At 36.2% G+C, this 126,426-nt stretch overlaps 7 protein-coding genes and 2 non-coding genes across 12 annotated transcripts in view; 1 reads left to right on the forward strand and 8 right to left on the reverse strand.

Annotated features, from left to right (window-relative positions):
- Positions 1-1,420, reverse strand: part of LOC113092958 (AN1-type zinc finger protein 3-like) — a 17,865-nt gene extending 16,445 nt beyond the window's left edge. Inside the window, exons 1-2 of one of the 3 annotated variants that reach the window (XM_026258762.1) lie at positions 1,370-1,417; positions 1,072-1,267 (exon numbers count right to left, since the gene is read on the reverse strand). In XM_026258762.1, coding sequence (XP_026114547.1) covers positions 1,072-1,142 — 71 coding nt within the window. In that variant the 5' untranslated portion in view covers positions 1,143-1,267; positions 1,370-1,417. Of the gene's footprint in view, positions 1-1,050 lie in introns of all 3 variants that reach the window. The other 2 variants (XM_026258763.1, XM_026258761.1) reach the window with 2 other exon arrangements.
- A 9,447-nt stretch (positions 1,421-10,867) lies between these two features.
- On the reverse strand, positions 10,868-10,940 carry trnav-cac (transfer RNA valine (anticodon CAC)). The gene has a single exon. It is a non-coding gene; the product is annotated as a tRNA-Val (tRNA).
- A 331-nt stretch (positions 10,941-11,271) lies between these two features.
- trnav-aac (transfer RNA valine (anticodon AAC)) lies at positions 11,272-11,344 on the reverse strand. Its single transcript has one exon. It is a non-coding gene; the product is annotated as a tRNA-Val (tRNA).
- A 3,344-nt stretch (positions 11,345-14,688) lies between these two features.
- LOC113092957 (BTB/POZ domain-containing protein 9-like) lies at positions 14,689-22,075 on the reverse strand. The gene is made up of 11 exons (XM_026258760.1): positions 21,914-22,075; positions 20,890-21,079; positions 19,712-20,075; positions 18,923-19,190; positions 18,130-18,352; positions 17,742-17,861; positions 17,206-17,315; positions 16,940-17,129; positions 15,769-15,876; positions 15,575-15,653; positions 14,689-15,464 (listed from the first exon to the last, which is right to left on the reverse strand). Exons 2-11 carry the CDS (start codon positions 21,072-21,074, stop codon positions 15,306-15,308), a joined length of 1,806 nt encoding a protein of 601 aa, XP_026114545.1. The 5' UTR covers positions 21,075-21,079; positions 21,914-22,075; the 3' UTR covers positions 14,689-15,305.
- A 1,500-nt stretch (positions 22,076-23,575) lies between these two features.
- Positions 23,576-27,371, reverse strand: LOC113092951 (lactoylglutathione lyase-like). Its single transcript, XM_026258749.1, has 6 exons — positions 27,204-27,371; positions 26,330-26,412; positions 25,923-26,063; positions 25,640-25,707; positions 24,339-24,428; positions 23,576-23,933 (listed from the first exon to the last, which is right to left on the reverse strand). The coding sequence occupies exons 1-6, from the start codon at positions 27,270-27,272 to the stop codon at positions 23,842-23,844; spliced, it is 543 nt and encodes a 180-aa protein (XP_026114534.1). The 5' UTR covers positions 27,273-27,371; the 3' UTR covers positions 23,576-23,841.
- Positions 27,372-33,393: 6,022 nt separating this feature from the next.
- zbtb8os (zinc finger and BTB domain containing 8 opposite strand) lies at positions 33,394-40,472 on the forward strand. The gene is made up of 7 exons (XM_026258746.1): positions 33,394-33,686; positions 34,221-34,245; positions 34,549-34,670; positions 36,656-36,738; positions 36,813-36,865; positions 38,589-38,625; positions 39,842-40,472. The coding sequence occupies exons 1-7, from the start codon at positions 33,605-33,607 to the stop codon at positions 39,926-39,928; spliced, it is 489 nt and encodes a 162-aa protein (XP_026114531.1). The 5' UTR covers positions 33,394-33,604; the 3' UTR covers positions 39,929-40,472.
- A 146-nt stretch (positions 40,473-40,618) lies between these two features.
- On the reverse strand, positions 40,619-67,813 carry LOC113092947 (CD276 antigen homolog). The gene is made up of 4 exons (XM_026258745.1): positions 67,658-67,813; positions 58,640-58,987; positions 57,978-58,253; positions 40,619-41,121 (listed from the first exon to the last, which is right to left on the reverse strand). Exons 1-4 carry the CDS (start codon positions 67,701-67,703, stop codon positions 41,009-41,011), a joined length of 783 nt encoding a protein of 260 aa, XP_026114530.1. The 5' UTR covers positions 67,704-67,813; the 3' UTR covers positions 40,619-41,008.
- A 9,248-nt stretch (positions 67,814-77,061) lies between these two features.
- On the reverse strand, positions 77,062-85,032 carry LOC113092966 (KH domain-containing, RNA-binding, signal transduction-associated protein 1-like). Of its 2 annotated transcripts, XR_003287673.1 has the most exons (11): positions 84,791-85,032; positions 83,768-83,889; positions 83,566-83,682; positions 83,344-83,490; positions 83,018-83,148; positions 82,628-82,865; positions 81,539-81,612; positions 81,254-81,312; positions 80,213-80,381; positions 78,076-78,128; positions 77,062-77,222 (listed from the first exon to the last, which is right to left on the reverse strand). XR_003287673.1 is itself a non-coding variant. In XM_026258772.1 (9 exons), exons 1-9 carry the CDS (start codon positions 84,918-84,920, stop codon positions 80,278-80,280), a joined length of 1,122 nt encoding a protein of 373 aa, XP_026114557.1. In that variant the 5' UTR covers positions 84,921-85,032; the 3' UTR covers positions 79,487-80,277. The 2 variants fall into 2 exon arrangements, 1 of the variants encoding a protein (XP_026114557.1); XM_026258772.1 differs by lacking the exons at positions 77,062-77,222; positions 78,076-78,128 and having other exon boundaries at positions 79,487-80,381.
- Positions 85,033-92,497: 7,465 nt separating this feature from the next.
- Positions 92,498-104,190, reverse strand: LOC113092941 (calcineurin B homologous protein 1). Its single transcript, XM_026258738.1, has 7 exons — positions 103,922-104,190; positions 101,702-101,774; positions 98,892-98,972; positions 97,755-97,882; positions 96,935-96,996; positions 95,953-96,075; positions 92,498-95,200 (listed from the first exon to the last, which is right to left on the reverse strand). The coding sequence occupies exons 1-7, from the start codon at positions 103,986-103,988 to the stop codon at positions 95,147-95,149; spliced, it is 588 nt and encodes a 195-aa protein (XP_026114523.1). The 5' UTR covers positions 103,989-104,190; the 3' UTR covers positions 92,498-95,146.
- Positions 104,191-126,426: the final 22,236 nt, after the last annotated feature.

Below are 126,426 nucleotides of genomic sequence, written 5' to 3' on the forward strand. Positions count from 1 at the left end.
AATGTTCAAAATGTGGTCTAGGTAAGAAGGAAAAAAAAATCCCAAAATGTTGTCAAGGACAAGAGTTTTCAAATTGGGGCAAAGGGACCCAAAGGGGCCGCAAGGGAGTGCTAGGGTTCAGTGGAAAAGTTTACAGAAACGCAGTGTTAAAAAGGCATTCTAAAATAATAATAAGTGTAAAAAAAAAAAAAAAAAAAAAAATACAAATGCATAAATAATCCAGTAGGAAAATGGTGCAATAATGCAATAGAAAAATATATATATATTTATAAACATTAATGATTCACAGCATAAACTTGATCATTTACACACACACACACACAAAAAGAGAGCTGCTTTTTTTTTATTCTAGGATTGTAGCCTCTAAAAGATTGAAACCCCCTTGGTCTAGGAAGCCTACACACAATGTTTTGAAATGCATGTCTCATAATGTCACCTGTAATGCCCTAAAAAGCTATCTAGGTAGCCATCTTACTAGGTTCTGAAATACAATCCAAAAATGATTGTCAACTTAAATGTTGCCTAAGTAGGCAGGACGCTAGATTTCAAATACAGCCAAAAAAATGTAAATAAAAAATAAAATGATGAACCGAATCAAAATAACAAAGAAAGATGCCAAAAAAATTAATCTGCAAACGGTCTAAAATGCTACAAACAATCCATAAGTTTTCTGAATACAAAACGAACATTATGCAATCTATAATGCCCAAAAAAGCTGTGAAGATAAGGCTTTCAAACTCAGCCAATGATTGTGACAGAGGACAGTAGGAAATGAGTGATCTGTCAGTCCAGCTCACAAGGCTCGTTAAAAACCACCAAATCGCCCAAATCTGCTTTAGATGAGCCTGGATATTTAAATGCAATGTGTGTTTGATGGATGTATGAGTCTTATGCGTGTTCGAGGGGAAACAGCAGCTGTGGATGTGAAAAACAGGAGTGGTTGTTCCCCACCCCCATCCATCGGCCTACAACAATGAACAACAAACACTTCACATTTCATTCACATTTTTCGCCGTGTCCACATCTAATTCGGCGCACAGGTATACTCACGTGTAAAATTAATCATCTTACCCCCAAAATCCACAAGGGCAGCGGGGAGGAATACTAGGCGGCTTGCTGCGCTCGCTTCCTGTGTCCCCCATGGTGGCGATGTGAAGGCGGCAGGTTTCTGCGGGAAACACCGGGGATCCGCTCGCGGCCTAACGCTTTTGCGGGAATTCCTCGGCTCGACGTTTAATCAAAAACGCTTTACAACGAAATCCCCGAGCTGAAAACAAAGCATAAGAAGTGAAAGACGCGGACACGAGCGGCCGTTTCTATGAATTCGATGTAATTTTTGACAAAATTCAAGAAATTAACGGCCGCGTACAGTCCGACGGACCGCACCGGGAGTCGAGGCCGATCAGCTGGCGAGTGGAAGATACCAAGTCTTGAATAGGGTTTTGTTAATCATAAGTAAAAAATAATTTAAACGACAACATTCCGGTTTTGCTTATATTCTCACAAAAACTTGTTGTGTAAAAGTTAAATACATATTATTATGTTTACGTGTTCGACCATGTATATATTAACATCACATTAATAAGAGTTTTAGCGATCCAATATACCCCAAAAAAGAAATTGGAACTTCCCAAGCTGTATTCCTTGTATGTAAAGGGGATTTGTGCTTTAAAGCTGTTTAAGTACAAGTCCTGCTGCAGACCCGTACATACGGTAGCCTTGACTACAACGCATATTTAAGCAAAATACAATTGTATTAAAAGAATGAAATAACACTTCAAATACATGACATTGAATATCACACTGACAACACGCTGGCTCAAGGCCATACAGTTTTGCATCTTTCTCTCTCTCTCTCTCTCTCTCTCTCTCTCGGAAGGGTGGGTTTCCAGTGATTGAATTGTATAAAAATCTTAACTTCTATTATATATGTACCTTTTTAGAAGTTGTGTTGAAAATATTCAGGGTACATAACTATTTGTGTCTACACACTTCAAGAATGAAAACTAGAAATTGGGAAGGTGCATCTGCATCAGTCTGTTGTTGGTTCACTGAAAAGTCAGTCTCAAGTAAGCTTTGAGTTTGAATGTTACACATGCTTAATGGACTTTAAATAAGATTTATAAAGTTGTAAAGGATGGACGGATAGACAGACAGATAGATAGATACAGGGCCACTACTGACCAAATGTGTGCCCTAAGCAGAATTTCATTGTTGTGCCCCCACATCCAAATATTATGAAAAAAAAATCTACTACTATCAGAATCAGAAAGAGCTTTATTAACAAGTATGCTTGTGCATACAAAGAATTTGTTTTAGTGACATAAGCTTCCAGTACACAGAGGCAATACAAAATGTTTTTTTTTACAAATAATAATAATTTGCAAATAAATAAGTGTATAAACATTTGTGCTATAAATTATAACGGAACAGGATTGAGTAAGATGCAGGGATACTAGGATGGAGGGGTAACAAATAAATATAAGGATATTGCATGTTTTTATTGCATAAGTGGAGAACATTTAACTGTTCATGAGGTAGATTGCCTGGGGAAGAAACTGTTCTTGTACCTGACTCTCCTGGTATTTGAAGCTGAAAATTGTCAAAACTGAACTTTAATAAAACTAAAATTTTAATAAACAAATTGTATTATTTACCAGTTAAGATTTTAGCTCTACAGCAAAAAAACAGTATAAATAGCAATGGAATTATTATTAATTGTAAAAATAGTTTTTTTGACAACATGCCCAGTAAGAGCATTATTCATGAAACGGCTAAAATATATATATATATATATATAAAAAATTACATCAATATATCAAATCATTGTGGCTAACATAAATTGTAATTAATAATAACACAATTACAACCTACAGCATTTAACTGATTTAGACTGATGTGTTGAAAATATTCAGTATTACAATAATGTGCTGCAAATACTCAGGGTTTCTAAACTGTCTACAGAATGTGTAAATCAAATGCGGTCACTGTCACAGTCATGACCTACCAAACATTGGAGCAAGTGATCCTTTCTTTATCAGCGTGTGCTGAGCATCTATGTAATAGCTGAACAAGAGTGGATGGTGGAACGATTCCCTTTGAAAGCAACATCTACCTCATCAATGGCTAAGACCAGCCTGAGGCCTCCAGGTCTCCTGAGATGCTCCACACAACTTCAAAGACAATTTTCCCCTCATTTCTACACAAAGAACTTTAGGAATTAATGAGAATCTGTTTCAAAGATGACAGAGCTATAATGTAGCTTGAGTGCGTCAAGAGTGACACAGATTCACTTTCTTTCACAATGTTTCATTACACTCAAGTTGTACATAAACACCAAACAGTCACTCAGGAGAAAAAACATCAGATTGATACACATATTTATGATGGATTACAAGAGTTCACGTCAACCTTTCAACTTTTTGCAGAGATAGAAATCTCCCTTTACTCTCAGTGTTGTTTCCTGCCTGGAGAGAGACTATAAAGGCGATACTCTCAAAGGAGGTTTGATTATTTCATGGGGAAAATCAAGAGGTGCAGTGCAGCGGGACCTTGTAGATGCATTGATGTGCAATAAAAAAAAAAGAGAGACAGTTACTCAATGTGCCTGGAAGAGGGGGGAAATCAACTGCGATGGTTTTACAGTGAACTGATGAACATGGGTGAACTTTATGCTTTTTAAAAAACACTGCAACAAGGCCTTTGAGCAAAATATACTAATTAAACTTTTATATCAAGGCAGGTACAGTTAAAAGCTTCTTTTAAAGCGCTAGATTGAAAGATGATCCTTTCAGAGTGATAAACAGTGGATGCAGACAGATAGACAATCTTAAAAGGTTAGTTCATCCCAAAATGAAAATTGTGTCATTAATAATTACTCACTCTCATTTCGTTCCAAACCCATAAGACCTATTTTTGTTGAAGTCAGAGAGCTATCTGAACCTCCATAGACAGCAATTCAACTGAAATGTTCCTAGGTCCAGAAACGTAGTACAGGTGCATCTCAATAAATTAGAATGTTGTGGAAAAGTTCATTTACTTCATTAATTTAGCTCAAATTGTGAAACACTTGTATTAAATAAATTCAATGCACACATACTGAAGTAGTTTAAGTCTTTGTTTCTTTTAACTGTGATGATTTTGGCTCACATTTAACAAAAACCCACAAATTCTCAACAACTTAGAATATGGTGACATGCCAATCAGTTAAGCAACTCAAAACACCTGCAAAGGTTTCCTGAGCCTTCAAAATGGTCTCTCAGTTTGGTTCGCTAGGCTACACAATCATAGGGAAGACTGCTGATCTGACAGTTGTCCAGAAGATAATCATTGACACCCTTCACAAGGAGGTTAAGCCACAGACATTCATTGCTAAAGAAGCTGGCTGTTCACAGAGTGCTTTATCCAAGCATGTTAACAGAAAGCTGAGTGAAAGGAAAAAGTCTGGAACAAAAAAGATGCACAACCAACCAAGAGAACAACAGCTTTATGAGGATTGTTAAGCAAAATCCATTCAAGAATTTGAGTGAACTTCACAAGGAATGGACTGAGGCTGGGGTCAAGGCATCAAGAGACATCACACAGACGTGTCAAGGAATTTGCTGAACCACAGACAACGTCAGAGACATCTAACCTGGGCTAAGGAGAAGAAGAACTGGAATGTTACACAGTGGTCCAAAGTCTGTGATTTTTGCTGTTGTACTAGTTGGCATGCGATTTTTTTCAATCTTTTGGAAATCGCGTATGCTCGCATGGTCGCGGCTCGTATCATTTGCGATGAATTACGAGCCGAGCAGAGTGGCTTACGAGCACTTCCCTACCTCCCGATCATTTTTAAACATGTCTAAAAAGTTTGTGAGCTATCGGTTTGAATTCGCGCCATTTGTGAGGCTGAACTTCAGGAGGCCGCTTTGTTGATTTATCTGAAGTTGACCAATCACAAACTAGGAAAACCACAGAAGAAGAAAGACGAAGACGGCAGTACCACGGCGAATGTGGACTATTGACCAGGAGGATAAACTGTCTGTAGGATGTTTATAGCAACGTGTTCCAATGCCTTTTTAGTTCTCTCTCGCTCACACACGCATATGTAGTTTACAGGGACTCTCCATAAACGTAACGGTATTCTATACTGTATATCCCCATACACTACCTCTATTCATCATGGAAAATGCATGTTTAAAATTTCTATTAAACACTGTATAGTATTTTTTAAAGCCATTTGGTTTACGAGGGCACAGGAACTGTCCTCACAAACCATGTTTTCATTGTAATACCTATTTCAGATATTTATAAACCATATACAAGAACACACAGACAACCAAACGTCCCGGTTTTCTATTGCTGAAAAATAACCAGTATTTTTTCGTGCACTTGCTTCTGGAATTTGCAGGTTGTAAAATCGTGTCGTATATCATCTCGTCCATACAATTTTCATATAAACTCACTCGTGCCGTGTGCGTGGACATACGATCTTCTGACCATCCGAATTCACACCGTGTACGCCTGCCTTAAGGGTGAAGAAGCTCATAGCCCAAGTTGCTCGAAGTCCAGTGTTAAGTTTTCACAGTGAAGATTTGGGGTGCAATGTCGTCTGCTGGTGTTGGTCCATTGTGTTTTTTGAAAACCAAAGTGACTGCACCCATTTAAAAATAAATTTTGGAGCTCTTCATGCTTCCTTTTGCTGACCAGCTTTTTGAAGATGTGGATTTCATGTTCCAGCAGGATTTGGCACCTGCCCATAATGCCAAAAGCACCAAAAGTTGTTAAATGACTGTGCTTGATTGGCCAGCAAACTCAACAGACCTGAACCCCAGAGAGAATCTATGGGCTATTGTCAAGAGGAAGATGAGAAACAAGAGACCAAACAATGCAGATGAGCTGAAGGCCACTGTCAAAGAAACATTGGCTTCCAAACCACCTCAGCAGTGCCACAAACTGATCACCTCCATGCCACGACGAATTGAGGCAGTAATTAAAGCAAAAGGAGACCCTACCAAGTATTGAGAACATGTACAGTAAATGAATGTACTTTCCAGAAGGACAACAATTAATTAAAAATGTTTTATTTTTAAATGGTCTCATGACGTATTCTAATTTGTTGAGATTGGTGAATTGGTGGGTTTTTGTTAAATGTGAGCCAAAATCATCACAAAGAAAACAAAAATAACAATTTACTCAACCTTTCTTTTCCTCCTGAGTTACGTCTTCCGCCATGAGAGTACCCAAGAACGTATTGGACATAATTAGTATTGTTAACGTTCAAATGAAAAGCATGCATATGCATTGTAATACTGTCTAAAATGGCAGAATTCGTAAATCGGGAGAGAAGAATGGTTAAGTAAATTGTGTTATTTTTGTTTTCTTTGTGTAAAAATAAAAAGTATTGTAGTGGCATCGCAAAACTGAAGTTGAGCAACATGGACTGTTTTACAGATGTATTTACTACATTTCTTGACCTGGGAACATTTTAGTTCCATTGATGTCTATGGAGGGTCATAGCTCTCCGATTTAATCAAAAATATCTTAATTTGTTTTCCGAAGATAAACAAAGGTCTTACGGGTTTGGAACGACACGAGGGTGAGTAATTAATGACATAATTTTCATTTTGGGGTGAACTAAAAAATTTTAAAAAATAAAAATAAATGTATGCATTTAGAAGACACTTTTATCCAAAGCGACTTACAGTGCATTCAGGCTATCAATTTTTACCTATTATGTGTTCCCAGGGAATCGAACCCCGAATCTTGCGCTTGATGGTGCAGTGCTCTACCAACTGAGCTCAAAACACTATCCCTTAAATAAGTAATTAAATAAAAACTCTTAAGTGCTATTATAGCAAAAATGTGGCGCATGTACTACTCTTTATCTCAGTACAGTTATTTGAATAACGAGGGGCAATTTCAGAAGAGGGATGATACAAACAGCCATGGATTTCAAGGGAAATCTTTGTGTGTGCATGTCTCTCTATAAACGAGTGCTTCTCTTATCCTTTAATTCCTTCCCAAGAAAGAGCGAGGGCTTTAGTGACAGTGTTTCAGTGTTTATAGGGCCATGGATAGGATAACAGAAAGCATCCCTTTTATAAGAACCTTAATCTGGTTATAACAGGATTGGACTCTTGTTGTAGTAATGTAATGTCTGCAACAGTGTTTCCCAACCCCTGTGCTGTGGCACATAGTGACAGGTTGTCAGGCGTGCTGTGGAAAATTTTCAAAACCTTCTATCTCTCTTATATTTTGTTATTATTATTATTTTAAATCAATACTATTAGTCATCTTTATGTCTGTTTGTGGGTATTACAAATATTTAACCAATGAAACGCATTCAAAAGAGGTTGTGAATAAACCTTGTAAAGCCACTCGATCCTCAAACTGTCAAAAAAAAAAAAAAACCTCATAACTCCACCCCACCTCCATTCAGAAAGTGCCACGCACAGTCTGGAGACAGATCTCTACTTAATAATAATAATAATAATACATTTTATTTATAATGTGCTTTTCTAGAACCCAAAGTGCTACAAACAAATAAAATTCTAAACTACAATAAATGCAATACAAAGTAAAAAGTATAAATCATAAAATACTCATTACAGTACAACACAGTAGAATATTACTGACAGTCCATAAAAGCAATTTTAAAAAGATGAGTTTTTAACAGCTTCTTAAAACTGGCTATTGTGTGAGCCTCTCTAACAGCAATGGGAAGCGCGTTCCACAACCTAGGTGCAGCAACAGAGAAAGCTCTCTCCCCCATAGATTTTAATCTATAGGGAGGCTGTTGAAGAGTAAGAGAATCAGCAGACCAAAGGGAACGAGAAGGCATGTATCAGGTGACTAAGTCACAAATATAAGAAGGGGCAGTTCCATGTATAGCTTTGTATGTTATTGTTAGAGTTTTAAAAACAATACGTGACTGTACAGGAAGCCAATGCAAACTATAAAGCACGCCTGTGATATGCTGACGTGATGGAGTATATGTGAGAATACGAGCTGCTGAATTCTGGATATACTGCAGGCGTTTGATTAATTTAGCAGGTAAGCCAATGAATAGTGCATTACAGTAGTCAATCCTGGAAGTAACAAATGCATGAATAAGCCTTTCAGCATCAGGTGGAGTGAGGAAAGGCCTAATTCATGCAATGTTTCTGAGGTGATGGAAAGCAGATTTTGTTATACTCTTAATGTGAGAGTCTAGTGTCAGATGAGAGTGTCAAAAATCACTCCAAGGTTACGAGCCTGACAGGTGGGAGTGCTACATTGTCATCCTTAATCAAATTAAGATTACTACCTTTGTGAATAGCTGCTGGTGTGCCAACGAGTAGAACCTCTGTTTCAGAACAATTCAGTTTTCAAAAGTTACGGTGCATCCACATTTTTATTTCCAGGACACACTCAAAAGAACTGTTGAGGTGAGGATAGGATCAGACTTGGAGCTGATGTAAATTCCAAAACTTTATCAAGAAAGGGTAAGTTTGAGATAGGTCTGTAGTTAAATAGATCTGATTTATCACATCCAGGCTTTTTAAGGACTGGTGTAATAGCTGCAACTTTAAGGGCTTTTGGAACTGAACCAGTAGTGAGGGAGGTGTTCACAATGTTCAAGATGAGGGGACAAATTGACGAGAGACACCCCTTTAGAACAGATGTTGGGATTGGGTCAAGAGTACATGTACAAGTACAAGTACAAGAGTACTTGTTTGCAATGCAAGAGTAAATTAAGAACTTATGATTTCATATGTACAGCATGTTCTTTACTCAAGAAACAGCATGTCTATAAATGTTTATTAATGTTTAAAGAGCATACAAGAGTCTTAGCATTTGCCGTCTAGTTGTAACTAATATACTGTTTTATAAATCCAGTGCATAAAGCTTTTATATCATGAGATTTTGACCAAATGTATTCAACAACAAAAATCTGAGCGGACAAAACACATTGCTGTCATTCACTGGTCAATAACATTGTAACTCGATTTGAGCTCGATGTTAATATTAAAATGGCACATCTAAGTGTCTTTTAATATAAGCCACAAAACCAACTCTGATGATGCTGTGTTTAATAATATAATTTTAGTTTTTTTGCTTTTGTTATTACATTTCTTACATTTTGGGTGGTGGTGTTGGCGCAGTGGATAAGACACATGCCTTTGGTGTGAGAGATCTGGGTTTGAATCCACTGTGAGACACTAATATGTTCCTGTGCAAGACACTTTACCCCTAGTTTCTCCAGAGGCATGCGACCTCTGACATACATAGCAATTGTAAGTTGCTTTGGATAAAAGCGTCAGATAAATGTAGTATATATTCCTGAAAGTGGTAGTTGTTTTGGGCATACAAGGTTCCCTATCTAGAAAGACTATCTATAAGACGCTATGGGAAAAAACTCCGATGACTGAAGCCATTTTTTATAATAACGCAGTGCAACTGCACTTCCGTTGGTTCGTACAGTGAATTAAAAACAAAAAAATGGCTGAGCTGCATGAGCCTATGGAGAGGAAGCCCACCAGAATGGCCTTTGCCATCTGACTTCTTTCTGCATCCGCAGCAACACTGGTCTTTTGGATCACCTGCCGCCATCCGGCAAATTACTAAAAAAACTTTAAATTAGAAAATTTAGTGGCAGTGCCATCTCTGTCGCTCGTACAGATCTTCCCTGCACGCCACTGATAGTCACAGCGATTGCATCTTATGCTTGGGAAATCCCACACAGATGATTCACTCAAAGAGATGGAATGTTCTCATTGCGAGGATATGAGTCTCTCCTCTCTGCGCTTGCGATTAGCTTTCTTTTCATCTGCGGTGCCTAGCGTTTGACGCCGAACTATCCTGTGTCCTGTCAAAGGCTGTGGAGGAGCTGGGACAAGGGTGGTTGCCAACAGAAGAGCCCACTCACATCCGCCTGGTTTCAAATTTTTAGAGATTCTGACTTGTTATCCAAAGGTTGCAAGTTTGAGTGTCGGACCAGCAGGAGTTGTAGGTGGGGGGAGTTAATGTACAATGCTCTCTCCTCCACCAATACCAATGCCCTTGACCAAGGAACTGAACCCCAAACTGATCCACAAACACCACAGCATAAATGGCTGCCCACTGCTCTGGGTGTGTGTTCACAGTGTTTCTTCACTGCTATGTGTGTGCACTTTGGATGGGATAAATGCAGAGCACTAATTCTGAGTATGACACATCACTTTCGCATCTGTGTCATTACATACCAGTAGAGCGATCCAGCTAGCATCAGGGTGAGCCAATCGATCAATCCCCTGATCAAAGTTCCAGAAACTAAATAAGGCAAACAAAAGTGCTACAGCAGCCATGGAGGTGGTTTACCTCAGCGTGCCAACATAGAAAAGAAGAAAAAACTAAACAAATGGAGTTGGACAGAACACGTCCACGTCTGGTCATGTTAATTTGACTCTGGCTGGCGGGTCATGACGTGCCAAAGCAAGAGATTTATTAGAGCTTCAATGGGGCATGGGAAGAGGAAGAAGGAAGATCAAAGGGAATACATAGAAAAAAGCTCTGCCACATGTGGAAAGAAAGAGAGAGATGTTAAAACAGGAGGAGTAAAGGGATAATAATGAGATAGATAGCAGTGAGAGCACAAGATAGAGGTTAGGAGGGTCAAGACAACCATGTATTCAAAAATAACCATTATGTCTTGGAAAGATCAAAACTGTGAAAGAACCAGACTGCTGACTGCTGATTCTAGTGCGCCATCTTGTGGAGGATTAGTTGAGTTTTACAATCATTATGAACAAAAAGTTATTTATATTAGTGTGCAGGCCTGTGAAAATATAAATATTTTGTATAGTATAAATGAAACAGAATAATTTAGAGATGTTAAAAATAACATGTTTTTTGAGCAAAATCATGTTTCCGCCCGGTTTCGAACCGGGGACCTTTCGCGTGTGAGGCGAACGTGATAACCACTACACTACGGAAACCTACATGTGAAATGTTTGGATATGAAACTGAATAAAATAAAACAACAAGAGTATGGCTGTTTCATTAGGAAAACGATGTAATTTGTTTTCTTGGTAATAACTAGTTAATAACTAGTTAGTAACACAGTAATAACCGTATGCTGGTAAACGTGTGCTGTTATTTTGATCTTTACACCATGGTGAATGGCTTTGCTCCCATAACTCCTCAAAAGGCATTTTTCTATTGAAAACATTACAAATACTCTTAGTCTTATTCTATAGGCTTATATAACTAGTAACATTCAAAATATTGTGTTAAAGTTATTAAAAATAATAAATAATTACAATAATTTGTTTCCGCCCGGTTTCGAACCGGGGACCTTTCGCGTGTTAGGCGAACGTGATAACCACTACACTACGGAAACCTCCATGTCATAATCAAGCAACAACGAGATCGTCAATACACAACTGGAAACTAGTCAAATTCCTTTAAGGTATAAATACATTGTAGTATTTTAGTAGTAGTTGTAGTACATTGTAGTAGTTTTAACCTTATGAGAAAGCAACTATTATGTTGCTTTAATGATGTGAAGAAACACTAGTCAATGCCATGTGGCTTTTTCACTTATGTTCCATCGAAAACGATGTAATTTTGTCACATGATCCTTCAGAAATCAGAAAGTGATAGCAAAGATTTATATTGTTAGAAAAGATTTATATTTTATTTTTGTTCTTTTAAACTTTTTAATAATCAAGGAATCCTGAAAAAAGTATGCAGTTTGCAAAAAAAAAATGTTTGGTGGCAAACCAGTTTCCAACACTAATAATAAATCAGCATATTAGAATAATTCCTAACAGATCATGTGACACTTTATACTGGAGTAATGGCTGATGGAAATTCAGCTTTGCATCACAGAAATAAATTATATTTTAAACGATATTAAAATAGAAAGCATTATTTTATATTGTAATAAGATTTTGCAAGATTACTGTATTGTTTCTGTATTATTGATCAATTAAATGAAGCCAACATAGATGGGAAGATTCACAGATTTGCTCGGTGCATCTGCACAAAAAGTTAACGATGCGATGCATTGATTTAAAAAAGTGTGCATAGGATATAAGATGACATTTGTATTGCGATGCATCATTTCTAACATATTTGCATTGGTAAAAAAAAATATTTATTTAATTACTAGTGGATGCCCTAATACTTTTATTGTTTAGAAAGTTTTGATTTCTCCTCTCTAAACAGTTTAATATAGTGATTTAAATGCTTTAAATGCAATTTAAAATTGATATTTGATTTAACTATAAAAGGTACAGCTGTAATAAAACCAGAGAGAAAGGCTGCATGGCTATAATATTAAGTGAGGGAGTATCATTGTGTTCCTACTGGTCAGTGTTAGAGGAACTCAGCTAAACCTGACAGTTAGCCTGCCTTAGACCAGTTTCTGAGGTTGATTTATGTTAAATTTGCTTTATTGAACCACATCATTTGACAATGAGTCAGACTAACTGGAATAAGCTTGGTAGACTTGCTTCATGAAACAGGACTCGAGGCGTGGAGATAAAAAAAATAATAATAATAAATAAATAAATAAATAGCTCCCCGGTTGAAGCTAACGTTACCCCATCAACCGCCAACACATAGGCTGCCATTGCCAAATAAAATACACTGTCAAGGTCCAGAAAAGTATGAAAGACATCCAGAATAGTCCATCTGCCATCGTTGGTTCAACTGTAACATTATAAAGCTATAAAATGCATCTTTGAGCTGAAAATAATCTGCACTGACATGTTAAAATAATCATGTCTAACGTTAGTGCCATTGTTTGTCTAAAGATGCAACCGAGCAATTTTTTTTTCTAAGGCATTTTTATTAAAGCTGCTTAAATATCTTAATTGAACTAAGACCCAATCCTGGATTAAGCTAAGGCCTGTCTGTGAAACCAGGGCTTTAAGGCCTTAATTTAGTGGAAGAATAAGGGAGAATAACGACTTTTTAAAACGATAGCAAATAATGACCTGCGAAGCGCGCGCCTAAAGTCGAGTAGTTGTCAAAGTCGACTGCAGTTTAGTTCACTTCACACAGCACAAACTCGATCTCACATTTAAGTCAGTGGTTATTAAATATGGTATCGTAATTCAGTCGTTTATATGTCGAACTTAGTATGAACATGACCGTGTTTAGCATTCAAAACGGTTGTCGGTTTTCTGTTCATGAGTGAACAAACTAACAGTTAGCCTTTCATGTAATTCGCCACGCGATGTTGTAGTCGACAAAAAAACACGTTTATCCTTGCTAATAAACGTGAAAGTGTACGTGTATATTAAGTGTGTGGGTAATATTATCCGATCCGTTACCTTGTGTAATTTTGTTCGTGGTTTTTGAGGATGAGAGGATGTCACCCAGCCTGTTCATCTTGATATCGGCTAAGGTGTTTGTTCGCAAATGAATTGAACGAATCTTTCAAGTGAACGAATCAAATTTGAATGCAAATTACAAATTAAAATTGATTTGCAATTTCAAAAGGTAATATATATATATATATATATATATATATATATATATATATATATATATATATATATATATATATATATATATATATATATATTATTCATTTTTAGACAAAAAAAATATATATATCTGAAAAATAGCGTTTATGTTTTCCCTCACGTTTAATGTCGTATAACACCTCAAGATTATTCAGTGGCTCAAACTGAACAGAATTATGAACTCGTTTGTAAATTAATTATATTTTAATAACATTAAAATTAAATGCTTAGAAGTACATTAATGTCTTAGTAAGATTATATTTAGATGCTTAGTTTTATGAACAAAGCTCTGTAGTTTCTATATATATATATATATATATATATATATATAGCAATGAAATCCAATGAGGATACAACCTGCAGTATCATATTTTAACATGACTTTCTAAAAAGTGATGTATAATCCAGTAAACCTTTTATTTTAGTACAGTAAATAATCATCTTGAAATATTATTAGCAATATAAATGTCATTCTTACATTAACTTTAGAAAAATCATTGAAGATTTCACAGCAGACAAGTGTATGAAAATCTGAAGCTGGACATTTTATACTAAATGCACTTTTACTTGGTAAAGAGTTTGAAATATCAGATGACAGAATGCATAGACAATGTTAATAATTTAGAGGGCCAAGAAACTTGCATATCAAATATAATGCAGTAGGTTTTATAGGGTTATGCCTTTTTTTCAGCAGGTTACTGGCATCCCACTAAACTTCTCACTTTGTGTATGTCTGTCTGTCTCTATCTTCCTCCAGCCTTTGGGGAAGTCTCTTGATTGCGGCGAGGAAGTAGGGTGCGTCTGTTCCTGGTTGCTTAATGATGGTGGAATTATTCTGTCACTCACCCTTCCGTCTGATTAAAACTTAGTATTTACCAAATCTCCTCAGAGAGGGAAGCATGCTAATATGTGATTTGACTACAGAGTCTGTGTTGTGTGTCACCATCACTTGACAATAAATCAGCCCCAATTCAAACATGCATTATAAAAAAACTCACATCATTTGTGAACATCCTAAACAGAACCAATGATTCTTATTTGGTGGGTTCTAACCCAAGTCTGTACTAATGTTGTTCAGAAAGAGCAAGGGATAAATGCAAACAATAAAATGCAGCTACATAATATTGCATTTTATATTATAAGTTAAGATAGCAAAATATAAAAGGCTTGGCAACTTTGGAAAGGGAACAGAAAACGATCATATCTTTTGTTGCTGATGTTGAAACTTTAGTGCAAACTGGCATTTTGCAGAAGTTACGAATACAAACATGAATTAACATTTACATTACATTTATGAATTTAAGCTATACATTTTTTTTTTTTACCAGTATGAGTGTTCCCTGGGAAACGAACCCACAACCTTTAGCACTACTAACGCAATGCTAAACCTATATAAATCTATATACATCACACTTCTGCTGTTATATTACAGTAACATCAGTTTTACTATACAGCCTAAAATTCTACTGTTAATAATTTTGCATATATTTGTGCCTATGCAGTACATGGTGATTTAAAAAAATATATTTTTAATTTTCATGTACTTTTCTATTACAAACATTTGTAAGATGTCTAATAACTGAGAGTATTTAAAAAACACTAGGTCTGTAATACTTTTATTATAATGTTTTTTAAAGTTATCTGAACGTAATAAAATAAGTGCACGTGACAGTCATTCTTATATTCACCATCATCTTATAATCAGCTCAAGTATTTTCTCATTATAAATATAAAGAGTTCTTTTTTTAGCAGCACGTAACCTTGAGAACACAACTTTTCAAGATGAGTGTCTCAAGTGTGTCTTTTCATACTTCCATCCACAGTCTATATAGGCGGAGACATGGAGGGTTTTTGGGACATCAGGCTCTGTGAATTTGAGTTCTGGGAGCTGCATTCTGGTTTGAGCTGATCTGGTCCAGGTCTTCCTTCTTTAACAACCATGTCCACCTGTGCGGGGCACTCAAAGTGAACGCAGTGGAAGACCTAGCGGAGAAAGCATAGAGGAATATGTTCATCCGATTTTCCTTTTTGGGTGAAGTATTCCTTTGAAGTGAAGCTGGAAAGAGTCACAGAAGTGTCCAGAGAGCACTCACCTCGTTAGCTGTGTTTTGAGTTCCCACAATACGAATAAAGGATGCAGGCTGTCTGTCAAATGTTAGAGTCTGCCACGACCTGTAGGAATTACATGCGAAAACAACTTTACAATTATACATAAACACTGGGAAGATATAACATAAAAATGATAAAACAGGTGAATAATGAGATGATAAAAAAAGAATACACTGACCTACACGCCACCTTAGTGCAGTCTACAACTCTCACCCAATGCTGCTGGTCTGTGGACAGCTCCACGTAATAACTATAGCTCCTCTCATCACAGTCCCATAACAGCAACCTATAAACACACAGATTTCAAGACAGAGTCAAAACATCAGTTCTGAAAGGCATATCAAGGGTAAATATAACTTGAAGGAAGGAAAATTATTCCTTTGAACAAAAATGTGGATGTCTAGAAACTGTCCAAAGTAAAAATGTAATTACAAGCCAGACCACATTAAATACAGGTTAACCTGTAATGAGAAAAAAACTTGTTCATTCTCCCACCAATTATTCTTGTTTATAATCCCACCACAACATGTTAAGTCAATGAAAGTTCAAGAGAAGTTTAGAAACCACACCCAAAAGACCTAGCACACTTCTGCTGTTATGCATTTACAATGTCAGTTTTCCTATTACGGTAAGTCTTGATGTTAATAATTTAGCATTACTCTGGGCCTCTACAATTCATGGTGATATTAATCAGGTTTTATTTTTATTTAAAGTTGAATCTGGGGTGATTTTAAAGAAGATTCTAATTTACTTTTGCTTACTCTTCCAGATGTTCTCCAAATCATAATTTTGTCAGTAGGATTGTCATTTTAGTCTTGAGTCTGTTTAATGTTTTAGTCTTGCGGCTACGTTTTTGGCTACACTTACCTTTTTGATTTAGCATTTTAAAACTGAGAATTTTCTACTGTACTGTTTTTATAGTATTATTATGTATTGTCTTATTGAAATGTTTTTTTCATTGTCCCTGGTGTTTAATAGTGCTATGTAAATAAAATTGAAATTTTGAAACTGTGTGTATTGTATAATTTATTAAATTGCCTTGCTTTCTTTTTTTTCTATTTACTTCCACTGTAAGTGCTTTTGGTTCCACTGTAATTAGATTTGAGATCTGTGGCAGAGCAGGTTTTTTGACAACTAACGGATTCAATTTCTGTTTGTTCCATTCACTGTTCCAATACTTTTATGATACTTCTGTTTAATTTTATGAGCTGGACAGAGTCTGTGAATTTACTTTATTATCATCTAAGCATAATTTTTTATGTTCATGCCGCATTGACATGAGTGTGAATAAATCATGACAGAATTATAACCTTTAACTTCTACTGAACCCTGAACATAAGCTCTCGTACCGCATTGAGCTCAGCATGTAAGGCTGAGCGAGCTGGATAACGATGGCTCCAGAGCCCAGCTGGTGGCAGGTGTATCCCGAGTCCCAGTCATAGTGGCTTGTGTCCCCATTGAGCAGGGCGTTTCTGCTGCGACTCACACCCTCGATCACACTAGCACATCCCTGCACGGTCGCCACGTTCTCTCTGGGAACTGCAAGGAGACATGAGTTTCAGTAGCCAAGCTGATATGTAGGAGTAACTTCCTGAAAATAAAAAAACTACATTACCCAGAAGGCCTTTCTCCAAGGTAAAAGGTTGGTGTGTGTACATGCACTCCAGAGCCACTAAGTGAAACACTTTGTTGACAGTGTTATGTGTCCCTACAACACGAATAAACCTGAATAAAAAAGCAAACCAGAGATGTTAACGAACGCAGACAATAGTTAGCAATATAACATCTTAAAACACAGTAATTCTTTTATGTGTTATGCATGAGATTAATGCATTAAATTGAACAAAAGTAATAGTAAAGGTTTTTAAATTGTTATTTCAATGAAATGCTGCCGTTCTGAACTTGCTATTCATCAAAGAATCCATTACATTTATATTCTACATACAAATGTGCATACAAAAATCACACTTTGGGGATTTTTATATCACTGGGCAAGAAGTAAATCACCTGGAACAAAAATTTGATTTGTGAATGCAAAAGCTCTTTTTTGCCTTGCCTTCATTTCAATGTAATTGTCTTGATGTTTTCAAAAGAGGAAGTTGTACAACAATATAATGTTTTTCAAAGATGGTTTTGTGTAACATGTTGTACCTGCAGACTCGTGCTGGGAAATAAAGATGCTGCCAGGAGCGGCACAGGGACTTGGAGTGATCCACCACACGCACCCAGTCCAGCTCATCCATAGACACCTCGATATAGTACGAGTATGACCTGCAGATAAGAGAGAGAAATAATATGCCTGCATGGTACATATAACAAAAAGTATATTGCATATTTAAAATGAGCCAAGTTTAACAAGGATGATGATTAGTTATTGTGCCTTGTATCCAAAGCTATTATACAGGTGGAACTCATCAGCATCTATTCTCATTCCCTTTAAATTATATGAAAAAGAGAAGCATAAAAAATCTCTTTTGTGTTTAGAAAGACATAAAGGTAATTAATGTTGGAAGGATTTATTTCTTTAATATTGCATTACCTGCTGTCCTTGTCCCACAGCAGTAGACGTATGTGGTTGATGATGAAGGATTGACCCAAACGGACCTGGATGCCAGTGGCCCGTCCGTCTTCTTCTATGGGGTGTCTTGAGAAGCCATGGTCCAGATCATAGTTCTGCGTGTCTCCGTCCAGAAGAGTAGACTTCATCTCACCCTTCACCACCACAGCGCCGTGCTTCATAGTGGCAATGTTCTCCTCGGGGACTACAACACACAGCACAGCAGTGGAAACATTTGACATTTTTGATTAATGGCACAAATTTCCTTTTGGGGTGGAGTATCCCTTTAAAGAAAATAAAGTATTACCTCAAATTTAGCATAATAAATTCTTTATATTTTTCGGACTATAAGTCGCACCTGAGTATAAGTCGCATTTATTTAGAACCAAGCACCAAGAGAAAACATTACCATCTACAGCCGCGAGAGGGCGCTCTACGCTGCTCAGTGGTAGACTACAGGAGAAATGAGCAGCATAGAGCGCCCTCTGGCGGCTGGAGACAGTAATGAGACGGTTCAAGTCGCAGGACCAGCCAAACTATGAAAAAAAGTGTGATGTTATTACATTTTTACATAAATATGTCTATTATGGAACAACATTATTTCACCCATACTTTGACATTTTATTTTCATATATATAATTTGAAACATTAAAGCAGACACTCGATGTGTATAAAAATCATTTTTGTAATTGAATTTGATGCGGACGCCAAACTGTGACGTCTCCTTTTTGACCTATGTATCTACAGACTGATGAGCGGAGAGAAGTAAACGCACTGAGCATGCCGCGGTAGTTGAGGTCCATGTCTCTGCTCTCCGAGCGGGTCTGTATGGCATCTAGCAGGTCGTCCGGGCTGAGGAGGCCCGAGGGACGAACCACATTCAGCATTTCCGAGAGGGTCATCAGGGGCAGGCGCACTGCTGACATCACTTCCTTTGCCTCTGGGCCATCACCGTTGTGGTGACACCAGCGACAGAGGGCCTGAAATATCTCCTTCTCACTTGCAGCGAAGGAATCTCTCCTCACAACAGTCAACAGGGCAGACTGCAGAGAGGAAGAAGAGGAAGAACAGCCATGTTATCAGTGTTTGGGAACTCTTTACTCTGAAAAGTAATGTATCACAATATTGCATTACTTCCTAAATAAAGTAACTAATTACTTAATGACTTTTTATTGAAAGTAATGCATTACGTTACTTTTGCGTTACTTTTTAAATCTGGGCTGTGCTTGCTTCTTTGCTTTTAATATAAAAAGTTATATTTTTGGCAAATGTAAAAGCCCTTTCCCACCAAAAGCCTCAGGATGAAGGAAATGTAAATTCCCATCTGTACAGTAGAGCACAGAAGAAGAAAGCTCAACACTCTTCAGCAATTAAAAAAAGAAGAAATGTTAACTTAGATATTTTTTTGTAAATTAAAAAGTAATGTGTTACTTTACTAGTCACTTGAAAAAAGTAATCTGGTTACATAATTTGCGTTACTTGTAATGCGTTACCCCCAACACTGCATATTATGTATTGATCATAACCGTTATGTTTTAAAATTATCTTATTTTCTATCACTCACCTTTGAAAGTGTGAGAAAGCCGTCTGACTTCAACACTTCGATGGCGTTACGATCCATGTAGGCCATGCAGGCCTCGGCCAAGCCGTTCAGACAGTACAGACTAGCCACGTCAAACACCAGACAGATGTTTTGTGTGCTCAATAAAGTGCGGAGAAACTCACATATGGAGCCCTCTAGTGGTTGGAGGCCATAGCGGTGCGCCAACCCCAGGAAATCTAACAGAGTCTCTTCCCTGGCTGCACTCAGAGTGGCTCGGCCCGTGTACAGGTACCGCAACAAGAGAGAAAACGCCTCGGCACGTGTTTCCTCCAACCTAACCTCCGCCTGGTCCCGGGACTCTCTCAGCCCTCCATACAGCAGAGCTCTGAGGAGTCAGAACGAAAAAGGTTGAGATGAAGGAAGAATTTCACCAAGGTTAGGTTACAAAGCCTATTTTATTAACAAGAAATTAATATTCTACAAAAACTCTCTTTGCAACACTGACACTGTTATGTGGCTCAAAATGTGTCACTCATCAATATGTGTAACAAAATGATTCACAAAGAATAGCTGATGTTTTTATAATGTAAACAAAGCTCTTGTAATTTTTATTTTATTTTATGATTTTGTGTAGAAATATTTTTGAAAATATAAGCATCAAATTCTCATTCTAAATTGATAATTAAATCCTGATGCATTTACAAATTTAGGTAATACTTTACAATAATTTGTAAACTTGTGTTAACTACATTAACGATTGAAAAACACATTTCTAAGCCATTTATTAATCTTAGTTCATTTAAACACTTTCTCATACATTATTACTTTTAAAAGTTGTAGATGTTGTGACCTGAAATAAGATGAACTAGTTATATTCATATTACTTTACATTAACAAGATTAAGAAATACTGCAGACAAATTACTGTAATATTACTGTAAAGTGTTACCAAAATCTATTAATGTAGCTTCAGGTGACCCAATTCTATTTATTAACAAATAACTGCATCACATTTGTCTCATTATTTCTCTAAATGTTAAAAATCACACAGAAATTTGAATTTAAAAAATGGATAAAGCATGTGTTTTATAGAATGACCCAGCTTCACTTTGGTACCATGTGGATTCTGTTCTTATCATAAGCAATTTTTTATTTCTCTCAAGAAATGTCTCAATAGACATGCAGCATCTCTCAAATGACCTGAAATACTGGCAGCGGGCCGCTAGAATGACTCTGTGTGCAGGAAAGCGCTTCTCCTCCACCACGAAGGTGACATCGCTGTACTCTTCACCAGGAACTAAAGCGCCGAGCTGCTCTGAAAGGAGATGGAGGTGATCGATCTCAGACGCGGAGCTCAACGGACGAAGAGGATGACTGTCGCTCATGATCACTGTCGGAGAACAAATTTGACAATGAGAGATTCCTACTGGACAGGACATTTTTTTTGCTATTCATAGGTCTTAATTATCAGTTTTCCCCCTTCATCGGTCACTTTCTATACTGTTAGTGTATTTATTTTAAAAATGGTTTAAGCTGGTTTGTTTTATTTTAAAACACTTAATCATAGTTAATACAATTTCACAAAAAACATGTAATTTATAGATAATAAATAATTTATAGTTTGATAAATATTAGTTAACACTCTTAAAGCTTCAAATACGATATACATAAAAGAAGAAAAATGCATAAATGGTCTAATCACTTTGATTAAACACCTCAGCACTAAAGATATTTGTCACTAAATCAACATATATCAGAACATCAATGAGATCATTCAATGTCAGTCACAAGATGAATGATATATTGCTCTGTTAGTTAGTTAAAAACTATTAAATAAAGCATGATTGCATTAGAAAAATGTGATGTTATCATAGTGTTATCATTACACACTTCTTATTATATTTCCTTGCATTTCTACATAACACACATGTACACACAAATATCATCTATCGTGTATTATATATATATATATATATATATATATATATATATATATATATATATATATATATATATATATATATTTCCTATTTACTTATTTAAATTTGTATTTGTTTTTATTATATGTGTCTTGTCACTGTCATTCTGTTGCACTCTGGAAGCTTCTGTCACCCAAACAAATTCTTCGTATGAGTAAACATAGCTAGAAATAAAGTTATTTCTGATTTCTGATTCTGAAAACTCAATCATAACAAGAATATGTCTGTATGCCAACAACACTCACCCACACTAAGGCAGATTCAAACTGTCTCCGGCAGAATATACCTTGAAGAAACCTTTATTGATTCCAGTGAATATATGTCAAATATATACTTAAATTAAATATGTTAAATACACATTTGTTTAGAGCTACGGCTCCATCTGTTCCACGGCATAAACACCTACCGGATGTTTTTAAGGTAGCCGCCAGCCGGACGTTACGTGACGTGTTAATGACGCAGCGCCTCTAGTGGACGGAGGAGGAATAATGCTTTACATGCTCGTGAGAACCAGAAAAAAAATTATATATATATATATATATATATATATATATATATATATATATATATATATATATAAAGCTAATTTTAGCCAAACTTTGTATAAAGATGATTCTCCAGAATTCTTTTATGAAAGCTATAAAATAATGATTTGATAATACTATTTTTATGGAATATGTGCATAAAATGTCCATAAAAGGGTATTCCAATTCTATACAATGTATCTAATTTGAAAATTAATGCGTTCAAACCATAATGAAAAAAGAAATGTAATAATGGGAGTAATAACCTGGCAACATTTTCATAAGAATATCTCATATTTCATAGGAATATTTATCTATCATTTCTTTCCCAATTGAATTGTCTCCCAACATGCCATTTGTCCTGGTGTCCTCTACGGAAGACATGGATGAAAATGATGCCCAGTTAAAAAAAAATAATAATAACAATATTCTGATTAGAAACCATCACATTTTCCTCATTGGTTTGTGTACCACAAAGAATATGACAATTGGCCAAATTTCAATGAGAATTAAAACATATTTTCATAAGATTGCTACAGTTGATCATTCTGTCGATATTAGTCATATTTGAAGACAAGGGAAAGGGAGTGTTTCCAATCAAACTTCTAAACATCTGATATCTCTGAACAGGACATCCAGACTTAAAACTGAGATTCACTAAAATATAACGTCCTCTACAGAGAACAGAAGTCACGGCCTGTCCCAGGACGATATCTGTCATAATTACATGAATAAATATAATAGGACGAAGTTCTCTTACAATCACAAAGAAACTTGAATTTGCAGGAGTCTTCAAATAACTTAAAGTTAAAATATGCATTAAACAAAACTTTTATAATTAAGATGTTATAAGCCATGAATCTCAGCTCAATGTTTCATTGTTCTTGCTGCATAAAATGAAGAAGGCTCAAAAAAAGGGGGCTTTACGACTAAAACCTGATCTGCTCTGGCAGACAGACATTAAACTAATTTTAATAGTTTATTTGGAATAACTAAATTGATACCGCTTCTCAAGAGGAAGAATGCTTATGTTACCATCTGTCTTGTTTATCATGACACAAATTTAAGAACTGGTTGGATTGCTGTCCAGCAAGATTCCTAATTTTGCCAAACCCCATTTTGTAACCACACATGAGTGTTTCTCAGCTTTTCCTGACAGCCAACTCTGCTTGAATTTAACGTACATCAGCTGTTTGAGTACTGAACCTTCTTAAACCTGGTTAAGCGTAAACCACGTGTTCTGACATGTTTGCTGCTCCATTTCCTTTAAGTTGAATTTTAAATGGGGTATACATACCTAGATTGTATCCTCCTGAAACAAACATACTACAGACTTCTTCAAATAGTCAACAACAACAACAACAAAAAAAAAGAGACAGAAAATACTTGCTTTACTTTATTTTAACAAATAAAGACAGTTTTAAAGACTCTACGGAGGGGTCTGCATCACTTAAAAAAATATTGCATTTTAGTCATGTAAACATTTAGGGTTAGGGAATGTTTTTTTTTTTTTTTTTACAATGTAAATGTCAGATATCGTCAGTCTTGATTGTGCAATGCTTTCCATGCTGTCCACAGAAAAATCCCCCATCTGTCCTTGATTATCAAAACTAGTGTCTTCTGATCAGGTCACAGCCGGACAACAGTCTTTAAGAAGTGATGGACACCATGTTGTTGGGGCTGAGAATCTCAATCCAGTAACCATCAGGATCCTGAATAAAGGCCAGGCCCTTCATTTTACCTGGCAAGACAGACACAATTGAACAAACATGAAATAAATTAAACAGCAAGTACTTCAGTAAGTTCACTGACACTGAATATCTGGAAATCAAACACGGTTATTTTGCATTTTTAATCCAAGTTTATTTATTAAACAAAATACTATTACATGTAGAAAATGTGCATACTGTGCACATTATATACAGTATATATATATATATATATATATATATATATATATATATATATATATATATATATATATATATATATATTACATAATGCAGAAATAGTAAGAGTAGTATGTTAGTATGCTATTGAGAATACATGCAAATATAAAAATTCTAAATTAGCAATTTCTGTGACACTAAAATAGTTTGTTGCAGGTGTGATTCAAATAATCCCAGGATAATATAAAAGAAATTACCATCATCTGGCTTTTTTACAAAGGTCACTCCATTCTCTTCAAACAGCTTGCAGGCAGCATAGACATCCGGTACAGCAATTCCAATATGGCCTAAGACAAAAATTCATCTTTTTCATATTTTAGGTTTGATGATGTAATACAGAGATAATGCATTATTCATTTATCTAGGACTTTATTTTCACATATCTGCAATGATTTTGTTGGTGATATAAAATAATGCATGAAAAAATGTATAATGCAACATCATGAATGTCACAATGATTTCCAAATGACTTGGGTTTCACAATCCTTCCTTTGTTAGTATAGGGAGCATTAACACGGATGATTTATTTGCATCTCTAATTTAAATTTCAGAAGCCAAAACTGAAGAGGAACTAAATGTGAATTTGAATAGTGTGCATTACTGATATTGAAAAGTCCACTGAAGTCCCGTGTGAAATTTTAGTGCAATAAAATGTTGTTGAAATATATGTAAGTATTTAGCAGTTTAGCACTGTATACTGATATTGAACTGAACTGAAATTTGGAAAATATGCCCTGAATTTTATTTTAAGTAAACTTTTGAATTTACTTTGAAAAAACTGCTGTTTAGCCAAAATTATGGTTTCTATAAATTAATAATAAGCATCCTTTTAGGCTGGTTCAGTGCAAAAAAAAAACAACATAAAAATACATAAATATAAAAATATATCTTATTGGAATGTTAAATACACTAACAGTCAACATTTTGGGATCAGTACATTTTTTTTTTCAAAGAAATTAAAAATTGTATTCAGCAAGGATGTGTTTAATTTATAAGAAGTGATAGCAAAGATTTATATTGTATAATAAAAATTTATATTTTAAATAAATGCTGCTCTTTTTAACTTTTTATTCATCAAAAGTCCTGAAAAATATCACAGGTTTCAAAACTTTTTTAAGCAGCACAACAGTTTCCAACACTAATTAATAAATCAGCATATTCTAATAATTTCTTAAGGATCAATTCCTTAAAGACACTTTATATTTGAGTAATGGCTGATGGAAATTCAGCTTTACATCACAGAAATAAATTATATTTGAAAGGATATTAAAATAGAAACTTTTATTTTATATTGTAATATGCATTTTCCAAAATTACTTACTTTTTTCTGTATTTTTGATCAAATAAATGCAGCCTTGATGAGCATAAGAGACTTCTTACCAACTCTTACTAATCTCAAACTTTTGAACAGTAATGTATATATATATATAAATTACAGATGTATAGCCCAGCGTGACTATAAAAAAGAGAGAAATGTTGTCATGCATGTTATATTTACCAAAGCCTCTTGGGTCTGAGTTGCCGTTGTGGTAAGACTGGCTGTCATCTGTCTCCGCGCCCCAGTTACTGATGAAAGAAAACAGTCAAGTGAGAAATACAGAATGGCCCATAAATCAGCCTCACACTTTAGACTTCTGTTAGAAGTTCAGTTTCACAGGATCTGCACCGACATCATTCAGCTCAACTTGTTCGGATTTTTACATGGCTCATGCTGATATCTAAAAACCAGGAAGGTTTTAATCTGTACCTTACAGCACACACACACAGACACACACACTTACTGTGTGAGCTCTATAGTGGCTCGACGGGAGAACGTCCAGGCTGTCTTCTCCTTCACATCTGAAGGAATCTCTTTCTTATCCTCATAACCCAGAAAATACTGGGAGAATCGCATGGAGGGGAAGTCAAACTTCTGTAACAGCCTACAATCACACGTTCACATTACAAATACTTCAATGCAAGCTAGTGCATCCAATTTACACGCATTTTCAATGCTTTCTACTACAACATTTTACAATGTCTATTTTTTTTGTGTGCATGATGAAAATAAGACTGAAATGTTTTGTCGAAACATTTTTACATGCACAGTACATACGGATATTACAAGTAAAACCTAAATCTAATAAAACCTCAAGCGAATCATATCAAGTCTGAATTCTAATTTTTAATAGGGAAAAAGCTCTCTTACGTCATTCCTAGTATGCGTGTGTAGAAATCAAGGGATTTGACCGGATCCTTGACCCGCAGCATCGTCTGCTGCATCATGAAGTCCTACAGCAGTGGAATGAATGACGTTCAGGAAGAACATAACGTAAAAGATGGATAAAGTGAGGAAAAGAAATGATAAACAGAGGCATCCGAAAGTCTGAGAGTATAATGGGAGGAAAAGCATTTTGAAAATAATTTTAAATAATGGTTTAGACTTCTGAGAAACACTAAATTATTAATAGAATTCCATTTATTCAAACAATGTCATTTTCTATTCCCTATGGATGTGCTGTTACGAATTATGATTATAATTGATCTCTGATTTAGATGTACTTTCACAGCATCTCTTGGCTTAAAATTGCACAAATTTGATTAAGATTACGACAAATGGAATGGAGAAAAATTGTTAAATATTCCTGATATTACTAAGTTTTCCATAATGAAAAGTTTGTGGGTGTTCTTATTGGTAATATTTGTAAGTATGCACTGCTCTGTCTGTGACTGGACGAGCCACAGGTCAATATTTCATATGTGTGAAAAGTCAAAGGTCTTCCTTACTAACTAAATCAATCTGCAGTACAGACAGAATCAAGTCTATCTTGGTTGTCACTTCCATATGACTCAGCAATACAGCACTTACAACATACAATCTTCACAAAATCAGCTGAGAAACTCACAGAGACTGAGAGATGCGGGTAATCAATGTAAAATAACTGATATCAGAGAGATGCTCTGAATCGCAGAGTTTGCCAGGAGTGGTCAGAGTTATAAAGTAGAACAGGGAAATGAGCAACGAGCTTCGTGTTTGATTGACAGGTCTCGCCCAAATTCTGGACTCAAGTTCAGCGTCTTACTTTAGTGATGGGGTTTCCTTCTTTACACGCAGCGGCAGCCGCTTCATTCGTCAGTCCGTGGTCGGTCATTTTCGGGTGCGTTTCGGCTTGATGGTCACTTGGCGGCTCACTGACACTTCGGCGGGCACAGGGGGCGTGGTCATTGCGTAAGGCGTCAGCGGTCTGACGTAACTGTGGGAGGGGCGATAAAATAACTGAGCTGCTGTAATTTTACGTTCCTTCCTTTAGAGAGCGATAAAGTGTCTTATACAGTCAAACAAAAAAATTATAAAAAAAATATTCAGACACCAATTATCGATATTTTTTTATTAGAGGGTGAAGAACAGTAGTTCATATATTTAAGTGAGGATAGCAAAACAAAGTAAACTGTGACATATTATACCCAAAAATTATTCATACAGTGGACTACCAGTAAAAGTGATCCAAATAAAATGTGGGACAACAATTTATTCAGACACTTTAACCTGACATGTTTTTGCTTAAGTGTTATTTGACATTATCTATGTTAATTTCTTCTGACACAGTTTAACGTCTTAAACTGTTCTTGTCATATGTTATACCACATTTTATAGGTTCTTGTATTTTATTTCCATTTTCTAAACTATAGTGAATAAATTGTGATAATGTGTGAAATGTTGAAGGTGTAATAATAAATAAATAAATAAATATCTAAATACATTTTGGTTTGAATTTACATACTAAAAAAGAAGAGCCAAAATGGTTAATGAACTAGGCCAAAAATATCATCCTTTAAGACATCCTATACAGATCCTTAAAACTAACACATGTGACCACATTGAAAATACAATATTGTGTGTGTGTAAACTGCTCAGGGTATGTGGAGAGTTAAGAATGAAGATAATAAAAAAAAAGGAAAAAAGAGGAATTTGATTAAAAAAGATTATTTACAAATCTGATAAAAATGTATTTGTATTGACGCAAGTAGAAGAACATGCAGGTAAATGTAGATATTGTGAAATGTATGTGTGTGCATCTTTAAATATATTTTACAAATGTAATTTTGAAATAATAAAAATACAGACACATTAAAAAGTGCATTTAATTCTCCATCTTGACACAATAAACCTTAAATGGCAATAAATTAACTTAAATACTCAATAGGTGGCTTCTTTATTTTTTTTATTTTTGTTTTCCCTGACTCCCGTAGACTCCTTCAAGGCCTGTTAACCTTAAAAGCAGTTACTCTTGAAACATCACACATGGCTTGTATCATACGAGCACATTATTTCACTAATAAGTTCTCATGATGTCCTTGCTCTGACAGCAGCACGGAGGAGGATGAGAGTCAGAGGGTCAAAGTTCAAAGTAACTTAAATACAGCTAAGAGCTCTATTATCAAACTCTAAACAGCAATATTGGAGTTTGCTTAAATCCTCAGACTTTACTTGTTGGGGAACTCTAAAACTTTCTTAGCCATTAACTCTTCCATGTCTTGTAGGATCCAATCTTTCCTGTTGTAGGTCTGTATCTCATGCTTAGTAAGATGTCCTTCCTCTGTCACATACAAGGTTGCTGTTTTCTTCTAGCATTCTTCCTCTACACATCTCCACTTGAGGTTGCAATACATTTACATTTACGCATTTATCAGACGCTTTTATCTGAAGCGACTTGTAGTGCATTCGGGCTGTACATTCTTTTACCAGTATGTGTGTTCCCTGGGAAATGAACCCACAAGCTTTGGCGCCACTAACACAATGCTCTACCACTGAGCCGCAGGAACTATACAGTCTAGCCAGCCCACTTGTCAACCCTTTGTGGTTGATTACAAAGCATGACGCTCATCTAACTTCATAGACAGTAAAGCTTAAGAATACAAATGATTTAAAATGGAAATATACAATTATCAATTATAAAACCTTTGCAGCAGTATTTAAATGTAAACCGTACAAACAGAAAACAAGGTAATAAAACAATAAGGGTGAATTTAGTTTTCCATGTTCATTTGTACTGGGCTACTTTTTAGTTACAGCAGCTTTCACTGTGTTGCTATGAAGTCAGTTGTGCAGACAATTTTGGAGGCAGAGACAGACTGTTGGGAAGAACTTAAACTGCTGGAATAAGGATTTTTAAAGGGTTTGTGAAGGAAAACTTGCAGGTCAAAGGGAATTAGTGTTTAAGTGCATGTATCGCCACAAGGATGCATATAATACTACCTGCCTGAAATCGGCAGGTGTTCTTCAGGTGTCAGAGTTGGGATGCTGGACAAGTTAAACCTACAAAACAAGCAACATTAATCAAACATGGTGGTGTCAATACTCAAGAAGTAACAACGCAAATCAGAAATAAAAACAAACAATTCCTTCAATAATTCTGAAATGTCAAACTTTTTCCACAATTGCTGAAAACACCTCAATGTGTAATATAAGGTTAAAAAATTCCGTCATGTCCAAATTTAACATGAAGAGGGGTGGTCCACTGAAATATATATATACATTTATATTGAAAACTTTTTTTTTTTTTTTTTTTTTTTTTTTTGGCAGGTGCTGTTCCTGGCAGTAACAGAGTTGGACTTGAGGAATGCAGTTCGGAAGCATTTAAACAAATAAATAAAACCAATAATGAATTTCCTTAAGTTCACTGTTGGTTGTTTTATTTGTTGAAATAAATAAAACAATGTTATCATTTATCCATAATGTTTTAATGTTAAGTGTGATAACATGCTCTTGATTTCTATTCGATTTTTTTCTTTAAAATATCTTAATATCTTTACAAAAATATTTACATATATATTTACATTTTTGTATTTTTATTATCTGAAACTGTTATAAATTTCTGATTTTAATCATAATACTTATATATTTAAGTGTATTGTATTTACTTGATTTTATTTTGTCATTAATTATTTTGTATTTGTATCATTATGTATTGTCTTACATTAGCCAAGTTGTTAAAATTATTATTTTTCTATATAAAAGCTGTATATTTCATTTGTTTGGATGGATTTCCATTTTGTTGAGGTATATATTTAGGCATTCATTAGCTGTATTTGATGACTGGTCTATTCATGGGCTATGGTTGGAAGTCTATTCAATTTTCACTGACAGCCCATATTCAGCCTTGTTTTAGCAGACATCTGGGCTGTGTTTAGACGGCTTATAGACAAATCATTTTGGAACGCATTTTGTAATCAGACTTTTAACAAGAGTTCAGGAAGTTGAATAATGTGTCATCATTAAAGTGATCAAAGCTGACCATGAAAACAGTCAAGATGCCAAATGCACGACAAAAACTTCAAAAGGCTACAATTTCAGTGAATAACAGATAGCTTTGTGTAGGCTACTGCTGTAAACAGGAAGTCTATATTACTGCAGAGTACGAATTAGATTTTTCAATAAGCCCATCTGCTATTTTTGCTATATATTTTTAAATGTGTCGATTGACAAAATCAAATGCATAATACATATAAAAAAAAATTAAGACACTAGCCTACATGTTATTTGATATAAAAATTAATTGATAATAATTGTTTAAATTAATATAATAATTTATACTTTTGACTCATCCCTTTTATTAAAAATTGTTTAACACTAAAAATACCTAGACAGTCATAACAGTCATTCTGTCCGTTCATACTAGACTGAACTGAATGCATTATATATATGTATGTATGTATATATATATATATATATATATATATATATATATATATATATATATATATATATATATATATATGTATATAATAGTTAAATTAGAAGCTTCTTTTGAGGTTTTACCACTTTCAAAGGCTCAAATGTGAAGTGCAGATCTTATTATAGTTATTTTATGGTACATTTTGGAATAAGAACTTGCATAATTAATTAGCATAACTGCACAAGTTTCATAGTTAATAAAATCTTTAAAAACAAATTACATTAGCTATTCAATAGAAAGGAAATTCAGAAAAACGGTGTCAAAGGTGTATGGATTTGTATTCGTAATCTTGCCCCTTGGTATAAAGGATAAAATCTGCTGGCCCTCGTCACTATCAAAGTTGCTCTTCCTTATATTATACAAGCAGAATGATTGCTATGAAAGGATCGAGGCAATAAGCGCTTGCAATCATTGTGTTCTTTTTAGCAATAGTTACCTCCAAAGAAAGAAGTGAAGCCATCTTCATTATTCAGGAATGGCAGCAGGTTGGTGTGTGAGAGCATCTGCACACACACTGAGGAGAAGACTTTTGGACAAACACCTGTTGTCAAGAAGGGCAGCAAAGAAGCCACTTCTCTCCAAGAAAAAACGTCAAGGACAGACTGAAATTCAGCAGGAAGCACAAGGACTGTTAAAACATTTACTGAATGTTGAACGTCAGAGGTTGTGGTGCCTTGAAAGTCCTCACATTAATCCATGTGACTACCCAGAGGAAGTGTGATTTACGCAACAGATGCTAATAAGAGCGTGTCTGTGTCTCCTCTCCACCAGTTGCTTGTTATTTTGCCAGAGAGTTTGGGGAAATGAAATGTTTTTGTTTATCTTTGATGACAGAGATAACTTGATAAACAATGAAGCTGACAACTTTATTAATGGCTGTTTCTGAGAAATTCTTTGCAACGCATGTCAACAGGAAACATCAAAAAAATGTTCAGATCAAATCCACATTACATAACTCCTAATAACTGTATGTCCTCCAATGTATCAAGTAGCTATACTGGATATCAAAGTGGCGCTGAACATTATTTAATATTACACAAAATGTAAACCCTCTGTCTGTATTGCAAGTGTACTATACTCTCATTTAGCTTGGAAGCAACTTAAAACAGGAAAATGACAGCTCAAGCGAATCAAATTCATGAATTAGATAGTGAAAGAGAAAGAAAGCAGGTTAGTAGACCAAAAGAGGAGCAGAATGATTTATTTCTTTAAAATGGTAATGATTACATTAATTGCAGAATCGGCTCATGTGTTGAACCCAATTAAAATAACTAAAGCTCTTAAAAGAAGTGGTTGGCAAGACTGATAGTGCAAGTAAGATATGGCAGATTACTGTTGTTGTGTCATGGTAAGAAGCAACAAAAAGCTGCAGTAGGACTGAAATCTCTGCTGGGAATAAAAGTATCATGTACAATGATGGAGGAAAGGAAACGGGTGAAAGGAGTGATAACAGGGATAAGATCTGAGGTTTCAGTTGAGTCTATCAAATAAAATCTTCTATCAGGGGCAGCAGTAGTAGATAAATTAAGTAGAAAAATTACCTGAGAAAGTGTATCTAGGATATTTGAGTTACATGGTACGACTGTACATTCCAACATCTATAAGATGCTTTAAGTGTCAGGAGTTTGGTCACGTAACTACAGCACAGTATGCAATGGAAAACAACGCTGTGCTAGATGTGGAGGAGAGCACGAGTCAGAAAGTGCATGCAGTGAACCCAAAATGTGTGATTGTGGAGAAAACCATAGTGTGGGTTATGGAGGATGTAAAGTAAGAAAGGATGCTGTGAAAGCACTAATTATATGAGTATCTGAAGGAGCATCATATGTGGAAGCTTTAAACAGTGTCCAAAAAAATCTGAAGACGAGTGCAGGAAAAATAGAACAGGTGTAAAAATCCTCTACAGTGGATGAACAAGTAATTATAGCATAATTTTTTAATGGGTGCCTGCTCATGTTGGAGTGGAAGGAAATGAGGAGGTAGACAAGATAGTGAAACAGGCACACAAACACTATATGTACCCTTGAGTAAATCAGAAATGAAAGGTTTCATTAAAATAGCTGTCAGAAAGATATGGGAAGAGAGATGGGATAAAGCTAACAAATGGCGACATTTGTGTTAAATTATATACATATATATATATATATATATATATAAAATATAATTATTATATATACATAATATATAAGTGATTTCAATATATATATATAAACAAGTAGGCCATGTAAGAACTGCTAATAGTAATAGATATCTCGATTCGAAATTGGACATTCTGCATTTAATAAATCACTCCAGATGACAGAAAGACATGAATCTAGTTAATCTAATCATTGTGGGGACTTGTACTAGAAACTGTAGAGCATGTGCTGATAGGGCATATGAAAAGGCATTCATGATATTAAAAGACATTACAGAATGTGTTAAAACAGTTGTCATAAAGGTTATAAAGCTCTTATTAATTTTCTAAAAAGAACAAATGTACAGTATATAATAAAATTTTAGTAAAAGGATTACATGCTTGATATGATCGCCTCCAAAAGCTGGTTTGCTAACCGCCATAAAACATAAAAAGAAGGGAAATTAGTAGTTTAACAACAAGGGAATGGGACTTTTACGATGAAAATGAAACCAGAAGCAAGTGCACTCTTATGTCTACAGTTTCTGCCTTCGCACTGCATGACTAGCATGTTATCACGGAAAGACCAGTTACAGAACATTAAAATCACTTACAGAAGAACCGCGGAACAATGAATGACCGCGAACTTGATCTCACAGAAGCGCAAAAAGCTACAAAGTCAAAGTATCCTCCCATCACCAGGAAATACGAGTGTAAGTGGATTCGAGTTCACTTTCTATTCCGCATGTCATGTAAATCGAGTAGAACACAAACAAAACCTTCTGAAACTAAATGTAAAAGCGCTGGAAATACAAACTTGTAACACATACTTGTCATACATAAGAATCATATGTAGGTTAAGTCATGAACGATACAGAAACGCACTTTAGTAGCAAAATGATTTGAAGGCTCATGAATATTAATTAGATCACGTGATACGACGGCGTATTTGACGTCAGCACACAAAATAGTATCATTTCAATTTATTTTGTATTATTTTAAAATAGTTTCATTACAACCATCAGATTAATAATGCGAAATGTGTATGACGTAGGAATGGAGATAACGAGGCTTTTCGAAAATGTTTGAGTCACTGAAACACGCCCACACATCTATAGTGATGTCGAAACATACAATACAGTGTAGTAAAAAGTTTCATTCTGTGATTGTTCGGTGTTTTCACTTTCACGCTTATATTTATATGGGTTAGCAGCTTCATTAAATAAATATTCGGTTTTCTGTTCCAGATCTTGATCATACTGCAGATGTCCAGTAAGTATTTGCCTGTGACTAGTGCACTGTTACTTAAATCAAATGCAAAAATAACAGGAAATGTCAGAAGATGCACTAATGGTAAACACAAAAACAAAGAGAGAGTCATTTTTAAGGATATGAGAGTAATTCCTGAATCACTTTTCCAGTGCCACCAGAATCTTTTTCAATGCTTTCAACATTCCTTAACGCGTGACCAAAGTTTGGTCAATGTATTATGGTTGGTTACTCGGAATGAATGGAAGAATTAATGTGTGAGTGTTTGCAGCATACCTTTGAGGCATTCCCGGTTTTTCACTGTAGGATTCATTCATGGGGTGATTCTCTGGAAGAGGCGTTTGAACAGTGTGCAATGGGGATGTTTGGCTACATGACGGACACAGAAACTGTGGAACCCATTGACACTCTAGAAGTAGAATCAGAAGGTGAGTCAATTCTCAGTCATGTACACACAGAGTTCAGTCATTTATGGGAGTGATGACCATTTTTTACAACCAAATTAAATCCTGAAAAATTCAGGTTGTGACAGGCGGATTTACAAAAATTCTACACAGTGGTACAGAACTAGTTGTTAATGTTGTATTTTAACATGCACCAGAGATGTGTCTCTCTTCTCAGGAATATAAGCTTTCACTTACTTGTCAGAAAAAAAAGAAAGAAAAAAATCACTAAACAGGCCAATTATAAAACTAAATAAATCCAAATGCTATAAATTGTCCAAAATATTGAATAATGCCAAAATACCTGCCCACATTAATAAAAACATAAACCTGATTTCTTTATAAACCTTTACCAATCAACAAGCCATAAGAACCTTCTAAGGCAAAGACATGGCAACACAAGAGCATGCTCTGAATCAGTCTTTTAAACAACAAACACAATGAGTCTTTTAACAGTGGTTTAGGTACCATTTAAAAAAAACAAAAAAACCACAAGTCTTAAATAGCTGAAAAAAAAAACATGAGAGGCCAAGGTGTTAGTCATTGCAATTTTGGGAGTGAGTCATGTTTCATACACATGGAATTGTTTAGACCCGTATTTAAATTAATTTATCATTTCTACATCTTAAAAGCTTTGAGGTCTGACCTCATTTTAAAGGTTGCAAGTTGTCTACACAGTCTAGAAAAAATATAATTACATAAATGAAGTAGATTCTGTCATCAATTACGCATCTCCATGTTGTTGCAAAGTGGTATGACCTGCTTGGGAGTGGCAGACACTAAAATGAACATTTAAAGCTATAAACATGACTTCATATGACCAAAATATATTGCATGAATTATAAAAACCACATTTATAGAGCTTTATTACTCTGTTTGCCTTTTATTCAGCACGATATTGAAAAATGAAAGAACTGTTTTTGCTATTCAACAGTAAAATGACATTGTTCTTTTTTTTTATTTTATTAACTTTACTGGATATATTACTGACTCCAGCATTAAAGGGATACTCCACCCCATAATGAAAACTTTGTCATTAATCACTTACCCCGATGTTGTTCAAAACCTGTAAAAGCTTTGTTTGTCTTTGGGACACAATTTTAGACATTTTTGATGGAAACTAGGAGGCTTGATACTGTCCCATAGACTGCCAAGTAAAATACACTCTCAATGTCAGCGTACGCTCTTCTGGATCAGCAGAACCACAAGGATATTTTTTTTAATGTATATTTACACTTTGATTTGAAAGAAAACTGCTGAAACAGAACAGCGTAAGCTGCCTGCATTCAGGTCATAATCTCCAAAATGGTGCTATGCTGATATGGAGAGAAACCGAGGAGATGAATTGTTGAATAAAGTCATTCTTTTTGTTTTCTTTGTGTACAAAAAGTCTTCTCATCGCTTCATAATGTTACAGTTGAACCACTGATGGCAGATGGAGTATTCTGATGATATCTTTCATACTTTAATGGACATCTAGAGTGTATTTTACTTGGCAGTCTATGGGACAGTCTCAACTGGGACAAGTCTCCCAGTTTTCATTAAAAAAATATCTAAAATTGTGTTCTGAAGACAAACAAATATTTTACGGGTTTAGAACAATTAATGACAAAACATTCATTTTGGGGTGGAGTATCCCTTTAATTGCTTGTTTGGAAATTGTTACTGTTGCTTCTATATTTGTTATTGTTGCTTCTATAAGTTTTAAATCATTTAAAATAGTTTTATTAACATAATTTAAATTTAAAAAGCAAAAAAAAAAAAAAAAATAGAATAGAATAGAATAGAAAAACCATAAAAGCTGACATCATATTTTTGAGTTTGTTATGCAAAGGAAGGGCTTGAGAACCACTTCTTGTCACAAGAATTAATAAATGTAATTTTGTTTTCATTATTTGACAAACCATTGTGCCAGGGCTGATACATTAATGACAGTAAAGGCGTGATGACCCTTTATCTTGTTGTTTCAGGCGAAGACATGGAGTCACTCCTTTTTCATTTCTTAGATGACTGGCTCTTTAAATTCAGCGCTGATATCTTCTTCATTCCCAGGGTATTGTGCACACATTGGCATTAGATTTCCATAGTCTTTTCCTTTTCCCAACAACCTGTTGTTTTGTATTGCAGGAAGTGAAGGTGTTGCACATTGACCGACTGCAGTACAGAATCCGCTCGATAGGGTGAGTCTTTCGTTGTACGACCACGGAGCTCCCACAGATGCTCAGCCAAACCACTGAACACTAGCCTTTTGTGTCTGAACACGAATGAACTTCTTGGATGTTGAGCAGGTGTTTTTTTTTTCACAGCTTTCAGACAGGCTTGGTATTCATAGCCAGACAGGAAATCTGGTAAAAAAAAAAAGATTAGCAAAAATATTGAACTGTAGCCTAGTGGAAATGGGCTGGATCTTGTTTTTTTTTATTTTTTTTTTTTTTAATATATATAATGCCATTTATGTTTTTGTTAAAGGGATAGTTCACCCAAAAATACAATTTTGATATTTATCTGCTTACACCCAGGGCATCCAATATGTATGTGACATTGTTTCTTCAGTAGAACACAAATTATGATTTTTAGCTTCAGTCTTTGCTTTCTCTCAGCTGTACAATGGAAGGCAAATGTTAACAGAATCTATGAGAGTGAAAAAAAAACACACAGACAAATCCAAATGAAACCCTGCGGCTCGTGATGATACATTGATGTGTAAGGACACAAAACGATCGCTCTCTGCAAGAAACTGAACCGTATTTATAAATGGGGTTTTAATTTTTTATTTTTTTTTTTACCTCTGTTCGGTTCACGCAATGACCGAACTGTTAGAACTCTTGTGAATGCGCTTCACAGCAGCAAGTGCATGAGGCTTCTTCTTCTTGCATTATGGCAGATCGCAGACTTATAAGTGCATTGCTGTCACATCTCTCAAATGGATCTCTCATCAGTTTCAGTATATATAAAAAAAAAAAAACAATTTCTAGATTTGCCATATAGTGTGTGTATTTCTTTACTTGAGTATACTAAACATAGGTTTGTTATATGCTCTTTTGCTATAGATTGGAGACCCTATTGGTTCAGATACTATGCAACATGTTATTATCAAGCTTTACGTATTCATGCATCTGAGAATGCAGCAAAAATAGAGACGTTGACTGAGAAATGGCTAAAATGAAATGACTGTCTTCACATTCATTGTTTACATTTTAGCTCTGTGCATATTGGGGGGAAAGCAGTGGGTGAGGAAAGAGCTTCATAGGACTTTCATTTTGACTGAATTTCCCGTTCATTTGACTCACATGGAAAAAAATCAGTAAACTTTCACTGCATGCTTTCCTCTTCTCAGAAGGAGGCCCCACATTCTCCACAAGGGTCTGACTTTTCCAGCTACAACCTTTTAGTAGTGTGTAAACAGTCTGGAATTTCAGTTCAGAGTCTGCCTTGCCTTCTGAGAACTACAAATATTAAATTATCTTTGCCTAAAATAAATGTTAAGGGGATAGTTCATCCAAAAGTGAAAAAAGATTATTTACTCCGCCTCTTGCCATTCCAAACCTGTATGAATTTCTTCTGGTAAATACTGAAAAATATATTTTGAAGAATGTGGTTAATCAAACAGTTTCTGGTCAAATGTATGGTTCTTTAAAAAAAAAAAGTTATTTAAAAGGTTCTTTGGGGAACCAAAATGTTTTATTCTATAGCATCACTGTGAAAACCCCCCTTTTTTAAGAGTTACTTTGTAAGTCATTTTTGGGAACTGTACCTTTAAATAAATCTGCATTTAAATTCAACAGCAGCATTTTGAGAAATTCAGGATGGGGCCTTGATTCCCTCTTCAACTGATTCCGTATGTAGGATTCTTTCATGTTGTGTGACTGTTGCCAAGTTTAATTCATTTTTTTTTTTTTATAGGTGGGGTGAAGAATTTAACCTGAGTAAGCATCCACAGGTATGTTCCCCATTGGTTTATGGCTGTCACTCTGTTAAATAAACCCATCTGTGCTTTATTTGCTTTACATTCAATTTCTGCTGAATCACATCTACTGTAGTTAAACAGTAGCACATTTATTTGCCAGCCACTTGGTAGTTCTAATCATAGGACAGTTAAGATTAGGAAATTGCTAATAAAGCACTGCTTACAAACTGCAAATCTGTGAGCGTATCTGTCACAAGTCCAAGATGGACAAAAGGGAGCAATAAAAACCACATCCTGTAGTGTGATACAATTTAGTGGTGAATGACTTCAGCTGTTTTTATGCAAACTAGTCCTGAGCCAGATTCTCTATTAGAACTCTAGTATATCTGACCTGGGCAGGAAAGTTCACCCAAAAATTTAAATTTGATGAAAATGAACTCACCCTCAGACCATTCAAGATGTAATTGGAACAGATTTAGAGAAACCTTTTAAAGCTAATTTTATGATGCAGTTAATGCCAGATTTAATTCCATAAAGTCTTCACAGATTTCTGCCTTTCCCCATTCAAGTGGTTAAAAATAATCAGATTGGCTAGTGCATTATGTGACATAAATACTGTTATAAATTGTTTCCTTCAATTTATGATTCTGTGAATATTACCTTGAGCTATAGTAAAATACTTGTCTGGGGAACCCATTATCAGCAGATCCATTTAAATAGAGTAAGTAAACGAGTGATAGGATTCACAACCAATGTTTAGTCAAACGGTCATGCTCCAGATTCACATAACTGGAATGTGGTTATGTTTAGCCTGGGCTTATTAAACCCAAAAATGAACTTCTACAGAACATTTACTTATCCCAGAGGGCATCCAAGATGTAGACGAGTTTATATCTTCAGAACAGATCTGAAGAAATTTAACATTCCATCACTTTCTCACCAATGGATCTTCTGAAGTGAATGGGTGCCGTCACAATGAGTCCAAACGGCTGATTAAAAACATAATAATCCACAAAAAAATTGATCATTGTTATGGAGAAATGTAATCATATTTTAGCTGGAAACAACACTTTGATGTAAAAAAAAACAACAACAACATTGATAATGGATTTATTACAGACTCGTGTAGCTGCACAAGATGTTAATTGATTCCATTTGGTGCATAAATTAAACATGCTTTTGTTTAAACCGACAACAGACTGCAAATATGTTAATGCTTTTATTTAGAATTGATTTTCCTTTTTTACAGGGAACAGAAGTGAAAGCAATCACCTACTCTGCAATGCAAGTACATGACATAGAGAAACCAGAGATCTTTGTCATCATCGATATTTAAACATCAAAAATATATTAAATACACTTTAATACCTCGTGTTAATTTACATGATTTTTAAAGATTGTACCTTCTAGTTGGAATGGACATGTGAGGTGAAGGTGTCATTTCTGTAAACTATCGAATGTTATGTGGATTGTGGATGGCTGAAATACCATTTTGTTTTTTGGTCCGATTTTCATTCTTAATAATAATATTAATGATTGGAAATATGAAAAAACACGTAACCCAGAAACACTCATGATCTGAAAAATACTTGTTTAATTTGCTTTTGGTTTAAATTATTTTCTTTTTTTAAATCATATACAACACACTTGGTCAAGCTCATTGTTTATACTCAAGCTAAAAATGAAAAATATATATCTTGTTAATATTAATGCTACAATGAAAGTAAATTCGAGCAAGTCTGTGCATAGTGAAAATCTTCGTACAATGCGTACAATGAGTGTTTTGTCTTGAATATTCTTTGTGATATGCATATTTCATAAACATTTGTATAGTCAATGTTTTAAAATATATCACTCTTCATTGAGCTGTCATTTTTAAAGCTGAAGTGTATAATTTCTTGAGTAAGAAAGATCGAGTCTTTTCTTAAATTCAAGCTAGGGGTGATTAGCGGGGTCACACTATTGTTTGATGTTGTCACTTTAGGTTTAGAATAACATTGTTTTCCATAAACTGACTTTCAAAAGAAGCCATGAAAATATGATTTATGTAAATCATTCTAATTTCATTATAGTATAGCATCCTCCCTCTTATTTTTAGGAATGCTCTAAATGGCCTGAAATTGACCTTTTTGTGTGTGTGTGGGGGGGGGGGGTTCACTAAACAACTCAAGATACAGTCACTATAGTGAATTTGAGGAATTTAGGACAGCAAAGTGAAACAAACAACGTAATGGCTACAAAAAAAAAAAATCACTTCAACATTTTTTCTTGTGTTTCCATCCCAAATCTGTATTGCATAAAGTCTAGTAGAGCAGCAGTATTCATTTAAATACAAGGATAAAAACTTATGTTGGAGGCACTATAGGAAGAGCAGTAGTAGTTACTTTTCAACAATCCTTCCTGTATGGATATGAGGTCATCTGTGCACGTTATGACAGTATAACCATAAGAGCAGACCTGTCGTGCACAGGAGGAAAAAACACAATGTAGACAGAACCACAACTGGGGTTCTGGAGCTCCAGTTCCCATCTAAAATAAAGACAGACAAGAGGAACATGTTAATGACAGGTGACTCCATATGTCTTCTGTAAGAACATTTTAAACAGGATATTCAATTGTGTTCAGATTTACATTTCTTTTCATTTTCATATGTTGACTTTGAATAGCATTTTATGTCTAATTGTATCCTTTCATACACCACTGTTCAAATGTATAACAAAACAGTAATATTGTGAAATATCATTACAACTCGAAATAAGTTTTATATTTGAATATATTTTAAAATCGAATTTATTCCTGTGATGCAAAGCTGAATTTTCAGCATCATTACTCCAGTCTTCAGTGTCACTTGATTCTTCATAAATCATTCTGATATGCTGATTTGTTGGCTTAAGAAACATTTCTGATTATCAGTGTTGAAAACAGCTGCTTAATATTTTAGTGGAATCTATTTTTCCAGGATTCTTTGATGAATAATACGTTCAAAAGAACAAAGTTTTTAACAAACCTTTTTACAAAATGTTTTTACCGTCACTTTTGATAAAAATGTTATGCATCATTGCTGAACAAATATATACATCATATCCCAGCTTGATTTCTATTATGACCACAGATTATGCGTCTAAAAAAAAATACCGTTCAGAAAGTTTTGCATCATAAAACACTTTCAATGGAAGAACTGAAGGAAGGAAATGATCTAAAATCTTGTCAAAAAAATTTTTGCTGACAGATTCCTCAAACTTTATGCAATTTAGAATTCTTGCAAAACATCAGGAAAGAGAAATAATTAAAGCTGACATTGTCAAAGAGTCTGTACAACAGTGAATCCACTGCAATGCTCAAACTCCTGATCCTCCTTTGTTCAAGACAGAAAAACAGGCTTTTGTGTTGTAGTCTTGCAGTGTCACCTTCCAAAAATGTTTGGCTTTTATTCTTTAAATGAATTCCAGTTTGGAAACACACGGTAGGATGATGCTTATTCAAAACTCTCAGAGGAAAAGAATGTACTGTCAAATATCTACGAATCTGGTAGCTTTCAGACAATGAAGGACTGACCCTGCGCTCAAGAACTAACACAACAAACACAGAGATTCAATGCACTGGTCGTTTGAAGTTACAAATCAAATACACAACAAGTAAATTACAGACATTGTTCAAATGACAATATGACATTCTTATTTCAAGGAGCATCTCAGAACGTGGCAGAAAAATTACAGGAAGCATCAGGGCTGGTTGATCTCAGCTCAAGTCCTTCTCTCTAACGGAGATATTTTGAGACTCCTGGTAACTTTTCACCTCACTTTTTGTTGCAGTAAAAAGAAAACAAACTAAAAACCAAAAAATGTTCTGAAATAGAAAAGGGAAGACGGCATAGTGCAAGAACAGAGTAGAAAAACAAGCAGCAAATAAATCAGCACTGTTGAAGTGCCGCAGGACACCAGCAAAATCCCCCAGTTTCATCAAGCCTTGGCCCAAATCACTAAACTTTGTACACCATCACCATAACAACACAACTCAGGCCAACAAGACTCCCATCTGTGGGACTGATGCCGACAGAGCACTGAAGGATAATGGGATCTCCAGCCAGAGTCAATGTTTGCTAAGAATCATTACAATCCAGACGTTAGTGTTACGGAGGTCTAATGCTATTCTGATTGACTGAAACTTTTAAAGAGTTTGCAAAACATGGCCAGAGTTTCAAAACAGGGACCCTACAATAAGAACCCCCAGGGATCGTAACGTTATGGAAAAGTTTTGACCCTGTATGATATTTTAAAGAGTGGAATTCCTTATGTAGGCACATGTCCCAGAGGAGTTCATGCACATCAGAGCGAGAGATAGAGCAGCCCCTCGGCATGCTCCCTTCGGGTCAAAGATGCAATTGTGAAGGATTCATCATTTTGTTTTTAGACCACAAAATCAACAGTCACCAAGGGAGTGTGGTTTCGGCTGAAAGATGAAGCCAGCATTATAAGGGAACAATGGATACAATGGATACATTGTTTCTTCCGGGGCAACAAATGTTTTATAAACTAATTAAAATTTAAGTCTCAGTTTTTTTTTTTTTTTCGGTTTTATTCCTGTCGATGTCACACCACGGCACACATCCAGGAGCTCGGCTGTTTCCCTAGAGAAGCATAAAGCTGTAAAAAAACCATCAAGGGTTAAAAACTAAAGACTTTTAGGTGATATGAATGATGCAGTATCCCTCTAGGTACTCACGGTTAACATTAGATTGGTAGAAACGGTGTTATGCACCCTTTAAAGCACAATGGGACAAACAAAGCACTTCAGTTCAAAGTACTTTTGAATTTGAGTCATCTTCAAATTAGAAAACATGAATTTCATTTTTTATTTATATTATTATCTGTAATGAAATTGAGATTTAGGTGTTAAAATGCTTTCTTCTACAGTACAACCCCATATCATGAGCTGACATCTTAATTCACTCAAATAAATGACATGTTTACCACTGGTCGACCCATCGAACTGCTTCATGAGATTAATAAAAAATGTTTCTGCTTGCAAGATTGATAAGATATTTACGTTTTTTTTTTCTGGATAAGAATAAGATCTTTATGTTTTTCTCTGTAGTGCCTTATAAGTTTGAACAGAGCTTTGAGTTTTATTGACATTGTTTGATAAGCTCGATGAGATCTTTACATTTTTTGTTTACTGCTTGATAAGATCTTCCCTTTATTGCGTATTCTCACTAAGATTGATAATATCTTACATTTTTTTTGTGTGATGCCTATGGACATTTTTAAAGTCAATAGGCACATTGAGTTCTTTTATGTAACTTGTGCACGCAACTGCTTTAGGTTGAAAAAATCATTTAAGGGCAAACTGTGTACCAGAGATGCGCAGTTTTGAGAGTAACTAGACATCTTCCATGTAATGTGTATGAGATATGCATGTGTTATGGGGTGATATGCATGTGTTATGGGGTGATGTGCACTGAGCAACATCATTGGCTCAAAGGTCCTAATCTGTCCTTCAATGTATCTTTTTACATTCTATAAATAGTGGGGTGTGAGTCTGTGTGTTATCTTTTCGTGTGTAAACCAAATCATTCTCTGCAGAGAATTAAAGCAATACAAAGACAAAACTCTGTTTGGTTTTTCATTCTCAGTCTTCACAGTTATGTTGTTATTACTTTATTAAGTTAGATTTTCTGCAACAAACTTTGCGACGAGTGACGGGATACCATTGATCGTCCAGGACCTGAGGGCGTTAGTTGGCTGATCACCGTAAACCCACAAACGGTTAAGCCCTAAACCCCAAAAGGATTCAGGGAAGGGGGGACTGAGGTCTGAGGGCTTGTGGAGTAAATTATTCTATGTTTAGCAGGTAAGTGAAAATAGGTCTGCGAGTAAGCAGGACCGTCTTGCAAGGATGCAAGATGAGGGCTGATAAGGCAAGACTTCGTGCGAGTAAGTGAGTTAAAGAGTGACGACAACGTGTGAGGTAAAGAGGACGCAAGGGGTGTTGGAATGTCAAATCTAAGATCTTGATGATTTGGACAGTCCAATTTACAATGACATGAAAAAGAAATATGGGAAAATATGAAAGTCATAACCTGGATTTAGAATCGAAAATGAAAAGGTACCTTTTAACTTAACAGTCCTGAACCATGTAAAAGAGAGCTTGGGAAAATGTGTGAAAAAATTAAGAGAATAAATAATTAAAGAGGAGAAAACAAAAACATAGGAATTTTTCTAATTTACTTTAAAACCACAGGTGTGAATCAGCAGAAAGCTGGAAAAAAAAAACATTTAAATGCCATTCAAAGTCTCTGGAGTAAGGTTTTCAAAAGATTTGGACGCGTTTTGTCAAGATTTCAGCCCCAACATGCAAAGACTTAAACGTTTGGTTATGCTCAAATTGGGGGCAATAGACTGGCAGAAGATAAGACCACATTTCCCATTAAGGCAATCCTCAAAAGAAGAATGCAAACTGTAATCACGCTGACAATGAGGCATATCGTCCGGCAGTGAAAACACTGTGTCAACAGATCAAGAGTTTCCAGTCAGAGTGAACACGACCAAAAACACACGGAAGAGGGAGAGTATAAAGACGGTCTCAGAATGATCCACATGTTTGCTTTTACTGAAGGGAGAGGGGACATAGGAAAATGTCACTGTCCACATTTGATTAACCAAACGGTGGCTGGACCAGAGAAAGCTGAGGCAGACTGACAACGGAGCCTTTCACAGCAGAAGCTGGGGAAGGAGGGGGGAGTCGGGAGCAAAATCCACAAAGGCCACACAGCACAAACACACAAGTCTGAAACACACTCGCACATTTCCTCTAAAGCTCACTGCAATGAAGAAAGTATGCTTGCTCGTGTTTCTGCTCACTGCAACGAAGAAAAATGCTTGATTTAATACATGATCACATTGAAAGATTAGAAAAAGACAAATCTTCTCTCTACAAGAACATACTCATTTAGTCATCTGAATGATTTATCTTATAAAGAAAGTGTTACGACACGAGCTACCTATGATAAACAAACCAAAAATATATCGCTCCTACAGCCATCCAGGGGTTTTGTTTTGGTTTATCGGTCGTAACACCAATCAACTTTCCCTACATGATGCGAAATACCATGGGAGGCAGTCCTAACCCAAATGCAAGGATGTGTGTGTGTGTGTGTGTGTGTCAGCTAACATCCACCCAGAGATTGGTCACACATCTGAATTTTGCCCCAGCCTCATTCTTGCCCCTTCTTTTTTTTTTCCTTTTTCCTCTTTATATTAAATAACTAACAAAAGCCACATATAAGATTGTGTGTTAAAGGAGTTGAAAGGGCTGAAACTCAGTTATTAGAATTGATTAAATAGATCCAATTCCAAAATTAAGTGACATTTTTTGTCTACTTCTGCATCTGGTTATACTGTCAGAGAATATTTCACTGTACCATTGAAAGTGAAAAAAGTGACATTTCATGTCATGACAAGTCATGACATTTGCCAAGTATGGTGACCCATACTCAGAATTGTTGTTCTGCATTTAACCCAGTCAAGTGCGCACACACACACAGCAGTGGGAAGTGAACACCCGGAGCAGTGGGCAGCTATAGATCCAGCGCCCGGGGAGCAACTGAGGGTTCAGTGCCTTGCTCAACAGCTCTTCAGCCATGGGTATTGAGGATGGAAGAGAGCGCTGGTCATTAACTCCCTCCCACCTACAAATCCTGCCAGCACTGAGACTCAAACCAGCGACCTTCTGGTAACTTGTCCGGCTCTCCAACCATTAGGCCTGTCCCAATGATCGAGTCTCGAGATCCAAGTGCGAGGGCAAACATTTTTTATTTTGCATATCTCAGTATAGCAGGCAATGAAAAACGTAGGAAGACGATGACATAACTCCAGATGAATACCTTCCAGGCCGCTCAAGCTGACGCGAGTGTGTGCGTACTTATTTCCGGTCTTGCGACGCTCGCATTAGCCGCATTTCCACTGTCGGGCCAGTGCGAGCCAGGGCTTAAAGCGGGCCGGGCGGGGCTCATAGCCCCGGGCCAGTAGCACGAGGCCAGAATAGCGCAGGGTTTCCACAGTGGAGCTTGAAGCACTGCTGCACGTCACTAAAACACGCCCTTTACACGCCTCTCAGAACAACGTCATGCAACCTCATTATTTCACCAACAAAGAGAAGTTATCAGAAAACTAAGAAATAAGCCACTGGAACATGCGCGATCACAAAACGATGATAAAAGCGGCAGTTTGTTTGCATGCTTTGTTATATATTCAAATTCAAAAGCATCGATGTTTTAACTATAGAATTGATTTATTTTATCAGAACTCAAAATTAATCACACATAAATACACTTATTACTATTTTATTTATTTATTTATTTTTAACGCTTATGAAAATAGCCTGCTTATTCAGTCGAGTCTGTTTCTGTTTATTAGCCACAGTAGCCGTCACATTTAGAATTAATGATAATATCTCTATTTTTATAAAAACTCCCGAACAAAAAACATTATTAGGCTATATTCTTTTATGATAGGCAACGTGAGAAAAACTCTCGAGACGAGGCTTGTGACAGATAATATAAGTTACTTAATAAATACACGACTGTGATAGAGAATAAGAAGCTGACGTCTGATTTCTCCAAGCAGTCATATTTAACATCTTTACTGTGTAACGTTAATGTTTAGCGTGCATAGTCTTTTACATCGCTTATAAATATTTCTGCCTTGTTTAGTGATTATAATCCACATCGGATCAAGTTATTTCAAACACTTGCTGCTAACTAAGAGTGAGTTTTGAGCTTAACTTATTTCAAAAGTCTTTTATGCTGCTGTTAAAGCTGTTATCTTTCTGAAATGATCCGCGCTGACGCTCTCCAGACGCTGAGAAACTCCGCCTTTGTTCATAACCCCTCCTCTAGCCCCAGCTGGCCCGCTTTGGCCCAAGGTTTTCGTCGGGCCAAAAAACTTGGCCGTTGGCCCCGAGGAAGCCCCGGCGAGGCACGATCAAGCCCCGGAAGTGACTGTGGAAACGCGACTGGCCCTGGCACGCACTAGCACGCCCGGTCCTAGCTCGATAGTGACTGTAAGGGAAACTTACATATGAAACTTGGCTAGATTTATATAATTAAAGATTTTCAAATTTAACAGCCGATTGTGGTATATAAAAACATGGGGAAGCATCCTCCCTATATTTTGCGTACCTCTGTGTGGAAATTCATCAAGATACAACGCGGAGATTGCTTTATTCTTCTGTTGATTATGCGGCTCAGCGTCAGGTCAGGTCCACAGGGATTTCTCCTTTCAAACACAAACCTCTCAAATATGCAATACTTTTCATTTTCGAAGAGCTGGTTTTGTTCTGTTATGTAAGATACATGTTTCTGACTGTCAAACAAGACACACAGATATTTCTGATAAAGCGTTTTATTAACTTTATTTGATAACATAATTTATAACTAACTGTACAATTAAACGTAATATAATTATGGTAGGTTTGCCTTAAATAAAAGATCGCTGTTTGCATTCATGTGTGTTTTTATCTGTTTATTTGTTTTGTGAAAGATCTGCAGTATAAATCATTATCTGTCTACGAGTAGCCATGTTGTTATTGTTTTGCATTAATTATCAGATTAAACAGATATTAAAATTAGTCACGTATTTTTTACTGTGTAAAATAATAAAATATGTTGTGAAAATAACGATGAAACAGACTGATGTATGTGTACAATTGAGAAATGGATACTTCTGAAGATAAATCGCAGCCCACTCATGAGGTAAATATTTAATATAAAGTAATATTAATTATATAGCTGTGTATACACACCATGAGTTAAACTTTCATCTCGTGAACATTAGTGTATTTAATTCATTCACCGGACCCAAACATACACAGGTTTCAAATCCACTGGCTCAGTTAACATTTGTAGTATAGTGATAATAGCAGTGTATATCTTATTTGAAGTGATATTATAAATCCTGTAAACATATAGAAGGTAATTTTTGGACTTCTCCAGTTCTCTGCACTGACTTTAAGCACAACCGGAAATACCTACGCACACACTCGCAAGACCGGAAATCCAAGATGGCGGAGATATGCAACTAGCCCATAGGGTCCAGACCGCTCAAGTGCAGTAACTCTAACCCAGCGCAGGAATCCCAGGTGGGCGAGGAATTAACGAACAGGATTGCCAGCCAAACTTAAAGGCAGCGCAAATGAGCTGCAGCTGGCGCTCCTAGACTGCAACTGCAGTGCTAGTTAACAGACGCACACAATCAGACAGAGATGCAAGATGAACGCACAGACCCATGAACCGTGAAGGCCACAGCTACATAGCTGCTTGAGACGTAAGAATTAGAGCTGAAGATCTTTGCCCTAACCTGACGGTGAACTGAAGGCTTGCCTCTGGCAATTACGTTTTGGTTGCACCAGCAACTAAAGCGGAGTCTGAGGTGTTGGAAAGTTTTGACGATGTTTATAATGAGAATAACGAGCCAGTGTGTTATATTGCTGGATGCACCATCAGTGAGCACAGGAACGCGTTCACCATCTACAGTGGATTCAATCATTTTCCTCCACAAAAACATGTAGGCCCAGCCTAATCTTGGGGAGTAATGGTTTTCAAATGATAACTATATATTAATTGAGTCTTCTTAAATGCAAAATGCAGACGGAGTATATAGGCTTATTGGCATTATTCTTTTATTAAATTTCAGCTGCTAGTGGCAAAGTAAATCCAGCGGAGCCTTTATCTTAATTTTGTTTTGAAAAAATAACCATCTTAATTTAGAATTTATCTTGATTTAATTTAAGAAACACCTATTTTTTATTGATGTGTTGGCTATATGAGATGTTACAGAGGACTTATTTTATTTCTTTATTCCAACTTCCAAGTGGCCTATAGCCTACATTAGTCATGATTAAATTGTTAAAACGTATAAATGACTCATTCTTGACAAAAGGCAAAAGAGCTGTGTGCGTGCGTGCGAACGTAAACGGGTTTGGGCTTTTAAAAAGCTGTAAAATGTACTTGTCAGGCTTGGGCCGGAATCTGTCGGGCTCGGGTCCTGTCGGGCCTAACTTTTAAGGCCTGATTACATCTCGAGTGAGAATGGCATGAACTTTAAACATTGTTTTCTACTATCAGAAAACTGCCTTCAAAATTTGTTAGAAAGAGATTTAATGTGCAAACTGGGAAGTGGTCCAGTGCCAAATTCACACTTTAGCCACAATCCAACAATCACAGTTACATATTTACCAGTGTAAACTGAAAGATGAATTATGTGAAATGCTGCAAAAAGAAATTATGCCACTCTCTGATTTGATTCTCTTACATGTTTCATTGAATTCATTTGAATTGGGTGGAGACAGCAGAAGAAAATGCTGAATACAATACATCACTGTCTGCATACCGAACGTGTTTGCATGGGCCTGCTGTTAAACTGTACGCACAGTCTGTGTGATTGTTGAAGCAGAGAAAGCATTTAAGAATGTATTACTGCTACAAACATCACCAACGCTGGGACTCCCAAACCCAGAGATCATTTTTTTACAAACTGTTGAGAGAATAGTTTCATGACTTCTGTTCCGTTACAGGATCATGGGGGAGACCTGTGGCCTATTTTTCAAGTAAGCTCCATCTGGTAGCAGCAGGCATGCCAAAATGTTAGAGAGCTGTTGCATCTGCAGAAAAAGCTATTTTAGATCTTCTAAAGGGAAATTGTGGGGTACTCTGATGTGACTTTGCTCATGCCACGCATGGTCTCTGTGATCCTGTTAGAAAATAAAACATCCCATTTGTCAGCCGACAGATGGCTCAGGTACAATGCAATTCTGTTTGAAATGCCAAACATCTCAATTAAAAGATGCACAGTGTGAAATCCTGCTACACTGCTCCCTACAAAGCAGGATGGGGAAGAACATGATTGTTATGCCTCATTTGAACAGGTCAGTGCACCAAGACCATATTTGTGCTGACTTAATTTTATTCATTGATGGTTCAGCATCTAGAGACCCAAACAACTGGCAAAACAGAGCAAATTTAGCTGCAACCACTGCATATGCAACAATAACAACTGGAGCACTCCCCATACTTGCGGCTCCCCATCACAAGCGCCTGCATGACTAGCATTGACGGAAGCTTGCAAAATTGCTGAAGGACAGTTACTATTTACTCAAATTCTCTTTGATCTTTTGGGGCTTGTCATGATTTTGGGGCACTGTGTAAACACAGGAAATTGCTAAAGTCTGATAGTAACCCTGAGCTAAACCATGATAAAATAGCAGCATTGTTAGAAGCAAGTTTCCTCCCAAAAGTCAGTTGCTATCTACAAATGTGTCACAAATTACAAAGTGATGATTTTGTGTTTTAGGTAACAAGCTGATACCACTGCGAACGATGCAGCTATGACAACAGAACCTTCTTTTACCTGTGTAACATTTAACAATAACTCATTCATACTCCCTTCTGAATCTCTGAACACTCATGCATGCTTTTGCCATAGCAGAGGAGAATAAACAATGGACGAAGGCCGAGAACAATCATTGGCAGAGTACACTGGAGACAAACCATGTCTGCCAAAACACTTTTTCCCACACAAAGCAAAACTTGTACATGGATTAGATCACTGGGGAATGTTCGATTCGCTAAATCAATATTTCACAATGGGATTCATTTCCTTTGGGGATAGGCATTGTCAATCATGTATGATCTGTGCCTCAAGCAAAGTGGACAGAGGGCAAATGATGCCTCAAGAAACACCTTTGCAAATGAAGCCATCAGTCAGGTGTGACATTAAAGAACAAATTACTGAAGTTTGGTAAAAGCACTCGGCATTGTGCTAATGTATATGAGAATGAGAAAAAGAATAAAGTCTAACTTGAGTCCATTTGAAATTAGGTTTGAAAGGACAACTTCCAGTGGAGTAGGACCAGAACCGCAACCACTGCCCCCTACAGCCTTGTGTGAAGATGACATGCTAAACTACTATCAATAGTAGTCTCTTGTTCCCTCTCAGATATCTCAGCAGTTCAAGGATCCTATGCCCAAGCCAGCAGAAGGAGTCTTGCATGATATCAGGTCTTGCTGATAACACATTGTGGTGAAAGCGGCAGAGAGAGCTACATGGGTGCACGCAAGTCACTGCAGGAAGGTTCCAGCGTCACCAGAGGACTACATACCAGTATAGTGATAGATCAGCTGCTCCGTGCCAAGGGGAATGTCTGGCTGACTTAGGTGAATAAACACACAGTGTTTTATGGGAGCTGTGTGAAACATGTGCATGAGCTGTCTGCTTAACATCACTTTCACACACAGAGGTCTAACACAATAGCTGCCAATGTGCCTGACTACGATGGTACCAGTGTGCTGGAAGACTGGTATTGGCTGTGTGGACACCTGACCACTTTTATAACAAAACCAAAAATCCTCTGAAAAGAGCCAAGAGAGAGATCGAAAAGAAAGTGTCCTCACTCAAAGATCGAGCAGACAAATCAAGTTGGGCAAGAAAATTCTGGCGCAGGGGGTTAGCCTTCTTCAAATTGAAGTCCAAATCACGAGTTATGAACTGAACACTACTAAGGTGAGGGAGGGCGTCAAGAAGGAAACACGAGTGCTGAGGCTCACTGGACTGCAAAAAAGACTTGTCCTGGACCAGCTCATTGCATCTCCTGGTTCGGGTATACTTGTTGGAACTGCATTTGCATGTATATTCCTGATAATGATGCTGATGCCCACGTGATAGATGTGGGTATTAAGAACATGACTAATGCAATTAACAGGCAGACAGCTAGAGAGGTAAATGCCGATGATGACTGGGGATGGAATTGGCTTAAGGGTTTTTTGCAGAAAGCAGAATACATTGAGTTAATTGCGATTTTAAGCCTTGCCATGATTTAATTTTTGCTGTGTATGTGGCCTTGTGTAGTGGGAATGATTAGAAGAGCTGTAAATTCAAACATTAAATCTTCAGTAGTTCATCAGATGATAATGTACAATGTCTTGTGTGAAAGTAAGAATAATGTGAGTGCTTCTGATGAAAATGAAGATGACAATGAGATGCTAAAATCTGACACCTGCAGCCGCTCTACAGAAGAAGAGTAGTAAGCATCAAATGCTGTAGAATAAATAGGGTCTAAAGCAGGTCATTGTCTGTTTTATGAGATGATGCAACCGGAAGGAAAGTTAAGAAAGTTTCTTCGGTTTGAATATCACACTAAGATTTGTACATATAATCAAATATAAGAGTTATTGTTTTCTTTATTGCTTGCTTATATGTTAGGAATGACTATAATGTCTCTATTTGTTTCTCTGTTTTGACATGGGATTTACATCCCGTGGTAACTAGGATTTACACAAGCTTCAGTCTGGATCCAGAACACCTGAGAAGAGATGATACAAACCCCTTCAGAGGACCTCAGATGATGCCCTGAAACAACATACTGAACGACCAAATTTTGCTATACGTTTCATTGCATCATATAATAATTGTGAATTGTGTTCATCATCTGTTTGACTATGTCTTTAATTTATTTTTCGGTACATTTCTGCCATATATACATTTACTGACAGTCACCACTGATAAACTACTACTAAATATATTGTAGTACCGTAATTTTCTGTAAAGAGGCTTTGCAAAGATTTGGATCATAAAAAGCGCTATACAAATAAACCTGAACTAAACTGAATATAATAGTTTCCGACACTGCTGTATGCCGTAGATCAATCACAACAGACTAGGCATCTGACCAATCAGACCAGAGCAGGCTCACGGAAAGGAGGGGTTTAGAGAGACTGAATCTTGAAATGCTTCAAACAAATCGTTTGAGAATCACTGGAAAATGATTTGAGATTAAATGCATATTTTGAGAAAACGAAAGCATTTTTTGACCTTGCTTGCATGTAATCCTACTGTAAGAGACTTCCAAAACAATATTAGGAACTGTAAAAATGGCATAATAGGGCCACTTTAAATGTTTAGTCAAAGGGCAAATTTGACAGAAGTCTTTGAGAACCATAGGTTAGATGATATGGCATGACATGGCATATGTAGAAATTTATGCAACCCAAGATTTAAATTAGGGGTAAATAAAGGGTAAGTCATTTTCGCAGTATTTTGACATCATACAGAGATCAGGCTGCTTAAAGTCGAACAGTGAATAGTGAATTTAGTGAATTTCAAGTTTCGTCTTACACCACATCCATTCTGCTTTTCTGCATTGTCTTCTCCAAACTGATTTCTGTCTGCTAATTTTCTTATAGACTATTACAGGAGCAACATAAATCAATAACATTCTTAACTTTTGAGTTAAAAGAATCAAGGAGAATATCAACAGAGTCTGCATTAAAGACTGGTGTTAAAGATATAGCCTCCATAAACGGCACACTAGTGTTCTGGTTAATACAAGTTGACCTCTTCAACAAAGGCTGGAGAGGTTTTTGGAGGCCTGTAGATTATAATAAACAGAATGCATGGAGCACCTTTCAGCACCATCCCTAGATATTCAAAAGACAAGTACCGACCACATGCTTGCATTGATAAACATCTTTAAATAGAGCAGCTGCACCTCTCCTAACAGTCCTGCAAACACTCATGTAAGTAAAGTTAGGAGGGGCTGCTTCATTGAGGATTGTTGCACTGCAACGGTCTTCTAGCCTTGTTTCGTTTAGAAACAAAATCCAGATTGATTGTGGTTAAGTCATTGATTAGAAATTATTTATTTTTTAGTGAATGAATGTTTAAAAATGCTAAAAATACTTGATGGCAGTGCTTTGTGTATTTGTGGCAGCATTCGGAGAGCTCTCACAGGAGCAGGGCCCAAAGACTTCGGTGGATGAGGGGCCCAGCATTTTTTAGTTAATATCTGGGGGCTTCCAGTGAATTAGTGGGAGAGTTTGGTCCCAGCATACACCAGTTCCTCCATTTTCTGTGAGAAGCACAGAAGTGGAGATGCTGGAGAGAGGGATAATGTGTCTAGTGAGCAGGGCTGTGGCTCTGGTGTTTCCGATGACTGTGATATGTTGTCCTGGCTTCCCTGGTTGTTTTCCAGAAAGTCGTCCTTGGGTGCTGAGTCTTGGAATGGTTTTGATACACAATCACAATCGGTCTGTGAGGAGCTCTGTTGGCAGGACTCAGGATAGTGACCATGAGCAGTGCTTGTTGTGGCTGCGCCCTTACGAAAGGAAAATATATTTACCAATATATTTCTTAAAATATATTGTGATATATTGTAATATATTATTTACCCTTTTTATATTCTAATATTTTATATTTTTGAATACATTTAATAATATATTGATGATACATATATTATATAATATATTGCAAAATATACAAATGATTGCCGCTTTCAAAATATTGCAATATATTGGAAAGAAATAAATAAATATAAGAATATATGCTAATATATTACATGATATTTTCCAATATACTGCAATATATTTTTGTTTCATAAGGGCGTGGTGTTTTCAGTGTCCTTGTGGGATATGTCAACCACATGATGCCTCGGACCAGGTGTGTGTGTCCTGAATGAATTGACACTCTGCTGAAAGATGACAGAGGGAAAAGTAAATATTTTCCTTAAGCACTCATTCACCAATTTGTTTAAACCCTATCTGGTTTAAACAGTTGCCTATGGCCCCAGAAAAGATTAAAGTTATTGATGAAATTCACTTCTTTTATACTGCAAGTTCTTTGTAGCCAAGTGTTCAGCCCAAGCATCTGTAAAACATATTTGTTCCCCTTGCTGGGAGTGGTCCACTGATGAATGACTGAACTTTGAGTCTTCGAAGTGTTTCAAAGAGGTCACTGAAGCTCTGACTGCTCTTTTAGAATATCATTCTTTCCCACATGGATGAGGATTTGATTTGCAGTCTTGTGCTTCATCAGAATGTTCCGAAGTTGTTTGTTCACATCAGAGACCGTTGCTTGAGGAAGGCAGCATGTTGTTGTAGACCTGCTACTAATGTTTCTGATAATAGTCGAATCTGATTTTTCGTGTTCCTTTGGGTCTCAATCCCTGTTTGTGCCATTGATAAGTATGGCGATCAGTTTCAGATTCTTCCTCTACACTTGGTATAAACTGTTCAGTAGACAGATGAAACTCACCGGCTGTATGCTGAGAGGGTTCATGACGTTGGGCTGCTGAGTGTTCCACCTGTTTTGGAAGTCCAGCATGTAACTTTGTTTCAAGAACCACAATTCTTTGTAGAAGTTTGCAGCAGTTCATGCAAAAAGTATATAAACAGGAGATATTTTCTCTCTCTTCTGTTTGAATGTAGGCAGCTGTTTTCCAATCTCAGGAATGTAAGTTGCTGGCAGCGGGAGGCAAAGTCTTCTGTCTGTAGTATTATTTCAGTCCCATAGAGTTTTTAGTTTTAGTGTTTGTGCCAAAAAAATCTGTTGTTTGAGCACTGTGCTAAATCTGCTAAAGTAAAAATATTAATAAGAAGCAAAGCACAGAGCAGTAAGCAAAAACATCTGAATGTTAGCGAAGCCGAAAGCCAGATAGATTTACATTTCGAATTAGGTAGTCTGTCATCGATGACAGTAGCTCTAATAATTTCTGCTGTCCGCCAGCTGCAATCACCAATAAAACTTAGTTTTTTTCTATATAGTCATAGTATAGTATATATTAATTTAATGGCATGTCAGCATCAAAGGCTATTTTCAATGCAAAAACAATAATAAAAAATACAAGTATAACAGAAATATTAAAAACCAGCAATCAAACAAACACAAGTTATGTCACATATTTATATTATATCACATCTATGCGATAGAAAATCTAAAACTTTTACTAAACTCTTTAAGCGAGTTCACTTCATAAGAGTTTTCTCTGTACATGAAAAACTAGACAGTCCAATAAAATATGTTTAACAGAAAGGGGAACAGTACATTGTCTATATTGTCATAAATACCGTTATCGCAAATATTCTTGAAATATCGTGATATAATTTTGAGGCTATATTGCCCACCCCTATTTTGTCACACCAGAGCTGTAGCTATCATTTAGAAGTGACAGAAATGTCAAATACAATAATTTTATTCATGCATGTATTTTTATCTCTTACACTATGAATTTGATATAAGAAATCAAATACACTCCTGGACAATAATCAAACATTTGTAATCTAGCTGTTTTTTTTCCAATTGCCAATTTTAGGATTGTTTTATATACTACAAACAATTATTTCAATTGTAAGCTGAGAATTAGGCAGAAAATATGCTTTATAATTTTTGTACTGTAATAAATGATGTCAATTAGCACTTAATCATTCATAAATTGTATATATTTATTGCGTTTATTGTCATTACGTTTCATCGGTTCATTCTGCTTTTTTCATCTTAGCTGCAGCGATAGATGGCTTTGTCCATATTAGCCATTTCCTGGCAAGTTCTTGGAGCGTGAGATCACTTCTCTTTTAGTGATAAAATTTCTTCATCTCATTTTCATAAAATAAAACGCTATAGAATTTAACTTTTGCTATCCATTGGCGAATGATGATCCTGAAAGAAAATGTGCATGATGTCAGTTTGCTATAGCAAAGAACGCTACTTACATGCATCTGATTATCAGATACACCTGGCACTCTTAGTTCAAGGTCATTGTTAATGATGTGGTTATTTTAACAGTTTCTTTCGTACATTCGGTTGAACGAAATTGTTAAAACACATTTATCATTCAATGGAACTATGCATATGCTTTAGACACTCACATTTTTGCTCCGTCAATGCAATAAATTAGCACCCTTGACTGCTCAGTTAACATCGTCGGTATGAGAGCCATTAAAAAACGACAGAAAAGCAAAACTACTTAATTTAAGAATTACTGGCCACTAAAGAGAGATCTCATGTATTCATTTAGCTTGAACACTGTTCAAGGTCTCCATTAATTTGTGCTTGTAGTAATTTAATGTGTATATATTTTGAAAGCATTGAATCACTATAGAGATCACAATTTTTTATTCTCGGCTTTTTTAATCGATTACTGTCCGAAATTGATGATGCATAATTCAAAAATCCAAGATCGATGCATAGGCTTATGCATCGCCAGGGTTAGTAATCGATGCATTGAGAAAACGAGTGAATCATTACAGCCCTTAAATGTGATTCTTTTGAACTATCAATTCATCAAAGAACCCTGAAAAACGAATTTAATTGGCTTATACAAAAATATGAAGCATCTGAAATGTTTTCAACATTGAGGATAATTAGAAATGTTTCTTGAGGAGCAAACTATCTATTTTTACTTTTTACAATATTTTCAAATAGAAAACCATTCATTTAAATTATAATAATGTTTCACAACTAATCATTTAGCTATACAAAACTACTGAACACAATCAAATCAAATTAAATCATTGATGAAATACAATCAAATACATTCTTATCCCAGAAAGAAATGCTTACCATTGCTGATGTTAACATGCCTCTGTAGCTTCTGATGCACAGCAGGGTTTTCAAGAGTAAATGTGACATTTAACACTGGACTCTGGGTTTTGTAGCTGCTTTTTAAGTAGAACACTCCTCCGTCAGGTTCAGATGTAACCTCCACATCGCCAGTGAGGTTCTGACCTCCTGACCCCTGCCACATGACCTCTGGCCTCGGGTAAGCCTCCATCTCATACTGGACAGTCACATCGGTGGAATTGAGAAGGATGCTTAACTTCGGCTCGGAATAGAAAGCTGAAGACCCAAAACACACACAATGATTTACCAGATCCTCTCTCACATCAAACTAAGTAGAAGTCAAAATTATAATGACAGAATATGAATTAATACGACTTGGTATATGCATTTGTACAGAGTACAAGAAACTCATTTAATTGAATTTAAAAAGCAACCTTATTTCATTTAGTACTAGAATAACTAAAACTGACATAAAAATGATAAAAATACAGACCTATAAACATAAAATGAAAACACAAACTACAATTAAAATGAAACAAATATACAAGAATATAAAATATAAATCTAAAATATAAGAAAGAAAAAATATTTAAAAATAAAAGCTATTAATAAAAGCTACAATGGTATCTCAGTGATACTGTACTAAAATAACACTGGCGTACCTGCGTAGACCAAATGCACCACTCCTCTGTCAGTTCCCTTGGAGTTGCTCACTACGCACACATACTTCCCTGCATCCTTCAGTCCAAACCTGGCTATACTCAGGGATGCGTTTCCTTGAGGAATGTCCTGGTGATTTAACTTTGTCCGGTTTTGATAATCAAGGTTTTGTCTACCGAGCTGGTCTCTCCCGTAGTAGAAGCTGTGCACCACCTGTGCGTTTTCCTCCCGTTGCCATGTGATCACCAAATCAGAGAGGCCAGAGACTGGTTCATATGCACAGGGAAGATGTGCTGTGGCTCCACGCACCCCGAGAACAGGACTGGAGGGGACCGTGACGCTAAAGCAATCTGCAGAAAGCAAGATCAACTGAGAGGCTGTTTTGAGGAAGCACAAATTTGCATATTCAACAACAGGTACAGAATCCCTTTTTCAGGACACTATACTCATTTTGAAATAATTTCGCAAATTCTAAATAAGTTTTACAGATCTTGAAGTGTTTTTCGTGCTTTTTCGATGAACTATAAACAATAAAAGCACATGCAACTGTGGAACAGTCTATAGGAAACGTACAGTTTACAATTGAGAAAAAATGAACATCACAGTTCCAATAATTTAGGACATTAAATAGAGCTTTCTACAGACTCTGAAAAACACCAGAAGAAAGATTAATAGCATTCCTGATCTGTGTGAACAAGTCCTGCTGCATGTGGACCGCAAATGTGAAATGTAAGTGACATAAACAGATTTTCAGACAGACATCTCACAGCAAGACATGCATAATCTTTCTCAGTCCATTAAGATGAAATGCACTGCTGTAGGGATGAAATGATCACCAGGTTGATGATAAACCTTGATTAAAAATGTACGACAGTTAGTGTTAACATTTCATATTTGAATTATCAATAAAACTATAATAAAATTATCAATATTTGACTATTTAGATTTCAAACACTTGTGGTAAATACTGCTCAGAGTCAAGCAAAGTTAGTAACAGTCTCACGGGTTTCTGCATGAAAGAAGGTAGAATGCAGTGAGAAATTGCATGAAAGAATGTATGAATAAATAAACTTCTTTCCTGCTGTCAGACAGAGGATTCACATTTTGGCCTGTCTGCCATGTGTTTAAACCAATGTGAAAACTGGACGAAATGTTTGTTGTAAATCTTAATCGGTAAATGGAAAACAAAGCTAATGCGCTTTCTAAAAAAATAAATCTCAACACTTTGAATAATAAGGTAGCCTATGTAGAACGGTTTATGAAGCAGATGAAATGCCTTTAAAGTTAACAGTTTGGCTCATCCTTTTCAAAAAAAAAAAAAAAAAAAAAAAGATTTAAAGACTGAATTGTGAGGTTTATCATTTTAAAACTTCTCTTTTGTCAAAACTTTATTTGAACGCATTAGTAGATAACATGTTAGAAGTCACTTAACCAATAGTTTTTTTGTTTTTTTTTTAAATTTGACCATTTTTAAATGTTATTATTTCATATGCAAACAAGTGCACAGGTCTGCTAATTTTAATTGTTGTTCGAATACGATTACTTTTTGGACATTTCCAGCACATTTTAACATCATTTTGATATACATGATCATTGTGTTCACTATAATTGTGAAATTTTCTTTTGATATTGACCCCCTCTTTGTTTAGGGAATCATTATTCCATTTCTGTTCATCAAAACCTTCCACAAAGGCAACACACATGCAGTTACAATAATCATTAAAATATTGACAGCTTCAAGGACATCATGCAGCCCATAAGGCTCTCTGAAATTTTGAATGACTTTTGTATTGGTTGTTGAATGCATATTGCATAGGGTTTCTTTTTTTTTTAGAATAGGCAAAAATATTTAATACAGTATCAAATATTTTTCACCCATTAGAAATTAAAATCTTTTTCATTACCATGGAAATCCTGGCACTTTGAACAGCATGAAGGATGCAGCCAAATAGAACTACTGCGACGCCATTGTTTTAGTCACAAAGACTCTATAGTTTGAACTTGATCAGTCGCCTTGACTAAAAGCCACTTGCTATATTTTGAGATTTTAGTGTACTAAATTACATTTATGCATTAATTATAATCCATTTTTGCCCTGTTAGAGCACAGGCATACATTTGGTCTCTTTTAATTGAAGACACTTGTTACATTTTTGTTTAAGTGAAAAACTTTTATGAAAAAAAAAATACTTTAAATTTTCAATATATTTCAAACATATTTTACTCTTAAAACTGTGGTAAAATCAAAGCAATAAATATAAACAAGTTTTGTTCTAAATTTGATGTTGAGATCTAAAAAAAAAATGCTTTCAGGAAGATTATGTTTAACAAACTATTCCACAAGGTGAAATTCAGAAGTAAATGCCTGGTGAGGGTCAAAAAATCTATCGGTCCAAAATTACTGTCTAAGATGTGATGACAATGTAAGTTTCATTGCATTATAATTTTCTTGTTAGCCAATCCAGATGCAGAGCTGCTGCAATGTTCTTCAAAAATATTGCGGAAAAAGAGAACATCAAAGTGGAGAAGATCTTGTTTACATCAAACTGAAACCAAGCTGTTCACACAGAACGCATATTTGGCATATTAAACTATGGCCATGTAATAAATGAGATGTACATCTAGCCGGTTGTTATTGCAAAATGAGACTAAACCACCCTGTTGAGGTTTATTCTGTGATAACAACTAGCTGGATATACTTAATCTCCTACATAACTTAGCAGCCAGAACTGTAATTGTACCTATTCTGGAGGATCTCTCAATCAGACCTTTGTCTATATCTGTCTGTTATAAAGATTTTTTTTGTGACAGAATAAAACTTAAGCTTTCAAAGCTTAGAAACAGCATATTTTAAAAGATTAATATCATCTGGAATTTATCCTCTTATGTAACCAACAGTGTTTTGATCATGACTCGGGGGCTCTGGCCAGTGGGAGTGGGCCTGTCTGTGGTATTTAACCATTAACAATCCAGTTTTTATCATGCAACAAACTTCCGGTCAGCTGACTCCAAAAAGGAAGTCGGTCCCATAGACACCCAATGTTAAAATGCCCCAGTTGTTTACAGCCTCCTACAAAAAGTGGTTTTGATCTATATAACTAATTTTGCCCTTCATGACAAATGTAAGGGGGGTGAATTTTTGTATAACTCATCCATTTAAAATTATATTAAGCCATACATTTCTGCATAATTAAGAGCATGGCCACTTGAGTGACAGGTGGATTGCACTTCTGTCACCACCGTCGAGCTAGGTGGGCGTGGTTTCAGCAACCAGCTCCCGCCTCTTTGCTCATTTTCAATTATCGTGGTGATACACTGCCAGGATGGTGACGGATGACTCCGTCCACTTTGAGCTTCAAAAACTCTCTTCAGAAACCTTAAAGTGACATCACAGACACTATATCCATGTTTTTATACAGTCTATGGTTTAAAGGGGGGGGTGAAATGCTATTTCATGCATACTGAGTTTTTTACACTGTTAAAGAGTTGGATTCCCATGCTAAACATGGACAAAGTTTCAAAAATTAAGTTGTACGTTTGAATGAGTATTTTTGTTCCAAAAAGTTTCGGAAAGTTTTTTTCGAGTATGGCTCTGTGTGACGTTAGATGGAGCGGAATTTCCTTATATGGGTCCTGAGGACACTTCTGCCGGAAGAGCGCGCGCTCCCGTATAGCACAGCACTGAGAGCAGAGGCATTCACTGATCAGAGCGAGAGAGCGAAATGTCACAAAAGAAGTGTGTTTTTGGTTGCCAGGGCAAGACAACCCTGCACAGATTGCCAAAAAAAAAAAACAGCCTTAAGGGACCAGTGGATGGAGTTTATTTTTACAGAGCATCAACGGAGTTGTGCAAGTGTTTTTGTTTGTTCCCTGCATTTCGAAGATGCTTGTTTTACAAACAAGGCCCAGTTTGACGCCGGATTTGCATATCGTTTATTTCTTAAGGATAATGCAGTCCCAACGAAAAAGGGTCACGATCGTGTGTTGGAACCGTAGGCGGTGAGTAAAACTGCTTCAAATATCTCTGTGTTGTTAACTTAGCTATCGGCGCGTAAGCACATCAAGTAAACAACATGCAATGTTTTCATCAAACTGCACTTTCCACATGCACACCTTAAAAAAAATAAATAAATAAAAAAAAAGACGACAAAGTGGAACTTAGTAATTTTCCAAAACCGCTAAGCAAATATATACAGTTTTAATACATACCACATAGAGACGTCGTTGCTGCTGCTGCTCTTGTTAGATTTCAGCCTCTGGATCTGATTCTGGATCATAAATTTGCGGCTGAATCTAACTGTTAGCCATGGTTTGTTTTTGGATGATGTTTTTTTCCTCACGTTAAATGTCACAACTTCCAAACGCTCTCAATGCAAAAGCTTACTCGCGCTCGTGATTCTTTAGCTCCGCCCACGCCTCCAGGCGCTCGTGTTTTTCCGGGAAAAAACGGTACAGACTATTGCTGAGTCCCAATTCGCATACTATCCGTCCTAAATAGTATGCGAAACTAGAATTAGTACGTCCCAAATCGTAGTATGTTGAAAAGAGTATTCGAAAGATACCCGGATGGTCTACTATTTCCGGTTAGAATTCGAAGTGCAGATCAATGCACACTCGAAGTGCTAATATTGCCCACAACCCATTGCGTGCGGGAGGGAGGAGCTTTGCGATGGCTTTGCGGTGATGTAAACATGGCAGCCGCATGCAGCAGCGGAGATGCGCCCTCAGCTTTTAAGTGTAAGAATTCAAATGTTTAACCCTAATTAAAGTTATATTTTATTGTCTCATAATATTATTGGGTTTATGCTGTGCTAAAAAAGTACCGTGTTTATCTTGTAGGGTCCGATGAAGATACGGAGCGCCTAATTAACTGGCGCATTGCCAATGATGCCCTTTTCACAGGAAAAAGAAACGCGGCAATCAAAGGTTTTGAGTAAGTAGCGGCATGACGTCATCCAAGTCTGTCCCAGAAATGCACAATTGTTACCAGTCCAGGTGTTTGTCCAAAAAAAGAGAAAATTTTGAAAATAAAATAAAATAATAGATAATTAATAAATAAATGATAAAAAAGACAAAGATTTTGCTTTTGTCCAGGGCACATCAGGACACATTTACATTTGTATTCCTCACCAGCTACAATAATAGGCTCTCCTGGGATGGATGTTATCTCCTCCAGTAAGTGCACCAGATCAAATCACAAAAATCCCATGTACATGTTTTTTATTAGTTGCTAGGCAGTTAGTTGAGGGATTTCTGACTGTACTTCAAAAACCTAACCTGAAATCACCAAGACGTTCTATTTTTACACTCTAGAGGTGTTTTCCAGGGATTCCATAGAAGGACCATTTTAGTTCTCCAAAGATCCATTCTCAAAATAACTATTTTTTTTTAGTATGGAAAAAAATTCTTACAAAAAAATAAATACGATTTTAAGAATCGAAGGAACCTTTTTCCACTATAAAGAACCTTTTGTGCAATTAAGAAGGTTCCTTGGATGGTAAAGGTTCTTCGTGGAACCATCAACCCTTACGAAAGGAAAATATATTTACCAATATATTTCTTAAAATATATTGTGATATATTGTAATATATTATTTTCCCTTTTTATTTTCTAATATCTTATATATTTGAATACATTTAATAATATATTGACGATACATATATTATATATTGAAAAATATACAAATGATTGCCACTTTCAATATATTGCAATATATTGGAAAAAATAAATATATATAAGAATATATGCCTAATATATTACATGATATTTTCCAATATACTGCAATATTCTTCATAAGGGAATACAAACAACAACAAAATGTTGCCCGAAGCCCCTCCAACAAAGTGTATGGGAGTTTTTTTAAGAATATTACCTTCAATAAGCCACTAGACTGGTGTTATATTTCCTGTCTGTAGGGCATTCTGGTGTATCACTCTTTAGAAATGGCCTTGATCCAATCTATGTTGTATTAGTATTTTCCAAAGATTGATACTGTACTTTAGAAATCCCCTCCAATACAATAGACAACGCCTGCACCGATACTCAAACCTGACATGGAAAGTATGAAATCACAGTTATCAAATGTCCGGCGGCCAGAGTTAAACACATGCAAACACTCTTTAAAGCTGCAGTAGGTAACTTTTGTAAAAATATATTTTTTACATATTTGTTAAACCTGTCATTATGTCCTGACAGTAGAATATGAGACAGATAATCTGTGAAAAAATCAAGCACCTCTGGCTCCTCCCAGTGTCCTATTGCCATTTGCAGAAATGCACCGCTCCTGGTAAGAAACAACCAATCAGAGCTGCGGTCCGTAACTTTGTTTGTGTTCAAAATGTAGAAAAATGTATATAATAAGCGAGTACACCATGAATCCATTTTCCAAACCATGTTTTTAGCTTGTCCTGGATCACTAGGGTGTACCTATAATAAGTGTTTATATTCTGACTATTTTAGATTGCTTCGGGGATACTGCGGCGGAGTAACCCAGTACCATTGTGATTCTTCATAGACATAAACAGAGAGAAGTAGTTCCGGCTACATTGTTCTTCCGCAAGACGCAAGCAGTTCTGTTTATTAACTGCTAGAGCGTCAAAAGTTACCTACTGCAGCTTTAAATTCCTATCTATTGACAAACCTATCTACCTTTTCTACTCTACCAACTTGATGTTTGACGAACAACAAAATGGCAAAGAAAATCTAACAGGGATACACTAAAGGAGAATGTTCAGTTCAATACACATTCTAGAGAACTTAATAAATTTATATGTGCATGTGTATATACATATATGATAAATGATTCAATGGAATAAGCATTTTAAAGAAGTTGTGACTGAAATTTATTCCATTTCTGAACATTTACTCTTTCTGAAAAACTTGCTTACACACACACACACACACACACACACTCGCCCTGCTATAACTACTGATTTAGTTGCTTTCCCATAAACACAACGTCAAACTGTAATTCAAGGAAAACTATAATTACGGAGAATCCTTGTTTACCTGTCTGCATCTTCAAGGCTTCCTTTATGTACGGTTGCCACACCTGCACAGCAGACCTACTTCATCATAAGCCCTATAACCAGAGATCTAATTATTACTCCTAGGACCAACTGGCTTTGGCATTAATTTAATTTAAGGTTTTGAATAAAGGCTCTCTGGAAAATCCTTGGTCCTTTCATAATGCTTCTGTGATATGTTTTAAAGGGATAATTTATCAAAAATAAAAACTATGCCATCATTTACAGACACTCATGTTGTTCTATGACTTTTTTTCTTTTGCAGAACTAAAAAAAAAAGTTATAGCGAAGTCAAACATATATTTATATTTACATATACTGGTATTTTTGAAAGTGAAATGCATATTTTAAGCAGATAATTACATATATTTATCATGACTATATTAAAAACTAGACAAAAACAGCATTTATAAAAGAGATTTCCTTTCCTTATCTTAACTGGACTGGCATATGTGAAATGCCGTTCCCTCAGTAGACATTTTCCCATCTGCCTGTGACTACTGGATATAGATACATAATCAAAAAGTTTATCAAACCAAGTGCAAGTTATTAGAACAACATTAGAAAGCAGTATGGACTCATACTCACTCACTTGACCTTCTTTTGTTACCAGACATTTATTCAAAGATGAATGGAGAAAAACATGCTATGCATCTGAACTCTTGACTCAAATTCAACATTTAAAAAGTTGCACATCCATGCAATGTTTTTAGAATGGAATGAGATCATTACTTTAAATTGCAACATGAATGACTGCCTAAAGTTTAGCCTGGTGTGAAGTGTAGGGCAGGGAGGCAAGGAGACGATGAAAACATTTTTCTAGCAGCTCCCTCTTCACAAAGAATGTTAACAGGCTACTGCAAAAAAAAAAAAAAAAAACTTGTCCTTGAATAGAAAAAAGGTCAGTGCTCAATCAGTACTGAAACTGTATGTCTGCTCGTCCAACTTTTTTCCCCCTCAAATTTCAAACCATGATTTATGGATAGAAGTGTAGGGGGTTCTTGTCCTCTGAAATAATACTTCCACTATCAATTCCACTTCCCAGACGGATTATGAAAGAGTTTGTTTAGAAGCCAAAGGTTATAGTTTTGTACTCACTCAACTAAATGTGAAAATGACAACAGAAATAGTTTTCCATTTTATCATTTTGTGTATATGCGAAAACAGTGACCTTCTGTCGCATCTAAACACAAAGCAGGGTCTGTGCAGCCCACAACACAGAAAAACGTGTGCGACATTGTGGTTAAGATAGAGTCTTCTGAATAATTAAGAATTTATCAAACAATATGGGTTTCATTAAATGGCTGCATAGCCAAGATTGTTTCTCCCAGTTAAGAGATAAGATTAAATGTTTCACATCTTTATCAAAAATAGCAACGTTCCAAAAAATTATTTTGAAATCTCAGATGGTCTACAAATCCAGCTATTCAAAACGAAACACTTCAAACAGAATCATATATATAACCTGGAATATGTATAAATGTATTATTAAAATATACACATTACAACTATTAGCTACTACCATAAACATAAATAATGGAATTCCAAAAATGCAGCTCTTTTCTAAGTTGTAAAAGTTGTCTGGTTTAGTTTTGCCAGCAGATATTAATGAAAACACTGTAGTCAAGCGAATCAGACAGATTCCACCTGTTGCGAGCTCACAGTTCTCTGACCGTTTCGATCCATCCTGCGTGGTTCAGGAGCAAAACGAGAGAAATTGCGTGCCATACTCGAGTTCCCTGACAAAACTGTTCTTTAACTCACACAGGTTGCTTGATTAGACATATGCACAAATGTTCACTTCGAGAAAGCGATGCGAAACGCATTTTCTACGAAGGAAATAGTTGCATAACCTAGAACGAGTCTAAGTTTAAAAACCCTCATGGCAAAGCAAAGACTATTTCCAAATAATCAAATCATAGCATTAAGTGATCAAGTTTAGTGTTGCACACAGAAATACTAAGTTACAAAACGCCAGTCAAATCTTTGTACCGACCTGCACAACGCAGTAAGATCCAGAACAGAAGAAAACGACACAGCATACTTTCAGATGAGGATTCTACACTTTGTGGAAGTTAAACCCACTCTGGTTTAATTGTGATGCCACAAGTAGCTAGTATCGTATCATTGCACCCCCGATGGGTTTAAACGGACGTCGGAGCCAGCTCCAAACTGGGTGGGACCTCCAGTCTGATTGGTTCGTTCTCAATGGTGTTAATGCACGCTGCGTTTGATGTTTTAGTCTTGGCGTAGGCTAGTTAAATCATGATTACAAGCTCATTGCATTCAAAGTTTAAAAATTGGAGGAAATTCCTGTGCAGTTTTTACATTCAAAACTCATATTTACGATTAGTCCGAGAGCACGCGAAGGCAGCATTAGCAGCACAGAAAAATTACATCTTTATTGTGTCTTACCCTTTTGTGCTAAATATTTCTGTAATACATAGGTATGACATTGGTATTTTGACTAATGTTACGTAAAATATGTGTGCATTATAACTGCACTTTAATTTAAACGATAAATTCAAAATTTTAATACACAGTAAGAATGAGACTTAGTTAAAACTCCTAACTGATTGTGCTTGACTGTAACAAAGCTGGTCATTGTTACAAAACCTGCTCTTATATTTTTAAAATGTTAACTATTTTTACGTGTAATCCAATGTGTTAATCCAAATAATGTAATGCAATTGAAACATTTGGTTTAATTACCATATTCATTTTCAATTTAATACTCATAACTAGGGTGACCATATTTTGATTACCAAAAACCAGGACACTGTGCCCAGCAATGAGATACTCAAATGATACTTGAAGATGCCTTATAATTTCAATACATTTATAGTATGCATCCTCTGTATGGAAAGAAAATTGTTATATTACAAAATATCTATAACCAAAGACACAATTTCAGATTGGCTTCTCAGAGGTTCAACATGTTTTATTATTTATTATTATTAAGTTAAAAAAAAAAACGTATTAAATAATTATATAAAAATGTCTCTTCTGGATTAGAAAAAGAAATAAATAATAAATAACAAAAAATACCAAAAATAGCTCTCACAAACTTACAAAAACTAAAATAAAAATGATATACACATATCTTTAGTTTTCTTCTTCATCTTCAATTTCCTCTTCATCCTGTTTTTCTTCCTCATCCTCCCTGTTTGCCCATCTTTATTTTGCTGTAGAGCTGATCTTTCCCAGCAGTTTTTTGTTGCTTAACAAAAAAGCATGAAAGTCTTTGCAAGAAGTGTCTTGAAGTTGTATAGCACAAACAGAATTCCTTTCAATGGCTCAACAGAGAGCTGGTTCCTCTCCTTTCCACTGGCTCTGCATCAGTGAGAAAACCCTCTCAACATCTGCATTGTGAGAGGGAAGTGCAAAGACAAACTGTGCAATCTTCAGTAGTTCTGAGAAGCAAGCTGCGTTTGGCCTTTTCTAAGTATTTGGTCCACTTCTGGTGCACCTGCAGGCCAACCTCATCACTGTTGCATCTTTCTATGAATTTCTTCAGATTGGCTACCAGGTCAAAACACTTGACATCATCAATTGGCACCCCCTGTTGCGCTTACATTCAAGAAGAATGTTGTGGATGCTGTTCAATATTTTTTTCACCTCCATGATGAAGTTGTTCTCTTTTTCCATTTGTTGAATGGAAAAGGGTGTGGAACACAGACACGAGTGAGTGCATGTGCCACACGTAGATCTCACTGAATTCATTTTCAAAAAACGTCTTGATCACTATGGGTGGCTTTTGATGTGACGGAAAGAATGCCTTTAAAGCTGGAAACATCTGTAGCATGCTCTCAAAGCCTTGTAACAATGGGTGCTTCTCAATTCTTATTTGTGCATCCTTGTTTCCTTACCTGCTTCCTTTCCTTGTGTCTTAGCTCCACCTCCTCAGGATGCGAGGGAAGGACACAAGGAAAAGACGCGTGGATGGAGGACTTGAATCAAGTGAAATTATTTATCCTCGCTCCCTTCAGCGTTACTTCAAAGTGTCATCAGCTGTGATTAAAGGGATCTGCCCTTATGTTGTTAAAGTTTGTTAATTATTCATAATAAATATTAATAAAGCAAGATGCCCTGTTTTAAATATATGACATGCATGGTTTATTTGAAGTGAAAAGGTAAATTATAAATAAAAATTATTACAACAGATGTGAAGGGGGAGGAGAATTTATATGTCCGTCACGTTAAGTCGCATAGGATACACCTGTGTATCCACACTCATCGCTCCTCATGAAGCCTCCTCCCTCCTCGATCCTCGCCTCCTCGTGGTGCAATTAGAGAATTGAGATGTCCTTCAAGATGGCTATGCTCTATCGGTTTCTGGGTCATAGGATGGAGGAGTGAGGAGAAGACGAGGGATATTGAGAAGCACCCAATGACAGCCACGTTGTCTTGCTGTGGGAAAGCATCCTCCTGTACTTCAATGTCAACAAAATCACAGTACTCCTTCAGATTCTCAGTGCGCACAGTGTAAATGTGGAAGTACTGGTAGATTATAATCATGATATTCTCAAGGTCAACATCTATTGTGTCTGCCCAATGATGAACACAATTATCCAATATGTGTGCTGGGCAACCCACACCACTCAGTCTTGTTCTGCAGAAAACCTCTTCAAATTTGCAAACACGTTGTTTCTCCCTTCATCATGTCGGATTCCACCAAAATTTGTGTTGCAATTGTCTCCAGTAAATGCAATGCATTTTTCAGACAAGTGTTTTAGTGAGATAATTTGCAATGGTTTCTGCTGTCTCATTAGGTGTGTCTTTCACCTCAATTAATTTTGTTTGCACACCGCCCTTCTTAGTTCTGGATTATGACTGGGAATATTTTTAGTGCTCTGTGGTTACTCCTGTCTGTACAAATACTGCACAATACTGGATTTCTTTCAGTTCTTCATGTGTGACTTCAAGAGAGTGGCGTGCTAAAACACCCTTCACAATGGCTTCGGGCTTAGTGCGATCATCATTAAACAGATGATGCAAGACAAAGGTTGTCAAATAACTCTGTCTTTATGGCATGTAACATGTTACAAGTTAAATTATCAACATTTGTTATTTATTATTTGTTCAGAAATGCAGTAGAAACAGTCATATTGTAAATTGTGATAAATGTATAAATGATGTATGAAATGTATAATTGTACTGCTGGAGTGAATGTCAATGTAGAATGTATGTTAAATTTTGTTGTTAACATAAATACTGTTATGCAAGAAAACTTTCAGACACAGTCTGACAATAAAGTATAAAGTAATGATTTTTTTACGACTCCTTTCTATTTGTATATTTAAATGTAATTTACTTTTGTAATGGCAAAGCTGAATTTTCAGCATTTAGTCTTCAGTGTCACATGATCCTTCAGAAATCATTCTAATATTCTGATTTGATGCTCAATAAACATTTTCACAAACAGTTGCTGCTTCATATTTACACATTATATATTTTCATATTTTGGTGGTAGATCAACTCTAGCTTATAGTCTAGTTGTGACATTCAAAAGGAATACATCATTAAAAAATAAAAAGTATAATTTATTTTGCCTCATGCCATCTCTTGGGGCTTAAAGGTTCTAGTCACAATTCACTTACATGGCATGGACCTACAGAGCTGAGAAATTGTTCTTGAAACTAGTATCTGTTTAACATGAGAAATAAAGTCATATACACCTAGGATGGCATGAGGGATGTAAATGAAGAGATCATTTAAATTTTTGCGTCAGCTATTACTTTAATGGCAGAAGTACAGATATACTTAATGTGCTTCTTGTGTATCTACCAGGTTATGCTGGGAAGGGCAGACAAGACGAGCTGCGTGGATCTATTTAGAAGCCTTCCATCCAGGATTTTGCTGTGTCTCATGCATGCAAGCCAAAAAAACGCATTAGTGGTTAAAATATACAAAGAGAACACATTGTACCATTCATCAGTATAGACTACAAATTTTTTTTTATTTTTCTCTGAGTGACTTGTAAATGATTTAATTATTGCGAGACAATTATTGTCAATAGTGGTGATGAAGGCCCATCTCCAACAACAATTAGGTTGCCTACTTTGATGAGGTAGAGAGTCTGACAATATTGGTGCCAAACAAACTCTTTCTGAACGTCAGCAAAACTAGGGCTGTTAAGATCCTTAAAGACCTCACCCATCCTTGAAATCCACTGTTATCTGTTACAGTCAGGCAGAGGCTTCCGCAGTCAAAAACGGAGAGGCTCAGGAGGAGTTTCTTTCCTCATGTTATCAGACTATAAACATGGACATTAAACTGCACTTTATAGACTCTGTACTATGCAACTCATCCTCACTGCACATTGTTTCCATCTCTGGACATCATCTGTGCAGTAGTTAAATATATTGTGTAAATTTCATTATTTGTATTTAATAATCTACATATTTTTACTGCTTCATTGTTTGTATTTAATTTTCTCTTATTTTTTGCACAGTCTAAAAAGAGTATGCCAGACCTACATTTCACTAATTTTTGTATGTCTTATTACTTGTACATGACAAATAAAATCTTGAATCTTTAATTGTGTGGAGTGTTACCTGTGATTGTGTTGGTGATAAAAAGCATTGAAGAAAAACATTAAAGACTAACAACATAGAGTAAACATTTTATTGCTCTTAATGGCACATTCAATTTCTTGATACTGATATAATTATAAAATATAATTGAATATACTTGAGTGCTTACAGTTGTCACAGAATTATATTACAACCTCTTGGTAATAAAATTTCAACTACATTGAAGAACACTAAAATGTTTATTAATTTAAATGTTTATGAAACTTTACATTTATTTACTGCAATGCAAAGCATAGATTTTTCCTCCCCTTTATTTCAGGAAAATAATCATTATTTTTAAAGTGAAGAAATAGAGAAACTTTTATTTCTACCGGCCAGTAATGATTCTGAAACATTCCCCTATTGTTCGAAGGAGTAACTTTTATTCCGCCTACCATGTCTTGGAGTCACTGTATGCTTCGATGTGTAAGCTAAACTACATTGTTTGGCCCTCCAAAAAAAGACACAACTACAAATTAGTGGTTAAGTTTATTTACAACACTGTTCCAGAATAGCTCAACCCAAATATTCAGATGTGTGCTGCGTTTCCTGAATCAGTAGCCTACAATTTGTCTGCGGCCCAAAGGCTGTTTATATAAAGTTGGGCATTTCCAACTTTGCAAGGACATTTGGGCGCTTCTGACTCACAGCCCGTAAGTTTTTTTATATTTATAGAATTTGCCAATTATGATTTAAACGCAAGGCTTGTTGTTTGTTGTTTCTCCAATTGCAAATGCAGAAATGGTTTTATGTTTATGCAGTGCGTATGCGCAACACAACGTGTAAAAATACAATAGAAGTAATTATAATCAGTAATTATGTCCCCACTGGATGCAACAAATGCCTCATTTGTAATTGGTTTTATTGGGTTTGTCTTGGTGGGACACACAGCATCACAGTATGTTAAGGGGCGTAACATTTCCATCACACGCTTGAGGCATTCAGCCAATCACAATGCACTGGACAGCTGGCCAATCAGAGCACACCTCACTTTTTCAGAATGATTATCTTTGTAAAAATGGACGTGTTTTAGAAAGGCAGGGAATAGAGGAATAATGTATATATCGTGTCGTATATCATCTCGTCCGTACGATTTTCATATAAACTCACTCGTGCCGTGTGCGTGGTAATTATAATCAGTAATTATGTCCCCACTGGATGCAACAAATGCCTCATTTGTAATGGGTTTTATTGGGTTTGTCTTGGTGGGACACACAGCATCACAGTATGTTAAGGGGCGTAACATTTCCATCACACGCTTGAGGCATTCAGCCAATCACAACGCACTGGATAGCTGGCCAATCAGAGCACACCTCACTTTTTCAGAATGATTATCTTTGTAAAAATGGACGTGTTTTAGAAAGGCAGGGAATAGAGGAATAATGTATATTATGTGGAAAATAATGTTTTTTAAACCTTAAACCAGGTAAACACCTTGCATTACACCAAATAATATCCTTTTTAACAATGTCATATGACCCCTTTAAAATAAACTTAAATAAATTTTAAAGCAAAAGTAAAGCATAAGTTATGGATAGACCTTTGTATTTTGACATTTATTGAATTTCTCTACCTGCCACAGCTTGTCCAGTTCAGAGCACATTCACAGCTTTTCAGAGATATCAAATATTTGGAGGTTTGATCAGAAACACTCCCTCTCCTTGGTCTTTAAATATGACTGATATTGACAAGACAGGTCAAATTTAGAACTCTTTGGAAATATGATAATATATTAGAAGGACTTAAGTGGGACTTTTTTGTGCATTTTTATATGTACATTTAAATGTTCATTATTGTTTCTAGGGTCTTAAGTGTACTACTAATGCCAAACAATTAATGTTAACTAAAATATACTTTAGTGGGACTTAAGTATATCTTATATGTAATTTTGGATGTGAACTAAAGTATATTTCATCGTCATATATCTCTGTCAATGAAGTTGAAATTTAATTATTAAAAATGTTTAATTAAAAAATCTCTTAATCACCTAGTTAAAATCAACACAAACACAAAATGGAAAACCCTCAACATTTATTGAAAAAAGAATTTTTAAAACAAATGCACAAAAACAATTTTTGATGATGCACAAGAAAAACCTAACATTTACAACACTTTAACTCACTTATTACAGTATGGAGAACAATGCAAAATCACTTACATACATACAAAAGTACCTATTCTCGCCATCATAGAAAACATCATTCTGTATGATGCATAAGCCCGTTTCCTCACTGGGGACCTAAAAATTTCCACAAGGACCACATTTACTGGTATTACTATCCTTGTGGGATCATTTGGTCCATGACGTAAAGGGTTACTAACACACAAACAATAAAAAATAAAAAAAGAGAGACAAATGAGAAACAAATGAGAACTTATCGTAAAATATTACCAAACTGTGTTGTTACTTGTACCCCTGATTTCACAGACAAGGCTGAAGCCTAGCACTGGACTAAAATATAATTCTGAGCTGTACATACTGCTAAAAAAAATTGTAAGTTGGTTTGAATAAAAGCATCCGCTAAATGCATGCATATAAATGTTTCATCTGAAAGAAAATAGCACTGACTGAACTTTAAAAATATCAGTGCTTTTGTTTTGTCTCAAAATGCACACCAGTATTGTTTTTTTAAGACGTTAATGAAAATTACTTAAGTGTATACCAAATAATTTACTCGGAACACATGAGATGTATGTTTGCTTACTCCATTTACAGCAACAATTTTAAGATTTAGCCTAACTAATCCACAGTAATTCTGGGGTAGTCATGGCCTAATGAATAGTTGGGACTTGTAACCCCAAAGTCAAGGTTTCGGATCCCTGCTCCAGCAGAGGTGTGTGTGCACTTGGATGGATTAAATGCAGAGCATAAATTCAGAGTATGGCACACCATACAGCATAGTATTTTCATGTTATTTATATTACAATGTGTAATTTAGGTTAAACTGGCGTGAGATGAAACCAAAGCACAAAGCAAGTCTTGTTAACTATAGCTGCTACTTGCATTCAGTTGTATGCCTATATTGTAAACAATATCAGTTAATTTTTGTTACATGTTAATGCTACTTTAATAAAAATAGTTAAGCAATGGTGATTAGTGGTTTTCTAAGCTCTCCATGAAGTACTCTGAGCACTGCACATTTTCTATGTCTCCCTGTATACCTGACGCAACCTCTTCAGGTCTTGAAGTCTTCACTAATGATCTGAATCAGGTGTTGAGGGAGACATACAAGTACATAATGGCTACATCCGAAAAAACTGAAAAATGCTGCCTTCAGAGGATGTATTCCAAGGTAGGAAGGCATTAAGGCACATCCAAATTCAACGTTGGCTTCAGTTCCTGTCTCCTGGGATGCCTTCATCTGCCCTCTAAAAGCAGCATAGATGTATATTGTCATTCCTTACCTACTTATTTGTATTTTTTATTCTTTTATTATGTGATTTTTGTTCTGTCGCTGTCATTCTGTTGCACCGCGGAGCTTCTATCACGAAAGCAAATTCCTCGTATGTGTAAACCTGGCAATAAAGTCCATTCTGACTCGGATGCATCCCTTTGATATCCCATAATCCTGTGCATTCCATTCAGTGACAGTTAAGACAAAAAATAAAGAGAAAGAGAAAGTAGGCCAAGACAAAAAGCCAAACAGGAAAGAAAATAAACGCTTGGAGCTGCTCTACAGGAAAGTGGATCCCATGAGCCAGATTCAAGGATCACTGATCTAGATGGAGAAAGAAAGACCGAGTTGTGTTTAAAAAGGATTGTTTGATCCAGGTGGCTAGAAATTTTAATTACAAAGAACAGAGAATAAAATATGAACCACCAATAATACACTAGCAATCACCCTGAACTCCCAAGAAACTGCAAACTGTATTAAATTTTGGCCTTAAAACCGTAGTACTTCAAAAACTAAACATAAAAATATATTTTTTAAAGATTGTTGTTAGAGCACATATTTCACTTCCTTCTATTGATACACCTATTACAGTAATGTGTTCTGCTGTTTTTGACCAGTTTGAGGCGGTCTCGTTCTCTTTTGAGACATCTTGGCTAAAAATGCAACCAATTATCAAAAGTAATCTCTTTTTTGGTCTTTTAATGATTTTGAAAGCGTCATTCATGCTTTTAACTTGACCGGTCTTAACTATTGTAATAGCCTCTATAATGTAAGTATCAATCAGGCCTCTCTCAAACATTTACAGATGGTTCAAAATGCTGCTGCAACAAATTGCACCCATACTTGTACTTCAAACAAGGTTAAAAAGCAAGGAAGGACCTTTGCTGGCACAGGTCCAAAGCTTTGGAATAACTTTCCCCTTTATGTTAAACAGGCCCTTGATGTTTTTAAATCCAGAATTAAAAACATTTTTTATACACACACAAACTGGCATTTAGCGGTTTTATGTATTCTGTTAACACCAGTTACTTTTTGCTCTGTGTAAAATTACTTCAAGTATATTTGTACAGAACTTTGGTGAACAATTGTTTAATAAAAAAAAAAAAAAAAAAAAAAAAAAAAAAACTTTAATTTGTGTTGATGCTTTCTCAAACCAACTTCAAAGTTCATCTTGATGACGTTGAGTTGATTTTGATCAGCCTAATGTTGCAACAACAAAAACAGTTCACCACAACAACATTGGGTAAAACTTTTCCCAATTGCTTATTTCCCCCTACATGATCAGCACGAACATTTTTGTAACAAACTACTGACTTAGAAAATAAATAAAACTCTAAATTTAAGCTAAAACATACTCTGAATAAAACTGCAAGAGAGAATCTTCACTTATGCAATACCACCTCATTCTGAAACACAATCAGCAATACAACTTCAGTAAAACAGTATAAAATCATTTATTGGGATCCAAAAAAATGCATGTATAAAAAACAAGTAACAAAAACATGACTTAAAAGACTAAAATCTTCACTAAAGTCACATGTATTAAAATGCGCTGTCATTTTCCTCTTCAGTACTCAATGACACCAAGAGCCTGCAACACAGAGAGAATGCATTAAAACGTTACTGTTTATTAGACAAAATCCTTTTTAAATCTGACCTTGCACAGAAGCAGAACACCGTATCACAACCGACTGAGACCTTGAAAGGATTCAAAGACTTTGTCTTTCCCCGCTCAAAGACTAATGAGGTGTGCAAGCATGCAAGACTATTAACTACATTTTTTTCAGAGAAACCACCGACATGCCCACGGGATTTGGTACTACACAAGATAAAATAGACTTATAAACACAATGTTAAAACTGCAAAGTTGAAGGATATCCACTGTAAGCATTCCAGTACTCTTTGGTCCAATAAATGTAAACTTTCACATGACCCTTCCAGTAATGCAATAAGACCAGACATGAAGAGATGTTTGCAAGCTACAGTGTTCAGACACATTTTTGATCTGAGCTTATGCACATCCGTTTTGAGTTAACACAGCCGAAATTCTCCCGCAAATGCTTCTCACACTCAAAAACTAGTGCACATAAGCTCAAATCAATGATGCCTCCGACTAATCAGTTCCAAAAAGAAATGCAAAACCTGTTCTAAATGAAAACATGCAGACAAAAAACAACAACAACAACAAAAACAAACACGAATCCAACATTTCTTGATAATTTTGCAGAGATTTAGAAACAATTTTATAAAGGCCAGCTATTTGACCATGAAAACTGAATTACGTAAAGGTAAAAATGAATTTAATCGCTCTTAGATTGAATTACTAAATTCACTATCACAGATTCTATTAAACCAAGATGCTACTTACAATTCTTACTCATGTACTTTAAACTAGTGTTTGTCTGTGGTCATTAAATGTACACGTACACACACACACTTTTCACCTGTAGCAGCTGCTGGTAAAGCCAGTCTGGAAAGAACCTCTTGGCATCAGTCACTGAGCAACACAAAAGATGAGTTAGTACAAGACCTAAAAAAAAATCAACTCCACAGAGAAGTCCAACTCTACACATATCTCATTACATACTTGTTAGATTTGAGGACATTTTTGTCTATTTTGTACAGCTACAAGAACACTTTTTAAGAACAATGTAATTTTGACTAAAAACTACAATCTATTTGGTTTTTAAAACAAGAGTTGCATATAACAAATACTATATAATACTAAGTTTTAGAAAATTAATGTTTAATGTGTTAGCCAAGTTTAGGAATATTGTCTTTTGAATTTGCAAACGGAATTTGAATTTGTAATGATTGTGTAGAAATGAGTAAATGAACATTTGTGCTAAGAGAGAAATTTAAGGTTGATATTACCTTTTTGAAGCTTGCGTTACACTTTACGCCTTCTTTCCCAATTTTGTGGTTTATTAAGCCAGCGAATGCAACATTTGAATCATCTTCACGGTCAAAACTCTCACCCTGGGCTACAAAAGTCTTTGTGTTGAGTGATCTGGTTGAATACATCATGGAGTTTCTTTTGCTTGTTTTTTTTTTTGTCACGCAAAATTACCAGATATTACCAGAGCACCAAATATCGAATTTGTTTTGTGCATGTATACTTTACCTTTTAAAAATGGGGATCTATTTGCACTTTTAGAGGTGACTCTGCAGGTCTTACCTCAAGATCCTTCTCAATAGAAGACAGATATGTAGAGTCTCTGTGACATCAGAGGGATTTAGTGACTCTGATGCAAAGTTGCAACAGGGTTATCGCTTTTAAAACAGGTATAAACACATGAAAAAGTTCCAGGATTTTCTTAGTATTGTGTATAAATCATTGTTAGTGTTGAATAGATTACTATTTTTTGTTTAACAGGTCATATCAAATAAAATCCACTTCTTTTTGCACCAAAACAGTTTAGTTTACACTAATAATTTTAGTTTTTAGTCTTAAATGTTATCACATGTTGTCACATTATGAACACTCAAAAGCTTTAAGAAAAGCTGATTTTAAAGATATGACCCCTTTAAAACGATTAAATTATATAATTGAGATAAGACTGTTAGGGGACCAAGGTAAAATTTTTGAAATGTTTGTATTTTGAGGTCAATTGTTTCTGTACAAGACATAAATATGCACATTTTTCACGATCTACTTAATACAAATAATTGCAGACTAATTTAATCAACGGTTTATACACAATATTTTTTGAACAGCATTAAGTGAGTAAAACAAGTTTTCCATCTAAATGTTGTGATGTTATAAATTGCATGCAGAATTTTGACAGTTTTACAGTTTGCAACAATTTTATATGGGATGAATATTAGCACTTTAATAAAAGTCAAATACAAAGGTTTTGAAGGCTGTAAAAGAAAACTAAGCTTTATTGACAAACTGATAGGGACACATTTTGGACATATTTAGTTCCCTAGTTAGGAAATGCACACAAGCTTGCTAATATTTCGGAAACTGCAAACTTCTAAACACCAAAAGAACAAGTTTTTATTAGTTGAGTATTGTACGTACAAATATTTGAGAAGGTTGTACTTTTATCTGACTACAAGTAAATCTAAACTACAAACTTGGCGATATTTGTTTTGCTCATTTAACAAAACGAATCAGCAGATGCGAAGTTTAAATGTTTTCACGAAAATTTCAAACCGTAAATACTCAAACCAACTGGAATTTATTCTTTGAAGAATAATTAACATGTTTTTTTTTTTACTAGAACTAATATTTTTGTGCATTCCTCAAAGATTTTTTTTTTGTGCATTACAAAAGCGTGTTTGGAATAAATCTACGTGACATTAACAGGCAGTTTTTTTTTACCCCCCTCCCCAATTTTACACATAGCCATTAGCTTATCTAGCATTCAGGTATCTTTTTCCAGAGAAGAAACACTTATGCATTAAAGGAAATTAACAAAAACAAATTTATATAACAAAAGCGAATAAGCACAGTATGTAATCTCAAATTTAAAATGCCTCACGTCAAACTTATGGTCATTGTATTAAAGAGTAGATTCAGAATATTAAAAAGGAGTGTTAACCAAAACAATACAAAAAAACAACTAAAATTACTTTAGGTGGTTACAAGAGGTTACGAGGGGAGGAAGTCGCCAGACAACCGTCGTGACGGACAGCTCTCAGTATCTGCCGTATGGATGTTCCCGATATGATTTGCCCGGCCGGGCAGCTGGAGCCTTTCCACCGGTGCCACCCCAAGCGCCGCCAGCCCATTCATCTCCAGCTAGAAACAAACACACACCCTTAACATGGAAAAACTGATTCAAGCAGAACTTGGAACATCTTAAACTGTGTTCCTGGCATGAGACATGTGTGTGTGCTATAGTTTAAAGGGTCATGAAACACTCATTCTCACCACAAAAAAAAAAAAAAAAAAAAAAAAAAAAAAAAAAAAAAAAAAAAAGAGAAAAACATTCAGTGGGTGCGGTGCACTGCAGAGCACTCTGCATCCAAAACATTACAATTTATGCAACTGCATGTTCATGTTTATTCTGCAGCACTTAAACGAATACAAGTTTTACAATACTTATACAAGCCTTTTGATGGGCCGTGTCATGGAGCTGTAAAAATGGTTACTCACTAAGAGATTGAATTGCGTTTTTGCCAAACTCTTATTAAAGCAAAATAAAAAGCCTCTCCTCTGATCCATGAACGTTTCTCTCAGATAATGTCACTTTGAAGCGTCTGTCATAGCAAATCAACACATGCTGCTGTGAAGAATTAGGCCAAGCGTCTTCTCACAGGATAAGAGCATGCAGTCTCAAATAATTTAATAGACACTGAAGTGTCATCGATGTACAATAGTACATTGTTGCGTCAATTTGAGAAGTTAACATAATGCAGATTTTAAAACTGGAGAGATTAAAAAAAAACTTTAACCAATTTTTTCCAAAAATCTAAAATTACTTGATGCTAATATTGTCTTCTATGATGTGCAATACAAACGGCTCAACTAAAATGTCATAAGTAGTCTGGGGTTTCATGGCCCTTTAAGCATAAAAACATCTAACATTAATGTCTGCAGTATCGACTGGCTCTATTGTCTCAACGATGGGCCAAAAAAAGCCGATTTGTGGATAAATGAGTTTGTCTTACTGTAAGACTCGTAAGTTTCTTGTGCCTCTCCGTGACCGTAATCATAATACTCTGTGTCTCTGTGGAACAAAAAAGTTTTAAAAGGAGTTTTGTAAAGTCAAAATTAAAAATAAATACAAGACTTTGGATGAGAAGGAAAAAGAAGCATGGCTCCTGAGGAACCATTAGCAAGAATATTAAATTTAGAGGTTACAACTAAAATGTGTGAATAGGGATTCATAGAAATTAATTAGAGAAAGAAGTCTCTACTAATAAGAGAAAGATAAAGCAGAAACCAGCACTCACGGCTGTGGAGCAGGCTGACTGTAGTAGCCCTCATATCCTTCATAGGAAGGCTCTGCGTATGATTCTTCATATGCCTGTGAAAATACAGGAGACATGGAGATGCATCACAAGCTAAAAATATTTCTGAAGACTTGGTCTTTTCACTAAAAACTGTTGTTTCCACAAAGTAACAGCATAAGTCAAACAATGAAAGCACAGTTCTAATGCGGAGCAAAAAAAAATTATAAAAAGTCATAGAGCTACTAGTGTGGTCTGATTTGCTGACAAATTAATATTAGGAGCAGATTCTATTGACTTTTGAATTAAACTGTTTTGTTGGTTACTTATGACCAAACAAGTACGTGTAGTATTACACAAACTAGTATTACAACTATGGAAATTTTATTATAAAAAAAAAAAATATATGCAAGACAGTCTTGTAGTACATTACCATTCAACAGTTTGGGATTGTTCAATTATTATTTTTAAATACTCCTTTACTAAAGCAGAATATTTGACGTAAAAAAAAAAAAAAAAAAAAAAAAAAACCAAAAACTGTAAAACGGGTACTTTGTGAAATATTACAAATCAAAATAATGTGTAATATATTTTTTCAAATGCAATATTACTGTTGAGTGCACAATATATATCACCGATGATTAATGCACATCTAATCAGCGGTAACTACTATCAGGTGTGTGATTTCACACAGAACAGCTGTTACTACACCAATCCGTTGTTAACTAACAAGCTGTGCAAATCCACGTTCATTATCACCATTGATTTGCAAAGGTTGTCCGTGAAAAATCACGCACCTGATAGTAGTTACCACTGATTACATAACCCGCTTTACTGACTAAATGCACATTTATCACGGGCCAATATATATTGTGCACCCGATTACTATGACAAGTTTTTCAAGAGTCTTCGATGAACAGAAAGGTCAAAAGAACATTTATTCGAAGTAGAAATATTTGTAACATTATAAAGGTCTCTGATCACTTTTGATCAATGTAAACTGGAAGACAGAAATCATATCGACTCCATACTTTTGAATGGCAGTGCAGACAAGAGTTGCATTTAACAGTGGTGTTCTGGATAATGATTTACATATTCGCCGTAGGTTTCCGGTTTGGACTGGTGCTGCTGGTGTGAGAGACCGGTTGCTGGTGTCATCCTCTGAGTTTGAGTTGGTGGTCTTGACCGAGTGGCGGCTCCTCCTCTGGCTGATGTTGGTGGTGGAGGACCACCTCTTCCTGCGGGGGCTCCCCTCGCTGAAGCTCCACGCCCTGGACCTCCTCTTGGTCCTCCTCCTCGTGGTCCTCCACGAGGCGGCATACCACGACCCCTTTGAGCACAATATATATGGATTATTACTGCATACTCAACACTTAAGATGGCTAAGCTTACATGAGACAGAATTATTCTATCGACAGATGCATGTAGCTAACACAGAAGCTATATTTAGGGATAGAGGCTATATTTTTTATATCATCTCACCTAGGTCCCATTGGGGGTGGTCCACCGCGGCCTCGGCCGGGAGGCGGGCCTCTGCCAGACATATCCTGAGAACCATTCAGAAACCCTGGATCCATGAATGCATCTGGGTGCATTTCTTCAAGCCCTTCCACCTGACACACCAGAGAAAGGATTAATCAGGCTAACAATTATTAAAGAGTTTACCAGCTATTTTTGAGCACATTCACTGAAAACAGGGAAAATTAGGCATCTGCTTTATTAAAATGCAGATCAATTTAAATGAGTGATTGGGGAAAATGAAAAATAGTGACAGGTTAAAGCATCGGTTGTCTTGCATTGATACTTACAGGCATTAGGAACTTCTTGACCTCATCCATGGCATGAGCCATACGCAGGTAACAATCAGGAATTGGAGCGAAAACCTCGATGTGCACATGCAGCTCCATGGCCAAGTGTGCATACTTCAGGTCTCCACCCTTCCTCAGCTCCTCTTCCTGCAGGTTTCACAATTTCATCTTTAGTAACCTGCTCCTTAAACAGAAAACTAACTGTGCAGCCTGGTTCATTACCTTGGTCTTATCTCTCATGGATCCTTTGCCCAGCACGGAGATCTTCGCCCCGGTGTCCTCCTGCAGACGTTTGATAGTGCTGCCCTGTGGCCCAAGAATCTTTCCCACAAAATTGAACTGCGGAGAAACATTGAGGCATCGGTTAATAAATGTCAAATAACAAATCCTTGCAACATATAGACCAAGTCAGACAACGACTTACCCGAGGGTACTGCTTCACGGGAATGAGCACTCGCTCTTTCACCCTCACGTTCTTGGCGGTGAACAAATCCAGATACGTCTCTGACTCTTTTTTAGGTTCACCTTTCTGGACCCTTTCAATCTCTGCAAGAGAAAACAAGATCAGCTCAGAGCGAATTTTAAATTTTGCTTCACCACACCAATGTGAAAAAAATTGCAAACTGATTCCTAATGAAAAAATAAATAAATATGTAATCCAATAAATACTAAGGAATAAATTCCATCTTATAAAATCTACAAAACAACCTTTTTGGCTTCAAGAAACAGAAAAGGGCAGTGGGGAAATTAGCGTAAATTCTAAAAAATTACACTTTCTGCAATAAGAGTAATGCCCTAAACCATTATTACGTTATGCATAGTAAACGTATGTTTGTTTCGTTGGTTCTCGGTGCAAAATAAGCTAGATTTATAATGCACGCTTCTCTTGCATTGTCTGCAACCATCCGAGCAATGCATCATGAGATCGTCTTTCTCCACAAAAGAAATGCAAGCGATGCTGTCCTAAGGGAGTCACATACACACATCTTTCAAAAAAAAAAACAAATTCCTTAAACACGCAGTTCTCTGTAAATAGGCCTAAATGCACCACGAATATGCCACAAGCATATCATATTTCCCATTAAAACTGCATGCTCATTATTAAAAATTTAGCGCCTTCGGCCCAAGAATATATTTTGATAATGATTTTCAACGTGGTTCCAATTTGATCTAATTGTATGCGAACCAAGCTTCCCAGCATTATACAACACGAATATTTTTATATAACGGTTATAAAAATAAAATTTTAATTTAAAAGCGCAACGCGGCCCAACGGCCAAATCCACGGCTTCTGGGCCTAACGTTACAGCACACGCTTCACCGACACACGTGAACATCTACCTATATAAATATGGAAGAAATTAACTTGAAAAGTGGTTCTCAAGTGACTAATTAATACCAGTTTAGTCTGTGTGAATTGTTGAGTAATGAATGAAGGCGCACTGACCTGCAGAGAGGAGTTTCATGGCGTGCGTGAACGAGGAGTCCAGGCTGTCTTTCTCCGCCAGTAACTCCGGCAGATATTTACCATCGCCGGTGCTGCTCTTCCTTTTAATGTTGCTGTTATTAGCGTCCATGTTGCTAGCGGTTGACGGGGCTTTTGCAAAGGATTCCAGCGGCTAGTGCAGCAGAATGGCGCAGAAAATGCGTGCCGAAGCTTTTCTACTCGTCTTAACAAAGGAAATGGCGGGCGGCTAATGGTACAGATGGAAATTACGTCACGTGGCGAAACCTATTTCCGTTTCAGCGCTTGGGGGAAGGGCGCCGACTGAGAACACGACTGTGATTGGACTATTCTTGATCAGCGCTGAGAAAAGTAACAGTTGTCAGGCGACAATGATGTAGAAATTACTTTAGGCCCCGTCGGCCTTTACTGAAAAAAGGCTTGTTCGACTTCATGCAGTTTTGCGCAAACCGATCGTCGGCTGACTTGAAGCAGTGCATGCCGGTTAGAAATTTTGTCCGACTTGATACAGCGCTGACGCCACGTGACTGTGACGTGTGCCGTCAAAGTACCACGAGAGCGATTCGAGAGTAGCCGGAGAACTCAGCCAGCGCAGCTTCTGAAGAGCGGCTGCACAGGTTCTGATGACGACACAACTGATCCACGATTGGCTGGATTCACTGATGACACCGATGACGTGCGTTTCAAGTTTATTGCGAGTCGGCTTCAGTTTCAGAAATTCTCATATGGACTTTAAAAACAGTTCAATACGTTTTTATGTCGTCTTCATCTTATAAATCATATTTATTAAATATTGTTTTACTGTATTTACTTTATTGTTAATATAAAGTTTGTGTATGTTTATTTTGCATGACTTTCTTTTTTATACAGACCTTTTACAGTATTCAGCAGCATAACCTATTCAAATGAGCATTTTTAAGAACTAAAATGTTAATCTAAAAAGCATACAATCTAATGTGGTCATAAATGCTCCTATACAAATGATACATAATACATTATGTTCCTCCATTTGTTTGGTTTCTTCATATTCTCTAGTTTATTTAGCTGTGTTTATACTTCACCTGCATGTGGTTAGCAAACTGCTAACAACTTGCTGTAACTTCAACTTGACAACACTGTTCACTTTCAAATAGTTGGTCTAAATCACAATATAAATCCAACAGAATTGTGCTTTTCTGTATATGAAAATCAGTGGTGTTATGTTTAAAATGTTAAAAAGCTCAGCAGGAGGGCACTGTAAATCTTGTTGCTGAAACCTCCTTGAAAAACACATACCCACCAGGGAATTTTTTTATAGGTTACTTTTATCATTTTTTATAAGCAGAAACACCCATGTCATACTGATAAAGTATATATCCAATATGGTATCTTGTTTTGGAAGGCACCCTTCCAAAACACCACTTTTTTTTTTTTTTTTCTCAAAACACCACTTATACACACATTTAAACGCGATCAAGTAAGCAATCGCCACGTGATCTGCCATGACTGACGTAATTGCAGCAAACTACGGGAGCCACAACGTGTCCGGCTTCATATCTCCGCTTGCAGCTCCTCCCCACCTGCACGCGGCTACTCTCGCCGATCGGTTGCATCCAGCCGCAGCCGATGTCGAACACACCTAAAGTGTTCTACTTCTATGATCAAAATTGTCAAAGTTATAACTCTAGACTGCCTATTCATAGTTGGTGAAAATGAAAATATTAATATAACTAGAACAAGTGGAAAACTGTGTTCAGTTTATTTTTTTTTTAAATACAGTCGGGGTGGTTCTAGGGTGAATGGAGATCCGGGGCTTAGCCCAGAAAAATCCATGTATGTGACTTTTTTATTTTAATAAATCAGAAAGATTTACCTTGTTTAAAATATACAAAAACAATAAAAACAAAAACTAATTTAAAACATTTTATTTAAAGTATTGAGGAAAATACATTTGCTTTATACAAACAAAAATTAAGAATTGCAAAACAAATGAAACAGCGCGAAAGCAATGATTTTGCAATACATATTTTCCATGGTCATATCTATTAATTTATTTGCAACGCTGCTTTTATTTTGCGTGTCAGTCTAGCATACCTGTCAAGTTTTGGATTTGAAAATAAGGGAAATTTTCCAGCGCCCATTGCGAGCAGTCCCACCACCCCAACAAAGCTCCAGTATCCCTTACATTTTAAGACAGGTGTTATAGCCCAAATTAAAACACAAAAGGGTGTATATGAAGAGCATTTATTTAAAGGCTTATTTGCATATTTTCTGTTAATTTAACATTAATGTCTTTACATTTACATTTTATTTTAATTCCACACATTCTTTTCATTTCATATTGCTTTTCTTTAACAGTTTTTCTTTTCATTTCACATAACTTTTCTTTTACTCTTTTAGTGAGTTGTTGTACCAATTTGTTGCAGACTTTGCATTCTTTAAAAAAAGTAAATTCGCTGTCCCATTTATCACGGTATTTACACGTGGGTTTTGGTTTTTTGGCAGGTGTGCCTTCACTCTCTATTGTAGCATCCATCCTCCGTCTCTGTTTTTTCTTTTGTTGTTGTTGTTTTTCCCACGTTATAACTCATGTCATCTGACCTCACACACCCCTCGCGACAGGCTGCTACAGGTGGGAGTTATCGCGAGACTAGTGACAGAGCTCAGATTGGGAATGTTTTTATTATTATTATTTTATTAATAACGCAGGTAAAAAAAATAATAAATAAAAATACGGGAGATTTACGGGAAAATACTAATACGGGAGGACGGCGGGAAAGAAGGGTAAAATACGTGACTTTCCCGGCCAAAACAGGTATGGTCTAGTTTGAGCTTGCAAAGCCATTTTTCCTTTGCGCTTCACTTTTCTGCACGTCTCTCTTTGTGGCACTGTTTTGACGTGGGGGCGGAGTCAATGGACGCGGGCGTGTACAACATGCCTCCATGGAAATGACGTCATCAGCCCTAGACGCAGCTCACTGATCCATGTGCTGTCATGATGAGCAGAGATTTCGAGTGGATCGTTTATTTTTATTCAGTAGCATTAAAACATTCATGTTTTCGTTTTATTTACTTTATTAACAAATGTATATGTATTAGCAGCGTTTGCTCAAGTTAAAGAAGTTGTTAACATGAACATCTGCTGTTTATTTCTCTCCATGTGCACACTTTTAATTATTGGGATCATTTGAGTCAGTTCGGGAGTTCGTAGCGGGTTCGCGAATCATTTGAGCCAGTTCGGGAGTTCATAGCGGGTTCGCGAATCATTTGAGTCAGTTCGGGAGTTCGTAACGGGATCGCGAATCATTTGAGTCAGTTCGGGAGCTCGGAGCGGGATCGCGAATCATTTGAGTCAATTTGGGGATCGCGAATCATTTGAATCAGTTCGGGAGTTCATAGCGGGATCCCGAATCATTTGAGTCAATTTGGGGATCGCGAATCATTTGAGTCAGTTCGGGAGTTCGTAGCGGGATCGCGAATCATTTGAGTCAGTTCGGGAGCTCGGAGCGGGATCGCGAATCATTTGAGTCAATTTGGGGATCGCGAATCATTTGAATCAGTTCGGGAGTTCATAGCGGGATCCCGAATCATTTGAGTCAATTTGGGGATCGCGAATCATTTGAGTCAGTTCGGGAGTTCGTAGCGGGATCGCGAATCATTTGAGTCAGTATGGGGTCGCAAATCATTTGAAGCAGTTCGGGAGTTCGCAGCGGGATCGCGAATCATTTGAGTCATCTGACTCCAGTTTGGGAGTTGGAGCGGGATCGCGAATCATTTGAGTCAGTTTGGGAATCGCAAATAATTTGAATCAGTTCGGGAGTTTGGAGCGGTGTGTGTGTCCTAAAGACTGTGCTCCGCAACCGTTAACTGTTAGATGTTCAAAATGTAACGTTAAATCAGACACAATTTGAAACCGAAAAAGAAATATAATAAGATTAAAAGTTACAGATACCTGAAGCTGTTGTATCTTGGCGTTCAAGTGTTTTGGCTGGGGGGGTTTACTTCCTTTTTTGAAGAAGTAGAAGATGGATTTTGCAATATCCATTTTAATTTTCAAATAAATTGATCTAGTAAAATACTACACGCCAACAAACCGCCTGCTCATTTCATTGGCTGGATCGTACAGACGCTCATCGATGGTTGGCCAGTTTACATGTCAGTCAGAAGCACTAGACTCAGTGGGGGGTTTTCGTCGGGTGTGAATGACAACGTGTAACTTACTTGGGTAAATTTACAGACACTGTGGACGTGAGAGTCGAGAGATATTTATTTATTTATTTAAATTCTAATATAAATTACTTTATTGGGCATGAAAACTCATTGATGGCATAGTAGTAATAAAAACATTCGGGGCTCATTAGCCCACCCCTAACGCCGCCCCTGAATACAGTTTTGATCTGCTATTTGCAGTGGTTAATATTAACTATCTTTATGATTTTTGGAAAATGGTAATAAAAACAGTTAGGGACAGTTTGATACAAAATGCACCTATTTTACAATTCATAAAAATAGTAGGGAGAATTGCCCTGCATTTCAGATTTCTGTGACATACTGCGATGTGTAGCCAAAACATAAAAGTACACCTAATAAAAACCCCAGGATGTGTCCTAAATAAATCAAAAGAGAAAATGCAGGTACCACATTCATAAAAGGAATGATAGACATATTAATGCTTTTAATGCAAGTTGTCTGATAAAATCTGCAGCTTCCTAATGTGGGACAGATGTTTCCTTAATGTGGGACACATGATAAAAGGTCAAAACCACCTTTCATGTAGAACAGTCAAATCTTATGTTATGTTATGTGATGTTATGAAGATATAAATTCCTGACTGTTCTTCTCTTATTCAACAAACACATTCAACCACAGCAGGCATAACCTTTAGGCCTTTTTGAAGACCAAATATAAAACCACAGTTGAGGCTTTAGTTTAATTTTAGTCCAGATCAACCTGGATAATGAATTCACGAACGTGCAGTGAACCGCTGTTTAAAAACGTTTAAGACCAATTTGCCTAATACCTTCTCTTTTTACTAAAAAAAGCACATACAATCATAACAGTCTTTTTGAGAACTTTTAGTAGCGAGCTTGCACCAACCTTGAGAACTTTACCTGAATAAAAACAACCTACAACTCATTACATCTCTGAAAACAAGCAGTCCTTTCACAAGGCACCATCTTTATCATCTATAATCCCATCTGCAGTAACAGCATTCTATATTGCATAAAAAACCCCTGTAAATAATATTTTTTTGCCCCACAAACCATGCCCCTCCGTGCATTTTTTAACTTTTGAAGTACCGTCCCACTTTACAAAACCATATTTCCAAAAGTGGGACAGAAGGAAATTTGATTAAAATATAAAATAGTTTATAAATACAACTTTTTTTTTTTTGATGGACACACATGTAATAAGTTTAAGTTTAATAAGTTTATTCTCCTTAATATCAAGTTTGTCACTGACCTTTGGGCGGTCTTCACACAATGTGCTTCCAGTTTGATGATTCCTCCACCCTCATTTATGACTGTACATTTGAGAGGTGATGTGATTTTGATCACATGACACCACAGCTTTGGTAACCCAGAGTTTCACTGGAATTCATAAAAAACATTTGCGATCATCGATGTGTTTTAAAGAAGTCTCTTCTGTTAATCATGGCTGCATTTATTTGACCAAAGATAGAGAGAAAAAACCCAGTAATGTTGTAAAATATTATTACTATTTAAAATAATGGTTTTCTGTTTTCATATACTTTAATATATAATTAATTTCTGTGATGAAAAGTTGAATTTTCATTAGCCATTATGCTCCAGTCTTCAGTGTCACATGATCCTTCAGAAATCATTCTAATATGCTGATTTATTATCAATGTTGAAAACACTTGTGCTGCTTAATCATCATCATGTGACACTGCAGACTGGAGTAATGATACCAAAAATTTAGTTTTGCTTCACAGGAATAAATTAAAAGTATATTGATATAGAAAAACATTATTTTAAAATGCAATATTTCACAATATTGTTTTTTCTCTATTTCTAATCAAATAAAGGCAGCCTTGAGGAGCAGAATAGATAGAATTATAAAACATCACAAATCGTATTGATTCCAAACTTTTAAACGGCGGTGTACGAAAGACATGAAGATTTTAACTTGATTTACAAAACAGATTAAATTAATTCATATTTAAATGAAGTGACCCTGTAACAATCACCCTCATTCTTAAAATGCTTTTACAAACCTGTTTTATTTCTATGAAGTCAATCCACAAAAGACTAGGTGAAAGAAGTTATTTTTACACTTTTGTAACATTTGTATCGATGAGTAGATGCAGAATAGAGGCTGATGTTGATGGGGTGGATTGGTTCTCACATGTAAATGTGGAAACTGGAGACAAAAGAATATTGATTAGGGGCTTATCAATGTGTTTCTCACAGGGCAAGAGTGTGAATGTAAGAAGAGGACGAAGACAAAAGAAGCATAAATGGGGCAGTTTACAATGTGTCTGGCACAGGACAATTGATGAATTGTGAACGCTGGTAGATCACCAGTCTGCTTTGTTTAGGTCTCCTCAATACTCTTAGGAAATGCTTCAAAAAGCAGAAGAGAAATTCTACTTCAATGTCAGTTTTTGTAGACTAGAGAAATCACCGTGCTTCATAAATATGAAGTGGAAAGTGTTATATATTTGCTTGTTTTTTAATCAGACAACCTTTGCTAAATGTTATTTGTAAGCATTTTAAAGGTTTCATTTTTGAAAAGCTTTACATTTATTCACAAAATGAAAATATTGAATACAAGCGTTAAAATATTTATGTATTCTCATATTTTTGGTCAGTGTTGTTACAGGCTTCTACGTTTGCTATTTGCAATATGTACTATTTACTTATTTTATTATTTATTTTTTTTAAGTTAGTTTGACCTGCAAACATAATAATTGCTCATATTAATAGTAGTATATAGATCCCACAAAAATTAAAAAAATTAAAACATGAAAATGTTTTTTTCCAATGTATTGGATTTTGTTGTCTCATACTTTGCTATTTTACTGTTAATTATAGGAGCATTTAAAATAATGTAAAATAGCTATAATTACCCATTGTACACATAGATATCACAGAAATAAATCAATTTAATAGAGTTATTAGAATTGGTATTGAAAGTATTGGTCTTGATACTTAGAACTGTGTTCAGATTTAAATAAGTGTCATCACCCATTACTCTTTCACTAGATACACCCAAGGAAACTACGCAATCACGTCATCCATCTGAGAAATCTGTAACTCAGACAAAATATTAGCTCAGACAACTTCATAGGTCAACTGAACATCGCATTTCCTAATGATGCAAACGCTCGAAAGAACTTGTGCATCTAAAATACTGCTTTTACATCCAAGGAATGCTTGCTTTCATTTTGGGCATGGAACGGTTTTCACAATTTCTCCAAATTTGTTTTAGTCTGCAGACCACACCAGAGGGAGTTGCATCACAAAAGACCAGGGAATCATGGCACATTTGATTTGAATCAATTTATTTGAATCATGGCACTTTTTATTTGAATCAAAACCATACATGACTTAATCACAGAGTCCACATCTCAAGTGTATGTCATAATTATTACACTTAATGAGTTCCTTTCATTTTTGCTCTCAGGAAAGCTTATTTTAAGACCTATTTAAAGGGGACATAGGATTAAATTTTCACTCCCTTTTGACGTTTTGCATTAATTTAGGTTTCTGGAGTGTCTGCAAGCTCAGAAAAGTTTGTTATGGGCTGTCTGAGTCTGAAACGATCATCCAGTGAGCGGTTTCAATTTCCAACCAGTTTCTACCAGGGATGTAACGATTCACTCAACTCACGATTCGATTTCTAATTTTCTTTACAAAATGAGATTGAAGACATTATACAGTAAATGAAAAGGTATTGTTTTATTAGGCTGCACGTTTCTTTGCGAAGTTGAAATATTAAAAAAACGAAATTGAAATTTAAAAAGCAAGTTACACAAATAAAATAAATCTCTTAATATGTACAAACTAAGGCTTTGTGTCTGTGCTCTTTCCATTTAAAAATCCGAGGCAACCACTGGATTTTAATGACGATCCAAACAAGGATGCAGCATACATGTAGCATGAGTAGTTTTTAATCTAAGTTAGACTGTATAATTTCAAAATTTTAATCAAAAACAGAATGGTCTAGGTTTAGTTTTATGAAACTATACTACATAAAACGCATTTGAGCGTAAAGACAGATGAGAGATGCAGATACACTCTCTGCCAGCAGGTGGTACTTATGAACTGCAATGATACAGCGTTTCCTGGGTTAACGCTGTAAACAAATGAAATTCAACTTATCAGCACTACTTTCATATGAATTGTTCAGAGGCTAGACGAAAAGAAAATACCAGGGAAACTTTTCTAAAGACAGAAAGTTCCCTTCAGAGATACATTCACATAAACTCCTACTCCAATTGTATCAACATTTATTTTGGCATCTCAACCAATTAGAATTGTGACATATTTGAATCGATTTTTGGTTAATCATTACATCCCTAGTTTCTATGTAGATATAAAGCTATTTGAGTGAGACCACCCCCCGAGCCTTATACATATACACTCTGGTGTCTTGTGAGGACACGTCCCACGGAAGAGAAGGGCGGGGTGAGCAGTAGCTCATTATCATTTAAAGAGACATGCACCAAAACGAGTCACTTTGAACAGAGACCAGGAAAAAGGGTGTTGCTTTACACAACCACGGAAGAATTTTAACAAAGGCATGTTACAGACATTTCATGAAGACCCTCAAGAATTATACCAACTTGTTGAAAACGGGCATCCGAAGTCCCCTTTAAGAAATCTGTACATAAAACAAGAATCCGCAAGAAGCTCAGCAGAAATTCAAGTACCCGTGAATGACACGCGGATTTAATTGTAGCATTGATCAAATAATCAGTGTTTATATCCAGCAAGGACACAGGCACAAAACTTTGATTTTGTTCTTATATAAAGCAAAGACAAAAAGCGCTAAAATTCAAGATTGTTGCTTCCACCCTGAATGACCTAAGTATGAATAACTGACAGAACAGCACAGTGATTTAGGAGGGATGTGATGCATGTTAACTCTGAGAACATTTGTCAGATAGAACAAATCACACCCAACATTAAATCACTGGTTAGTTTTGAAATTGACTGGACTGAATGAACAACAGCTGAAACTGAGAAGTGAGTAATATCTGCACATTAAGAGAATTGCAAAGATTTTTTCTTTTTCTGAAGGAAGAGAGTGGTGTTTGGCTGTGCAGATTCTAAGGGTGAACCAGATGTTTGTTTTCCAGTCTAAATTAAAAAAGTCCATGCAGCACAAGTTTCTAATATATTCTGGTCCCTCTATATCTCGAGGCCATCCTTAAAATGTTATCATCTGCCTGGCAAAAAAATAAGATACAGATGAAAGGTGCATAATTTCAATTCGCAAAAATGCTAGTGTGAAACACATCCTCTACTGTTTTAGGGTTAGTATTTCGGGTAACGTAGTCAGGTCAAATTGGGATGCTCAAACAGATCTTAGTTTACACGCATCCCCCTAAATAATTTAATCTGAGACTTGACTATGCATACATGATTTAAAAGAGAAATGGGCGTGTAGAATAACTTAATTTAAAGACTTAACTGACCTGATTTTCTTCTGTTTATCTCTTCTAAACCATTCCACTCCCTCTTACATGTTGACTTACAATCATTATCACTTACAAGAAGAAAAAACACCCTAAAAAATGATTTGAGAGGTATTTTTGAGGGCGACATATCATTTTCTCAGGTGATAAGGAAAGTGTATCATGGAAATTCCTTAGAAACGAGATTGTGAATTACTGAAGTATCAGATTTGGCCTTTAAAAGGTCAGTTCAGCCAAAAATAAAAATTAAGCCATAAATTACTCACCCTGGAGTCATCCAATTTTTGAATTTGTCTAAAAAGAAGAAAGTCATATACACCAAAGATGACTTCAGGGTGAGTAATTTATGGCTTAGTTTTCATTTTTGGCTGAACTAACCCTTTAAGAAGGTGACTAAATGGACATTACAAGAAGCACCCGTCAGTATCAATATCAATTACAGCCTCCCCATTGGGAAAGTTTTAATAAACTGATTTCACAGCTGGAATAAATATAATTTTAACATATGTGAGTACCCACTCTTCTGATGCAAAAGCAACTCAAGAGTGACAGGTGATTGGAACAAATGTAACCATGACAACACAATCATGTTTATAAAGGATGTATCCGCCCACAGAAAGAAGAGTCAGGGGCGTGTCTTATCTCCATCGACACTGATGGGCTCCAATCAGAGTTCACAGCGCGTTTGGTTTTCAGTGAAGGAAGCGGATGCTCATCTTCTGTTCCACATCCACTTTTTCCAGTACCTGAGGTATGAAATAGGGTTTTTGAAAATCAATAAACTACTCCCAAACAAACTTTGGAATCATTTAATCACTTTCATGTCATTTTGACCCTGTTGCTTTCCTGAGTCAAAAGAGAAAAAAAAAATAGCATTCTATCACTGGCTGACCAATGGATCCTCTGCAGTGAATGGGTGCCGTCAGAATGAGAATCGAAACAACAACAATCCACACAAATCCAGTCCAACAATTAACGTGCTGTGAAGCCCAAAGCTGTGTTTGTAAGAAACAAATCCATCATTATATCGTTTTAACTTCATACAATTACTTCCATAATTTTTGTTTCTCCATTGAAAAAATTATCTAGTCCAAATCAGGAGAGAAATATAGACATATCAAGCACCGTTTACAAGTGAAAACAGTTCTGAACTAATATTTGGTGGATTTTGTTATGACAGGACAACAAGAGATGGACTTTTTCACTGGAGGAAGCATTTTTACTGCCAGCAGCAGCAGTTTTATATTAAAACATTTATGATGGATTTGTTGCTTACAAACAGGCAACTTCTCACTTCTCACTACAAGATGTTAATTAATGGACTGGAGTTTTGCAGATTACTTGTGGATGAATGGGATTTTTAGTTTAGTCTCTCATTCTGATGGCACCCATTCACTGCAGAGGATCCACTGGTGAGCAAGTGATGGAATGCTACATTTCTCCAAATGTGTTCCCATGAAGAAACAAACTCATCTACATCTTGGATTCACTTCATTACCTTGGTGAACTCGCTGAAGGAGATACACATGTCTCCGTTAGTGTCAGCTTCCTGGATGGTTCTGTCTGCAATGCTTCCAAGTTGCTCGTCAGAAATATTCACGCCTACCATCATTCTCAGCACCTAGGAAACAAGCAAGTCTGAGTAAGTGTTGGAATTTCTTTTTTTTTTTTTTACATAATTATTTGATGCCATCCAGTGGCTCAACACTAGACTACAATTCTCTATGCATGCATTTTTACAAATGACTTGTTTCCTGCCAAATCAAACTTTTTCTCCCGAGGTTCATATCTACTGAAACAAAGTTGCAACGTACACTGCATTATATAATGCTTGTAAAGTTTATTTTTTAACAATAGATCTATCTTTCAGATATTTTGAATCTATCAAAATTTATAGAAGCTTTGCAAAGAGGCTATAAAAAATAAAACAAATAAATAAATAAAAAAACCTTGGGACACTTAAACCCTATATTGAGGACAACAAACCTGTTTAGGTGCAGCAAAGTGAAAGTCTGAACTTCACAGGGTAAAAATATAGGGATGTTAAGTTAAATATTATGCCCCAAAGGAAATCAGCAGAAGGAAAAGCATTTTCACAGACTTGTGGAAAGATTACCTACTGGAATGATAATTGCAAAATTGCGAACAGTCTCATAGGTTTGTTTTCTTTAAAAATCTAGTACTATGCAAAAGCATAGAGAAATCCAGGTTAAAATATAATTGTAGAAAAAAAAAAAGTTGAATTATTTCCATGTTTGAAAGTAAAGGAAAAAATAACATATTCCTGAAAGCCCCTGAATCTGATCTACTGAAATCCAGCTGCGATGGGGTTTCCGAGTCTAACAGAGGCACTTTTGTGAACATAAACAGCTGGTTTCAGATGGCAAGGTCAGCCGAGTCAGTGCTTCATTGTTCAGAGGGTACAGAACATTCCTTTGTCTCTCATATCAGAGCGCTTCGGTCATCTATGATTCTCTTACCTGCAGCAGCTCGTCTCTGGAGATCTTGTCGTCTCTGTCAAGGTCATACAACTGGAAAGCGACTGCAAAGAAAGAAGAGAGAATCACAATATTATTAAAAGCTTTTAAGTTGCAACACTTTATGCTAGATGCAGAGATACATCGCAAGGCCTGGCAGCAGAGAACAGGGTTTTGACAACATCATTACCAGGATCAGTTCAAGTTCCCTTAGCGGAAATGACGTTTCTCCTGCTTTTTAATGTTTTGAAGTTACTATGATGATGGATTGTACCATTAATAATATCTGGTTGGTCAATATTTCTTACATTTGTATTTTCTATTGTATTTGACCATTATGTTTCGCTAAACGCGTTTTGAAATCATTCCTTGTCTTGAGACTTTTTAAATTTAGTGGCATTTGACATATTAAGTTCAATTCAATCCTGTGAATCACTTTGCAGAAATATACCATATGTACACTATGCTACAAAAGTCTGGAATCGGCAAGATTTTTTGTTTTTCAAAGAAATCTTGGTAAAGGCTCACCAAGGCTGCATTTATTTTACTTAAAATGCAGTAAACATTATATTTTTGTAATATTTTAAAAGACCTTTTTTCTATTTGAATATATTGTAAATGTATTTCTGTGATCAAAGCTGAATTTTCAGCAACATTAATCCAGTCTTCAGTGTCCTTCAGAAATCATTCTGACATGCTGATTTGCTGCTCACGAAACATTGGTCTTGTCATTATTAATATTGACAATGGTTGTGCTGCACAATATTTTTGTGGAAACAATCAAAACCTTGACATTAATATGAGGTGTTTGAGTTGAACTCACAGTGGAGTTTGTTGGTCCTGCTGTTGAGCGGCTCGCCAGATATCATGTCTTTGTTTTTCTCATTATCCTCCACAGGACGGAAATGAGCCAATGTCCTCATGAAGCCCCTAAAGTTCACCTGATCCTCACTGAGATGCATGAGAATGAGAGAGAGAGAGAGAGACTTTAAATCTGGTGTCCAGACCAGGTCCCTGATACCTAAATATGGAAACTGCTGTCCTACTTTAGACTCCTACTTTAGAATGATGTTTTTCACTGACATGACCGCAATGGTTTCTTTCACACTTTAGGGAATTTGAGCTCATGGTAACATTCAAACACTTGAACCCAAATTAAACCATGAAGACACCAATAACTCATGCAACAGGCTCTGTGTTTTTACAGAGTTATGATAGAGTTTGCAGAAGTTATTGAACGTTATATAATACAGTAATGTTATTACAGCCAAAAATTCACAAAAACAATGAAACTACACCCTCTGAGAAATCCAGATGAATCTTATGAAAGCGATCAAGAATTTTCTCCCAAAAGTAAAAAAAACAAAACAATTAAATACAATTATTTTGCATAAAAAAGAAAGATACTTTGATATTTTTAAACCATAATGCATTGTGACATTATTTCCATCACTCTTAACCATTTTCATCATTTTTAATGACCATTTTCATGTAATGTTATTAAAAAATAATAATAAAATAAAATGGTTGAGGTTTTTGAAAGAAATTAATATTTGTATTGAGCTAGGAAACATTAAATTGATCAGAATTGACAGGAATGACATTTCTAATCTCTTGGTAAGCATAAAAGACTGTAGTGTGTAAATATACATTTATAAATAAAACTTATTTGTCATGAAAACAATGTCACAATGCAAAAAATAAATAAAAAATGAGTGATTAATTTTTTGCTTTTAGTGTGCTATACAGACACATATTTCTTCTTTTAATATTACCAATTTTGTCTCTCTTTTCCATTGACTTTTATTTCATCCTTTTCATTAATTTATGCAAATTGTTGTTCACTTGTTGTTTGTCGTATAAGCTGAAAAGAAGTATTCAATCAAATCTGTGTGTATACAGTACTGGTGCAATAAAAGATCAGTCTGATGTTTCAAAAGTCTTATGAGAAGATCCTCACCCCTCTGGGAAGAAGGCATTTATTATCCGATCACCAAGAGGATTTATGGCCAACTCAGGAATCCTCTGGAAGTCTTCTCGGCTGAGGTGGAGGAAAAGAGAGAAAGGGAGGGGTTATTATACGACTTGACATTGGATCATTTAATGTGTAATAAAGCAGGAATGCCTATCCCTAATTCTGTGAAAATGGGATATGTTAAAAGGATGCTTTGTCATCTACCCTTTTACAAGGCTGATATGAGCAATACTGAATATGATTACTGTGCAGACAGCTCTATTAGAACTCTAATCACATTACAATAATCAAAAGGCAGTTTAGTACCGGATTATTTCGGGGAGTAACCTTCAGAGGAACAAGGAAGGTCATGGACACACCACATTCAGAGGACACACACCTCACCCTGAGACTGTTTACTGTTCAAACACAAGAGCTTGAGTCTCTGTCTCAGTCTGACGGATGTTTAGGGTCACAACACATACAGCTGGTCAACAACACTGTTGAAGTTTTTATATGAAGCGTTTCGCTGAGGGTGTTTGTTGACCTAACCATCATCTGAGGATGTTGCCATTTAAAACTAACAATTATAACAAGAACACAAACTGTGACCTCAGCATATTTGGTAAACCGAATGAGTTCAGTGTCATAAGACATGCCACAAAAATGCTTTACAAAAGTGTCAGTTTCCAAGAACAAAGTTAATTATACACTACTATACAAAAGTTTGGGGGGTTGTTTTTGAAAGAAGTCTATAATTCTCAACAAGGCTGCATTTTTGATAAAAAATACAGTAAAATAATCTGGAATAATCAGAAATATTTTTACAATTTAGAATAACTGTTTTCTATTTGAATTTGTTGTAAAATGTAATTCATTTCAGTGAGGCAAAGCTGTATTTTCAGTATCATTACTCCAGTCTTCAGAGTCACATGATCCTTCAGAAATCATTCTAATATGCCGATTTGCGGTTCAAGAAACATTTCGTATTATCATCAATGTTGAAAACAACTATGCTGCATCATATTTTTTTTCAGGATTCTTTGCTGAATAAAACAAAACAAAAGAACAGCATTTATTTGAAATATAAATATTTTGTAACATTACTGGCACTTTTAATAAATGTAATGATCCTTGCTGAATAATAGTATTTATAAATAAAAAATCCAATAATAATAATAAAAAAAGACCCCAAAATTTTGAATGATGGTATAGGTTCGAAAATTTCTCTAGATTCACTAATTTACAGCTCAGACAAACTACTTGTGGTTTGGCTTGTTTTTTTTGTTTGTTTTTGTTTTTAAATACAAGGCTCGACAATCACTAGCTTGACATCCCGGGGCTATCGTCCTTGACTCACATTGTTCACTCATGTGTAGGTGTGAAATGGATCGTAGTTGATCATTTGCACGTATTTCTAAGTCTAGCTGATTTAAACATTCAAGCACTTATTCAAAGAATTCAATTTTGTACAATTTGGTTCTGTGTTGGTGCAAACACAGAACTGATTCCTCTTTCACGTCTCCTTGTGTGTGAATGGACAAATAAATACACACAAAATTATCATCTTGACAATCATCTCCTGCTGTTCCATAAGCGCCACCTGCTGTCAGAGAGTGATATTCGTGTCTCATTCAGCCCGTCTGCTGTTTTTGTTTCATGCAGATATGTTTTAGGTAGTAAAGTTTCACAAAGATAAAGTCAGATCATTCTTATTTTGCTTCAAACTTTCGAAACTGTACAATCTAATTACAATCGAAGCGACATGTATTGATCATCTTTGTTTGGATTGTAATTAAAGAAGGAGTGGTTGGCTCTGATTTTAAATGGAAAGAGCACAGACAAAGCCTTTGTTTATATGAAAATGACATTTCATTTATATTATTTATTTATTGATTTGACTTGGTATTCGTTTTAAAATTGTTAGTTTTATTATTTGACAAAGAAACGTGCAGCATTTTGTTTATAAATAATAAAAAGAAAAGTTTACATTTATAATTTGTCATCTTATTTTGCTAAAAAAATTGTGAGAAAATTGTATGGTGAAAACCGTATCATGAATCGTATCGTATTGTGAGTTGAGTGAATCGTCACATCCCTATAGTTTTTGTGTCATCGAAGTAAAGTTTTCTTTAAATAATAAAGAACCAATTATTTTGGCTCACCCGAATATTATTTTTTGCCTCACCCGAATATTATTTTTATTTATTTTATTTTTTGAAATGCACAAAAATAAAACATATTGCAATAATTGTGGATTTGTGGGATAAATGAGCTATAAATGCACTACTGATGCTGCATTTACCACTGAGTTTTAATCATCACTACTGTGCCTCTGCTTTCTCATCATCCTTGTAACAACCTTCGATCGATCACACTCATAGTATGTACAGAGGTCACTCTGGTTATGAGGACACACACAGAGGACATTACGCAAACAATTTGGCACAAGGAAATACATGCTTCATAATTGTCCTTGAGTTTCCTCTTTTACAAGGAATATTTACAATAAAAGTCGTATTTTTAGCAGTGTAATAAGAAACAAGACTTTCCTGGTAGTCAAAACTCAAACACTGATCTAGTCATTCCTTAACATATTAACTTGCAAAGCCTGAGGCTGGCGTGAACTGTGAATGTTTACCAGAGCGCCCAATTACAATCAAACTCAAAGGATGTTCATTAAAAGCAAGCGTGCAGACATAACCCAGCTGCTTGAGTAATATTTTGCTTCCTCATGGGCCAAAGGTATTTCAACATCTCACTGTTAAAGTTCAGTATTACCCAACAACTCATCTAACACAGAGTGCATGTGGTACCTGAGCGCTCCGTTCTCTCCTTTATCGAGACTGTGAAAGCGGCTGTAGAGGCGAGTGATCTGACTGTGGGAGACTGGAACACACAAACACAGCAAGGTCTGGTTAAAGACACGAAACATTCAAGTCACAGATGTGATCAGAAGACTGACAGTACTGGCTGAAAGCTTATCAGCATGACCTAACACACAAGACAAGAGATAGCGAGCATCGTATATCACAGGAAGAGTTATTATCAACTTGAGATCAGTGTAGACAGGATTTACAAAACTATTTAGACACACAATCTGTCAAGCTTAAACGTTGAAACAAACTATTTGATGATGACGGTTTGTGGACCGCAGTCTTAAAGTCATTCCACAGATTTTCATGGGGTTTAAGTCTGGGCTCTGACTAGGAGATGCAAATGACATCTCCTTCAACCACTGTGTGCTCAGTTTTGCTGTGTGTTTTGGGTCATTGTCATGTCAGAAGGTAAACCTTCTTCCCATTGACAACCTTCTGGCAGATTTTCCTAAAGATTTAGATTTTACCCCATCCATTTTTTCTTCTATCCTGATTCCTGACAAGTGCTCCAGTCCCTGCTGAAGAGAAACACCCCCATAACAGGATAATACCCCCTCCATACTTTACTGGAGGACTGCATTTATTTGGATGGTGAGCTGTACGATGGTGGATTTTTGCTTTCCCTTCACTTCAACACAATTTAGCAAAGAAACTTAAACAAAACAAAAACAACTGGAACATCTGGGGGGGGGGGGGATATGGGGGAGAGCTGCTTTGGCAAGAGAATGTATTCTTGGAAAGTGGTATAAATAACCCATTGTTAGCCCATTTTACCGCATTACAGCCAGTTACTGACTACATCAGTGGAATATCTTCCACAACACATCAGACTTTGATCAGCAGTGCTTAGAGTAAATGAAGTGAATGAATGCAGAACCATCCCACATGATGAAGGAAATCACGCAGTGACGTTCTGCCAAGAGTTAAAACCCAACCACAAAAAGAGTGACATCCTGGGTTCTGCCCCGTATGTTTTCACACCGGCAGACAAGAGTGAAAAAATAAATATATATATTTTTTTTTTACAAGAGGCAGAGCACTTAATGTGGCTTTAAAGGAATGTAGTAAATCTGGGCTGCCAAGAACAAAAAAGGGAACATGTAAACACATGCGTACAAGTCTTGGTATTTGAAATGTTGAAATATTAACAGCTGTTCAAAATAATCTAACAGACCGCTTAAGGACCTTTTGAGCTTGGTTTATGTGGTCTGCAAAATAAAGACTAACATATAACCCATACAGCCCCAATAATGTATAAACCATATCCCCAGTCTATTTCTAGATATTGTGGAGGTGGACGTTTTTCTCCATGTGGTTCATCAGTACAGAAAGCCGAAGCACTGAGAGACTGGAAAATGCTGCTTTTCTTGACCCTCTTACCAATTATTCAAGATTTTGTAAACCTCTAATCCAGCGGCAGGTGTAAATGGTAAAATCTAATTATTTTCATCAACGCAATCAGTGATGTTATAGAAGAACAATTTTGGGTTACCCTAATAACATTTCAGCTAACAGTTTTCAATAGAACCATTTTTCTATTAGTGTGAGGAACATTTTAATAGTCTGAAGAACCTGTTGTGCAATGGGAAGATTCCATAGATGCTAAAGGTAAAAAAAAGTTTGACAGATGCAAAATATAAAAAGAATATAAATGTAATTGTAAATGTCTGAGTAATGACAAACAAATAATCTAATCATATATATATATATATATATATATATATATATATATATATATATATATATATATATATATATATATATATATATATATACACACATACACACACACACACACACACACACACACACATAAAGATAGATAGATTTAATTAATCTATAAGGAAGGGAATCTTAGATACTGTAACTACTGTTTTCCCTTTTCTCAAGTAATAAGCGTGCATACAAACTGCAAGCACAATAATCCATAAACAAGAACGAACAAATGCGGTTTAAAAGATGGAGTGTAGTCATATGTCACAAAACAGGACATAAAACACTTCCCTAAAACTACTTCATGACAACTAACGTTACCCAATGAGACAGCTTTGTTACATTAACGCATGTGTCATCATCATAATCCATAACTCTCTAGCGATGTAAATGGTATCGATATAACCCAAACCCTTTATTAATCCACCCCAAAACGCCACTTACATCCAGTTTCTTTCTTGATTTCGTCGATGTCCTCTTCTCTGAGTAAAGATGAAGCTCTGGAGCCCATGACTGCTGTTTCTCCTGTAACGTTAGATCAGCTCGAGCTAACGCATTAAATCCACTCGTTATCACTCAACACAGAGCTCTATAAACCTGTCGGATGATAAGTCAGCCTACACAACTGTCTGTCCGGCGTTACTAACCTCCAGCTTCTTAATTACAACCGGAACAGGCAAGATCCCAAACAGATCTACGTTAAATAAAGGAAGAGTTTGAAAGGCTAAGCTAAAGGTAGGTCGCAGTAGTGATGGCCGATTCGTGAACGAATCGTTCAATTTAACCGGTTCTTCTTAGTGAACCGGTTGAACCAGTTCACCAAATCGAACTGAATCGTTTGAAACGGTTCACGTCTCCAATAAGCATAAATCCACAAAATACTTAAGCTGTTAACTTTTTTAACGTGACTGACACTCCCTCTGAGTCAGAATAAACCAATATCCCGGGGTAATCCATTTACTCAAACAGTACACTGAATGAAATGCTGTGAAGACCGAACTGAAGATGAACACCGAGCCGAGCCAGATAATGAACAAACACGCCCACTGCTGGAGCAGTTCTCGTTCTCGAGTCAAGAACCGGTTGCTTCGGTGTTCGGATCACCAGTACACTCAACCGAGAATCGTTTCTGTCGGACGCGTCCGATTTGAGAACCGATGAGCTGATTCTCGTTCTCGAGTCAAGAACCGGTTGCTTCGGTTTTCGGATCACCAGTACACTCAACCGAGAATCGTTTCTGTCGGACGCGTCCGAATTGAGAACCGATGAACTGATGATACTGCGCATGCGTGTAATTTTGTAAGTATTTTGTTAAACATCGGAAAGTGTGATAAAGTAACTATATTTTATTTTGATTTTTTTTTTAATTATTTTTTTTAGATTAATGTTTCCAATCTGTATATTGTATATAATGTATAGGCCAAATGGGTTTTCAGGGAAGTTGGACAATAATTAAGACTCTAAAGACTCTTATGTTTAATAGGAATAAGGGATGATTTATGAGATATCTGTACTGTATTTATAGTTAATGATGACATTCACAAATTGAGTTTGTAGTAAACAGAACATGAACACGAGTAGAGCAGCTGATGACACTGAACTGCAGCACGTGCCGGTTAGAGCGATTCTCGTTCTCGAGTCAAGAACCGGTTGCATCGGTTTTCGGATCATCAGTACACTCAACCGAGAATCGTTTCTGTCGGACGCGTCCGAATTGAGAACCGATGAACTGATGATACTGCGCATGCGCGATTCAGCGTGAAGCCAACTGACTCACAGCATGTCTCTGAACCGAAGGGATTCTTTTGGTGATTGATTCTGATTCTGTACTAGTAGTTATGAGCGGGTATTTTGAGGGCTTGGATGAAGGGCAATCTGGCGAAACGTAAGTTAATTTAATAACAAATACATCGCAATGGATTATGTTTAGTAAGTGGATCATGGTTTCTGCGCTGATGACACCTAATTTATTTACTTTATATCTTCAAGACTTAAATCCTCATATGCACATTATTGCTGTTACTTTATTTAGGTGTTGTTGCAAAACTCAAATGTAAACTTTTCATGATTATGAGGTTTTAACTGACTAAAGTTATGATTACTGACTTTATATATTTGAATGTTTGATAGACGTGACGCCATTACGTCATCGCCAATGACGTCATTACGTCGAGCGTGAAAGAACCGATGAACCGGTTTTTTCAACCGGTTTATTGAATCGAACCGTCCGAAAGAACCGGTTCGCGGAAAAGAATCGAACTTCCCATCACTAGGTCGCAGTAGATCCACATGACGTCTGCAAATGCGCGGTGCATACGCCTACAGAATAACGCGCTATGATTGGTCGGTGCGGCTGTCTGTTAAGTGAGCGGGATTTAAAGGGCCAGGCGTGTTTTCTGCTGAGGGTGGAACACAAAATTGTCCCTACGTTGAATAAAGCAGGTAAGAGTGACAGTGAAATGAAGATGCCATATCATTTAAATGAAACATATAGAAAATGTTTTAATAGTTTTAGCTTAACCCTGGTTCAGACATTTTAACTTTAATTGTAGCTCGTGACAAGAACACAATGGAAACAAAAGAACAAGAAAGTGCTGTGGTCAGATGAGAACAAAATTGAGCTCTTTGGCATTAACTCGATTTGCTGTTTTTCTGCTAAGGGTACAGGATGACTTCACCACATTGAGGGGCAAATGGACAAGACCATATACTGTAAAATCATGTCCCTACTAATATGCAGTGTCAATTAAATTGTCCCTATAGCAATAATTTTGATCAAACAATTAGATATATGTGTATAACCACTGTTGTTGTCAACAGGTCATAGCACTGACATGAGAAGTTACAGTAAATATGCTAGAAAACTACATGCTTTCAAGGACTTACATTTAATGCGTGTGTGGAATCAACTGAAGATTCACTTAAATGGTATGAGATGACTGGATGGTTTCAACTGATTTCCTATTGAACTGTCACCAACAGAACTGCAATGCTAAAACTACTGGTATTTAAAATAAGCTACAAACTCGATCACAATGCACAATGTTTCCATCTAAAATGCATTCTGAGGTGCAGCTTGTCATGTTAATTGTGTTTTCACTGGTCAGCAGTATGTGGAGACCAGGCAGTGACATGGGTTAGTTGAAACACTTCCAAGTTACAAATCATCTGATTTACTTCACTCATGCTTAGTTTAGTCCTCATTCCATATGTTATGAAGAAGTTCCCTACTAGGGCAGACACAGCAGATTTTAGAGGGTAAACCTATCATACTGACCCGAATATACATTTACAATGAATCATTTAGTAGACGCTTTTATCCAAAGTGAATTATAATTGAGAACAATAGAAGCAATCAAAATCAACAACAGTGGTGGACGAAGTACACAAATCAAGTACTTGAGTAAAAGTACAGATACGTATAATAAAATATTACTCCAGTAAAAATAAAAGTACTCCTTTTTCAATTTTACTCAAGTGAAAGTACAAAAGTACTAAATTTTTTATGTACTTAAGTAAAAAAGTACTGAAAGATAGATGTTTGCAATTTTATATAGGCTCATTTTATTTTATATCAGCACATGTTTTTTTTTTTTTTTTATAATCCTGCTGCTCAAAATACCTGGGATTTTTTCCAAAATAACCACTATATGGAGTCAAGATATATTTTTGTTGTTGATATGGACTACACTGATGAGAGTAATGTTAACTGTGAAGCTTACACTGTGATGTACCTGAGAGAAAACAGAGATGACCATCTGATTTTCACCAGTAAGAACAAAGTATTTTAAAGTTTGTTGTGTTACAGAACATCACAGTTATATATGACATGATAATAAGGCCTGAAGATTTTAAGGAAAATATAATTATATTTTCATACTGATTTTTTCCTTCTCAAACCTTGTCTGGGGTGTAAAAACACCACTGGCCAAACGGGGTGCATCTCTTCCCATATTTGATAATTACTAGTTACCATGTTCTGAACATCACATCCTTTCTTTTCTCCCCAGATGTAATCTATATATATATATAGCTCTACTGATGATTAAGTCTAGAGTGTGTCCACCTTTGTGTGTGGGTCCATGTACATGCTGAATCAATTGTTTTTTAAAAAGCCTCAAGTCCAAATATTCATTTATCACCAATTAACTGTTTGACAAACACTTCCTGCTTCGATGTCCAGATCTGAATTTAAAAAAATCTCAAACATGCTCCGATGTCCCGATCTGAATCAACCGAGTCGCGAACAGGTTCCCGAAGTGTCGAACTGAATCAACCGAGTCGCGAACAGGCTCCGAAGTGCCGATCTGAATCAACCGAGTCGCGATCAGGTTCCGAAGTCCCGATCTGAATCAACCGAGTCGCGAACAGGCTGCGAAGTGCCGTTCTGAATCAACCGAGTCGCGAACAGGCTCCGAAGTGCCGATCTGAATCAACGGAGTCGCGAACAGGCTGCGAAGTGCCGTTCTGAATCAACCGAGTCGCGAACAGGCTCCGAAGTGCCGATCTGAATCAACGGAGTCGCGAACAGGCTCCGAAGTGCCGATCTGAATCAATAGAGTCGCGAACAGGCTCCGAATTGCCGATCTGAAAACTTCGACCAAAGAATGTAAAAAAAAAAAAAAACTCAATTTCTCTAACTCTATACTCTAATAACTCTACAAATCTATGAAAGACTCAGATCACGTGTCTAAAAATAAATCGCTATAGTAAAAGAGAAATAATAAGAGGAGTGATTCCTACCGTTCTGCTGTGTTTGGTCCTCACGCGCATCTGACGCTCTGCGGCGCGTCTCCGCCCCTCACACGCGCGTTTACAGCGCTAAATTAATCCTCTTTGCTAATTACTATACATTTACTTCATTGTCAGCTCCAGGTACTTCATTTATTATTGTTCATTGAACTGTTTGAAACAAAAAAAGGTTGTATTTCAGTAATAATTCTAAATTATCAAAATAAAATATATAAAATAATGGTTTCTATTTTAATATCCTTTAAAATATAATCTATTTCTGTGATGTGCAGCTGTATTTTCAGCATCATTCCTCCAGTCTTCAGTGTCACATGATCTTTAGAAATCAGGAAAATATGATGATTTATTATTAAAACTATTAATAGTTGTGCTACCAAATATTATTTTGGAATCTGTGATCTGTGAAAGTGTTTTAAAGTTTGTGGTTTTACAGAACATCACAGTTATAGATGACATTATAATAAGGCCTGAAGTTAGGAAGAACATTTTAAGGAAAATATAATTATATTTTCATAATGATTTTTTCCTTCTCAAACCTTGTCTGTGGTGTAAAAACACCCCTGGCCAAACGGGGTGCATCTCTTCCCCTTTTTGATAATTACTAGTTACCATGTTCTGAACATCACATCCTTTCTTTTGTCCCTAGATGTAATCTATATACATATATATATATATAGGTGGTTGAATAAAAATATTTGGACATTATTTATAAAATTTACCTCAAGTTAGCACCAGCAAGCTTGTTAGATAGACATTTAGCATCAGCTACAATATTTACTTATTTTCAGTACTGTTATGAATAAACATTCATGTCTGTCTAACGTTACTCGTCTAGTTAATCCAAACAATATACATATTGAGTCGCGAACAGGCTCCGAAGTGCCGATCTGAATCAACCGAGTCGCGAACTGGCTCCGAAGTGCCGATCTGAATCAACCGAGTCGCGAACAGGCTGCGAAGTGCCGTTCTGAATAAACCGAGTCGCGAACAGGCTCCGAAGTGCCGATCTGAATCAACCGAGTCGCGAACAGGCTCCGAAGTGCCGATCTGAATCAACCGAGTCGCGAACAGGCTCCGAAGTGCCGATCTGAATCAACCGAGTCGCGAACAGGCTCCGAAGTGCCGATCTGAATCAACCGAGTCGTGAACAGGCTCCGAAGTGCCGATCTGAATCAACTGAGTCGCGAACAGGCTCCGAAGTGCCGATCTGAATCAACCGAGTCGCGAACATGCTCCGAAGTGCCGATCTGAATCAACCGAGTCGCGAACAGGTTCCGAAGTCCCGATCTGAATCAACCGAGTCGCGAACAGGCTGCGAAGTGCCGTTCTGAATCAACCGAGTCGCGAACAGGCTCCGAAGTGCCGATCTGAATCAACGGAGTCGCGAACAGGCTCCGAAGTGCCGATCTGAATCAATAGAGTCGCGAACAGGCTCCGAATTGCCGATCTGAAAACTTCGACCAAAGAATGTAAAAAAAAAAAAAAACTCAATTTCTCTAACTCTATACTCTAATAACTCTACAAATCTATGAAAGACTCAGATCACGTGTCTAAAAATAAATCGCTATAGTAAAAGAGAAATAATAAGAGGAGTGAAGTTTCCTAACGTTCTGCTGTGTTTGGTCCTCACTCGTGTCTGACGCTCCGCGGCGCGTCTCCGCCCCTCACACGCGCATTTACAGCGCTAAATTAATCATCTTTGCTAATTATTATAATTATAATTGAGAACAATAGAAGCAATCAAAATCAACAACAGTGGTGGACGAAGTACACAAATCAAGTACTTGAGTAAAAGTACAGATACGTATAATAAAATATTACTCCAGTAAAAATAAAAGTACTCCTTTTTCAATTTTACTCAAGTGAAAGTACAAAAGTACTAAATTTTTTATGTACTTAAGTAAAAAAGTACTGAAAGATAGATGTTTGCAATTTTATATAGGCTCATTTTATTTTATATCAGCACATGTTTTTTTTTTTTTTTATAATCCTGCTGCTCAAAATACCTGGGATTTTTTCCAAAATAACCACTATATGGAGTCAAGATATATTTTTGTTGTTGATATGGACTACACTGATGAGAGTAATGTTAACTGTGAAGCTTACACTGTGATGTACCTGAGAGAAAACAGAGATGACCATCTGATTTTCACCAGTAAGAACAAAGTATTTTAAAGTTTGTTGTGTTACAGAACATCACAGTTATATATGACATGATAATAAGGCCTGAAGATTTTAAGGAAAATATAATTATATTTTCATACTGATTTTTTCCTTCTCAAACCTTGTCTGGGGTGTAAAAACACCACTGGCCAAACGGGGTGCATCTCTTCCCCTATTTGATAATTACTGTAGTTACCATGTTCTGAACATCACATCCTTTCTTTTCTCCCCAGATGTAATCTATATATATATAGAGCTCTACTGATGATTAAGTCTAGAGTGTGTCCACCTTTGTGTGTGGGTCCATGTACATGCTGAATCATTTTTTTTTAAAAAAGCCTCAAGTCCAAATATTCATTTATCACCAGTTAACTGTTTGACAAACACTTCTTGCTTCGATGTCCAGATCTGAATTTAAAAAAATCTCAAACATGCTCCGATGTCCCGATCTGAATCAACCGAGTCGCGAACAGGTTCCCGAAGTGTCGATCTGAATCAACCGAGTCGCGAACAGGCTCCGAAGTGCCGATCTGAATCAACCGAGTCGCGATCAGGTTCCGAAGTCCCGATCTGAATCAACCGAGTCGCGAACAGGCTGCGAAGTGCCGTTCTGAATCAACCGAGTCGCGAACAGGCTCCGAAGTGCCGATCTGAATCAACGGAGTCGCGAACAGGCTGCGAAGTGCCGTTCTGAATCAACCGAGTCGCGAACAGGCTCCGAAGTGCCGATCTGAATCAACGGAGTCGCGAACAGGCTGCGAAGTGCCGTTCTGAATCAACCGAGTCGCGAACAGGCTCCGAAGTGCCGATCTGAATCAATAGAGTCGCGAACAGGCTCCGAATTGCCGATCTGAAAACTTCGACCAAAGAATGTAAAAAAAAAAAAAAACTCAATTTCTCTAACTCTATACTCTAATAACTCTACAAATCTATGAAAGACTCAGATCACGTGTCTAAAAATAAATCGCTATAGTAAAAGAGAAATAATAAGAGGAGTGATTCCTACCGTTCTGCTGTGTTTGGTCCTCACGCGCATCTGACGCTCCGCGGCGCGTCTCCACCCCTCACACGCGCGTTTACAGCGCTAAATTAATCCTCTTTGCTAATTACTATACATTTACTTCATTGTCAGCTCCAGGTACTTCATTTATTATTGTTCATTGAACTGTTTGAAACAAAAAAAGGTTGTATTTCAGTAATAATTCTAAATTATCAAAATAAAATATATAAAATAATGGTTTCTATTTTAATATCCTTTAAAATATAATCTATTTCGGTGATGTGCAGCTGTATTTTCAGCATCATTCCTCCAGTCTTCAGTGTCACATGATCTTTAGAAATCATGAAAATATGATGATTTATTATTAAAACTATTAATAGTTGTGCTACCAAATATTATTTTGGAATCTGTGATCTGTGAAAGTGTTTTAAAGTTTGTGGTTTTACAGAACATCACAGTTATAGATGACATTATAATAAGGCCTGAAGTTAGGAAGAACATTTTAAGGAAAATATAATTATATTTTCATAATGATTTTTTCCTTCTCAAACCTTGTCTGTGGTGTAAAAACACCCCTGGCCAAACGGGGTGCATCTCTTCCCTTCTTTGATAATTACTAGTTACCATGTTCTGAACATCACATCCTTTCTTTTGTCCCTAGATGTAATCTATATACATATATATATATATAGGTGGTTGAATAAAAATATTTGGACATTATTTATAAAATTTACCTCAAGTTAGCACCAGCAAGCTTGTTAGATAGACATTTAGCATCAGCTACAATATTTACTTATTTTCAGTACTGTTATGAATAAACATTCATGTCTGTCTAACCTTACTCCTCTAGTTAATCCAAACAATATACATATTGAGTCGCGAACAGGCTCCGAAGTGCCGATCTGAATCAACCGAGTCGCGAACTGGCTCCGAAGTGCCGATCTGAATCAACCGAGTCGCGAACAGGCTGCGAAGTGCCGTTCTGAATAAACCGAGTCGCGAACAGGCTCCGAAGTGCCGATCTGAATCAACCGAGTCGCGAACAGGCTCCGAAGTGCCGATCTGAATCAACCGAGTCGCGAACAGGCTCCGAAGTGCCGATCTGAATCAACCGAGTCGCGAACAGGCTCCGAAGTGCCGATCTGAATCAACCGAGTCGCGAACATGCTCCGAAGTGCCGATCTGAATCAACCGAGTCGCGAACAGGTTCCGAAGTCCCGATCTGAATCAACCGAGTCGCGAACAGGCTGCGAAGTGCCGTTCTGAATCAACCGAGTCGCGAACAGGCTCCGAAGTGCCGATCTGAATCAACGGAGTCGCGAACAGGCTGCGAAGTGCCGTTCTGAATCAACCGAGTCGCGAACAGGCTCCGAAGTGCCGATCTGAATCAATAGAGTCGCGAACAGGCTCCGAAGTGCCGATCTGAATCAATAGAGTCGCGAACAGGCTCCGAATTGCCGATCTGAAAACTTCGACCAAAGAATGTAAAAAAAAAAAAAAACTCAATTTCTCTAACTCTATACTCTAATAACTCTACAAATCTATGAAAGACTCAGATCACGTGTCTAAAAATAAATCGCTATAGTAAAAGAGAAATAATAAGAGGAGTGAAGTTTCCTACCGTTCTGCTGTGTTTGGTCCTCACGCGCGTCTGACGCTCCGCGGCGCGTCTCCGCCCCTCACACGCGCATTTACAGCGCTAAATTAATCATCTTTGCTAATTATTATACCTTTACTTCATTGTCAGCTCCAGGTACTTCATTTATTATTGTTCATTGAACTGTTTGAAACAAAAAAAGGTTGTATTTCAGTAATAATTCTAAATTATCAAAATATATAAAATAATGGTTTGTATTTTAATATCTTTTAAAATATAATCTATTTCTGTGATGTGCAGCTGTATTTTCAGCATCATTCCTCCAGTCTTCAGTGTCACATGATCTTTAGAAATCATGAAAATATGATGATTTATTATTAGAACTATTAATAGTTGTGCTACCAAATATTATTTTGGAATCTGTGATCTGTGAAAGTGTTTTAAAGTTTGTGGTTTTACAGAACATCACAGTTATATATGACATTATAATAAGGCCTGAAGTTAGGAACAACATTTTAAGGAAAATATAATTATATTTTCATAATGATTTTTTCCTTCTCAAACCTTGTCTGTGGTGTAAAAACACCCCTGGCCAAACGGGGTGCATCTCTTCCCCTCTTTGATAATTACTAGTTACCATGTTCTGAACATCACATCCTTTCTTTTGTCCCTAGATGTATACATACATATATATATGTATAGGTGGTTTAATAAAAAAAATTGGACATTATTTTTAAAAATTACCTTAGCACCAGCAAGCTTGTTAGCTAGACATTTAGCATCAGCTACAATATTTACTTATTTTCAGTACTGTTATGAATAAACATTCATGTCTGTCTAACGTTACTCGTCTAGTTAATCCAAACAATATACATATGTATAACATTACTGTTAATACACAATATAAAAACAGATGTCATGGTAGCATTTTAATAAAACGGTTAATATAACGGTAGCCGGGAATTAGGACATGCATGAGTTATTTTATTTAATCTGTGTTAGTTTAAGGTTATTTAATTTAATTTTTTAACCTAAAACACAGAGACGCTGATTGATGTGTCTGCGTTTGCACTGGAGCATTTCAGTGGGCTTAAACAGATCACTCTTTACAGCGGATTTAGTTCCCAAACAACTGACAATTTTGACCTAAATATGATTTTCAGTTACAATAATTAATCCTAAATTTCGACATTAATAACTTACTTTTAGCAACATCAGACGCACGCGCGCTCACAAGATCTGCCGGTTCTTACTTCTGTAGACTCGCACTTAACGGTTCATTTGAATCAGTGAGTGGTCCACTCCAGAACAGCTGCAATCAGATCATTCTAATTCGTAAACGAATGGTTTGGTGCGATTCGCGATCCGATTAAAGTTTATTTTGAAAAGACTCAGTTCGTTCATGATGAATCAGACACCGCTTCTGCGTGTCGGAGCACGTGATATATTATAGGGAGTAACGATATGTTTTATGAAATGTAGTGAAGTTAAAAGTACGATCTTATGCTTTGGAATGTAGTGAAGTAAAAGTAAAAGTTACTCAAAATAAAACTACTCCAGTAAAGTACAGATACTTGAAAAATTTACGTAAGGAAGTAAAGCTACTCCGTTACTGTCCACCACTGATCAACAAGAGAACAACAACAGTGTACAAGTGTCATGACAAGTCTCAGATAGTGTAGTAGAGAACACATAGCCAGGTTTTTTTTTTCAAGAATATGATAGACAAGAAAAAAAAGAAAAGAAAAGGTAAGTGCTAGTATAAGTTGGTTAAGTGCTGGCCATTGCGAGTGTAAACAAAAGAAAAAGCAAAACTTACAGCAGCATGAATCGTGATGGCATTAGCCTGACTGGAACCAACTTCCTCTGTAAATGATTTGAAAACCTAAGACAGTACTCAGATTTGATTTTTTTTGGTAGGCTACTATGAGATGGATAGACTGAATGTTATAGGCCTATAATTCAGATGGGCTACCTGTTATTTTTATGGTATATCTAAAATGTTAAATTTTTGATCGTCATTGTGATGGCCGAACCTGTGGCCACACATTGATAAGGGTAACATCAACGCATTCATTCATGATACATACATTCATTCACATACTGATAGTTCTTTTCTTGCATTCATTCACGATACATATATTCATTTACATACTGATAGTTATTTTCTTCCTTTTTATCATTCATTTATATTTTAATTTATAGTATAGGATTTAAGGTTTATGTATAAGAAAATCACTACACAGACTTTGTTTGACAAATTGCAAAGCTTTATTTATACATGTCAGTACTTCGTTCGTTGGTTTGGAGTGCACACTTACTGGCTTGCGTTGTACTATTTCTGTTTCCTTATCTTTGTTTCTATTTGAGTTTAAGTTACCGTGGCATGGAGGTTGGATGAATGGCGTTGACTCAGGTGTGCGTCTTTCCGTCATCGCGGTCTTGACTGACAAAAGGCTGAGGCGCGTGCGGCAGTCAATATTTATGGTCTGAGCATTCCACTGGACGATACCAACTAGATGCGATGTCATGGGGGGGTGAAGAAATGAAGTTATATTTCTGATTGGTTCCAATTTATTTTTATTATTCATATTTGTTGTTTTGTATTATTAGATTGGTTTGTTTGTTACTCTATTTACTTTGATTAGATAACTTGTAACTAATTTCTTGATTTATAAAGTGTTGATTGTATGTTTTCCCCTGTCTTGTTTAAGTGAGCTCACCGTCTGTGATAAATACCTGTTTGTTGTCTCATTTAGGGGGTTAGTTTTGTTTTGTTCAGTTCTTCTTAAGTTTCGTTATATTGAATTAAAACTTATTTTGTTTACTTTATTAAAGTCTAGCTAGATTATTTGTTAGAACAAGTTGATTTATTTTGTAACTGAGACCTTTTTCTTATTTTTGGGTAAAATAAAACCTTTTTTTTGTTGGCAATCCTGTGTCCTCGTGCCTTACTACTTGGCGATATCCGACAGTCATTGGTACATTTACAGTATTTACCAAACTTTCAAAACAAAAATTAAAATAGGAAAAATATGCAATATGAAAATAATTTAAGAAAAAAATGTGTTTTTTTTTTTTAAAAAGTAAAACACAAGATTTGTTACATCTGGAAAAAGGGGGGTTGTCTAATAATCAGGGTCGTCTTATATTCGGGTCAATACGGTAATTTTGATGAAAGACAGTAACTTCTTTTTACTTCATTTATTTTTGTAATGCCATTGCCTGCTTTGTAGTTTAACTCGTAATCTCCAGAATGGCGCTACAGTGATGTGGAGAGACACAGAGATGAGATGAATTGTTGAATAAAGTCATTCTTTTTGTTTTCTTTCTCATCACTTCATAACGTTATGGTGGAACCACTGATGGCACATGGAGTATTCTGATGATGCTTTTCATACTTTTCTGGACTTTGAGAGGGTATTTTACTCGGCAGTCGATGGGACAGTCACAGGCCTCCCAGTTTTCATACAAAATATCTAAAATTGAATCACGATCAAAGCTTTTACGTGGGTTTGGAACAACATGGGGTAAATGTTTAATGACAACATTATCTTGGGGTGTGGTATCCCTTTAAGGTTGTTGCATTCACCTTTCCGCATGCCACCTTCTGCTACGCCCTGCAGCTATCCCTGTCTCGTTTGCACGGAAATACTGCATGAAGAGAGAAGTGTTAGAAAATTACTCTGTCCAGCAATAAAAATGTCAAAAAGTTTTAGATACAAGTATGCTCATTATTTAAAAACCTCAACAACTATTTAAATAACAGTCCACAAAGATAGCCTATAAGTGTCTAAGTGACACGAACCAGAACATTTAAACCAGAAATGCTAAGCTGGAAGAAGAAGAAGAAGAAGAACACTAAACCTACTTAATAAAACTTTCAAATATAGTAATAGTGCTGGCACATTAGTGGTAGTATGCGATTTGAGGACACATGTGAAACAAAATAACATATAGCACAAAATAGTTATTATTATTACTTAATATTTGAGAATAAATGGGCAGAGATCCTGAGTTCAGGGGTTCATGTGTCTGAGTTACATGCTTCATGCAGCTGGGTAAATATTGACACTGGATCCTGCCTACAGCTGCTCTCAGCTCATTTAAGAGAGAGAAAGACTCCCAGGATGCTGCAGACTGAAAACATTTAAAAGCTGTTGTCATATATACATTTTTAAAAGTTTTATACAAATATATTAGTATGAAATATACTTTTGAAACAAATGTTAGCAAATATGCCATTTTGCATATTTGGAAATATATGTAATATGTATAGGCCTATTTGATTGTTTTAGTTATTTATTGTAATTTTTTTCTTTTTTTATTATTATTATTTTTTGTGTGTTGTTCATAGTTTGTCCTAACCAATACATTAATTAATATGAACAAATAAGACCTCATAAAAAGGACATATTGTAAAGTGTTGTTAATGAACAGCACATGGGCTTTAAACTTAGTGTAGACGATTCCAGGTAAAGAGCTCACAGTATTGAAACAGGTGACTTTCCATTCCTGAAAATAAATTGACCATAGGGCACCTCAGGCTCAATAAAAGAGCAGATGTCTCATCCTGCCAAGAAATATCTCCAGTTGAGTGGTTGCATGACTTGTAATACCAAGCTTACCGTTTTAAACCCTGGGCCGAGGCCTGCTTTAACCCGGCAGACGCACCTAATCACGCGTGGCAGGGGAACTACAGGTAGTGAAATTTTCAATGAAATACAAGAGAAAAATCATGCGAGCAGTGGATGGTTCGATTTCAAAAAGTCCCTAAAAACCCCAAAAGTAGTCCATAGAAGTCATGGGCTATATTCCTAATGTTCACTGAGTTTATCTTGTTTAAGTTTTCGAATCTCATTTATAGTCATGTTCAATCACATAATCAATGTCCAATAGACAGAAGAAACCTAGAGGCGCAATTTGGAACTGAACTTATTTTCTTTTCATTTATTATGCAATTGTATATGTGTGTGTGTGTGTATGTGTAAATACCTCTAACTAGCTTGCTCTATTCTTTTATTTTTTTATTCTATCTGTTTTCTTTTCATTTATTATATTAGTTAAAATCCCATGCTACGTGTGCTGTGTTAACCTACTGTAACTGAGACTTGTTATAGCACTTATATATCATTGCTCTTTTTGTTGTTTTTGATTGCTTCCACTGTCCTCATCTGTAAGTCGCTTTGGATAAAAGCATCTGCTAAATGAATAAATGTAATGTAATGTAAACTCAAGCATGAATGACATCTGAGACTTCTATTATGTTCATTTGCAGCTTAGCAGAACAAACTCCACTTTCTATAGAAAAGAACAGCATTAAATGTTAATGTACAAATACTGACGTTATCACATACACATTGCAGTGCAAGCTTTGTGAAGTGAAAATCACATATAAGTCAGTCTGTTGGACTTTAAAGTGTGCTGTGTGAACTATGAGGAATCATTTTCAATGTTACAATGTTAGGCCTCATTATTAATTTGCATTTAATCATTAATCAGATGCTTTTATCCATAGCTATTTAAAAGTTTGGAATATCACAAGTAATTAATAGTCAACAAAATTAAAATTTTCAACAATGTTGCTCATCTATTAATTTACAGGCTCTCTCTATCTTATTTTTCTGTTTTCACTACATTGGCTTGTGAAAATACTCAAAACGGCGCTCATTTAAACAAAGATATATCAAACTGTTTAATAATACATTGCTGTATAACAAGAGAAACAGTTCAGGTCATGAATAGTTGGTAATAGATCCTTCAAATTACATGCTAAGATTAACAGTACATAAGGCTGATCACTAGGGGTCGCCAATATCACAGTAATCATATGCATTAACACTAAACTGTGTGTGGCCATAAGACAAGTATTACTAAAACATCAGAATGTGTTATAAAAAAAGAAATTCTAATGCAATTTTTGCAGGTATTGTGCATTATTCATCTGATTAAAATAATATGAATACTATAAAATTATAATGTTTTCATAGATTTGAGGAAAATAATGTAGGTTGTAAACCTGATGCTTTAATGAAGTTAGTCAAATTTGGGGATCTATTAATGCAAAAAGAAAAGCCAGACTAGACCTTGATCTTCCCTCAGCATCTCTGTCTGTGTCTCTCTGTGGAGTTTAAGGGTTTTAGTCTAATAGCTCCATTAGCTCCAGCTTGTGGCATTAAGTAGCATAACAGCACTGACTGCTTTAACCATCAATAACACACACTTTACTCACAGCGCTTCCTTTCTTTCTTTCTTTCTTTCTTTCTTTCTTTCTTTCTTTCTTTCTTTCTTTCTTTCTTTCTTTCTTTCGTTCTTTCTTTCTTTCTTTCTTTCTTTCTTTCTTTCTTTCTTTCTTAGTGTAGTTTGGTGCAAAAACAGCTTCCACTAACATTAAATGTGGACCCAACGATAAAATTCCAAGATATACATGTGCTCGCCCCCAAAAACTAAAGCTACTCACTGATACACATGCTTTCGGCTCAGTAAAAGATCCATGTGTGGTGACAACAGTAACATGCCATTTAACAACTCACACTTTGTTTGCTTCTTCTGTCAAACCTTCCCTTCTGAAAAAGAAAGCAGCTGTGAGTGTTATCCATTTTCTGTTTCTGTAGCACAAGACACAGGAGATTCATGTGAGATTCGCGTTTCACTAGGATACTTTAAAGTAGTTACAAAGATATTCATTATCAACATTTGTCTAATTTTGGTAGCCATCTTGGATGCATTTTGAGGCACAGTGTATTATGAGATATACTTAAAGTATATATGTGATCCTGGACCACAAGACAAAATACAGATTTCTATATCATCTGAAAGCTGAATAAATATGCCTTCCTTTGATGTATGGTTTATTAGGATCGGACACAACTAGAGATACAACTATTTGGAAACCTAAAAATTCTAAATATTGAGAAAATCGCCTTCGTCCAAATGAAGTTTTTTGCAATGCATATTAATAATCAAAAATTAAGCTTTGATATATTTAAGATAGGACATTTACAAAATATCTTCATGGAACATAATCTTTACTTAATATCCTAATAATTTTTGGCATAAAAGAAAAATCTATAATTTTGACCCATACAATGTATTTTTGGCTATTGCTACAAATATACCCCAGAGACTTCAGACTGGTTTTGTTCTCCAGGGTCACATATGTGATGCTGCCTTAAAATCAGACAGCAAAAGTCTGGTACTTATGATGCCTTAAAATCCTGCCTAATGTAGGCAGCTTGCTAGATTCTAGTGAACTGTAAACTTCATAAAAAGCGTATTTTTTTATAATGCAGAAAACACATAAAACATATGTAAGCAGTTCAGAGAGACTTAGCTTTTATTCAGAGACACTGGTATTTTCAAAATGCTGGCGCTTTTCATTCGTGACCAGTGCCTGTGATTTAGAGCGTCTCATTCAAGTCCAAAATTTCACTTAGTTTTTCAAAAGCAGTTTGGCTAATGAGGCCTGATATGAAACAACAGACTACGTTATGGCCCATTACAGCATGCACACACACACACACACACTGCAAATGAGACGGGATGCCAGGAAGACTTTCCTGCAGGAGATTCTCGGATGAAAGCAAAGTTCTGGGGAGGATCTTCAGCAGAGACAATCAAAGAATAGACACACACCCACCCACGTGCGGTGGGTTTGGTGAGGTAACTGGAGCATTAACACATTTGAAACGTTTCCTGTGATCCACCTCCGCTCTGTCATCATTGAGGAAAACCCCCTCATCAACATGACTCTTTCTTTCCAGGCCTAAAAAACGGAGGGTGAGCTGTTTCTCCTCTCATTCCCCATGTTTTATCTCAGTAATTATGTCTAAATGTGAATTCCTCCAGACGGATGGAGATATTGAGGAGAGATGGCTCTGTTTCAGCCTCAGGGGAGCAGATGTGAAGGTGTACAATCTCTGACCATCCATCCATCCATATAGTGTACTATTGTTCTAGCTATTATTCTTTCATTGCGATTTTTAGATATATTTGTCTAAATTTGCTGCTTTTAGAAGGAAACAGATGTAATGTCAGGCCATTTCCCAGCTCTTGATGATGAGGGCTGTTCCCGTGGACTGTGTCTGCTGGGAGATGGGCTGATGGGGGGATGAGGGGGTGTGAGAGGGTTTAACCCCCCACCCCCCATCTCTGATTCTCCCAAAATCAGCTAATGAACCAAGGGCCCTTATAAGATGCAGTCTCAAGCCCCGCGTGCACCTCCTCCTGCAGGAAACAATATCTATTCTTGTTGGAGTTTGATCACATGTCATTTCTATGTGAGAAAACCAGCCTGCTGCATCAGTTCTCATGATGCATTATGGGAACAGGGCGTTTTTTTTTTTTTTTTTTTTTTTTAGCCTTGAAGGTGGACATTAATTTATATTTGATCACATTTGTATGTTTTATATTTTTATATCTTTATGTTTTTAAAACAAAATAAACAATATCTATTTCATAATAAATAAATAATATAAGAAATCATTCTTTATTAAAAAAAAATAGTTGACAAAAATTATTAATTTAGAGCTATAAAATGAATGGCAATAGCAGCTAAGATCATTTAGTTTAGGAAGAATTGATGATTTTGAGATCAAAGATGTGAAATCTGAGTACAGTTTTTATAAGATTTATGAGATCACCAGGAGAAAGTCTCTATTTGGTTGCATGGTGTCTGTGCCACTGAGATTTGATGAGATGTTAATGAGGTGATTGTAACTCATTCTCTTCTGTCTTTTCCCCCATTACATCTTAAATCCAGAAGATTCATCTTTGGTCTCTGTGTCCTCATGAGAGGGAATGTGAGAATAATCATCAGTTTTTGGTCCCTGTGGTCTCTGTTTCAGGGTCTCTTTGTGGGAATTGTGATTTTGGACACAGTTTCTCTTTCCCAGTCCGTTTTTCTCGGGGTCCAGTTAAAAAATAGTCCCGCGCTTAGAGCCTCCCGAAGCAAACCGGTTCCATCCCGCTTGTTCCCTCGTCTCATGGAGGCTGGGAAGAGAGAGGTCAGTCCAGCTCTAATGGGTTTCGTATGGATGCAGGTACCAGAGGGCTCCCTCATGACCCAAGAAGTGTTTCCATGAGAAACCAAAGCCATTTTACACAGTCCCCTATTTTCCCAAATATATCAGCTCTTGTTTGTCTTTGTCCGACTTTTTCTTTAATGTGTTTTAAACCAAGTGAAGCCGCCTTCCCACAGCCACAGTTCATAGAATGTAAAAATATACTAAAATTAGATTTGTATTGTTTTTGAAAGAAGTCTAATGCTCACTTAAGCTGAATGTATTTTATAAAAAATACAGTAAAATGTTAACATTGTCAAGTATTACAAATGGTTTTCTTTTTGAATATATTTTTACAAGTAATTTATTCCTGTGATGCAAAGCTGCATTTTCAGCATCATTACTCCAGTCTTCAGTGTCACATGACCCTTCAGAAATCATTCTGATATGCTGATTTGAAACATTTCTTCTTATTAATAATGCTTTACACAATTCATATTTCTGTGGAAACTGTGATTTATATTTTTAAGGATTGTTTAATGAAGGGAAAGCATTTATTTGAAACAGAAATCTTTTGTATCAGTATAGATTTCTTTATTGCAATAACTTTTCACGATACGATTGTGTTAAATTCAGATGTCTCTCAGAGAAAGAGGCTTATCCTGTGTCTTTCTCTTCGTGTAAGAAAGAGAAAAGCCTTCCTGCATCCCGCTCTGTGTGTCAGTTCTTCTCTTGAGCTTTAGTTCATTAAAAGCTTGACCTTTATCTGCGCTCTGGGAGAGTGACTGGAACATGAGGTTCAACAGGAAAATTAAAGTTATGGTTCTCATTGTAGTGTTTATCTGAAACCAAAATATACGAATTCAAAAACATGAATGACTGGAAACACCAATGTTACATTCATGATGGACAGGACAGACCAGAGATAAATGGATGGATTGATGGATGTATAGATAGATAGATAAAATTAAACAAAGTCAAGTTTGTGCAATAACAGCATGTTCCCCTTACAATGCCAAAAACACAACAGTAGAGTCCTTGTGTTGAAATGCAGCACACAGCTGTCAGCCCCGTCATATTCACTTAACACTCCTCGTCAGGTGAATTCACCGTCTATATTTACATCCCGCTGAGTGTGATGCAAGTGACCACATCCAATTCAGTCTTTTCCAGTAATGACCTGTTCTGACAGTAATGCCTGCTGACTGCATGACAGGTTTGGAAGAGGGGCCAAGTTTACTTTAAACACGGTCCGAGCAGCAGAGCTCTGTGTTTCTGCAGATGGCACAGTTAAATCTGATGAACCGTGTGAATCTTCCAACATCTTTCACATTATGTGAGGGTATCGAGCAGCTGCTGTTCGTCCGGTTGAAGGCGTGAAAACTGAGCTCAGCTATGATTGTGAAGTGAGAACTTGTTAGTGTGAACTTCAAGTTAAGTGACAGAAAGCACGTCCACACATGAACATAATGACATTCATTTAGACAAGGAAGGTTTGTCAAGACAAACTTTGAATGTTGGCTTGACTGTTTGAAAAAACAAACCTTCACATTTGAGGGTTATGAGCAAGGGATGTGAAGTTTGACAGTTTAATTTGAGACTGTTTATTTCTTTAGCTACATTTAGTCATGATGCAGATTTAGCAGAGTAAAATAGCTCTGATTTGTTTAGAGTAAAAGCTTTTTCTAGGCCTCTTACACTACTGTTCAAGTGGGGCCTGCGAGATTTATTTGTTTAGTTTTTCAATTTGTACTTTTAATCAGCAGGGACACATTCAATTATCAAAAAGATTTATATTTGCAATAAATGTTGAACTAATGAACTTCCCATTCATCAAAGAATCATGCAAAAATATATCACAGTTTCCACAAAACATAATAATAAGAAATAATCAGCATATTAGAATAATTTCTGTAGGAACATGTGAGTTGCTGAAAATGTAGTTTGATTTTTTTTTTTTTATTATAACATATTAAAATAGAAAATCATATTTAGTAATATTAATATAGTAATAAAGTAATAATAATATAGCAATATTAAATATTTTACTGTATTTTGCTTAAACAAATGCAGCCTTGATGAGCATAAGAGACTTATTTCAAAAACATTAAACAATCTTACACCAACCTCAAACCTAGTAGAGACTTAAACATTTTTTATGTATTACATTTTAATTAGTAATGTGAATATTTTGTGTAGACATGTTTGTAGACTAAAAGTTAGAAGTAGTTTAATTTAAAAAAAGTAAATAAAATTCAAAACCACAAGCAAATCCTGATCTTTTTATTATTATTATTTTTTTATTATTAAAATGCATTAAAAAAAAATACATCATTAGCACACAATGAAGGAACAAAAGAGCATATTTCAGAACCAAAATTACAAACATACAATGACTGAAAAAGAACATTTGTTCTACAGGAGTGTGTTGTGCTTTTTTAGCTTTTTCAGCATGATTAGAATCTGTGCATTTTACAAAACTTCAGTGATATTCACTTCACTGGCAACTTTTTGGGTTATGTTCCAAAACCTATTGAGCTTTATTGATGCCTACATAGGCATCTGCCTTCAAATAAGTGACTGATTCAGAACATTTCACACAGTGACAAACACACAAGCCTATTTATGCCGCTTCATTTTTGGTACAGATTCTGTGCTGCCTATGTAGGGAGCGCAGTACACTCTTAAAAATAAAGGTTCTACAAGGGCTTTCTCTCAGCAAAGAACCTTTCACTGAACAGTTCATAAAAGAACCATTTTTTCCCTAATTGTGAAGATCCTATTCCACTATTACAAAGGATCAATGGATGCTTTTTAATCGAACCATAAATGGCAATAAAGAACCTTTATTTTTAAGAGTTAGTTTTTGGAACATAACCTTTTAGTGAACAGACTGTTCCAAGGAAACACACAATAACGATCAGTACTGATAGTGTGGAAATAAATAGATAGGTTTTTTGTCTTGTTTTGGGCCAGCAAATCTTAATTTAGTTTGATTTCAATCTCGATCATAATCAATGATCACAACAAACTCGGGTGAAAATACGACGATTTTATAGCCACAGACATTAAGAGTTCCAGACCGAGGCACTGAGAGAGAATCATCATACGACATGAAAGAACTGCAGAAGCAAACAGTTTACCCAGGGTTTCTATTACCCAGAAGTCCTTGCAGGAGAGAATCGACTCCTGCTTGTAACTAGACCGGCTCACATCTTTCCTGTAGCCTGCAGCTTTAGGCGATAATTAAACAGAGGCACAATGGGAAGGAAAATAACCGCCCACATAACGGCATCAAAGCGGCCGTGAATCAAGCTGAACACAGGCACTTCTGCTTGGATAACAAGGCCTGAAGGATGACCAGTGACTGAGAAAGGAGATACATCTCTCTTCATCCATCTTTCGACCAGTTTCCTTTGCTCTTTTGGGGCTCTCGGCCCTCAGGTGATGGCAGCAGGTGTGAGCATGGGAAAAACCTCCGGGTTATGGGCTGAAATATTCACTTACAGTACACCTGTTACGTGTGTGTGTGTGTGTGTGTGTGTGTGTGTACTTGTTTTTCTATTCGGGTGGGGACTTAAACCTGAATACACACAGACTCATGGGGACTCGTGTCACGGTGGGGACCTAAATTGAGGTCCCCACGGGTAAACAAGCTAATAAATTACACAGAATTAAGTTTCTTGAAAATCTAAAAATGCGGAAAGTTTCCTGTGAGGGTTAGGTTTAGGGTTAGGGTTGGGGTAGGGCGATAGAAAATACGGTCTGTACAGTATAAAAACCATTACACCTATGGAGAGTCCTCACAAGGATAGCTGACCAGACGTGTGTGTGTGTGTGTGTGTGTGTCATGGCCACTTTACTCTCCGTGTATGAGCTTGTGCATGGTTTTGTTATTCAAATAAGCTATGCCGATCTCCTTTCAAACGTGCCCAATTATTGTCTCTGATTTCAGTCATTCCAAGAACAAGGTAAAAAAAAGTAGACACATAATGTAGGTGCTTAGAGCAACATATTTTTCACACTTTAGAGACGTGGAATGACAACAGGTGATTGTTGGACTCTTTGGTTTGTGATGGTTGAGGCCTTTCAGGCACATGACTGAATATCATGTGGAACTCAATCCGGTAAGAATGTCTCCAGTATGTGGTTTAACAAGGACATCGAACCTCTTAAATAAATGTTTTAGTGCATAAAGCTGCATAGGAAAAACATAGACATTACATTAAAATTTTTGTATAATTTAGAAAGAATATATTACAGTAGCACAACTTCCAATTTTGTATTAAAACAAAGAAGAAGAACAAAAATAGAAAAAAAATGTTTGTGACCCGGAAACACATCCTCTTTGGCTCAAATAAATAAAAAAATAAAAAAATACACAAACCATAAAACTGAGCTCAAACAAATCAATAGTCGGAAGTAAAAGCGATCA

The sequence above is a fragment of the Carassius auratus genome, unplaced genomic scaffold (assembly GCF_003368295.1).
Source record: "Carassius auratus strain Wakin unplaced genomic scaffold, ASM336829v1 scaf_tig00214790, whole genome shotgun sequence".
NCBI classification, from domain to species: Eukaryota; Metazoa; Chordata; class Actinopteri; order Cypriniformes; family Cyprinidae; genus Carassius; species Carassius auratus.

Bases quoted from the DNA above. Each gene is read 5' to 3' on its own strand.
- LOC113092957 (XM_026258760.1), bottom strand. From the start codon at position 21,074: ATGAGCGACAGTCATCCTCTTCGTCCGTTGAGCTCCGCGTCTGAGATC. The intron at 19,191-19,711 runs GTGAGTGATAGA...TCCTCTCTGCAG, and splicing joins GCTTTCTCACACTTTCAAAG to TCTGCCCTGTTGACTGTTGT. The intron at 15,877-16,939 runs GTACGAGAGCTT...GTGTGTTTATAG, and splicing joins TACATGCTGAGCTCAATGCG to GTTGCTGTTATGGGACTGTG.
- LOC113092951 (XM_026258749.1), bottom strand. From the start codon at position 27,272: ATGACCGACCACGGACTGACGAATGAAGCGGCTGCCGCTGCGTGTAAA. The intron at 26,413-27,203 runs GTAAGACGCTGA...CCACTGCTGTAG, and splicing joins AAGGAAACCCCATCACTAAA to GACTTCATGATGCAGCAGAC. The intron at 26,064-26,329 runs GTAAGAGAGCTT...GTGTGATTGTAG, and splicing joins ACACGCATACTAGGAATGAC to GCTGTTACAGAAGTTTGACT.
- zbtb8os (XM_026258746.1), top strand. From the start codon at position 33,605: ATGAATGACCGCGAACTTGATCTCACAGAAGCGCAAAAAGCTACAAAG. The intron at 33,687-34,220 runs GTAAGTGGATTC...TTTCTGTTCCAG, and splicing joins CATCACCAGGAAATACGAGT to ATCTTGATCATACTGCAGAT. The intron at 38,626-39,841 runs GTATGTTCCCCA...CCTTTTTTACAG, and splicing joins ACCTGAGTAAGCATCCACAG to GGAACAGAAGTGAAAGCAAT.
- LOC113092947 (XM_026258745.1), bottom strand. From the start codon at position 67,703: ATGCTGTGTCGTTTTCTTCTGTTCTGGATCTTACTGCGTTGTGCAG. The intron at 58,254-58,639 runs GTACGCCAGTGT...TTGGGTCTTCAG, and splicing joins GGTGCATTTGGTCTACGCAG to CTTTCTATTCCGAGCCGAAG. The intron at 41,122-57,977 runs GTAAGCATTTCT...TCTTTATTTTAG, and splicing joins GCATGTTAACATCAGCAATG to ATGGGAACTGGAGCTCCAGA.
- LOC113092966 (XM_026258772.1), bottom strand. From the start codon at position 84,920: ATGGACGCTAATAACAGCAACATTAAAAGGAAGAGCAGCACCGGCGAT. The intron at 83,890-84,790 runs GTCAGTGCGCCT...TTTCTCTTGCAG, and splicing joins CATGAAACTCCTCTCTGCAG to AGATTGAAAGGGTCCAGAAA. The intron at 83,491-83,565 runs GTAATGAACCAG...TGAAACCTGCAG, and splicing joins CCATGAGAGATAAGACCAAG to GAAGAGGAGCTGAGGAAGGG.
- LOC113092941 (XM_026258738.1), bottom strand. From the start codon at position 103,988: ATGGGCTCCAGAGCTTCATCTTTACTCAGAGAAGAGGACATCGACGAA. The intron at 98,973-101,701 runs GTACCACATGCA...CCTCCACCTCAG, and splicing joins GGAGAGAACGGAGCGCTCAG to CCGAGAAGACTTCCAGAGGA. The intron at 97,883-98,891 runs GTGAGGATCTTC...CATGCATCTCAG, and splicing joins AATGCCTTCTTCCCAGAGGG to TGAGGATCAGGTGAACTTTA.